At 46.8% G+C, this 102,380-nt stretch overlaps 1 protein-coding gene across 1 annotated transcript; it reads right to left on the reverse strand.

Moving 5' to 3' along the window:
- Positions 1 to 39,839: 39,839 nt before the first annotated feature.
- On the reverse strand, positions 39,840 to 88,811 carry KIF14 (kinesin family member 14). The gene is made up of 29 exons (XM_060011304.1): positions 87,730 to 88,811; positions 85,605 to 85,859; positions 84,998 to 85,085; positions 81,286 to 81,384; positions 80,239 to 80,291; positions 78,919 to 78,949; positions 78,394 to 78,501; positions 76,920 to 77,036; positions 76,112 to 76,227; positions 74,718 to 74,890; positions 73,603 to 73,750; positions 73,254 to 73,317; positions 72,474 to 72,658; positions 69,352 to 69,454; positions 68,369 to 68,529; positions 65,546 to 65,693; positions 65,025 to 65,177; positions 63,408 to 63,534; positions 60,900 to 60,993; positions 60,246 to 60,375; positions 57,269 to 57,369; positions 53,418 to 53,512; positions 50,292 to 50,516; positions 49,943 to 50,124; positions 47,239 to 47,397; positions 46,524 to 46,646; positions 42,848 to 42,922; positions 42,125 to 42,263; positions 39,840 to 41,762 (listed from the first exon to the last, which is right to left on the reverse strand). Exons 1-29 carry the CDS (start codon positions 88,809 to 88,811, stop codon positions 41,380 to 41,382), a joined length of 4,917 nt encoding a protein of 1,638 aa, XP_059867287.1. The 3' UTR covers positions 39,840 to 41,379.
- Between the last annotated feature and the right edge of the window lie 13,569 nt (positions 88,812 to 102,380).

Consider the following 102,380-nt stretch of genomic DNA (forward strand, 5'->3'; position numbering starts at 1 on the left):
TCCAAAGATCACCACCGTGGTTCGTCTTGAGAATGTAGGTTGAAATATAAAAACTGTGGCTCTGCATTGGCGGTTCCCAAGCCTGGCTGCATAACGTCCCTGTAGAACCTTTAAAATACACCTGTACCCAGGCCTCAGCCCAGACCGGGTCCATCAGAGTCCTGGCATGAGGCCCTGGCATCGGTGGTGTTTAAAAGCTTCCCGGTGATTCTCGCATGTGGCCGGGAGGAGGAGCTCAGCCAGAGGTGAGGTGAGTCACTTTGCTACATGTCCCTCCCCCCAGGATGTGAGTCATCCCACGGGCAGGCTGCGGCTGGCTCACGACACGATTGATGTTCAGCCTTCCATGGGGAGCCCAGACACACACGCCCCTCTTAACTAAGCACTTGTGAGAATTACTCAGAAAACTTAAAATACAAATATAGTCATCAATTTTAGGCTTAGGAGTGGGCAGCCTCCAAAAGGCAGGTCAACCCTCTCTTCCCCCTGCCTTAGCGCCCTGTCTTCTTTCTTCCTTCCTCTTCCTGTACTTTTCTCCTTGCCCTGGTCACCCACTCCACTCTCTTCCACGGGCCTCCTGGACACTCGCCCCATGCGGCTGGGTGGCCAGCCACCCTGGAGCCTTCAGGCTGCGGAGCTGAGCTCCGAGGAGAAGGTCCGGATGAAACGTAGAACTTGCCGGAAGGCCGTAGCATTGGTACCACGTCTTGCTTTGCTACAGACGTGTGTGCTTCACTACAATGAAAAACAGTCTGGCAATTCTGTAAAGGTTTAACGTGGTACCACCATAGGGTCCACTGATTCCACTTCTAAATATATACGTAAGAGAAAGAAAAACATATATTTGCACAGAAACTTGGACACCAATGTGCACAGCAGCAATATTCGTAACCCAAATGTCCATCAACCGATGAATGGATAAACAAAATGTGGTCTAACCGTATGGTAGGATAGGATTCATCCCTATGAAGGAGGGAAGTACTGATGCATGCTGCAACTCGGATGAGCCTTGAAGACATCTGCAAAGCGAAAGAACTCAGTCACGAAAGCCCACGTGTTGTAGAATCCCATTTACATGACATGTCCAGAATAGGGAAATCTGGAGACAGAAAGGAGATTAGAGATTGCCAGAGGCAGGGAGGAGTGGAAAGTGACTACCTGCGGGAACAGTGCTTCCGGGGTGAAAAGTATGCTCTGAATCTGACCGCGGTAATGGTTGCACAACTCTGCAAATACACTAAAAACCATTGAATCGTACAGTTTAAATCGGTGAATTATGTGTATGTGAATTATATCTAAATAAAGCTATTAAAAATAAAACGGGGCTTCCCTGGTGGCGCAGTGGTTGAGAGTCCGCCTGCCGATGCAGGGGACACGGGTTTGAGCCCCGGTCCGGGAGGATCCCACATGCCGCGGAGTGGCTGGGCCCGTGAGCCATGGCCGCTGAGCCTGCGTGTCAGGAACCTGTGCTCCGCAACGGGAGAGGCCACAACAGTGAGAGGCTCGCGTACCACAAAAAAAAAGAAAAAAAAGAAAAAAAAGAAAAAAGATGGGTTTAAAGAGGAAGCCCCACAGCTTTGTAAGCTCTCTCCCACTAAATGTCCCCACTCTCACCCCCCCAGCCCCCAAGATGCTTTTCAAGTTCGCTCCCCAGTGTCAAGTTTCCTCAAATTTCTCCAGAAGCTTCTGATCTCCTTCAGTTCACCCGCCTACAGGTCCTCCTAGAACTGAGGGTCCACCCCCACCAGCAGCGTCGAAAAGGATTCTTTTTGGCCAGGCCCCCTCCCAGAGCCCTTCTGAGAGATTTGAGGAACAAGCGCCTCCTCTGAGCACCTCGCAAGGTCGTGTCGTGAAGAGTCAAGTCAGATGGTCACCACCTCCGGGGCGCCCACCAGGAGGTCACAGCCGGGTCTCCTTGCAGAGATGGTGGGTGAGGCCTTCCCCCCCGGGGGCCCATCACCACAAGCCTCAATGAAGGCCGGTCTGACAAAGCTGACCCCCTCGTGCTCAGTCTGGGGATCTGGAAATGCTCCTTTATTCAAAAAGTGTTTACTAGACAGTGTTCCCGGCGTTGCTCCAGGAACTGGGACCACGTACGATGTGAGTGGCAGGACGAGCAGAGCCTACCTGCTCAGGTGAGCCAGACCCCAGACGCAGCATCCGCGATGCCCGGGCTACAGGGGCCCCCAGGCTGCCGTGAAGGGAGGGGTCCCGCCGGGTGCACGCTGGGTCTGCGGCTTCTGGAAGCACAAAGCGGGTCCGAGGAGGTGCTTTGCCCAAGACTGGAGCGGGGAACCGCAGGGCAAAGGTCGGGCGGGTGGAGGGGCCCGGCCCAGAGGTGGGGGAGGGGCAGGAGGGACGGCGAGGGCGGGCGGGCGCAGGTGGCGCTAGCACCCGGGGAACAGGAGGGCTGTGGGGTGAGGGCTGAGGGTTCGGGGGCGCCGCCACGCGGTCCCTCCGTCTCCTATAGGGACGGAGGGTCCCCGAAGCCCCCGCACCGGCTGAGGACCTGGATCGGGGCTCCTAGCCTCTGGGGGAAGGTTGCTGTGGAGGGCTCGCTTGGCCCCCCTACACACACTTCCCACCCAGCCCCCACCCCCACCCCGCACCTCCATCCTATCTCTCTATCCCTGACCACCCCCTGCTGGAGGTAACTGGCTACTCACCAAGCGGACAAGGAACCTGCCCGCTGCAGGCTGGACGCTGGCGTCGGACCAGTTCTGCCGCTTTTCCCCTCTTTGCTTCCTGGACCATCTTTGGGGCACCTCATGGATCCCGTTATCCCCGGGGGCTGAGCACGCGGCAGTGCGGGTGGGCGGTAAGTGCAGGGCTGTCGGGGGGCGCCTGTCACAGGTGAGGAATCCATCAACCTGCTAAAGTTGAGGACACTTTCGTGGCACGTTCCCTACTTTGGCCACAGAGTCCTGGCCCGAGGGAGGTCCGATCAAACCCAGAAAGTTATAGCACAGGGTCCCCTTCCAATATGACAGCAGCAGAGTGAGTGTGTTTCCAAATTTACATCCCTAGGGATCAGTGGTTGTTAAAATTAATGTGAATGTGTTCTTTCATTGCAGAAATTCAGTGTTCTTTATTTTAAAACGATTCGTTCACACTAGTGCATGAATTAGTGATCTATTAAACCTACTCGAGTTGTCATGCACTTTCTTTATAAAGTTATCAAGTGCAAACCAGGGTGAAATGATATATTCAGAAAAGGACAGGAACATGTTTCTAATACAGCGTCTCTGTGCCTATTACATACGTGCTCATCTTTAAGCACACATGTGCCTCTAGGAAATAGAAATGCATTTTTCTTGCAAATTCCTGGTATGTTTAAAGTTCAAAGTTGATTGACACATGCTTTCACTTAATGAAGGTAATTACAAAGAATAACAACTCCAAACAGATCTGTTCAGTGTAACAATCTCGTCCTGCCATGTAGATTACATTGAGACCCGTCAGATAGGCGGTTTTGCCACCAATCACGCCGACGCACGTTTGTAAGACGAGAAACAGATTAATAAGCATCAACGCTTTCCTCTAAACACTTGCCGAAAAGAATCAAAGCTGCTGGCTCTGAAGGAAATGATACAGCGGTAGGCGTTTCTCTATCTAGCCTCCAAAAAATAACCCTGCAGGCCTCTCAGGAAGGACAGAAGGGCACATAGACCTCTTGTGATGGTTGCTGTCTGCCGGACACGCAAGCCACACAGACCCACTTTTACTAGTGCCGTTTTGCCTAATATAGCGGGCATGTTCCACTGCTTTCACTAAAAATCTCTACTGGACCGTTTGGATAAGTAACAGCCCAAACAGAAGGTTTATTTCTGCTCCAAATGGTTGGTACTTGTTGAGTATCTAATATCTGGTAAAGGCCCATCTAGCTAAAAATCAGGGGGTATCGGGGATGATTGATCAGATATACAGAGGTAGATCATTACCCAAGCCTTTGGGAAACACAAATACATATGGAAAAGGTCTGTGATTACAATTACACCGCCAGGCGAGCGTAGTTCTAACTTCAAACACCAGGATTATAAAAGAGGGTTCCACTGCATTTAGTTTTATCCCGCAAACATGCCAGGTAAATGAATATTGCGCCTAACATAGCAAAGAGTGGATTTTCCACTTGACTTTTCACTGCCACGTATAAATAGCATGTAAAATGAAAATGGATGGACAGAGTATTGAAACAATCACATTGTATACAACATGAACTTTGTTACTATATCATAATTGTGGGGCCTTTTATTCCAAACTGGTTAAGATTTAGGGTCATGTTTTGTATAGCAAAGGGGGCATAGAATTGTAGCCAGTCAGCTGTCTGGTCTCAGCCTGGTCGTGAGCGTACCGTGACTGTGTTTGCTTTTCTGTGACACGGGGCATTACGGGGGTCCCGCTGACGTGCCAGATGATGGCAAAATAAATAAATAGCACACGTTGAAGACCGAAGCGCCTCAGTCATGTTGCTTTCAGGAATCTGCATTTTACATTTAAAAATAAAGGGAAGCTTCTTAGTCTGTATTTAGAAGTCAAAAAAGATCTATTTAAAAATTAACTTTCTCCCATAGGAAATACATTTCTGTGATCCCATATTAATGGGAGTGGGTTTGTGGGTCTTGCAACGTCTCTCAGAAAAAGACACCCGCTGGTTCTGTGTGGAGGAGCCTCAGGGCTGCACGGAGGTTGGATGTGTCTTCAGGAATGTCCTGTTTCAGCAGCATGAAACTCAACTGGCAAGACTTTCTTCCAAAAAAAAATTTTTTTTTTTGGTCCACGTGACATGTGGGATCTTAGTTCCCTTGTCAGGGATCGAACCCGTGCCCCTTGCAGTCGAAGCCCGGAGCCCTAACCATCGGACCTCCAGGGAATTCCCTCTTCCAAAATGCTTTGCCCATATCCTGAAACTGCTCTAAGAAGCGTCAGGAGCTCTAACCGTCTCTAAATGCTCCATGTACTGTTCCCTCTGTTTACTTGGAGACGCCTTATTAAGACATATTTAGATGCGATCGTAACAAACAATGTGAAATCATCTCGTTCTGCTTCTGACTTCAGAGGTACAACTCACTGTCTCTGAATGAACCCATCTGCATGGCTGGCTGCAGCCCTGAAACCGCCCTGACTAGACAGTCGTCTGGGTGCAAAAAACCCGCTTTCATATTTCGGAATCATAACGACCTAGTTACATTTGGTATATAACGTCATTTCTGCTGCCTAGCAAGTGAAAAGGTAAGTGATCACACTAACCTGTATTGTATGGATCAGTTAGTTACAGGAAGAAAGAAAAATCCTGGGAAAGGTCTTGGTCTGTCTCCTCCTTATATTAACAGGACAGTGGGAACTGACCTTTTTTGAGAAAAGGACCAAAAAATAACCCGACGATGCCTGAAAAACCCTTCTGATCTCACCTTTCGCCTTCCGGCAGCTTTTAGTGTCTTACTGATGGCCCTGAACAGAGAGATGATTAGCTAGTAATTTGTCATTAAAACCTTACAAATACTGTATTTCAACAAATCCAAGACGCCATGGTAAGACACCTCGCCATTCTGTGCACCACTGAGAAAGAACAAAATCTGACAGTTAACTTCGGTTGTGCCCCAACTGTCTGAAGCATCCTGAATCCACAGATGTGAAAATGTTAAGACACATGCGTCTTAGAACCAATAAAATACGATATCTCTGAACTTACCATGCAAAAACTAGTCTTCTGGGCTTCCCTGGTGGCGCAGTGGTTGAGTGTCCGCCTGCCGATGCAGGGGACGCGGGTTCGTGCCCCGGTCTGGGAAGATCCCACATGCCGCGGAGCGGCTGGGCCCGTGAGCCATGGCCGCTGAGCCTGCGCGTCCGGAGCCTGTGCTCCGCAACGGGGGAGGCCACAACAGTGAGAGGCCCGCGTACCGCAAAGAAAAAAAAAAAAACTCGTCTTCTGTCTTAATCGGAAGTGGCGTTATCGCACGTGTGCACACCTCACTCGCCCACTGTTTTTTATCAAGCCCTGGCATCCTTGCCTCGTGAACATGTTTGTCTTCTGCCTTTCCCATCCTTCAGGAAGACCCTCGGGACTTCTCACCCATCAGTGTCACAGCTGTGTCACAGCTGTCCATGGAAACCGCCTTCTAATAGGTCCCCAGGCCTCCACACCCTGACCCCTCTGTGTGTAACCCAGCCATGGGGGTACATCACACTGACCTTTACCCAGGCCACCCCCTCCAGGGTCAGCCCTTCGGGAGTCACTCCTTCTCCTTGGCCACCCCCATCCTTTTCAGACTACGGTGAGAGGACCGCCATGGTGTGTGGCAAGCTCCTCAAAACAGTTGGATGTACAACGGGCTATTATTCAGCCTTAAAAGAGAGTGAAATCATGCCATCTATAGCAACGTGGATGGACCTAGAGATTGACATACTAAGTGAAGTAAGTCAGACAAGGATAAACGTCATATGATGTTACTCATATGTGGAATCTTAAAAAAAGATACAAATGAACTTATTCCCAAAACAGAAAGAGACTCACAGACATAGAACGCAAATTTATGGTTACCAAAGAGGCAGGGGGTGGGAGGGGGGATAAATTAGGAGATTGGGATTGTCATGTATATACTACTGCATATAAAATAGATAAACAACAAGGATCTACTGTAGAGCACAGGGAACTCTACTCAATATTTTGTAATAGAGACTTCCCCGGTGGTGCAGTGGTTAAGAATCCGCCTGCCAATGCAGGGGACACGGGTTCAATCCCTGGTCCGGGAAGATCCCACATGCCACGGAGCAACTAAGCCCGTGCTCCATAACTATTGAGCCTGGACTCTAGAGCCCAGGAGCTACAACTACTGAAGCCCACGTGCCACAACTACTGAACCCGCACACCTAGACCCCATGCTCCGCAACAAGAGAAGCCACCGCAATGAGAAGCCCACGCACCGCAACGAAGAGTAGCCCCCGCTCGCCACCACTAGAGAAAGCCTGCGTGCAGCAACGAAGACCCAACACAGCCAAAAATAAATAAATAAATGTATACATAAGCATGGCATAAAAAAATATATTTTGTAATAACCAAATGGGAAAAGAATCTGAAAAAGAATGGATATATGTATGACAATCACTTTGCTGTACACCCAAAACTAACACAATATTATAAATCAACTACACTTCAATTAAAAAAATTGAAAAACATAAATAAAAATAAAATATCATTTTAAACTAACAAAAACAACTGATGGATGAGTAGAGCACATTTCCCTACGGCATTAATTCCGCGCAATAGTAGGCAATTCATGACATCTGTTGTTTTCACTAAAATAAACCTTATAGAGAAGAATGATAAATTGCCTTAATTTTTACAATAAAACTGTTCCTAGAAACAGCCTCATTTCAGGTGATCAGGTGACCATCCCTCTCTGCTGTGTAAGTGGAACATTCCGGAAGCTCTTGGCCACAGGGTTAGCTCAAAGTTCCCACCGCCTTTCAGTCTTCATCTCCCTCCCTCTCATCCTGAATGCAAATTCTTCTCCTGCTGAGATACCTTCTCAACATTTCCCCCGAATATCCGGCACAGATTGTTGCTTATAACAGTCATCGGACGTCAGCGATCCCTTTTCCTGCCATGCGCTATCCAGATCTGACCATGCCTTCGAGACCAGGTCAGCCCCACCTCCCCACTCAGAGCTGTCCTCCTGCCCTCCTGTCCTGGCTGCCTTCCCCTCATCCAAAGACATTTACTGAAGTCCTCTATCAGGGGTTGACAACTACCTCCTGGGGGCCCAAGTACCGCCTGCCGCCTGCTGGCCGCCCCAGCCTTGAGCGGTTGCAGCAGAGACCACGTGGCTGGCAAAACCTCATGCATTTACTGTCTGGCCTTTTATAGACAAAGTTTGCCAACACCTAGTCTAGCTCCTTATTATACTTTCTGACACAAAGTCCCATTATCTTATTATATGCTATCTTAATATATGTATTACTATATATATGCTTGTATAAATACATATATATAAAGTTAGTTCGCGTTTCCTTTTTCTCGTCTCCCACACCTCCTTGCGGTCAGGGACCATCTTACTCACCCAGCCTCCTCTGGAATGCCGAGGACTGTTCTACCTTTGAGGAATGTGCCCCCTGGCTTCGTCTGACACATTAACAAATGACACATTGTCAAAGCACGACTTCAGTGAAAGTTGAAACAAACATGCTCTCCTGCTGACGGTGTGACCGGCTGGTACACGAGATGTCCGTCCATCCAGAGCTCGATCATCAGTTGCTTATTTGGCAACGTCACTGTACTGGGTCCCGGGCGGCGAGAGGAGAGTCACAGAAGAAAAACATAAGCCCTCCCCACGCCTGAATTCGACCGTCTCCTTGAGACAAGATGGACACGTGTGTAAGAGGGGTCAGTAGGAAACACACTCGGGTGAACCCGTTGTGTGATGCCCAGCGTTACAGGGAAAGGAGAAATTGTCGCAGTCTGAGGGAAAGGATGACAGCTGCTCAATAAACGTAGTGTGTGGCTCCATGAAAGGGAACGAGGAGTACGGTTTGGAGGCTGGTGTGTAAGGACTGTGTAAAGAGACCTGCCCACAGGAACTGCAGTCAGTGTGCTGCTTGGCACGGTGAGCTAACACCTCGAGGCGGGGGAGGGCTGTGCAGGGTGCGTACAGGAGGGAAAAGTCCCCTCGTTCTCAATTACGTTTGATGTCTGTGTTGATTTGAGTATCTTTGACTCCCCTTTCTTGTGGAACCAGATGGAATTTGCAGTAGCCTGAAACAAGTGTATTCATTAAAGATGCAATGAATGTTCATCGGGTGCCTCTAGGCACTCAGTCTCTAGGGAGACAGAGGTGACTGAGACCGGGCCCTGAAGCCTCATTCTTTCAAGATCAGTACTGACCACGGGACGGCTCGGAAGGAAATGAACTGGGGACCTGGGGCAGGGTGAGCAGCGCCGGGCGCTGGGCAGGGCAAGGTCAAGGAGAGCCCCTGCCGGCCTGGGCTGGACCGAGGGTGGGAGGGAGCGGAGAGCGGGGCAGAGCCTGCAGCGCGTTTGCAGAAAGCAGGTGGCGGTCAGAGTGAGTGACGGATGGCTCAAGAGGCTGGGAGGCTGGTCTGCAGCCCGGCCACGGAGAGGCCCGACATCTTTAGAGCTTCGGCCTGGATTCCATGGGTAAGAGACACGGCGGCGTAATAGAAGCAGAACTGGAAAATCTGGAAAGAGAACACCCAGAGGCAACAGACCTGCTCCCTCTGAGGGCTGGTACGTGTCATCTGTGCCCCCGGCTTTGCTTTCTGACCCGAGCTGGAACCACAAAGGGGCCCCTAGGTTGCGAGGTGCCAGTCATCTGAAAGGAGGGACTGTGGGTTTCTTGGAGTGACCGACCAAGCCCTTCCACTCGATTCTACAGATATTTCCCCGGAATCTTATACGCAGGACCTTGAGGAAGATAAAGGTCGATTTTCTAGAAAACAGTGTTACAGCAAATGAGTACTGGCCTTCACGGGCCTGTCTGGTCACTGTGGCTCAGGGGCTGAACTTTGGCCCGGTAGGGATTCAAATCGATTCCAAAGTTTCTAGAGCAGTATCTTAATTTTTAACTGCACTTAGATTGACCCCAGGCAAAATGTGAGAAAGGAGAAGTTTGTCGCTATGTCCTTGTCTCCAGTATTGTTCTTGGGTGACTGAGGGTCCCCTGGTGTGGCCTCAGAGTCCCCATTTCTGGGCTGTGTCCGCAGGGCTCTGACCTCCTCTGCCCCGAAACAACAGGGCTCATGGTCTTTGAAACCAGACAAGTCTTTCGACATGCAGCAAAGTTACTCAGCTTCTAGAAGCTTCCACTGCCCCACCTGGCAAGCTTGAATGACGTAACCAACGCAGCTGTCTCCCACGTCCCATTAGTTACAATAGTTAGGAAATGGGAGCTGCTTAGCTAACGAGGAATGCGACACTTTTGTCCGGTTAAAAGATGCTTGTATTTCTAAAAGGCTTTTACCAATATTGAATTAGTTTAATTGTAAAGACTTCCCTAAGTAGCCTGTGAAAATTGGAAGCATTTCTACGCATACTGAAAAGTATAAGAGGAAAAGGGAAAATCTCCCCTCCCCGCCCCCTTGAACCCCGCTCTGCAGCGTATGAAGAAAATCTATTACTATTTATTTGTTATGTATTATTAAGTGCTCTGTGTTGTAGTTGACCCAATAGATTTGTGCAGGCCTGTTAGCAGCTTTCCAGACCTTTCCATGACAGAGCAGCTGTGTATTTCTCTATTAATGTGGTTCCCAGGGCACTTTTCACGCACCACGGATTCCTCCTCTCCTGCTTGTGTCTCATCATATCCCGCTTATACACACACTCATTTGCTCATTTAACACACGTGTACCAAGTGCCTGTGATGTATATGTATCGGTTGTCTATAGAAATATAATTTTTTACTCTTATGATAAATCCATACCTTTATACATGTATTCTTGTACACTTGTGCGTGATTATCTCTGGAGAATAGATTCCCCAAAGTGGAATTTCTGGGTTTAAATGTCCATGCCTACTAAAGTTTGAGAGATACTGACAAATTGCCCCCCAAAAAGGAGGCATCAGGTCATACTCCCATCAGCCAGTTTCCTGATCTGATAGGTAAAAAATATTTTCTTAGTCTAATCTGTCTTCCCCGGGTCACTAGTGGAGATGAGATTTTTTCCTGCACGTTTATGAGTCAATCCAATGAATTTTCATGTCCTTGACCCATCTTCTAGAAGTTTTAAGAGACCTCGAATCTTATCGACTGCAAGTTGGTTCAGAGGCAATTAGCCTTTCGGCGTCACCCACGAAGGCTGCTGTCTGTGTCTAAGGCTGACCCAGGCATCATGCAGCTTCGGAGAAGTGGGGAGTTATTTTACCCACGCCAGGGTCTCTTATTAGGACACGAGTCATCTGCAGATATCCCAGAGTTCCTCCCTGTCCGTGTTAGTGGCTCAACAGTCTTGGAGTCGAGGAAGGAAATAGACAAAAGGTCTGGGTGCATTTTTTTCTTCTCCCAGACCTTCCCCGTGGTCATAGCAGGGGGCTCATCACTCCCTCTCAATACCGTAATGATAGCGAATAGTTACCCGGTCTCCTGGTGAGTCTTTTCTGAACATCCCATCTGAAACATCTTCACCCCCCGCAAGCACTCCTCCCCATCCTGCCTAGTTTTTCTCTGCAGCACTTCCCACCCTGGGCCTCCGTTTGTATTTCCTTGTTTACTTCTGTCTGTCTCATGGCAGCATGAGCCCCCGTGAAGAGGCTTGAACCAGAACAGACCTCCACAGTCATAAGAGAGCGTCTATGTACGTTATCTCATCTAATCCCTCCGACAACCCTGTGGCAGGGGTATTACTATTACCTCCATTTCACAGAAGAGGAAAACGAATCCAAGATAAATGAAGGGACGTGGTCAAGGTTGTGTAGCTTGTATGTGGGAGGGCCTGTGAGCTCTACCTTGTGATGCTGCTGCTTCTCAAGAGAAACCAAATTGATGCCCCTCCCCCTCCCCCCCAACGGCCCAAATGTTAGTAGAAATGTCGCCATTTCCAGCATGGTCGTGGGATGGCTCTAAAGCTAGGACTCTATTTGTTAATCGTTTTTGATTTCCATATATCTACATGCTCCATCCTGCATATTTAACTGGTTCCCAGAAATGACGATTTTGATGCTAGTCTGTTTGGGAAAAGGGGGGCCCCGCAGTCCCGTGTTGACGATGCTTCTGGCTAAATCGTACAAAGCAGAGAGCTGTTTCGTTCTTTTTTGACATACAAATTCCAGAGCAATTAGCATTTTGTGGGCATTCAACAAATACGTGTCCAAAGGAATAACGCTCCCAGTGGAAGCGGCTATGGCAACTAAAACCTTAATTTCAAAATAGCAGAGGGAGGTTCTCCCTTCGTAAACTGAACTTTCACAATGGAATCACCTGGGTCCCACAGTCACAGCTTCTATTCAATGGGCCTGGGGTGAGACCCGGCCATTGGGATTTATAGAAACTCCCGGTGATTCAAAGGACAGCCGGGAAGGAGAAGCGGTGACTGACAGCTTCCTCCAGTGAAGAGTGTGCGCCCATCAAAAGGTAACATTTAGGCAAAAATATTCACTGAGCAGAATTCTTCAAGAATCACCCAATTTGAAAGCCCCTTGGAGGAAAATTAGACCAGACCAGCTCAGAAGGGACCATGGAAGCAGCTCTCCTGAACACGAAGGAACCCTCAAGCCTTGGGGACTTGCAGAAATTACTTGTGAACAGAGAGGCATCCTTTTGTTTTTCTAGAGCAGGGATCTGCAAACGTTTTCTGCCAAGAGCCAGTGAGTGACTATTTTAGGTTTCACAGGCAATGACCCCGCTCCCCAGGGCAGCCCCAGTGGAGCCTGGACCCACGTGGATGGGGAAGTGTGACCTGTTCCAATAAAACTCTATCTGCGGACATGAAAATGTGAATTTCACACAATTTTCACGTCACAAAATATTATCCTCTTGATCCTTTTCAACCATTTAAACACGTAAATCCACCCTCAGTGTGAGGGCCAGACAGAAACGAGCAGTGGGGCCAAATCTGGCCCATGGGCCGTGGTTTGGTAACCTCGCTCTAGAAGAACGTAGTAAGAAACAAATACAGGAACACATCAGAGCTGTTAATAAACGGATTATACAGCAAAAGACACATTTGGGTAGAACTGATTACATCCATCCCATCCTTCATTCCTGCCCCGCCCAGGATGCCCAAACTAGGATTCTTTCTCAAACTGCAGGTGAACTTGAGATGCTAAGGTTATCTCGGGTGGAGCCCGCTTGTTTTTTAGTCCCATTCTTACTAGCGAAATTATAGGCTGCAGGAGGCGTGCAGAACCTCAGGACAGGGATGGCTCTAACAAGAGCTTTCACAACTCAGTCCCAGAACCTGCGGCTGCCCTACGTGGAGGCGGCTTTTACTGCCCTTTGGGTCATAAAAACGTCAGCTTCAGGTCCCCAAGTGAACGGTTTATAGGCGTGGACTTATGCAAACACAGGCCTATTAAACACGAGCCCCAAAGATTTGGTGAAATCAGAGACGTGAGAACTGGAGGGTGATAAAGTGAGTCCCACACCCAGTGGCAGGAGGGCAGTTTCCCTAAGGGGACGCTGGGGTTGGGGGGGGGCCTCTGGCGACAGAGAGTCACTTTACCATGAAGTAGGGATGTGCAGGAGGGGAAGCTGCTGGCAGAAACTGAAGCGCTTGCCTTGCTTCATAAGGGAATCTCTCTCACGTATTTATCAGTGCACGGGGCTTCTGCACATCCCACACGGCCCTCGGTAACAGAAACACTAAAATGTGAAATGAGTTTCCTTTGGAGAATTTTCCAAAATAAATAGTGAGGATCGTGGAGAAGAGAGATGTGTTTATGGTGGACAAAAAGAGAGACTCACAGCAACATGGATGGACCTAGAGATTATCCTACTAAGTGCAGTAAACCAGCCAGAGAAAGACACATATCATGTGATATCACGGACATGTGGAATCTAAAAGAAAAATGATACAAATGACCTTATTTACAAAACAGAAACAGACTCACAGACATAGAAAACAAACCTATGGTTACCAAAGGGGAAAGATGGGGGGAGGGATAAATTGAGAGCTTGGGATTGACATATACACACCACTACATGTAAAATAGATAACCAACAAGGACCTACTGTATAGCACAGGGGGCTCTACTCAATATTCTGTAATAACCTAAATGAGAGAAGAATTTGAAAAAGAATAGATATATGTATAACTGAATCACCTTGCTATACGCCTGAAACTAGCATAACATTGTAAATCAACTGTATTGCCGTATAAAATTTAAAATTTAAAAATAATTAGTAAAAGAATTTTGTCTTGGACTTCCCTGGTGGCGCAATGGTTAAGAATCCACCTGCAGTGGTTGAGAGTCTGCCTGCCAACGCAGGGGACACGGGTTCGAGCCCTAGTCTGGGAAGGTCCCACATGCCCTGGAGCAACTAGGCCCATGAGCCACAACTACTGAGCCTGCGCGTCTGGAGCCTGTGCTCCGGAACAAGAGAGGCTGCAACAGTGAGAGGACCACGCACCGCGATGAAGAGTGGCCCCCGCTTGTTGCAACTAGAGAAAGCCCTCACACAGAAACGAAGACCCAACACAACCAAAAATAAATAAATGAATTTATTAAAAAAAAAAAAAAAAGAATCCACCTGCCAATGCAGGGGACATGGGTTCGAGCCCTGCTCCAGGAAGATCCCACATGCTGCGGAGCAACTAAGCCTGTGCGCCACAACTACTGAGCCTGTGCTCTAGAGCCTGTGAGCCACAGCTACTGAGGCCGCGCACCACAACTACTGAAGCCGCACTCCTAGAGCCCGTGCTCCGCAACAAGAGAAGCCACTGCAATGAGAAGCCCGCGCACCGCAACTAGAGAAAGCCTGAGCACAGCAACGAAGACCCAACGCAGCCAAAAATAAAATAATTCATTCATTCATTAAAAAAAAAAGAATTTTGTCTTCATCCATGTTAAAAAAAAGAGCAAGAACCCACTTAGAGTTGGTTTCTTCTTTTCTTTGGAGAAGAAAGGAAGATAAAGGAGACAGAGGGGGTAGGGGTAAGGAGATGTGGAAGAAGAAAAATCCAAGAGGTGGCATTTGCATGGAGGGGCCCCATGGGGACTTGCAGGGGTGGCCCTCGGGCACGGCCCAGAGCCGCTTCTGTTCCCCCAACAGAAGCCGCCAACAGGCCCTGCCACCGCGGGCGCCGTCAATGTGTTTTACGAGCCACGATGCTCGCTGCGTCCTCATCTTCCCCAGAACAAAGACCAATGTCCAACCAGAGCAACAGCAAAATTACCAGCCTGACCCTCACCTCCCCGATGGGCTTCGCACGCAAAAGCTCCCCCGATCCGATCGGTGGGACCCGGAGCCCATTTTTGTAGCCACACTGATGCTTTTCCCCAGGCTCACGGGGGAATTTTCCAATTACACACACAAAAATAAAACCCGCAAACCTGACAGCAGTGAGAGAGGCCCCAGAACTATTGCTGAAACACCAAAAGCTGCTTCTCATTAAAGCAGAGATTTAGTGGAAAAGTTTAGACTGAGAACTTAGGGGAGAAGGTAGATGCTGAAAGCTCTGTGGAAATCATTCTACCTGAGGAAAAGCAGAGCGGTCGGCCAAACCCCTCTTTGCTGACCTGGTCAAAGGCCCGACTTCCCAGCTGGGCGGCCGCCCTTCGGACAGCAGCCCTGGCTTGCCCACAGTCCTGATTTCAGTGATTCAAACATCCTTGATTATGCTGATTTCCTATGAGTAATAAAAAAATGTGATGGAATATTTTTAGCATTACATGACTTCATATAAAAAAATGCACAAGTCAGGGGAGAAATCTTTTCCTCAATCATGTCACTTTATTTTTATTCAGAAAATATGCTTCCATGGGGCTTCCCTGGTGGTGCAGTGGTTGAGAGTCCGCCTGCCGATGCAGGGGACGCGGGTTCGTGCCCCGGTCCGGGAGGATCCCACGTGCCGCAGAGCGGCTGGGCCCGTGAGCCATGGCCGCTGAGCCTGCGCGTCCGGAGCCTGTGCTCCGCTATGGGAGAGGCCACAACGGTGAGGGGCCCGCGTACCGCAAAAAAAAAGGAAATACGCTTCCTGTCAGTTTACCCAGTCCCGCTGGACCACCTGCTGTGGACTCGGGCCCTCTGGGTGTGACGGACCAAACAGCCTCCTCAGGGAGACAACCAAACACCAGTGCAGATGGGTCATTACAAACTCAGAGACTTTCCATGAAGGTCAGAGGGGACACAGCAAACTCAGTGTCATCGCAGCAGGGGAAACGTCAGGAGGCTGGCAGAGACGAGGTTGGGGTGAGAGGTGCCCTGATCACCCGGCAACCTGTTCACTGTCCCGCTGGGTCTTGGCCGCCTGGAGACCAGGAGGTCCTGGAAGGGTTAAGCGGTTGGGCCTGAGAACTGTGATGTGGAGTCTAATCCCAGGCCAGGGTCTCCACCGCATGTGGGGAAGACGCCCCCAATTTCATTGTTTCTCTTCCTTCAGGCTGTGGATGAAGATTTTTTAAAACATTAGCCGGATTCTTGGGTGAATACAGAAATTCAGTTCTATGGGGGGGTGGAGGGCGGTAGGCAGTTCATAGGGATGCGGACGTCCAGACAAAGCCTAGTGTTTAACAGGGGAATCGGGTGTGACATAGAAGGCAAACAAGGGTTTGTTTGTTGTTAACCGGCTTTGGAGTCAGATAAACCCATATTCAAGGCCTGCATCTACACTAGCTGTGCGGCCTGGAACACGTTACCTTTCTTTGCCTGTTTCCTCACCTGTAAATTTACAATAAGAGTACCTTTCTTCCGTAGGTGGCTCACATGAGGAGTAAATGAAACCATAGACGCGAAGCCCTGAGGACAGCGCCTGACTACCGTATAGTGATGTCTCGATAAATGACAGCTTCTGTGATTGCGTCATCGTCAGGGACGTTTTCGTCTCAGGCATCATCACCTTCCCAGTCTCCTGGATTCCCACTCAATACTCAGTTCTCTGGAAAACCCACGCAGACACTAAACAGCAAGAAAACATTCCCTGGCTTCCGTTCCAGGCTAAACAGTCTTACAATCACCACAAGGATAAAAACTGCCAGACATTCCCCAGTGGCTTCCAGAGTCTCCGGATGTCTCTTCATGACTGTCTCATTCTGTTCTGTGTCTCTAGGAAAAAATGAGGCTTCCTATCAGCAGCCCTGGAGGAGACCAGCTCCCACGTGTGCATGGAAGTCAAGAACAGAGGTCAGACTCAGAGGGCCCTTGGAAAGTGGCTCAGAGTCCTCCACGAGGTGCATGTATACACACACAGCATTTGTAAAATAACAGCAGCTGCGTTATTCCTGTTGGCCTCCAGGTATAAAGCATGGATATAAAATGTCACGGGAGAACTCTTTGAGAGCGTTTGGAGACTATTTCTTTTCACAATATTAAGAACAAAAAGATGTTGACATTTTTTACTGCTCCTTTCAGCTTTCCTTATTTTGAAGTCAGGGCTTCAAGTCCAAGACCAAGGAGCCAGTCGGGGCGGGGGGTGGGGTGGGGGCGAGTTCACATAGTCCTGTGAGATGCTGCCATCTAGTGGCCAATGTGAGCACTACAGTAGGAGGCTGACTGCCCTTTGTCCCTCAAGTTCTAGGTTATTTGGCAAACCTGTGACCTGTCCTTCACCAACACTCCCACTAATTATACTGACTCCTCGGGGCTTAAATGAATCTTTTCTTTCCTCCACAGGAATAGTACAAATGAGCCATAATAAAACCCGTAAACGCCTTTGGTTGAAGGATTAAGGAGTTTTGTTTGTTTGTCTGTTTTGGACAAATGTTTGGGTGGAAAGTAAAGCCAGGCTTTTAATCTGTAAACGTTGAAAGTATTGCTAGAAGTACAAATCCACTCTTTTAAGATATGAGAGGAAAGTGTATATTGTATGAATTCTGTGACCTCACAGGAAGAGAAACACAAATCTTTCTTTCACGACAAATCTTGAAGACACATTACGTGATCAACACATTGCAGGTCATTTCCTCCATGTATGGAAAGCGTGATGGGGGCTTTGCACGTGGCATCCCGCAGTCCTCACAACAGCACTGCAAGCTCTGTTCACGCCCACGCAGCAGCTCAAACGGCTCCAGTCACAAGGCTACTAGGTGAGAACTCAGAACCGAGGGTACAGTCCCCCTAAGGCCGACTCCCCTGCAGTCCCGTGGGCTGCGTCCTCTCAGCTGCAGACACCATCTGGCACGTCACAGCTATTCAACACGTGTCCGTGCATGAATGAACGAATGAATGAATGAATGCGTCCTGCAGCGAAGCTCTTCCTCCTGGGGCACACAACCAGACCGCATTTTTTATCTCCTTTGCGGTTAACGTGATCCGGCAACCAAATTCTGGCCCTTGGGAGCATTACCTCCAGGCCTGGCTGATGAAAACCTCCCCTGTGGGACCCTCCTTTCCTTTCCCCCTCTGCCGGCTGAAAGGAGGGGAGTCCCAGAACCTAAAGGAGCGTGGGGCGCCTACAAGGGCTGGGATCCCTGAGTGGCTTCATGGAGCAGAGTCCCCGCCCCCGCCCACCCGCTGGATTGTGACCCAGTGAGAAATCAAGGGCTCTGTGGAAGCCACAGAATCTGAGTCCTCCCAGACCAGTAAGACTCCAAGGCAGTGCTTTTGAAGTTATAAACACTGCTTTTTTTTGTACAAGAAAGACATCCTACATTGCAGTCATTTTAACTTAAAGCTCTCACGCCTGAATAAAGCACTCTAGCTCTACGTTTATAATTAATTCACACTCTCACGGGAGAGTTAAGATAGCATGTTTCATGAACTCGAGCACCATCCGTTATTTTTAAGATCTGGGCTCTGACCATGACTCAGCAGAGGAAATCACTCCTTTGATGACACATCAACCCACAGGATGGGGGAGGAGACAAAGCACAAGGGGGGGGTGGCTGTGTTCACACCGACAGAGCCCCCCAACCCTGAGGTGGGGAGCCCCGCTGGTTACCTTGGAAACGCAGGCACACACGGGGTGTGGCATTGTATTTACATCAAAGCCACTTCCACTCTGTAACATACATGTACGATATGTTTTTCCCTTTCTAATGGTTCTGACAAGGAAATAGGTTCTGTTCGATATGAGTCACCGAGAGAGCTGTCATTTGCCGCTAATGTTCCCGTGTCATCCGCCAGCGACTTTCGGGGGCATCCTTGTGTTGGATTCGAATTAGAAATGCACCCGAACCAAGTGGAGAAAGCGGCTTGGTTTGGTGGTGGTGGGATGAACTGGGAGATTGGGATTGGCATGGATACGCTGATGTGTATAAAATGGATGACTAATAAGGAAAAATATATTTAAAAAAAAGAAAAGTATACCGCTGGAATTTCTCTGTTTTCAAAATCATATACCTGGGGATCATTCTTAAATAAGGAATCGGACCAAAACAAGAAAAACAACAGGAATTCGTCAGTGAGCGGAGAGTGTTAGGGATCTCGTCCCCCACACTCACCAGCTGACCACACCGTGGCATCCCAAAACATGTGGCCTCTCTCTGACCTCAGAAACCTTCTGGGGCTTCCCCATTAAACTCTGTTTAGTGTCCTCACCATTCAGCCATCCACCTGTCACATGTGGACAGAACCTGTTGGCCGCTCTTAGATTCACTGCAGGCTTGTTTTCTGTCTCCCACGCCAGCCATGGAGCTGGCCAAATTGGTCCCTTCTGCGTGTGCTTTTGAGGGAAATTTTCACAAGCGATTGATTCACACCACCGTGAACAGACCTCCAAACCTCAGCACTGTAATCAGTTACCCAACAGCCCTTGGAAACTTTGTTTTGGAAGTCGGAAATTTTCAACTATTCATTATCAGTAGAAATGAAAGACGAGAAATGACATTACTGCTGAGAGAGGACATTATCTGTGAATGGATGAGGACTGAAAACTTCAGGAGAGTCCACATGGAATCAGTGTTGTCAGGGTTCAAAAATAAGTCCCGAAAGGCTTTCACCAGGCCCTTAAGAATAAAATTACAAAAAGTGAAAAAAAAAAAAGAAATGCACCCGAGAAGAGAAATTTCATAGAGAAAGACTGTATTTCCATTAAGGCATAGGAGTATGAAATTCAAATACAATACCATTCTTTAACACTTGACAAAATTATTTTAACATTTACCTGAGAAAATAGACAGTTGAGAATAGGTAGGAAATTTTGGCAGAGAAGAAAAGTGAAGGAGGAGTTGCCTAATTAAAATCAATTTAAAGACAAATTAATTAAAACACTGTGGTGATGACATGAGAATAAATACATAGATCACTGGAACAGGAAAAAATGGTTGTAAAATGGGCCCTCAAATATTTAAGACATTAGTGTATTATATTTATTTTTTTTAATTTATTTTAGTTTTGGCTGCGTTGGGTCTTTGTTGCGGTGCGCGGGCTTCTCATCGCGGTGGCTTCTCTTGTTGCAGAGCACGGGCTCTAGGCGCGTGGGCTTCAGTAGCTGTGGCACGTGGGCTCAGTAGTTGTGGCTCACGGGCTCTAGAGCACAGACTCAGTAGTTGTGGCTCACGGGCTTAGTTGCTCCGCGGCATGTGGGATCTTCCCGGACCAGGGCTCAAACCCGTGTCCCTGCATTGGCAGGCGGATTCTTAACCACTGTGCCACCAGGGAAGCCCCTATTATATTTATTTTTTAAATCACAGATCAATGAGGAGGAGATGGAGTGTGTGACAAATAATAATTTTTTAAATGGTCAATTATTTGGGGAAAATTTTTTCTTACCTCTTCTCATACAGCAAAATAAACCCCAAATTCATTGAAGAATTTAAAGTGAAAACATTAACAAGAGCTAGAAAAATATATGATTATTTATACACTCTGAGGATAGGATAAGATTTTCTAGACATAAAATTTATGGAAAGGGAAAAATGGAATAAAATACTGATCAATTTTGACCTCATAAAATTTTAAGTGACTGTATTTCAAAGATATAATAAGCAAAATTAAAAGGCAAACCAGAAATTGAAAACTATTTGCAATACATATGACAGAAGTTTAATATACTCATAAATCTACTACACAAACTGAAATAAAAACAAACCAAAATGAAACAAATAAAAACCCACTAATGCCTTCACAGAAAAATGAGCAAAACAATTTCTTCACAAAAGAAACAATATAGGGCTTCCCTGGTGGCGCAGTGGTTTAGAGTCCGTCTGTCGATGCAGGGGACGCGGGTTCGTGCCCCGGTCCGGGAGGATCCCACATGCCGCGGAGCGGCTGGGCCCGTGAGCCATGGCCGCTGAGCCTGCGCGTCCGGAGCCTGTGCTCCGCAACGGGAGAGGCCACAACAGTGAGAGGCCCGCGTACCGAAAAAAAAAAATTTTTTTTACTCCTAAAAAATGCTAACCATCATCTGAGCCTTCAGCGAGTCCTAATACTTTTGCTGATGGAGGGTCTCGCCTTGACGTTGACGGACGCTGACGAATCAGGGTGCTGGTTGCTGAAGGCTGCTCACACATCTTCTGACCCCTCACACCCTCAAGACCTACAGTCTTGTCCCCACTCACCTTCCCCTCGTCCGCTCTGTCCCTGCACCGCCTCTGTGCTCCTTGTGGCTGGGGGCAGCCCCTGGCCCCCCCTCCTCCTGGAGGGAACGGTGCCTGCTTTCCCGACCTCCATGCTGCCCTGATCTCCTCTTCACTCTCTCGCCCGCCTCCCTGGGGGCCTCCACTCCCCACCCCCATCCACAGCCATGTCCACCCCTATAGGTGGGAGGAGCCCCGAGGGCAGGGATGCTGGGCCTGACACCGCAGGCACGTGGTTCAGGCTGGCTACTGGGTGCTGACGGGAGAAAAGGAAGAGCGGTCAGGAGGCGGGTGGGGAGAGAGGGAGGAGGGCAAAGAAGGAGCTGGAACCAAAAGGCAGCAGGACGCTCCAGGTTTTTTGTTTGTTTCAGGTTGTTTTTGGCTTTTAGGTTTTGGGGTGTTTTGTTGGTTTGTTTGTTTTTGCAGCTAAAGACAGAGGACTGATAGACTCTGACCTCCATGTTTGGATTGTTTGATGCCTAGTCTTGGTTCTTTAAAAATACAAGATGGGGCTTCCCTGGTGGCGCAGTGGTTGAGAGGCCGCCTGCCGATGCAGGGGACACGGGTTCGTGCCCCGGTCTGGGAAGATCCCACATGCCACGGAGCGGCTGGGCCCATGAGCCATGGCTGCTGGGCCTGTGCATCCGGAGCCTGTGCTCCACAACGGGAGAGGCCACAACAGCGAGAGGCTCGTGTACTGCAAAAAAAATAAATAAATAAATAAAATAAAATAAAAATACAAGATGGACTTCCCTGGCAGTCCAGTGGTTAGGACTCAGTGCTTTCAGTGCGGTGGCCTGGGTTCAGTCCCTGGCCGGGGAACTAAGATGCCGCAAGCCACGGGGCACAGCGCCCCCCAATAAATAAATAAATAATAAATAAATAAAGTAAAAATACAAGAAAATGGGACTGGGTGAGGGGAAGCATGGAAGAGGAAGTCTTGGAGATGCAGGTACTTACAGCCAGCCGCTCTCGACCTGCTGAAGGTGCTCAGCGAGAGAGCAGACAGCACTTAGGTCAGCCTCCCTCCCAGGCAGCAGCTACCTGCCAGACACTCAGCTGGACAGGCCCCTTGTGTTTGCGGTAGCAGGAGGTCTAACCCGCTGGCTTCCTGCTCCCGTCGTCACGAAACTACGTTTGCCTCCAACCAGCTCATTCCTTTCAAGTTTTCTAATCAATTTAGTGAGATTCAAAAGCACGTATGATTCCTTCAGATGTACAAAGTGACATATTCCACCATTATTCATTGACGATTCGTTTGTGGTAGCAAAACAACCCAAATGTCAATTAATGAGGGATTTGTTAACTAAGTTATGGCTCTAACAAGGGGATGCCGTGCAGCCGTAAAATGGAACCAGGAAGCTCTTTGTGAACTGACTTGAAGATGATTTCGAGATGATGTTCCATGAACAAAGTAGAGTGTCTCTAGAATGCGCTATTCGATTAAAAAAGAGAAAAATTTAAAAATATATGCATATGCTTATAAATGCATAAAATATCTACTGAAGGACCCATAAGAAACTGCGAATCTGGGTGGCTGGGGTACAGGATGGGAAGAAGGCTTTTTAATCAGAGGTTATTGGGCACCTTTTGGATTTCAAACCGGGTGAACGCGTTGCCTCGTCAGGAAATAAATTAGATTAAAACCTTCATTAGTGACAGTGTAAGTGGTTGTGTCCAGGGACTGTGCACAGTGATCACACAGACACAGCCCCCGCCCGCTAGGAGCCTGGGACAGAATCAACTCAGTGCCAGGAGAGGACCCCACAAAAGCCACCGCCCCCAAAAGGAGCCTCCCAGCAGGTCAGGGTGGCGTCCCCAGAGCATGTAGCCTCCGCGACCCAGAATGCTGACCTCTGCCTGCCTTGTGGTCCCTCCGGACTTCTGGGTGTTCACGTGTCGCGAATTATTGCAGGTTTATTTTCTTTCAATTACGACCTGCCCCGTTCTGATTCGTACTTGTAAAAGGAATGCGTGTAGCACGCGGTCTTCAAGCAGGAACTGGATTCGTCTCAGCAGCAGCGGTGAAGGCGGCACCTCGGGGCCGGCTCCCCGTCTGAGTTTTCCCATCTGCTGTCACCAGGCTACAAGGCGCTGAAGCTGGGAGGGTCTGCGGATTTACAGCGGCAGTTAAAGCAACATTGTTGGGGTCTTGCTTCCTTCCCACCCAGGTGCTCTCAAACGACCCTACCATCCTCAAACCTCAGGAAAAATCTAAATTAACTAGGATTTTTATTCTACTCCTGCATCAGGGGGAAAGAAGCTCGTTAGTGTGAGAAATGGTTTATTAAATGATGCATTAAAACACACTCAGCTTTTTGTTTGGGTTCTGCTGACACTTCATCCTCCGCCAACTCACCTGCTCCTGTTACATCACCAGTGAAAATTAATATTCCGGGTGATGCTGAGCCTGCGAGGCCTAAGCGGCCGAAGAAAGACCTGCTTGTGTACCTCGTATGAAGACACTGAAGTCGTAGTTTAAAAAATGCTTTAATGCCAGACACAGAAGGACAAATATCACGTGACATCGCTTACATCGCTTATATCTAAAAAAAGGGCGCAAATGAACTCATTCACAAAACAGAAGTAGAGTCATCGATGCAGAAAACAACCTTATGGTTACCAGGGGAGGGATAAATTGGGAGATTGGGACTGACATATACACAGGACTATACATGAAATAGATAACTAATAAGGACCTGCTGTACTGCCCAGGGAACTCTACTCAGTACTCTGTAGTGGCCCACATGGGAAAGGAATCTAAAAAAGAGTAGATATGTATATATATAACAATCACTTTGCTGTACACCTGAAACTAACACAACATTGTAAGTCAACTATATTCCAATAACATTTTTTTAAGTAATAAAATTTAGGTGTGTTTATTACATTAAAAACTTAATAAACAGGAAAGAATTCATGAAATATAAAATATTAAATGAGAAAAGCAAGATGCAGCATGCTAAAACCTTGTGTGTGTGTGTCTGTGTGCGTGTACCAAAAAAATTAAAATTACTGGTGGCATAGTGGTTGAGAATCCGCCTGCCAATGCAGGGGACACAGGTTCGAGCCCTGGTCCGGGAAGATCCCACATGCCGTGGAGCAAATAAGCCCCTGCGCCACTACTGAGCCTGTGCTCGAGAGCCTGCGAACCACAACTACTGAAGCCCACACTCCTAGAGCCCGTGCTCTGCAACAAGAGAAGCCACCGCAATGAGAAGCTCACGCTCGGCAACAACGAAGAGTAGCCCTCGCTCACCCCCAACTAGAGAAGAAGCCCGCGCGCAGCAACGAAGACCCAACGCAGCCATTAAAAAAAAAAAAATTAAAACTTTAGAGCAGTTATTATTTCTGTGCAGTAAGGACTATAGATGATATTTATTTTCTTTACTTTCTCAATTTTTCTTCCATTTTTACAAATGAGCTTTATAATATTTTCATAAGCAGATCCAAAAAATCTGAGCTTTAGAGAAATGTACTTCATTCAGCATACTCTACGAAGGCACGACATGGGGGCCATACGTTTAGCAAGACTTCCAGCAGCTCCAGAAGGGTGACTCCGAAATATTCAATTTGCTAGACCCCTGTGTCCCCTGCATCGGCAGGCAGACTCTCAACCACTGCGCCACCAGGGAAGCCCGACCTGATAATTCTTAAGTCGAATAAACTCACTGGCCCAAGATTGCTGTTGGTAGATAAGCTGATCTACCATTTGAACCTCAGCCTCATGTATTTTCAGATTGACTAGAGTTGCACCGAACCCTTTGTATCTCCACCTGAGCCCAATTTGCACTGCAGCTATGACCAGATCTTAGCTAATCAACCTAGACACCCCTACACATTACAAGTCAAAGCAAAGGAGAGATGTTTGCCCTAAACTCTCTCACTTATAGAATTTGGCTAACATTTACGGAATCCAAACATGATATAATTTTGTGCCTGGGGAATTTTGGATAGTATTGTCTCAGAAAATAAAGATGGTGGAAGTCCTTGACTGAAAAAAAAAAAAAAAAAGCAGACACAGGCCACGTGGGCTCTGCCCCCTGCAAATTCTCACGTGCCTCCGAAGCTCAGTGTAAATACGCAGGGAACTTTGTTTTTAAAACATTCAGTAAAGGTCAGAGAGGAAGACACCTGGAGATTCTCTGACTGCCTGGGGTTACCAGCACTGCACGTGTTTCTTGCTCTGAGTCAGAGCGGGTGGAACCCACACTTTCCAGAGCAATGTGGCACGGACTATGGAAATCCAGGGAGGATCTTAAAGAAAATTCACATCTCCTCCTGTTTCAACAGGTCTCCGTTAACTAACGAGTAGAAATGGTGAATTCGTGCCTCCTTGGGACAAGAAGAGGATGACCCTAAGCTCTCAGGTCGGGCAGGAAGTCAGATTATTTTCCTATTTATTTTATTTAAGTATAGTTGATTTACAATATCGTGGTAGTTTCAGGTGTACAGCTTCAGACTCTTTTCCATCATAGGTTATTACAAGATATTGAGTACAGTTCCCTGTGCTGTACAGTAGGTATTTGTTGGTTATCTATTTAATATAGAGTGGTGTGTATCTGCTAATCCCAAACTCCTAATTGATCCCTCCCCTTCCCCCTTCGCCTTTGGGAACCATAAGTTTTTTTTCTATGTCTGTGAGTCTGTTTCTGTTTTGTTAATAAGTTCATTTGTATTATTTTTTAATTTTTATTTATTTTTTTAATTTTATTTTTTTGTTGAAATATAGTTGATTTACAGTGTTGTGTTAATTTCTGCTGCACAGAAAAGTGATTTGGTTATACATATATATGCATTCTTTTTTTTTTTTCTTTTTTTTTTGCGGTACATGGGCCTGTCACCGCTGTGGCCTCTCCCGTTGCGGAGCACAGGCTCCGGACGCGCAGGCTCAGCGGCCATGGCTCACGGGCCCAGCCGCTCCGCGGCATGTGGGATCTTCCCGGACCAGGGCACGAACCCGTGTCCCCTGCATCGGCAGGCGGACTCTCAACCACTGCGCCACCAGGGAAGCCCTGTATTCTTTTTTTTGAATTCTTTATCACAAGATACTGAATATAGTTCCCTGTGCTATGCAGTAGGACCTTGTTGTTTATCCATTCTCTATATACTAGTTTGCATCTGCTAACGCCAAACTCTCAGTTCTTCCCTCCCCCTCCCTCCCTCCCCCTTGTCAATCATAAGTCTGTTCTCTATGTCCGTGAGTCTGTTTCTGTTTTGTAGATGAGTTCATTTGTGTCATATTTTAGATTCCACAAATAAGTGATGTCATACGGTATTTGCCTTTGTCTGACTCGCTTCCCTTAGTACGATCATCTCTAGGTTCATTCATGTTGCTGCAAATGGCGTCATTTCATTCCTTTTTACACGCACCCCAGTGTTCATAGCAGCACTCTTCACAATAGCGAAGACACGGAAGCAACCTAAGCGCCCATCGACAGAGGAATGGATAGAGAAGATGCGGCACATACACAATGGAACATCACTCAGAAACTCTGGCTTTAGCAAGACCCCTGGCGATTCGTGCGGCCCTGCAGCTCACTAGCGCTGGTCTCCGCAAGCGGCCTCCACAGCCCCATCTCAGAGGTCCTTGCAATGAGGGTGGAGTTTGCAGAGCCAAGAGGACCACTGATTTGCCCGGGATCACACGGAAAGACGCAGAGCTGGAAGCAAAACTCAGGTTACCGACACCTTCCTTCTCTTACACCGTCTTCGATGACTGATGACCCAACCTGCTTTTTCCCTTTGCCCCTGAGGGAGCCTCTGCTGGTTCACAGCCAGGTTCCGGGTCCCTGGAGCAAGCACAACAGACACTAGCGCTCAGAGAAACTTGAAAGCTTGCGGCTCTGGGAGGGGGGGGGGGAGCGGGGGGGGCCGAGGGGGAGGGGGTCGCCATTAAGAAGCAAAAGGTTTGGGGAGGATAGAGACGGAATAGGACAAAAGTGAAGAAAAGCTTAGACCTTGGATTTTGGTATCTGCTTATTTACCCTTCTCTTCTGTGCAAAACTTGACAACTTAGAAAGCTCTCGGATTCTATCAAATAAGATAAAACAAGATTAAATCCCATCCTGGATGCCTGAGTCTTTTCACTTTAGGGCTTCCCCTAAGTTCTGACCCAAAGGCGGTCACTGATGGTGGAAATGCCAGCACTAGGTGAGGCCACTTAGAGAGAGATTTGCGGAGCCGCCCGCCTCCCGCCACCGTGACCACAGCTCCTGGGGGCACGGTCTCTCTTCAGAAGCCAGCACCAGCCCAGGAGCTGCCGTTTTTGAACTTGGGAAGCTGGAGGGGGCATTTCTTGAAGAACCACTTGAGGAGCCGTGAAGTGTCAGGGAAGAGACGGCCGGGCACTCCAGGCCTCCACCGGAAACAGCACTGGTTACCCTAAAGCTGCCTCATTAACTGGGGCCCTGCCTTTCCTCTACACAAATCTATTCTGAAGTTAGCTTTATAGACCGAAAAGCAAAGGCAAACCTCCGGAGTTCTCCGGTTCCCATTTTGCGCGCTTTCGTGTAAAGGGCTTCTTTTGTGCCAAAAATCCCTGCAAAGATCTCTTCCCCAGACCTCTTCCCCAAATGCTTCCATAAGACCGCGTGCTTACGGCTCAAGGAACATCCAGGAGCCAAGGCTCTTTGCATAAATCACTAGGAACTTTAAAGGAGACCATTCCTGCTGTGAGGATTTAGAAAATACCTAGTGAGTAAAAAACTCTATTACGTCACAGTGTGTGCATTTTCCAACAATTACTACCAGGATTATGTTTGGGGGCTGGCAGATTAAAAAGTGTCAGCCCCAATACTTCAAGTTCTTCTAAAGAGAAAGACAAGAAAACCAGTCACTGAGACGTCAGCCTCCTATCTGTCAAGTCAACTGCATAAGCGCCATTGCGCTTATTCTAAATCCTTCCGTGATGAGATGCAAAGCAAAACCAAAACAAAACAAGAAAGGCAGAAACATGAACCGTTACTGTTACAGAAACCAGTGAACTTTCTGATAATTGCATGTATACTTTGGAGGCAAAGAGGCTAAACTAGAAAATTCTAAGCATATGTAAAATAGGGCATGAACCTTTCGGAAGGGCTCGTGTGTTTCTGGACCAAGGTCCAAATGTATCCAGGTGTCACCAGACACATAGTAGCTTCGCTCACTGACAGCGTTTCTTGGAAATGTCACATGAACTTTAATTAGACTTGACATTTTGTATGTATTTCCCAGCAGCGTTTGCTGAGCATCAGGCCATGGGCATAAAACATATGAAAGTTCAACAACTCTTCAATGCCAAAGTAGCAATGCATTTGCAAGAGGCGTGTGGTCAAGGTTTTAGACCCGGATGGGAGTAATTCCTATAAACCTGAAAACGTCCTTATGATGATCTAAAGCAAGTGAGTGGAAAAGCATTCCTCCTAATGATGGGCTGCAGGAGGCCCAGCCCTGTTGTAGGAAAAAGATCAAGGGCCAAGGAGCACATTTGCATCTCAGCAGACGTCAAGGGGAGGAGTTTAAGGTGTATCTTGCAACAGACAGGGTAATGGAAACTTTCCTCTGTCCTCCCAGAGCCCGGGAGGTCGTCTCGTCCCCACCAGCCGAGTGCCGGTCAGCTGGTCACCTGCCGGAGCTGGTGGAAGCCATACTCGTGCCAATCAGCTTGGGGGGCTCTGGACGCCCTGCACCCCCACGGCTCTGACCAACGGCACCTCCGGGCTGACCTGGACATAGGGAAGCCAGGCCTGGAGAGGTCAAGGCCTGCGTGTGGCCCTGGGTTCCACAGTGGCTGAGGGGGGCGCTAGAGGTCAGAAGGGACCCCCCGGCCCCCCGCAGAGCACTCCCCAACCTAAACCCTTTCCGGAGACGAGATGCGGTCCCCTTCCTGTCCCACGCTGCCCTGGCCGCCGTGCTGACTGTCTCGGACCCGAGGAAGACACTGCTCTGCCCGCAGCCCTCTCCTTCCTGGGATGATGGCTCAGGCATCAGGGGACGGTTCAGAGAGGAGACCCCCAAACTTCCAGAGCCCCACGCCGGAGGCTGACGGAGCCCAGCTGCGGTGCCGTGCGCGGGGGCGGGGCTGGGGGCCGCTCCATTCCGGAGCTGCACGCCTCTCTGCCCGGCCTGATGGCCACGCACGTCCGTCAGGTTGAGCCTCCTCGGCTGCCCACCTGCCCCCCAGAGGTTCGTTAGGGCCCTTTGGGTTATGAGTGACGGAAGCACAATTGCCTCGTGGAACTGAGAAGTCCAGAGGAGCAAACCCTGTTCAGACACAGCTGGATCTGATATCATCAGGCCTCCGCCCTTTCCTTCTCTCTCCAGCCACCCCGGACCCCTTGGGCAGGCACAGGTCACGTGACCACCCCTGTGGTCACTACAACGGGCCACCCATCCGAACCACACGGTCTAGAGCCGGGAGGAAGCAGTTCACCACACGCACCATGGATGCTGGACAGACAGGAAAACAACTAACAAGCTGTTCACTACACGACGGGGGAGGCTGAGACCGACGGCTCCCCTCCCTCGGCCACCTGACCGACCCCCATCAGACTCCGAGGGGAGAAGTCCCCCATGGATGCCAGGTCGTCAACAGATTTGCTGGGAAGGAGCTTGACGGCTATGAAACTCGTTCAGAGGTGCCGTGCGGTTTTAGATTTTTAAAACTTGAAGGGTGACAATCGTTCTTTGTTATTCTGTCCACGTTGGTTCACATCTGACGTTCCAAAGGCTCCTGACGGGTGGACGGGACCCATCGTGCCTAGAAAGCGGTCACCGTTTCAACCGCAGCAAAAACAGGCAACAAGCGAGTAGTGACTCCCGGGGGTGGAAGTAGCCGGGCGGCGGCTGTGTGTCACTTCCATGCAGTATTTCTTCCGAGTCCTTCTACGTGGCATCTCCACCCCCGAGGCAGGGTTGCACGGGGGCTTCCCACCAGAGCACGGGGTTCAAATCCCGGCCCTGCCCGGTGGCAGCCACGGCGCCTGTCCGCCTTCTCGTGTAGGCGGAGGTGAGGTCGATGGGATCCTCATGAGGAGGAACGGCCGGGGTCTGCCTGGTTTAAGGGCTGTGGGCCCTCTGTGAGCAGGGCTGTCAGAGGCGGTGAGAGGCTAAGAAGAGGCCCCGTCATTTCCGTGGGCAGCCTCGCCAGGCTCTCAGGCCCCGGGTCCCCCTTCTGTCTCTCCTGGACCCGGTAGAGCGCTGCCCTCTGGGGTTTGCGACAGGAAATTCAGGCTTCTTGACATGATGGGGAAAAGAGCAGGGGCCGAAGGTCACCTGGGTACCCAGCCCCGACAGGTGATTGGTTTAGTGTGAAGGGAGCTGTGCTCTCCAGCCTGTCAGCAAGCCTGTGAATCGAGATGAAGACCCCGCCGTAGCCGAGGGCTCTGCTCTGCCCGGGGTGGTGACCCTGCGGTCTCACCGCCCTGAGCCGGGGGACCAGACGCCTCCGAGTCCACGCCCGGCCTCGGTCACGTCCCCGAGGATGGAGGCCCCGCACATGCCAAGGAGCGGCCCCGCGCTCGGGGGATGGGGGCAGAAAGAGCACAGGAGAAGGACGACTCTGCTCGCCTCCGCCGCCCCGCCCCGCAAGCGCCGGCCACCTCTGCCATGGCCACTCCCGGAGGGAACCGGAGGCTCTGCTCAGCCGAGGGGCCAGGACCCCCTCCACGCGCCCCCTCCCCCCCACTCGGTCTGCTCTGGAACGGGATTCGGAAGCATCCGAGGCTCCACGGGCTGAGGGAGTCCAGAAACTCACAGATGAGACCCTCCCCCGCCCGTGTGCCCGGTCTGCAGATCTAGCTCCTCCGCGAGCCGCAGGGCAGAGGGCTGCTCCGGGAGCTCCCCAGGGGGTGGGCCGGGCAGCCCTGGGCCCCCGCTGCCCCACGGCTCTTGGCGGGGACCCTCCCGGGAGGCAGCCACGTGGTGGAGTACCCGCAGCGGAAGCTGCCCGTGTGTGCACGTGCGCACGCGCGTGTGTGTCTGTGTGCGCATGTCCGTGTGTCTGTGTGTGTCTGTGTGTGTCTGCGTGTGCAGGGCAGTGGAAAGCAAGCGCTGGTGGCCGAAGCACACGTCTCCTGGTGCTGACAGCGCCCCGGCGCTGGGCACCGTGACTTTCCCACGGCCTCTCTCCGTCCTGCAAGCAGACCAAAGGGCCTCTCTCCACCCCTCGGGGCTGCGCGGGGACAGGGGGTTCTCTCCCCACGTCCCGTCTCCTTCCTTCCTTCCTTCCGTCCTTCCTTCCTTCCTTCCTTCCTTCCTTCCTTCCTCCCTCCCTCCGCAGACCCTGCCCTTCCCCTAACGGACCACACTCTTCTCTCCCGCCCCGCCTGGGCTCACCCAACGTCGAGTCCCCAGGGCCCCTCACTGCCCCAGGACTTGCTTGGCTTCGGCATGTCCTGGGGTCTCTGCTCACACATCTCCACCCCAGTGAGGCCTTCCTTAACCACCTGGCAGAGAGCACAACCCCTCTCCCACCAGGCCAGCACTTTCCAGCCCCTTTAATCGATTTGATTTTCTCCACTGCCCCGTCATTATCCGATACAATATACACAGATCTGTGATATAAAATGTATAACAAACAGCTCGCTGTTATGAAATTAGGATTCATTTTAGATTTATTCAATCACATTTTTAAAAGCTTATTGCTTTCAGTTTCTAAAATTATACATATAAATTTTATAGTCCCATTCAGCATTTAAATGTTATTAGGGTCAAAAGCTTTGGGCTAAAATCAAGTGTTATTCAGAACCATCTACAACTGTACTAGCACTGAACAGTTTCATGGTCAGTTTCAGACGATTTCACGTGCTTGAACTACATTAGAAACATTAATAGACTCCGAAGGATGTGCAATATTGGGATGTCCATTCGTATTCTCGTTCTGCGCTAAATAGAAAACCCTCAGAGGAATGGATGTTTCCTGATTTTCTTTGCATGAGCTAGCCGTATGCCATCTTGCATTTGGCCCGAGGTGCAGATTTGAGGCCTCAACCAGCAAGAGCCAGGCCCACAGCAGCATCGAGATTCCCCGCATCGGGGCCGAGGGGCGGGGCCCCAGAGGGGAGGGAGCCTCACAGGGGCGGCCCAGCCCGAGAGCCTGTCCCAGCTGCCTGAGATGACAGAGCACAGGATCCCGCCATCAGGACTGGAAGGAATGTGGATGTCATCTCAGTTGCAACAAGATACCCACTGCCTTCGAGATAAGGAGTGATTTTTAAAATCTTTCTGAAAAGATTGGCGTGAGGTTTGTTATTTCTTTTCCAGCGGGCTGTGCACGTGTGGGATCTTAGTTCCCCGACTAGGGATCAAACCTGTGCCCCCAGCCGTGGAAGCCGCGAGTCCTAACCACTGGACCGCCAGGGAGTGCCGGTGTGAGGTTCCAAAGTAAGCCCTTTCTACTTGAGAAGGGGCCGTGAGTTTCAGGGCCTGTTTGGCCACAGGCCTGACGTATCCATGGCGACGGTGGTGCCGAGGCTCCTACAGGAAAACTTCACCCGGGGTGTCATCGGGCCAATGAGGGTCCCGCGGCCCAGGTGGTACCTCCTTAGCCCAGGGCCCTCTAACTGCTTTGCTTCCCTAGAGCTCATTGAAAAGTGAGCTCTGCCCTTTTTTGGTGCAGTTGCATTAAAATATCGTGATGAAAATAAGGACCATTTATTGAAAGAACCACTGAATTAGTGGGTCTTATCTTTACCTGCACAGTAGAAAATATCTACGAAGCTTTAAAAATGTATTCTTGGATGGACTTGGAGGGCATTATGCTAAGGGAAATCAATCAGAGAAGGACAAATACTGTACGATACCACTTACATGTGGAATCTAAAAAACGCAACAAACCAGTGACTATAACAAAAAAGCAGTAGAGTCACAGATACGAGAACAAACTAGTGGTTACTAGTGGGGAGAGGGAAGGTGGGGACAATATAGGGGCAGGGGAGTAAGAGGTACAAACTACTGTGTATAAAATAAGTAAGCTACAAGGATACAGTGTACAACACGGGGAATACAGCTGAAGTTTTAGAATAACTGTAAATAGAGTATAACCTTTACAACTGTGAATCACTATACTGTACACCTATAACATATAATATTGTACATCAACTATACCTCAATAAAAATTTTTTTTAAAAAACATTTATAGGGACTTCCCTGGTGGTGCAGTGGTTAAGAATTCGCCTGCCAATGCAGGGAACACGGGTTCGAGCCCTGGTCTGGGAAGATTCCCACATGCCGCAGAGCAACTAAGCCCATACGCCACAACTACTGAGCCCGTGAGCCACAACTACTGAGCCTGCGCTCTAGAGCCCGCGAGCCACAACTACTGAAGCCCGTGCGCCTGGAGTCCATGCTCCGCCACAAGAGAAGCCACTGCAATGAGAAGCCCATGCACCGCAACGAAGACCCAACGCAGACAAAAAAAAAAAAAAAACATTTATAGACGTTCCCACTCCATGCCAATTAAATCAAAATCTCTGGTCTGGGAGTCAGGGCTCAGGGGTTAATATTTTTTAAAAGGTCCCCAGGTGATGCTGACGTACAACCACAGCTGAGCCTCTCTCAGTGGTGAAGAGCAGAATGGCTGCATCCAGATCACTTGTGTTCATCACTTACCAGCTGTGTGACCTTGGGCAAGTCACTCAACCTTTCTGTGCTTTCCTTTTCTCAACTTTAAGATGGATATAATAATAATAGTCTAACTCATAAGGCTGTTGTAAGAACTATATGTGTGATAATGGATGAGTATATACTAAGTACTGATCATTGTGGACGACTCTTTTTGAGAGCCACCAGAAAATTCTTTCCGTGTCTAGTCAGAAGCAGTTCGGGGACGTCCATGGGACAGAACAGAGCCTCTTCTCTCCTGAGCAACAAAGGTAGCTACACATCCCCTGATTTGGGTTCCTGATTTATTTGAACCACTTATTGGTTCCTGTCGTTGGACTTCCTGTACCCTATTCCTCTGCCTAAACACGACAGTTCTCCTGAAGTCCAAAGTCTTATAGAAACTGTTAACAATTTATGCATTGCAACTGCTGCTTTGTTATCTAAACATGAGATCAAGAGCAAGGCCCTCTGAGGATGCAGCTCCAGCCACCCAAAACAGATGGTGACGGACGGAGCCTTCCAGAGGCCACGCTTGCCCCACATATATTTACGTGGCGAGCAGCGGAATGAGCCCGTTTTGCTTTATGTGCAAAACTTTCCTCGCAGGCCAATCTTCTGGTGCCCCTGATGACATATTGCAAAATGAAATAAAAGTATCAAGAACAGTAATTTATTCCTGAAATACATCTTCCAAGAGGTATGGATATCTACTGCAGCCATCTCTCAGCCTGAACCTGAGCTGTCAGCCACATTAAATTACTTTCTAAATCAGAGGTAAACTTTGTATCATAAAATACCACTCACAGCCACATCAATCCAGCCTGAAATCTGCGTTACACTCTGAACTCCTGGATCCCACAGTTCACAGAGGGACCAGCTGGGCCCTCTGTGCGCCTCGCCCTGATGGTGTATTACACTAATAGACGACGGGGCCGCAGCTCGCCCTGCCGATCTGTAAGAGCGATGCTTCAGGGAGGCCCCCGCTCCCAGGAGGAGGGAGAGTTGGAGGCTCGTCAGGGGACCGCGCTGGTGCTGGACGGCTCCAACAAGGGCACCCCCCGGAGAGCACAAGTCCAGGTGAGCTTGGTGGAGCCTGTAGGGGGCTAAGAGAAGCCCCACTTGGACTCCAGGGGACCCTGTTCCCACCAGCCTCACCAGGCCTCCCGTCTGCAGCAGAGCGGGCAGCCGCACACACAGGTAAGGAGCCCATGCTTAACCACCTCTGTTGGGATTGTCTGTGTGTCTGCAGTTAACATTCATCTTTCTAGAGGCTTGAATGAAACCAAAGGCATACAGATGCTACTTTTACTTGGGGGAATATAGTATATTTTCATAACAAAATTGTTCAAGGCAATTGCATGAGGACCTTCCTTCTTTTCAATTTTTATTTATATTTATTTATTTTATTTATTTATTTTTAGCTGCCTTGGGTCTTCGCTGCTGCACACGGGCTTTCTCTAGTTGTGGCGAGCGGGGGCTACTCTTTGTGGGAGTGCGCGGGCTTCTCATTGCGATGGCTTCTCTTGTTGCGGAGCACGGGCTCTAGGTGTACGGGCTCAGTAGTTGTGGCTCGCAGGCTCTAGAGCACAGGCCCAGTAGTTGTAGCTCACGGGCTCAGTTGCTCCGCGGCATGTGGGATCTTCCCGGACCAGGATTCAGACCCGTGTCCCCTGCATTGGCAGGTGGATTCTTAACCACTGCGCCACCAGGAAAGTCCTCAATTTTAAAATATTGAGCCATTCAGGAAACTGTAGATGTGTGCACCAAAAGACAGTTCAAGAATGTTCATGTCTGGGACTTCCCTGGTGGCGCAGTGGTTGAGACTCCGTGCTCCCAATGCAGTGGGCCCGGGTTCGATCCCTGGTTAGGAAACTAGATCCCACATGCATGCCACAACTAAGAGTGCACATGCCACAACTAAGAAGCCCTCAAGCCACAACTAAGAACCCAGAGCAACCAAATAAATGAATAAAACAAATTTTTTTTAAAAAATGTCCATGTCACCACTATTGTAATAACCAAAGCCAGGGGATAAGATGTCTATCAACGAGACACAGCATGGGGCACAGAGGAAGTCAATGTCAGCTGAGCACGGCGCCCACACAGGCTCTAAGGCATCAGCACCAGCGCTTGCTTTTAGCTTACGAATCTATGAGCTGGTCTAGGCTGGATTCTGGGGGTCGGAGCCTCGGCACCACGTGCCTCTCATCCTTCTCCTAGGACCAGGCTGCATGTACCTGTCTCGTGGTGACAGCGGCAGTACAAGAGCTACTAAGCCCCAACTTCAAAGCACTTTTCCAAGACTGTGTATCATTCCTGCTGATGTCCTCTTAGCCAAAGCCAGTCAGACGGCCAAAGCCATGGCAGGGGGAAGGCACTGAAAGGTTACAGGCCCAAGGGTATGGCAGACGGGTGGGAGGGGGTGGGTGGGCAGCTTGCAACTTACCCACACATATGTTAAGTTGTGATATGGTCACACAGGGGAATACTATACAGCAGTGAAAATGGATGACCGGCTGCTAGTCACAAACATGACACCGAGCAGAAGTCAGACACTAAGGAACTCACAGGTGTAACGCCACCTGTATGAGGCTCAAACAGGCACAACTAACGATGGTGTTACAAGTAGGGCAGGGGGTCACCTTTCGGGCAATGACAGGAGCGGGCATGAGGAGGGCCACTGGGTGTCTGTAATATTCTGCTCCTTTGCCTAGGTCGTGGCTACACTGATGTCTTCACATAGTGAAAATTCTTGTAGGACATGTGATTTGTGCATTTTATGTATCTGTCATGCTTCACTTAAAAAGTTGATCTGAAAAAAACTGAGCTTGCCAGGGAGGATGTCACGGCTAGGGCGGATAAAAAATGAGAAGACATTTAAAACGTGAATGCCTTAAAGTTTATGGTCCTCATCATGGTACCCAGAATGGCAGCAAGACAGCTCTCAGAGGGGCAAAGAAAGGAAAGGGCTTCCCACAGTGAGTAGGTGTCATCCTGCCCACCTACAGTCTTAAAAAAAATGCTTACTAATTATAGACTCAAATGAAACCAGGGAGGATCTGAATGTTGCAGTGGCATCTACACTCTCAGAGAACTGCATTAATTAGCAGAGAGACTAAAAATTCTGAAACAGGCTTGGGTTCTAACCTAGGCTCCACCCACTTCCTAGCCCTATAACCCCAGGAGAATCACCCCCCACCCCAAGCCTCACTTCCTTCATCTTGGCTTGTAAGGATAACAACAGCATCTCCCTCGTAGAGTTGTCTGATGATTACATGAGCAGCTGCATGTACACTGCTTTAGTTTAGTAACTGCCCACAGTAAATTCTCAACAAATGTGAGCTCTTGTCATCACCCACCCATCCACGCATCCACCCACCCACCCACCCACCCATCCACCCATCCATCCATCCATCCACTTGTCCATCCATCCACCCGTCCATCCATCCATCCACCCACCCACTCACCCACCCATCCACCCATCCATCCACCGACCCACCCACCCATCCATCCACCCATCCATCCACCCACCCACCCACCCACTCACCCACCCATCCACCCATCCATCCATCCATCCACTTGTCCATCCGTCCGTCCATCCACGCATCCATCCACCCATCCATCCATCCATCCACCCACCCATCCATCCACCCACCCACCCACCCACTCACCCATCCATCCACCCGTCCATCCATCCATCCACTTGTCCATCCATCCATCCACCCATCCATCCACCCATCCATCCATCCATCCATCCATCCATCCACCCATCCATCCACCCACCCATCCACTTGTCCATCCATCCGTCCATCCATCCACCCATCCATCCATCCATCCACCCACCCATCCATCCACCCACCCACCCACTCACCCATCCATCCACCCGTCCATCCATCCATCCACTTGTCCATCCATCCATCCACCCATCCATCCACCCATCCATCCATCCATCCATCCATCCATCCATCCATCCATCCACCCACCCATCCACTTGTCCATCCATCCGTCCATCCATCCATCCATCCATCCACTCGTCCTTCTATTCATCATCCAACCCTCTCTTCCTCCCTCTACCCCTCCATCTACTGAGATTTACAAAGAAGTGTGATATTTGGAGTTTATAAACTTGTATCTGAGGCCTAATTCTAATTATTTCTCACTGTGTGATTTTGGACAAATAGTTCAACTTCTCAAAATTTTTTGTTCATTCTTCTGTAAAATGGAGCTGAGTGCTTATGTTTACATGATAGCCACTGTAAGAATTAAATGATTCACTAAACTCCCATCAGGCAACATACCTACTGATTGGAACGATGAGGTTTATATGAAAAAGGGAAAGACACACCACAGTATGAAAATATAAAAGATCCATAAACCTTCTCACGCTTCAGACTCATACTTCCAACTTCCTTTTGGACACCACGCCTTGGATGTGCCCAGAGAACTCAGATCAACAGATCTAAAACTAAGTTCATTACAGCTTCTCTTATGGGTTGAGCTGTGTCCCCCACCCCCGCAAATTTATATGTTGAAATCCTAACCTCCAGCACCTGAGAATGTGACCCTATTTGGAGAGAGGGTCCCTACAGAGATAATCAAGTTAAAATGAGAGGATTAAGGGAGGCCCCAATCCAATATGACTTGTCCTGATAAAAGGGAGAAATTTGGAGACAGACATGCACAAGCCTGCGGAGGGGAGGGGGGCGCAGGGGGCCTGGACCAGATCCTCCCTTTCAGCCTCAGGAGGAAGCAACCCGCTGACACCTGAACTTGGACTCTGGCCGCCAGACTGGGAGACACTCAGTTCCCGCTGTTTCAGCTGCCGGCTGTGGTACCTGTCACAGCAGCTGTGGTGAACGAGCCCACCTCCCCACGCCCCCTCCTCTGGAGTTTCCTACCCCGGTCAGTGGTACCCACCCCACCTGGCTGCTCAGGCCGAATGTCTGGACAGCAGGCTTTTCCCTCCGTTCCCTGCTCCTCCCTTTGCCAGGTCACCAAGTCTGGTCCGTTCCCCCCCCCCACCGTGAACGTTTCTAGGACCCTCTCACTGTCTCCAGCTGTATCCGTGACCCTGGTCCAGGCATCCTGGAGATCAACTCTCAGCCGTTCCAACCCACGCTCTATCCCCCACACAGAGGGATGCTCCACGAATCCAAATTTGAGATCACTTCCCAGCTTACAACGATTCAAGGGCCTTGCTATGGGGCCAGGCCTCTCCTGATGTCCTTGTGAGGACGCTCCCGGCCTAGCCACCCCCCACTCCGCTCAGCCCCCCGCAGCAGCCCAGCCCCACTGGTCACGCCCCAACCCCGCCGTCCTGCAGGCTTGCACATGCAGTTCCCTCTGCTGCCGCCCTGTCCCAGGTCCGACCTTGCTCGTCTCGGCCTTCGGGTGGGGAGCCTCCCGCCCGTCACGTTGGGGCACCGGCCACACCGTGTCACCGCTGCAGTGACCTGTCGTCCCCCTTCTGAAGGTCCTCTGCCGCTGTCTCCTCAGCATCTCAGGGCCCCAGCGTCACGTCCCCAGCGTTACAGTTAATATGACTGAGACACTTCCAGAATCTGAGAGACGGGCAGGACTAGACAAGGTGGAGAGGAGGAGGGATGCTTTCCGAGTCAGCCAAAGCCCGGAGGCGGGACGCACGGGCCCCCTGGGCGGCCCAGAGCGGGTGGCGCATTGGGAGATGTTTATAGGACTGAACGCCACGCGCTGTATCTGGGCATCGCTTGTTCTTGGGGAGAAGGACTCGAGGAGATAAGCTCAGAGGCTGAAGAGTCTCCTGGACGTGGGCGCTGGGCACAACGGAGCAGGGGGTCCGGGGAGTGACGTGGGCCACGAGCGGCCTCCCAGCCGAGCTTCGCCCTTGGGGATGGAGAGGAAGGTGCCGACGGGGGACTGCACGGAGGAAGGGCAGTGGAGCCGGCGTCCGGCCGGGTGACGGAGGCGTGGGGAAGGCAGGCGAGGAGTGAGACTGTCTCTGAAACAGTGACCGTCCACACATGGCAAGTGCCCCCCGAGGGCGGCCTTGTGGGCACAATGACAATGGTCTTGTGACTGGTGGTGGGAAAGGACGACAGACACTAACTTTACAAACAGGAGTGAGAACTGAGACCACGAGGCGAGACCTGTTGAAGGCATTTCCTTTATTATAACATGTCTTATTAGCACACATGATTCTAATAGCAAATATGTTCTCCACCCTTGGTTCAAACATCATGTAACGGTCCAGAGTATAAATATATGTATATACAAAATTTTACAAAGACAATAAAAAAAAAGGTTTCTGACCAATGAAGTCATGAGTTTAGAAAGCAAAAGTAAAGATTAAATACTGAAAATTAAGATAAAACCCACCAAACTAATACTCTAAGATCTTCAGAGAGGATCCTTGTCTGCACACCTACTCTTCGTAAAACTTCAGATCAAAGTGCCACTCGGTAGAGCATCAGCTACGACAAATACACACGGAACCTCAGAAGGAATACAAGCTCAAATGCCAAAAGTAAAAGAAAAAGATAACAAAAGCACGTTTGTTACACTGCACCATTTCAAAGCACCTGAAGACACATGGTTCATTAACACCGTAAATAAATACTGGTCACTGTGTCAGAACAAGCTCTGCCCAATGAGAAAATCATCACACTCAGCCCGGGCACCAACAGCTGGCTCCCAGCAGCCGCGCCGAGCACGCAGTGTGTCTGCGAGGGAAAAGGGCAGAGGGAAAGACCTGGTCAGTTAAAATAATGCTTCTCCAGGAAATGCCTGACATCACCCAAGCAAGGTCACTGTGTATCTCTTCAATTTACATACATTTCTGCCGTCAGAAATGTCAAACTATTTCCTCAGTGGAAGACGCCTGAAGTACAATGTCATCTTTATTACCTGACTGTAGATAAAGCTGTGAGACATAGTGAGGCCCTTTAATCGTCATCAAATCACATACAAGCTCTCATTGCTCGCTTATCAAACAAGGATTATCAAGAAACGACCCAGCCTCTGGCCTCCCAACCTCATCTAACCGTCAAGTGGCTTCTGGCAGTATTTAATTGGTTGTAAATGATACTCGCACAGCCCCTAATATGACCCCCAACGGATAACGAAGTAAACTAGTACGCCAGCAAGCCGCACTGTTAATGTAAACTATACCATACTTAGGAAGCGCCTTATAATTTGGAAAGAAACAGGAAACTGTGTCCTGAACACACTACTCAGAACAGCAGCCAGTTAACCCTTCAAGAAAAGAGCTTTAGATTTACCGGGGCAAGCTAAGCTGCTCTGGTTAGACCTGTTTTAGCAGTTTCACCATAAAACTCATCGTTGCTATTTGAGGGGAGCGCAGATACAGGCACAAAAGTTTCCACTCACGGGAAAATAACTCACAATCACCACAATCGCCACAAAAACCCCTTACCGACAGGCTAGTGAGCCAACCAGAGACTGCACGTCAGCGTCAAAGATGAACACTTACAATTCAAGGCGACGGAAAACCAGAGGAAGGGCTGCTCACTTGGCTTTGAACTCCTGATTCCACCCTATTGCCACAAAGTTCCAACATAGTAAATACCTGTTTTAAACCGTCTGCTGGGAAAGCTCTGGGTGCACACACAGGCATCTGAAGTCAGGATCCACTGCGTTTATATGTCCACACCCAACAGGAGGCCACCCACAGACTAGATGTCTGTGAAGTGGTCACTCTGCTCTCCGGCGGTGGGAGACCCCCAACCAGCGCCCTCCTGGGTGGGCAGCGCGCCCTGCTCTGAGCCCCCCGGGGCCGGGCCCAGGAGCTCATACACCCGCTTGGGTACACCTCGGGTCCTCCGGGGGCCAGGCCTGTCTGGCTCAGGCTGCTCTCGTCCTGCTGCTGCGGGATCCCCATCACAAGCTTCCCAGGGTCCCAACAAACCAGGTCTTTCTTCAAATTCAAAACCCAAGAGGAGTGAGGTAGCTCGAGATTCCAGCTCCCTGTGGCGGGCTCGGTCGCCGTGGAGACCCCTGGCCGAGCTGCAGAGACTCTGGACACAGTCCTGGAGGAGTGCTACGTGGCCGCGGTGCCCTGTGCAAGGAGAAGGGAAAGGCCGTCACCCTTGGCGTTCCTCACCAGGTAGTGAGCGCTGTGATGGACTCGAGATGCCCTTTAAGCCAAAGTGACCCCTCAAGGCAATTTGAAACCACTTAAGATTATTCAGTTTATCTGCTAAATAAGCAACCTGCCTCTTAGGATCTAGTCATTGAGGCAGAGGAACTTACAGATGCTAAGTGGGAACTCAATCCCACAAGTTCCTACAGGTAATTAATGTCAGTGAAGGAGCGTTGAGCAGGCCCCAGTGAATGAACCAGACTAGAAACGAGAAGATGTCTGAGATTCCTCAAACTGTCAAATTCTGATTAACCATAAATTCCATTTGCAGTATATACCTCTCAGCGCAGAAATAATAATTTGAATAGTTTGCTCTAAGCAATGTTTTAACTTCAAGAATTCTGGGGCAAAATTAAGCATCTTCTTCAAATCTTGGTATCCAGAATTTTCTTCTTGTACTTGAGTTCTGAAGCTTTTCTGTGTAAATAAAGTTCATAGTTTAAAAGAGCAGTACCTACCATTTATTATCCAGCATCATAAAAGATAAACTTATTTAATTTTTAAGGGTTCAACTTTATATCTCCCGTTTATTTTATTTAAACAAACACTTTCAAGCCACAGAAATTTCTCTCCTTTGTAACACATTGATTATATACTTAGCTTATAATATTTTCCTATTTACCTGTGACATGAGAAGAAAATAATTTATCTAATTTGCCTGTATTTTAAAATCTTTGAGCATACTGATTATTAAACACAATTTTTTAGCCTATGCTGACTATTCAAGCAGAAGCTGACAGTTACTAAACCAGTAGCAGGAAGAAGCAGATAAAATACACGACTACCGCTCAATTTCTGCACACTGTTTTATCCATCGCTAAACCTAGTAAGCTAGGAAGCCAAGAGGAAGAAGCTTGAGAGCTACTGTACCTGCTTCCACTAAACGTGCACAGAGGAGTCACTGGCTAAAGACAGAAACTGAGATAAACACATCCACGCTGGAGCCAAATGAAGTACACTAAACAAAATTAACCCTAAAAACAATTTAATGCTTTTCTTACTGTTTTCCACTCAGCAAAGAGGCTTTCAAGGGATTCAATCAATCCTACGGCATTAGCTTTCATCTGCTTGGTAACCTATAGAGAAAGTTAAAATATTTTGTTATACAAATAACTATTTAGAAGTATAAAAACCCTGGAACTCCACGGGATCTGCCAGGGAAAAGAGTTCTCGTCTAGTAGTCACGAGACTGGAGTGTCTAAATCACACAAGTGGAATTCCTTTCTAAAGAAATCACACACAGATTCTACATTAAATGTGGATACCCTCTGATGTTTGCTGTAGTAACAGCATTTGCCTACTTAAATATTTATAGAAAAGAAATTTCCAAAACCTCCTTTGGAAGGGGGTGAGATAACTAACGTGTCCAGAAAAAGATCACACCCTCAGAACTTTACATGCATTCACCAGTCTCCCTGAGATAAACCGACAGAGACACTGTATTGGTTCCAGGTGTACAGCATGATTCAATACCTGTATGTACTGTAAAATGATCACCGCAAGTCTAGTTAATATCTGTCGCCTCACAGTTACACGATTTTGTTTCTTGAGAACTTTCAGGATCTGTTCTCTCAGCAGCGTTCAAACATAAACCACAGTACTGTCAACCACCACCGTGCACGTCACACCCCCGGGACTCGTTCATCTTACAGCTGCAAGTCTGCACCCCCTGCCCGCCGGCCCACTCTCCCCCCGCTCCACCCACCTGTTTCAGTGAGCTTGGGTTTTCTAGATTCTACACACACACGAGCTCACACAGCACGTATCTTTGTCTGAGCCAGTTCACTTTCACGTGCTTTACCACTTGATGCTCAGTTGATTCTCCACCACGGCCCCATGCTGCAGACGCGCCTGTCCTCACTTTACAACATGGAACCAGACCCCGACGCCTAGGTCAGAACCCGGGTGGGACCCCTCCCCTCCCCTCCCCCCCCATTCTAAGCTGTTGCTTGTGCTGCTTGGTTGTGTCCCGCAGCACTTCTGCCACGCGAGCTGCTGAAGCATGTAACTGGCTTTTCCCACAGAGCCCTTCCCGGGGTCTAACTCAAATTTCCTCTCTGTGGTAAAAAAAAAAAAAAAAAAGAGCACCCAAATTCTGTTTTTTCCCTCTTGACTCCAGCTTGAAAATACAACTCCAATGTCTTATGTCTGAGCCGATTTTGTATTTCTTCAGATATTTGTTCTCCTTCTGTGGGTTCTTATGAGTTTAACTTTTAAGAATACGATAAACTAAACCCCTGCCGTGAGCACACTGCTGTGGCCTTCTGCAGAGAGGAAAGGAGAGGATGGGGTGGGAGCAGAGGTCCACATGGAAATGCAGATCCCATCAATTCTGTGACGAGGGGCCTGACCCTTTAGCCGTTTACTTCCTCAAAACAAGACCAGCGTCCCCATCAACAGACGAATGGATACAGAAGATGTGGTACATATATACAATGGAATATTACTCAGCCATAAAAAGGAACGAATTTGGGTCATTTGTTGAGACGTGGACGGACCTAAAGACTGTCATACAGAGTGAAGTCAGTCAGAAATAGAAAAACAAATATCGTATATTAACGCATATATGTGGAGCTTAGAAGAATGGTACAGATGAACCAGTTTGCAGGGCAGAAATAGAGACACAGATGTAGAGAGCAAACGTATGGACACCAAGGGGGGAAAGCCGCAGTGGGGGCGGGGGTGGTGGTGGTGGGATGAACTGGGCGATTGGGATTGACATGTAGACACTGATGTGTATAAAACCGATGACTAATAAGAACCTGCTGTATACAAAAATAAATAAAATACAATTCAATAAAAAGACCAGCGCCAACACCTGCACCTGCTTCAGCACCCGCTAAACGCACCCACACGCACTATTCCACCTGCACTGTTCATTAACTTACCCTGCACCCTTCTGCACTCCTTGCCAGTGGAAATGCTACTTTGCAAACAGCGATAAGTAAAGTGTTAGTGATGAATGTCACCGCCACTGCTGCAGGGCACAGCCAGGCTCCGGCGTCAGCTGCGCTGGCGGAGTGCCCTGCCTGCAGAGCCGCATCAAGGAACCCAAATCAGCCTCGTGTCCCCTGGACACAATTAGACCCACAGACCTTGAGGCAGTGACAATGTGAGCTCCTTTGGAATGTGTTTATTTTAAAAACAAAACAAGACACAAAGTGAGATAGGAAAGTGCAAGCAGAGTGTCTACGGTTAGGATTTCCTGCACGCTGTTCTTAATCTCGTAGGATGCTCAGAGCAGCTTAGGAAGTGAGCATGGTCCGTCCTCACCTTGTAAATGGTACAGCCGAGGCTCAGGCGGCTGCTCAAGGCTACCCGGGACCTGGGGAAGCAACTCAGCGTCTCCCAGCTCTGAGCTGCCCTGGGCAGAGATAAAGCCCCATCATCTGACGGAAGGACGGGGAGCCCCTCTGGCTCACATGAGAAGCTTCCCCTCAGCTAAGGGAGCTAGAAATACACCAACGCAAAGGCTTCCCTAAGAGGAAGAAAGAACTCTCACTTTCCCCGCCTTCCTGTAAACAACGCCCCAGAGGGGTGGGAACCGACAGCCCTCCACGCACCTGCCTTCCCCAGATCACCACCACGTACGTAACTCTTCACCCACGCGGGTGACCTCAGGAACCCGAGTGTCCCCGGGGAGCTCCTTCAGATGTGGTTCTAACAACAGGTGTTACAACAAGACTCTAGAACAGACCAACCTGAAATCCACCGTCACAAGGTTTGAACTTCTACCTTCCGAATCCCCGACTCACTAATACAAACTCTCAACAGAGAAGACTGGTGCGTGGTCAGTGACTTCCACGTGGCAGGCTGACTTTGGGAGTCAAGCAGGTAGAACGTAAGACCCCGACTCAGGGAGACTAGGTGCCCCGGCTCAGTGAAGCCACGGGACCGGCAGTAACCACCGCCCCCCACAAGGTGGTGAGTGAGGGTCACCTCTACTCCGTGTAAACACCTGGTCCAGTACCTGCTACCAGGAGTCACTTAATAAGTGAACGGCTCACAACCTGTGCCACGGGTGTTATCACACATGACAGGTGAAGAAACAGGCTCAGAACACTGAGCGACTCGGTAAACAACTGCTGGAAGGTGACGGAGCCGGGTCACACACACAGGTCCTCCAATGGCAAGATCCAGCCGGTCCCCACAGCCCCCCTGTAAGCCAGCACTGGCTTTGTACTGAGACATGAATTAGCTGGAGGAGGTGGGGACAGGTCTGTCCCAGGAGGCCACCCACATCTCCTTTGGTCCTATATCTTGATACGAGACAACTGATGTGAACTCCCCTTGTTCAAGACAGTGGATCGATAAATGGTAGTTTCCATTCTCAAGTGGAAGAGCAGAGTCCTGAACAAAGACGAGGAAGAAAAAGAGAAGTGGAAAGTGGCCACTAGGGGTCGCTGACACACTCTGTCCGCTCAGTTTATCCCCAGGCAGCCCTGGCAGGACCAGCAAAGCACGAACCACAAAAGGGGCTGCAGTGACTCAGGTGTAACCTGGGAAATGTCACTATGAGTGATGACGTCAACAGCCTTTTCAGTAAAAAACAATCCAACACAAGCTAAAATACATAGATTTATGAAAACCTCAGTCACTGGCTGAGTTAAACTATGTTTAAAAACCAGCTTTACATACCGGCTGGTACTATACAGGACATCCCCTTGTTCGTCTTACCTCATCTTGGGGACTCTGCCTTCGGAGTGCACGCTCAAGCTCTTTTGCTTTTTCTAGTCCAGAATCTAGGAGACTCTCCATTCCCAAGCCTACACCATCACAAATAGCACCCATGAAATCATCCTAGGAAAAGTTTTTAAGCGTTAACTGGCAAATTCAAGTTCTATATTCTTTTTAAATTACCAAATAATTAAGTTATATTTTCTGCTTATTTTAGGACTGTAATACATTCCAAGTTGATTAATTCAACAAAAGCTAGAATAAGAACTAACGGTGCATAAGGAAAAAAAATTAGCCAGTCTGTAATTTTGTATCCCGCATATTATATGTTAAAGAATGTTCATCCTCTTAGACAGGACACCGCGTCGCTAGAACGTTTTAATACAATATTATGTTTTCAGTAGCATGAATAATTAAAGCAAGCAAATACACATCTTCTAGAATGACATGCAAACGTAATTACATTCTTCACATGTTGGCCGGCTGAGCACCCACCCTCCAGGGCACATGGCAGACCTTCAAGCCAAAGATCTGGAAGGCACGGCGAGGATCCCAGATCATCAGGTACATTTAACCACTTAGACTGGGACAGCTTTCAATCTCCTGCTAAGCTAGTAAAGGATGTGCTGCTACTCATCCTGCTTAGCGACACCACTATCAGAACCCCTACTGTTCCCTGAGATGAAGGCTTCCACCACGAACGCTGCCGAGTTACCTGGAGGCTGGCAGCCCCGCAGTCGCTGTTCTCCAGGGAGCGCAGCTGGTCCCCGCTGAGAGCTGCTAACTGCCCCGCGTACTTGATGGCTTGGTGTACAATCTGGATCACTTGCTTCTGAGCCTCTTTCACCATTGATGAAATATCTGAAGAGCAGCCCTGTGAGATAAAAATGGACCAGGGTATTGGATACGTGAGATTACCAGGGGAGGTAAGAACAAGACCGGTGTGAAGAAAATGGATTCTGCATTCATCGATACGGTGACCGTGCTTCATCAAAGTCCGATCGGGACCAGACAACGTGCGATCCCAGAGCTTCTGACGGTGATGACACGACTAGGACACAGGCTGCCCTCAGAGAGCCTCTGCACTAACAGGAGACGGAAGGGGAGCAGGCAGCAGCCAGACGTGAGACGGCGGCCGAGCGCTCCCTGTGCCGGGGCCGTCTGACGGATGGGTAACCAGGACGCTTCCTACTATGGGGGGTGGGGAGGGGCAGGGAAAAGGGAGGGAAGACCTGAAACCCTGCAGATGAAAGGCTCCCCCACGTCTCCCAGAGGAGCGGGGAGGGCGGCTCAGGCACCCCTCCGGGTCTGCCTCCTGGAAAATGCTGCCTGTATCACTGCAAGGTAAGGATGCTCAGGCTACACTTAAGCAGAGCCTAGTTCCTAAATCCAGGTTTGCCGGCTGAACTTCAGCGTCTCCTGAGCTCAGCTGACCTCCCCCTCCAGGTCACCCGTCCTCTCCGCCCTGATTCCTTATGGAAAGCATTTCTCACAGGGCAACAGGCCACAGCCCTAAGTTATGGTCAAAGTGCTTTTCCTCGAGACGGAAGAGACGGGAGAACGCTCCACCCCAGGTCCCCTGCAGTCCTTTCTTGTAACACCAGCCAACTAACTGGCCGTCACAGCAGCCTCGCCAGGTTGGCACTGCCGCTTCACTTTCTAGGTGGGCAACAGGAGACTCACAAAGTCTGTGCAAGGACACACGCACACCTAACCCAGCCCCGGTTCCCACACTGGACTTCCAAGCGCCCGCGGCGGGTTGGGCTGGGTTTTCCCTATCCTGCACCGCCTCCAGGATCTGAGGCTGACCGAGTCACCCAGCCCTCCCGTGACCACGCGGCTGGAGCCCAGGCGGCTGGGGGTGACCCTGCGGCCCGCGCTCTCAGGGCCTGCGCTGTCCGAGCCCTCCTGCCTCTGTCCCCCGTCCTCACCGGTCTGCGGCCCACCCTCCTTGTGACGGTCACTCTGTTTCCTCGTGACCTATATCCAAAGTGACCCTTCGTCCAATGTCAGTTTATAATTAATTCAATTACAAGGACCCAACCGAGCATCGATCACAAAACGAGCCCTCGTGAGAAAGGACACCACATTCCATCCACCTGCCGGGAGCTCACTGCCCGCACCGACACAGTGCATTAAACGGCACAACGGGTAACGTACAGGGTTATTATCAGAGGAGCTAATAGGAGGGATGTGTGGCCAGGTCTCGGGGAGCCCCACAAAGACCTCCTAGGGGAGAATAATGGACAATGGAAACCACACGTCTAGCTTCAACACTGGACCCGTAAGTTCAGTCAGAAAGAGAGCCTCCCAGGAGGCATCTGACGCCAACTGAGCATCCACTAGAGCGGAAGGACCGGGAAGCCTTGGGAGGCTCTACAGGGTCTGTCCAAGCATCTAGAACATTCGCTACACAGCCTGTCCCTCTGGGTTTCTGCCTTGGCCCCTCGTACGTGCAGAGCCTCTCAGAGGAGGTGCGGGCATCCGCAGATGCGGGGTCTCTCCAGCACCAGCCCCCATGGCCCTCTCCTCCAGTCCACCCTGGTCACACGGCTGCCAGAGTAAAAATGCACTTCCCAGGGACACCTGCAGCTACGTGTGGTCACGTGAGGAGGTTCTGGCCAAAGATACGTAAATAGGAATGTCACGTGGCGATTTCCAGAAACCTCCTTAGAAGAAGGCCCCTTCTTCCATCCCGTGCACTGACCTTCCCTGGAGCCCTGGACGCGGTAGACACAGAGCCCGGGGCCACGCTCGGGGCCCAGCCGAGAGCTGCACGGAAGGAACCGGGGTCCCGAGGCAGCCGCCAAGCCTGCCTCCAGATTTTATGAGAGGAAGGAAGCTTCCACCTTACCTCTTCCTACAGCCAAGCCTCATCTTATCTGACTTAAGGTAAACAGGGAAACAAGATTACTTTCCTTGCCCCTGTGCCAGCAGGCTTGTGACTAACTCACCCCGCACTGAAGCCCCACCCGTAACCAGAGCGAGACCCCAAACCCCTTCCCAGCAGCCCCTGCGGAAGGCAGTACGGCCCAGGGTGGGGGGGGCGGAGGTAGGAGCACACGCTGGGTCCACGGCGACCTGGGCCCAAGTCTACGACCTACTAGTTGTGAACAGTCGACACACCCTCCTGGCCTCCACTTCCTCACTGATAAAGGGTGACAACACCAGTGCCCACGTCCGGGGCTGCGGTGAGGACTGAAGGAGTTAACATTTGTAGTGCCCGGGGCGCAGAAAGCCCTGGGAAGTCTCGCTGCCATCAATCAATCATCCAACATCCACAGTCTTGGGATTTCAACACAGAAAGCGCTTCTGAAAATCCTAAGGGTCGCGTTTTGGGCAAGATGCGAACAGGAGAGCGTCTATAAACACTTGCTGAACAGATGAGTTCTCCTGGCGATAAGCCGAGATCACTTTACCTGCAGAAACAACTGTAAGCAGCCTCCCAGCTTCCTCACTTCCCGTCTCAGCTCGGCCGGCAAAGCCCCCGTGCCGGGCCTGGGGGGGACGCCGCTCAGCCAGTGTCTCGTCAGCACCACGAGCCGCTCGAAGGCGCTCGCCACCTGCACAGCGAGCGACTGGTTTGCTCGATCGGAGAACACTTCGGAAGAAGAAGAAAACTGATAAGTGACCCCTGAGTACGAGAGCTCACGTCTGATCTGCATGAAGACACTGTAACGCCGGGCACCGCATGACAGAGGTGACAGAGCCACGCACAACGGAGCAGGGAACCGCGGTGCTCGTGAGCGGGTGGCAGGGGCTGCTCACCGTTACTCTGACTGTCTTCGTCCTGTTCTTCATGAGCTCTGGACACGGCGAGTATCCCGTCGTGGATTTTAAGGAAATTACTAATCAAGTTGTCCGCGACAGTGTTTTCTTCATCATCACTCTGTCCAAGAAGCTCTAACGACGAGCCAATCAATTCCTTGCAAACTCCGGGAAGAAAGGATTCTGCTGAATCTGGATACACGGGGCTTGATTTCCCCGCTAAGCCTGTGTTGACAGAAAACAGCCACCTCAAGCCTCGTTTCCAGGGACGATACTTGCAAACAAACCCATCAGTGCAAGCGGCCACAGAACACTGGCCACACATTCTAAGTAGGCTACTCCTACTCCAGGACACCTTACTTCCATACACCAAGCGGAAAACACAATTCCACAGAAGAATCAATCAACCTCTCAACAGCAACCATCCATAGCTTAGCAGCTACAGACACAGATGACAGGGAATCCAAACATCCCACGTCACCACTGGCTTAACCTCCTTCTTTATTTACTTTTTGGTAACACCTAAGGAACTGTGAGTTGGTGAGAACAATGGCAGTTGCATAAAATAATATAAACACATCAAATATAAGTAAAACAAGCTGGAAAAGCAGGCAGTAATAGAGCAAACGACGTTAGAAGGGAGACCTCTCGGCACTCTTCCTGTAACAGCCCCTGCTCTAGGCACCCTACAACCAACAGAGGTGAAAGCCAAACAGCTGTCTACAGTTAATCTATCACATCTTGGGGAGACAGACTCTCAGCATAATTTTCGAAGCACCGTCCAAACCAGAGGTAAACGGAAAAACTTTAAGAGCTCATGTGGCGCCTCTGGAAATAACTTTATCCCGGAATGCTAACACGTGAGTAGGGTTCTCATTTAATATGTACGATTAGTTTTCTGCTCTACTCCATAAGCCATTAGAAACAGCAAGCTAAAAGGCAGAGTGAAATAAAGGCACCAGGTGGGGACTATTAAGAGTCGAGAGCCGAGACAGGAGCTGGATCTGGGAAGAGAAAACAGCTGCCAGCCCAAAGCTCTGTCACTGCAGGGTGACGACGACAGCGACGCTCCTCCCGTCACCACGGACAGTTAACCACGTAACGCCTGCTTAGTGAGATACCGGTGTGAATGCATCCCCAAATCCAGCATCAGCGTGTCAGAAAGACTTGTAAAAATCTAGTTTCGAAATACGGCCCCTAAGGTGAGAGGTTCAGACGCTGGCTCGACTTTCCGAAGCTGGCAGGCCTGTCCTCCCACACCTCGCAGCCCCCCGGGCAGGTTCACACTAAATGCACACGTGGGTTTCCAGCTCCCTCTCTGAAAACTGCAAACAAGCAAAGACCTCTTATATGTCTGACTTCCCCTTGTATCTTAACCTTTAAAAAGGGCCCTTAAAAAATGACCCTTGAACACCTGAAACTAACACAATGATGTAAATCAACTATACTTCAATTAAAAAAAACAAAAACGACCCTCAAAACAGGTTTAGTTATCTGGAAAAGGTACCTTTGTAAAACATCTTACTCTCAAATAATACTGAATAAATAAGTTGCTACCACAGATATAGAAACTTTTATTTTGCTGGTAAACATAAAGTCTATATTAAACAAGTAGTAGGATAATAATTATCTTTCTAAAAGATAATTTTATGATTTAAAAAAAAAGAAACCCCAGTGTCTTTATTTTATTTATTTATTTATTTTTTTGCGGTACGCGGGCCTCTCACTGTCGTGGCCTCTCCCGTTGCCGAGCACAGGGTCCAGACGCGCAGGCTCAGCGGCCATGGCTCACGGGCCCAGCCGCTCCGCGGCACGTGGGATCTTCCCCGACCGGGGCACGAACTCGTGTCCCCTGCATCTGCAGGCGGACTCTCAACCACTGCGCCACCATGGAAGCCCCCCAGTGTCTTTATTTTAAAGGCAAAGACGAGACACAGTTGCCTTCATGGCTACTCATATTCCACTGACACCTTTATCGAAATAGACTACTACATTACGGAGTAATTTTAAAACTCCATTTACTCAGGCACAAGTGACATTCTGTAAAGTGTAAGCTGTGCACATCTTAAGTGTGCAGCTTGTCTTTACACACGTGTACCCCGTGCAACCCCCGCTCAGATCGGCACGTGCAACACGCCCATCGCCGCTTTCCAGCAGGCTCCCTCGTGACCCACCATTCTACCTGAAGTACTCGGACACACGTGTACCCCGCGCAACCCCCGCTCAGATCGGCACGTGCAACACGCCCATCGCCGCTTTCCAGCAGGCTCCCTCGTGACCCACCATTCTACCTGAAGTACTGGGCTTCTGTCACGATAGATTAGTTTTGCCTATTTTTGAACTTCCTATAAATAGAATCATATGGAATGTACTCGTTATCATCTAGTTTCTTTCACTCAACCTCATGTTTTGGGGTTCATCTGGGTTGTTGTACGAATCAGTGGTTCTTTTCTATTGCTGTGCAGTAGTCTGCTGTTACCAGGCAGTAATTTTAATTATTACAGGTACTTACACATATAAATTACAGTGTATCCCCTCTTCTTATGAAAATTGACATAGTCAATATTGGCATGACATAATTATTCAGTGGAATAATTCCTATAACTTTTTCTTTTAAACTTTTAAAAATTAAAGCAGCTTTAGACAAATCATGCATATTATATAAACTTCAGAAGAAAACGAAGGATATGCTGTGAAAGGACGTCTTCCTTCCTGCCCCGTCCCCTCCCCCAAGTGCCTGGACAAACCAGCGCTTCCAGGGAGAGCATATTCATTCATAAGCATGTTTGTACACATCTTTCTTCTCCTCCTCACACATGCGATATCCTGTCATACGTAATCTGCTACACCTTGCCTTTTTTTCACTTAGAAGAAAACAACATCCTCATACGTTTTTGAACAAACACACGTCTTCCACATTTGAACTAGTCACTCAACTAAAGGCTTGGAATACATCACAGAGCACAGTTTCAGAAGTGGGAGGGGTCTCCGGTCCACCCTGTTTACAGAGGAGATGGAAGCTTCCGGGAGATGAAATGATTTGCACAAGAACCGGAAACAGGACAGTGGCAGAGACAAGACTTGGAGCTATTCCCAGTAAACGACAAAGTCTGAAGAGAAAAGTACCTGATGAGTGTGAAGAGTGCAAATCCTGGGCCGCGGGGACCGCTATGCCATGCAGGCAGCTGGAAATCCTCCTGTTCTTCATCAGAGTCCTGCTCCTGGAAAAACAGAAACCGTAAGGCTGGCAGCGACACTCCACGTGGGAAAATGCGAAGGACACAGTTTTAAATTCTCCAAAGAGAATGGACATCCACGAGAATGTTTTCCATGGAAATATTTTCATCAAGGGTTAAATTAATTTGGTTTATCAAACAGGAATTTACTCTTTTCAGGTACCAGTCTAACCCTCTAGTTAATGAACTGAATAGAACAAATGCACAGCTGACCCGTGAACGAGGCGGGGGTTAGGGGCGCACAGTCAGCCCTCGGCACACGGGGTTCCTCCACACCCGCGGGCTCAGCCAACCCCAATCCGGTCGTGTTTACTACTGAAAACTGTGCTGTTCGAGGGTCAGCTGTCCTACTATTCACAGGCTCCGGATACTGTGGTTGAGACACAGCAAACAGGGCTTCTGGGCTCACGGAGCTTACGGTCCACAGGAAGTCAGGAGGGCACGGAGGGCTGCGGAGGCGCTCAGATGGAAGGACTCGGCCCCAGAGCCGGGAGGGCCCCCGGAGCGAGCCTGGGGCCGACCTCGGATGCCAGCTAAGGGAGCGTGGATTGATCCCGAGCAAGTTATCCTGGGAAGGGTTTTAAGCAGGGAAATGATCCAGGTCAATAAATTCAAGTAAATATTTGCTGCACAGGGCGAAGAGCACAGCACCGGGAAGCATAGCAGCGGCACAAGGCAGGAGGCGACCCCAAGATTCGACCTTCAGGGCTCTTCCTGCTGCCTCTCCCCTCAGCCGAGGGTAAAAACACTCACGTCTCCCCCTGGGTGTGACGGAAGGAGCGCCTGCTTCCGTATCACCACCCATGGACCAACTTTCCAAAGCCCAGCTCCAGCCCCTAGACATCAGGCTGTGGCCCCAGACCTCAGTCCAGCGGGACCTTTGAAGTCTTCTCCTTAACAGGACCCTCTCTACTAGTGGCCACTCACAGAAAAACGCTACTTGTTGAAAAGATGGTTAAACAAAAGCATTCTATCTGTAGTCGCCTAAATGTTTCAAATATAAAATCTCCCCATGAATTCCTACGAGAGAAACACAGAATTATGACTGACAACAGGGAGAGAAAATATCAATTCTCACAGGTTACAGTTTTTTTACTTAGTAGCGAAAGAAAAGCGTACATTATCCCATTAAGTCTGAACTAGGAAAACTTATTCTTTCAACACGACTGTAGTTAAACAATGTTTAAACTCAAATTAAAAAATGCTTGTCACATTCCTTTCAAAGAATTTTTACTTAACATCGGGGGAAATTTTACTTTTAACTGTCAACAGCACATATCAAAATTTATATGCCACCAAACCGGTCTATTTCACCGCAGAACAAGCACATCATTGCCTAGAAGCTCCATAATTAAGAGTCCATTACCTTCAGGCATTCTCAGAATCTGCAATTCTGTCATGAACATTCTTACAAGGCTGAAACTTCATACACAAGGCTCCTGACCAAGAGCAATCCATGTTTTTAAAAAAATGATACTTTTAAATTATAGAAGTTTTCAAAAACATCTCTGCCAAGTGAAAACACCTGATTTCGAAATCTTAGAAAATGTTGCTTTGATTTTTCAGTGACAATTTAAGTTTCTGTTGATTCCCTAATTATTCCCTTATTATTAAGTCAGCGGGACTTAAGATGTAAATTACTAACCTTCAATAGGATAAAACTTTAATGTTAATTCTTAATGCTTGTATTTGATCCACACGTCTAAGTACACAAAACTTATACCTGTTTATAATAAAACAATAAGAAATCAGTAATTTTTAAATCTAAAGGAATTTATAAACCACACTCTCAAGAATCTGTAGGTCTGGGTTGAATTCTGGGAGGCTTATGCCACCCACTCTCGGCTGGTGTAAGTGTCCCAGGCCCCATCGGCCCAATTCCACTCCAGGACGAGTTAGCTCATTTCAGTGCCAGAGCCCACCTCGGTTTTGAAGTCCTCGGGACAAATCACCTGAAGACATCACTTGTCTTTTCACTGGAATTGGATCAGAAATCATATCCTCTCTGTATCCCAAGGTTATTCAATACATATTAGGTGCCTGAGAGCAAGAACTGCCATTTACAGAACAGCCACGGACAAGGTTGGATCTAAACCCTCCCAGCAACACCGCATCATCCGCGTCATCGGTCCCGTGTCAGAGACCACGGTGGTCACCGGAGAAGCAGCTGCTCCTCACGGATGACCCTGGCCTGTCTCCAGCTCACAGATGAGAAAACTGAAGCCTCGAGACGTCCTGCCCTGGGCCCCCGGCCACATGCGGCCAGGACGAGGACTCAGGTCTCGGTGGGACCTGTGACTCTGCACAGCATGGGCCTGCAGCGGATGCACTCAAGGAGCCCAGAGTCTGTTTAAAGCACACGCTCTGTGTTTCCTTCAGCCTGAGATTCGAGCTGCCACGTACCTAACATATAACATGAACGTGACGTCCTGGCTATTTCTTACTCTAGCTTAGCAGCTAGAATGCAGGATATAAAGCAAAAGTCACAGGTAATTAAGCAGTTCCACCTCTTTGAGGAGAGTTTATGCAAAGGAGTTTAAAATAAGCATGGTCAAAACCAAGAGAGGCCTAAAAAGGTTTAGAAACCCAAACGGACTCTGAGCTGCGCTGAAGGCGATGAAGTTGAAACTACATTTAACCCGAAACTCGCTGTTCTTCCCTCTGCAACAGAGAGGCTGGTGACTCTGGACAAGATCCTTGTCTCTTTAAATCCTTGGTTACTCCGCCTGTAAAATGGGGGTAAGGACAGCAGCAGTTCTGAGGTGAATGAGACTCTGCTCCGCATGCATTCAGTACATGTTCTATCTATGGCGATGCTTCTGCTGGATGAAACGCCACTGACCTTTACACCCTGAAAATGCCCGAATCCCTTCTACAAAGTCTTAGACCTCTGTGTACACCTGGATGACCCCCAGGAACCTCAAACTCACCGCGTCCAAAAGAGCCTCCCTACCGTCCACCTCAGGGAACCCCACCCTCCCCTAGTCGCTCGGCCAGGACCCGCCTGCAGCCCCGCATCACTGTCACCCCACACCAGCCCCCGAGGCCTGTGATCCTGCCTCACGGATGCCCGTAGACCTACCCTCCTCTGCAGCCCCTGCCCAGCCTCGGGTCAGGTCTTCATCAACCCGCCCCGCCCCAACTTTCCTCCACGCCAGGTCTTGGAGGGCAGGGAATATTCTGTACTTATCCCCGTATCCTCAGGACATGGCAGCCAGCAGTCCTGTTCAAAGATCAAACCAAGGGGCTAACCGAGTCCCAGGACGAAGGTTCCTACTACAGCGTTCGCCTCTCTGTAACCCAAGCACGGGGGCGTGTGCAGGGGCAGCGTCCTCTGGCGCTGAGTCTTGTACATTGTAGTTAATAAGCAACATTTGTCACGTACAGAAGTCCTCGTCACCGCGATTTAGCGTTCTGAGGTGCTCATACTAACTTAATGGCATTTCAAACTCGGTAACTTACAATAAAATATCATAGAATATGCCAGGTTTTTGAGAAAGGGTAAAGTAATAAACACTGTTCATCTTTATAGGAAATTAGGTTTATGCCAGTCTAAGTTGCTCTTAAAACTTATATGGTAAAATACTGAGGCTGTTTCTTCATATTCTAACTGAATATAAACGATCTAATGCCCTAAGTGTAATTTGATCAGTGACCTACTGGGTTCCTTCCCAGATATCCACCATGACAACAGATAGTTCTTTTGAGAAGGAGGAAAGCCAGTAACACAAATGTCCTCACCTCCTTCTGGAAAATGAAGACACTGGAACATCTGTAATGTCGGGTTCCCATTCATCTTCAGGGTCGCAAAACACATCTTCACACTTGTTACTACAATGGCTCTAAGAAAATTAAATAGATAGTTTCTAGTAATTATGGGTTAAAAATGTTTAGCAACTAAGGAAAAATGTTTACTTTGTCGCATTTATAAAATTCGCAAAATTATAGATTATCTAGATAATGTTAAAAAAAAATCGCATTCCTGATAAAATTTTTTAAAATCACATGACACTAGGAATTATATTAAAAGAAATCTACTAATAAAAGCAACAGAAATCATTAAATAATTTAGAAAAAATAAACATGATTTAGAAAACATAGAGAAAACAAAAACGATAGCGTCCTCAGGAGAAAAATAGAATAATCTGACAACATCAAGGGGACCTGAACAGACACTCCTCCACAGACGACACACAGACGGCCAGCAAACACAGGAAGGACGCTCCACATCGCCGATAATCAGAGAGATGCAAATCAAAGCTACAGTGAGCTGTCACCTCACAGCGCTCAGAATGGCCATCATCAAAAAGTCTACAAACAATAAATGCTGGAGAGGGTGTGGAGAGAAGGGAACACTCTTGCACTGCTGCTGGGAATGTAAATTGATACAGCCACTGTGGAGAACAGTATGGAGGCTCCTTAAAAAACTAAAAATAGAACTACCATACGACCCAGCAATCCCACTACTGGGCATATACCCTGAGAAAACCATAATTCAAAAAGCGTCATGTACCACAATGTTCACTGCAGCTCTATTTACAATAGCCAGGACATGGAAGCAACCTAAGTGTCCATCAACAGGTGAATGGATAAAGAAGATGTGGCACATGTATACAATGGAATATTACTCACCCAGAAAAAGAAACGAAATTGAGTTATTTGTCGTGAGGTGGATGGACCTAGAGTCTGTCATACAGAGTGAAGTAAGTCAGAAAGAGAAAATACCGTATGCTAACACATATATATGGAATCTTAAAAAAAAAAATGGTCATGAAGAACCGAGGGGCAGGACGGGAATAAAGATGCAGACCTACTAGGGAATGGACTTGAGGACACGGGGAGGGAGAAGGGTAAACTGGGACAAAGTGAGAAAGTGGCATGGACATATATACACTACCAAATGTAAAATCGATAGCTAGTGGGAAGCAGCCACATAGCACAAGGAGATCAGCTTGGTGCTTTGTGACCACCTAGAGGGGTGGGATAGGGAGGGTGGGAGGGAGGGAGACACAAGAGGGAAGAGATACGGGGATATATGTATATGTATAGCTGATTCACTTTGTTATAAAGCAGAAACTAACACACCATTGTAAAGCAATTATACTCCAGTAAAGATGGTAAAAACAAAAACAAAGACAAATTTGAATTAGCTTTGACACAAAATATTAATTTAATGAATCAGCATTTTTGGAAATGAATACATTAACGAATAACTATAAAATGCTTAAAGCAATATCTGGTCAATATTAACTGTGGAATAAATTATTATGAATTATTTCTAATAAAAAAGGTTCAATCACTTCCTGGTTGAATATATTGATCATGATAATAATCTATATTTTAAGTTAAATATTTAAAGCAATACCAATTGAAGTGCTAGCAAAATAAATATAGAGATTGATTCAAGAATAGTATAACTAAATGGAAAAATAAGTAAAGAATATTGCAACAAACGGTTGAAAGTAGGAATGTAAGGTAACTCACCCACCCATCAGATTTTAATGTATATGTCAAGGCAAGAATTATCAAATGACCTCAATACAGTTGTTTTTTTAATTATACAAGCAATTCACATTCATTGTAGAAAATCTGGAAATTATTAATACATATAAACACAAAGAAAAAAATTTTAACCACCTGCACACCCATCATTTAGAGGTAAACTGTCAGTGCTTTTGTATGATTCCCTTCAGCCTTTCTGTATTTTCTATTGTGAATATACCTTGCATTCCATTCCTGGAATTAACCCTACTTAATCATGGTATAAGTATTCTCTAAATACAACCTTGGGTTTGACTTACTAACATTTCTTTCAGGATTTTTATAGCTGTGTTCATATTAAGATTGGTTTGTAATTCTCTTTTGAATCATCTTTTCAGTTTTTGTGGGGTTTGTTTGTTTTGATTGTAATCAGTTATTCTAGCATCGTAACTGTGACACTTTCTAGAATAGTTTAAATGTTAACAGGATTTGTCTGTTTTTTGGAGGTTCAAAAGTGCTTACCCATGAAATTGACTGGGATCAGCATCTTTTTTTTTTTTTTTTTTGCAGTACGCGGGCCTCTCACTGCTGTGGCCTCTCCCACTGTGGAGCACAGGCTCAACGGCCATGGCTCACGGGCCCAGCCGCTCCGCGGCACGTGGGATCCTCCCGGACCGGGGCACGAACCCGTGTCCCCTGCATCGGGAGACGGACCCTCAACCACTGCGCCACCAGGGAAGCCCAGCATCTTTTTTTTTTTTTTTTCAGGCTAGTTCATTGACAAACTTTTCAATTTATTGCTTGGTTAGTCACCTATTAAATCAACTTTCATAATTTCTCTTTTTCTAGAAAAATCTTAACTTTCTAGAAAATTATTAAACTTATTAGCTTACTTATTAAACTTATTTACATAAAAATGTAATAATCTTAAAATGCTTGAGATCTTTATTTAAATGCTATGTCCATTCCTAAAATCACATGTTCACCTTTTCAAAGAGCTGAAGCCTGAGTTTATTAATTCTAATTTGTCAATTATTCCTCTTATTTTTAATGATTCCTTCATCTATTCTCCTTTGGTTTAGGTTTATCCTTTTCTAGATTGAGTTAACTAGTTTATTTTCATTTTTCCATTACACAATTCAAGCATTAAGGCTATAATCTGGCAGAATCCTGTAAGTTTTTACATATAATATTTTGATTTCAAAAAGGTTATAGAGATTTTAATAATATTCCAAACCTCGTAAAGTTCTTTCATTGCCGCAAGCTTAGACTCAAACTTTTCCAGACTCCAGAGAGTTGAGACCCCTAGTTGCAGGTTACGAACCTGAATACAAGTGTCAGAACTACTTCCTTTATCTGATACATGTCTGAAAGAAAAACCAAAGAAAAAAAATGCTTCTCCTAAAACATACATAACCTAGAGTTTTCCGAATTAGAATGACTCCCATAAAAATTCAGACCACTGATTAAATCTCTCCATAGTTAAGTATTTTTGTTATACTAATAATCATGTCTAGTATATACTATATTAAAATAACTTCTTATATAATAATTTCTTAAAAGTTCTAATATTGTATATTCCTTTTAAAATGTGGAATACTTATAAATTCTCAACTCAAAAGAAAATTAGTGAATTCCTAAAACATCTAAAATTATTCTGTTTATAAAATATACAAGTATGTTCATTGCTGAAAGCCTTTTTCACTCCAGAGTGAGCTCTGAGAGGGGAATCTGGAAGTGCCCCTGGGGATTATGACACCCACTTGCTCCTGGACAGGCATGTAGGATACCATGTCCTTAGAGAAACTAAAACAGAAAAAAAATCACATGAAGCATGAAGCGTGACTAGTTTAAAACAACAAATTACTTTACAAATAAGATAATCACTCACCTGCCAAAAACATAATTCTTTTTTAACTTGTTGCTGATGGTATTGGCTTCCTGAATCATCACGGAGAGTTTCATGGAGCTCCAACTGGGCTGAACTAGCAGAGAGCACACGGAGAAGATTCAGAACACGTATGTGAGCACTAACACGCCACCAGGCACAACACGTCCTGAAAAACAACTGACTTCAAACGAATGGTTTTAACGATACATCACAGAAGGTGAAGGTGACAACTCAGTAACTTTTCTTCAAGCCTCACTGGTGAAATAAAATATTCTTCATACAAAATGAGGTCTTTCACCCGTGGAGGCGTGGAAGAAAACTGAAGTTCACAGAGAGAGGATACGGGTTTTGTAAACAAGGAAATGCCAAAGATGCTGCTTTTCCTTCTAATATTTTTAAAGATTTTTTTTCTAATTTCTTTTTTCCTAACTCCTAACTTATGTAAAGTATTAGGTAAAGTATACTACAGCCTTAACTTAAATAGAACCACAGTCCTTTTTTAATTTTGCCTGAAATTTTAAAAATAGATAGATAAAGACAGAAACAGAGATATATTAGGACATAAAAACACTTTCAGTACATAATTCCACGTTCCTAATTCAAATTTAAGATTTTGGCATAAACATTTTCTATATTGTTCAAACTTATAACCAGCATTCCATTAAAAACATTTTTTTGGAAGAGTGAAATTCATTGTTCATGTGGATAAAAAAAATCAAGTATTCATTGCATGGTACTGTTTTAGGACCTAAGAGGAATAAAAACATGTATTAATACAATGTTCTTATCTCTCACAACAGATTTAACAGTTTCAAGGTAATTTAAAAACAGAAGTTATGGAAAGTATACGGCACAACTACTAAGTATTCTTGCTAAAACACTGAACCCGGACGACGGGTTCTTTGCAGGGTATGTAGAGGCATAAGCAACAGCCTGGACATACAGTCAGCAAACCCAGAATCTGCGAAACTCTACAGGTAGAGAACCTGGTTTCTTCAATACATGAATTATAAGGGGACAGAGAGAAAGGAAGGAAGAGCCAGCTGACAGATTAAAAGAGACTTAAAAGGCGCATCTAGGGCTTCCCTGGTGGCGCAGTGGTTGAGAGGCCGCCTGCCGATGCAGGGGACGCGGGTTCGTGCCCCGGTCCGGGAGGATCCCACATGCCGCGGAGCGGCTGGGCCCGTGAGCCATGGCCGCTGAGCCTGCGCGTCCGGAGCCCGTGCTCCGCGATGGGAGAGGCCGCAGCAGTGAGAGGCCCGCGTACCACAAAAAAAAAAAAAAAAAAAAGGTACATCTAGCAAACACAGGGTGTGGACGACCACATTTGTATCCTGATTCAAACAAACCGAATGGATTTTATTTTTTATTTTATTTTATTTTTTTTTTTGCGGTACGCGGGCCTCTCACTGCTGTGGCCTCTCCCATCGCGGAGCACGGGCTCCGGACGCGCAGGCTCAGCGGCCACGGCTCACGGGCCCAGCCGCTCCGCGGCATGTGGGATCCTCCCGGACCGGGGCACGAACCCGCGTCCCCTGCATCGGCAGGCGGCCTCTCAACCACTGCGCCACCAGGGAAGCTCCTGGATTTTAAAAATTATGACATAGTCCACAAAATTTGAATAGGGACTAGATATTTGATGTGTAAGAAATTATTATTAATATTTTTAGGTGTAATAATAATATCAGAGTTATGCTTCAAAGAGTGACAGGGAAAGAGAGAAAAGAGAGTTCTTATCTAACTTGGAGATACACAGTGAAGTATTTACAGATCAGGTGACAGGATGTCTGGGATTTGCTTCAGAATAGTCCAGGAGGGCAGGGGGATTGAGCACGGCTGGAACAAAACTGAACATGTGTGGGTAACTGTTGAAGATGGATGATAAGTATGGAAGAGTTTACTGTAGTAATCTCTCTGCTTTCATAGTTTATTTGAAACTTTCTATAATTAAAAAAAGAAAGCTTACATTAAACAGCCTGTGTTTGGGGAATTCCCTGGCGGTCCAGTGGTTAGGACACTGCGCTCTCACTGCAGGCCCTGGGTTTGATCCCTGGTCAGGAACTAAGGTGGCACAAGCCACCCGGCACAGCCAAATAAATACATAAATATTTGAAAAAAATGCTGTGCTCTACACAGGAATGTAGAAACGTACAAAAAAATAACAACTTTCAAGTGAGAAAGAAAACGAAGTATGCAATGATTAAGCACAACTCAGATTAATAATTCTTATAAAATAAGAATTAAGGATTAGAGTAAGACATTTTAAGAAGCATACTACACATTAAAATAATACTTGGAATTCTGTTTACTATTTGCTTATATAACTAAATATTCTAAAAAGTGAATATCCTAAAAATAATCATTCATACAAATTTATCTAGATCCAGAGAAGTCAGCAACATCTAGAAAAAAAATTTTAAATACACAAAGTTAATTAACATTTTACTAACTGTATGAAATAACATACATAACTTTAGAAAATACCTGCTAAAATCGTCCTATACTCACTTGTGAAAGTTTTATCCCTATTACTCTGATTTTGCTGTAGAATTTGTACTTCCTTAGCAATTCTTTGTTTCTCGGTTTCTAAAGCTTCCAGAATTCTTGCATGGCGGATCCTGTGGTCTTCTAAAGCCTAATTGATATTCATTCATGTGGAGCCGTACACGAGACCGTGCAAAGAGAGAAATTAGAAAACCAGACTGACAATGGTAATGCACTACATAATTCTCATTTCACAGTGCGTGTTTTATTAAGCATAAAGGCTTTTAAAAAATGATTTATAAAGTATCCTCATAAAATGATTTTTTCCCCCACAACAAAATCATTAGGAATTTTTGATAACATAGATTAATCTTTTTCTCCCCATTGATAGGAGCATAAAAACCTTCAGAAAAAAAACAAAAAAAGGAAAAAATTACTCAAGAATTTGTTGACTAAATTAAAAAGTTAAATTAAAAATACACCTAAAAACCTCACTTGAGGGCTTCCCTGGTGGCGCAGTGGTTGAGAGTCCGCCTGACGATGCAGGGGACACGGGTTCGTGCCCTGGTCCGGGAAGATCCCACATGCCGCGGAGCGGCTGGGCCCGTGAGCCATGGCCGCTGAGCCTGCGCGTCCGGAGCCTGTGCTCCGCAACGGGAGAGGCCACAACAGTGAGAGGCCCGCGTACCACAAAAAAAAAAAAAAACCAAAACACCTCACTTGATACAAATAAGCCTTATAACAGCCCACTAATGATAATTGTTTTCAAGATTTAAACACATCTGTTTTTCTCTTAAAACTTTCCAAGGTGGTTCACTAGCCCCTCCGTGCTCTAGAATCGGCTAATATATGTATTCTCACCATTTTATAGTACCGGTACTCTGGGGTTACTGCGAGTATCTTCCTCTACCCCCAACCCCACCATAAACTTAGGAAGGAAAGAAGGAAAACTGCCATTTGAGAGTAAAACTTGAAGATGTAAGAAGTCGCAGCAGAGACGAAAGCAGGGGCTCTCCCTTCCGGATTCAGGGCCCCCCTCCAGGGCTGGTTAGAAGGGATTCCGGCCCCACCCCAGAGGATGTGATTCGGCAGTTCTGGTCGGACTGAGATCTGCACGTCTACCAGGCGATGCTGAGGCTGCTGGTCCAGCACCTGGAGAGCCACCGTGAGCTGCCCTTGAAAGATGCCTCTGTGCTCAGAGAGATGAGGGAAGTCAGCGCCTGAGCTCCCAAGGCTGAGGTAGTTCCCTGAGGACTCACGCGGGCACACGGCCTGCTCGCTGCTCTTTCCACCCTGGCACTGGGATGTAACCGGTCCAGGAGCTGAGCCGTCCCCCCTTCTGTGTACCACGCCCTAGTATCACCTCACTCCTTACATCGTTCGGCATGACTGACCACAGGGTCGCTGTGCACGCAGGGAAAGAGAACACTCGACTGAAACTCGCTGGAAACAACAGCTCTGTCCCTTTGAAAAGATCTGTGTGAGCACATCGTGAGGACAGAGGCTTTCAGGCAGGAAGCCCCTTCTCACCTGCAGACCTGGATTTGGCCATCGCCCATCAAGAGACCATAAGCTCTTTAAAAAAAAGAAAAATCCAGCCTCTCCTCAAGATAGCTCAGACTAGCTATAAAATGAAATTACCTGTTTCGTAGCCAAAGTCTCCATTTCTAACCGCTTTTTGTTGACATATATTTCCTGTTCAAAACGCTGCTTTGCCTTTTCTAGTTCCTCAATTTTGTAATTAGCCTTTTGGTTATTTATTTCCTGTATCTTCTTCCTTTGACATTCTTCTTTCTTTGACATACAATAATAAAAAATAAATAGGGCAAAGATACAGAGCAATTCTTCAAAAATGATACCAAATAGGTACAAAAGTCCCTTTGTAAAAATCAGTGCACAGGAAATTGACTCACAGATAGAAAAGGTGCCCCAATGCTTCTCCACCCCATCCAGGTTGACTAACCCAACCGAAAATAACCATCACTAGTCAAACCTTTCAGAGCGCTGCCCTCCAGATGGGCTTCTGGGAGGCAGGGCTGCCCAAGGGCTGGGGGACAGAGCCTGTCTGCTTCTCCTCCCCCAGCCCAGCAGCCGTGATCTCCCCTCTGACGCTCCCCTGGGGCCCTGCACCGGCAGAGAAAGGAAACAGTTCTGCCTCTTACCAGTTCTGCTTCCAGGACTTTTATTTTGCTTTCGTACACAGCTTTTTGAGAGGAAAGCTCTTGCTGAGCCATTTCTTTCACGATCTGGATCCCCTGCATCATTTCTTCCTTTGCTTTCAACTGCGCCTCCTTTATTTCTGCTTCAAGTCTACAAGTAGCAAAATATTCAATAGTGACAGGGTACTCTGTCAAGAATTCTTCATATGCTATAATAGTTCTTAATCATATTAAGATGTTAAATTAAACAAAAGTTCAAATCTCAAAACTTCATTTCTGACATTCTGTCAGCAGCATTCTGAAATGTTTATTAGCTCTAGAACTCTTTATACAAACAAAACATAAAAGGTTGAAAATGTGCTCATTTCTAACTTAATTACCATTGCAGATGCTCGATATTTAAGCAAATGTTTTTCTAATGCTTCAGCTATATAAAAATGTTTTAACTTACATAAAAATATAAAATATATATTTATAACATAATTATGTTACAGTGAAAACTGCAGTAAATATTACAGTTAACATTGTAGTAAACACAAAATATGGGCATTTTATGTTAAACTAACAATGGTTAGGGCAAAAATTATTTCATATCATTATCTTTCAATTCATGTTTAGGTCACAGATTAGGAATATATTGAAATGCCTCTAAAAGCATGATACATGAGCTGATAAAGCAGAGATTGTACCATATTTTTCCAATCATCTATAATAACTTTGTAAGCAGACAGGGTGGGGGGTCCCCCAGAGAGAGAACCAGGCAGGGCTTTCTTGACAGAAGAGAAGCCATGTTTGGCCTGAGCCGTTTTGCGATCTGAGCCTGGACACAGCGCTTGCCCTTGAACAAGCCTCAGAAACCAATGATCTCGAGGGAAAAAAAGAACAACTGTTATCAGGCAAGAGAAACAACAGCAAAGATAAGACACCCGTTGTGAAGACTCGCAGCTCTGAGTCAATGGTGAAGGTTAGCCTGAAGCTCAGCCACCAGGTCAACGGGAACCTCAGGGATGGAGATGCTGACCATCTGTGATCCCCGTGACTTCAGTCAACTGAAGCCTGGACTCTGTCGATCCCTGCCCTGATTCTATGCTGACTTCTCCCCTGCTCGGGCCCCTTCACGAACACGCATGTACCCTTAGCTTAAAACCTCCCCAGTCTTACTGTTGGGGAAGCACGGCTTTGGGAAAGTTCCCACGTTCTCCTTACTTGATGCAAGTAATGCATCCTTCCTTCTCCTGATCTTTGGCCTGGCTGTGTCTTTTGGCTCGACGCCCACCAAGAGGTGAACCCAGTTTTCAGGTAACACTTAGACATTTTGAGAAGTCAAAATATTAAATTACCTTTCACTGTATGGGGGGAAAAGGATTGGTGATTACAGAAAACTAAAAGCTTTTTTCTTCTCAACAAAACCCGACGCTTTAACAACTGTACTGCGTAAAATTTCCGTACCCAATTTTACTGAATTAGAATAAGAATGTCAGGGCTTCCCTGGTGGTGCAATGGTTGAGAATCTGCCTGCCAGTGCAGGGGACACGGGTTCGAGCCCTGGTCCGGGAGGATCCCACATGCCGCGGAGCCACTAAGTCCGTGCGCCACAACTGCTGAGCCTGCACTCTGGAGACCACAAGCCACAACGACTGAGCCCGCGAGCCACAACTACTGAAGACCATGCGCCTAGAGCCCATGCTCCACAACAGGAGAGGCCACCGCAGTGAGAAGCCCGCACACCGCAGCGAAGAGTGGCCCCTGCTCCCCGCTCACCGCGGCTAGAGAAAGCCTGCGCACAGCAATGAAGACCCAAGGCAGCCAAAAAAAAAAAAAGAATAAGAATGTCAAAAGAAAGAGGACCTAATGGCTACCGGGGCCTGGGGGGAGGGGGCAGCCGTTGCTTAGTAGGTACAGAGGCCCAGCTGGGTGATGAGAAAGTTCTGGAGACAGAATATGGTTGAGGCTGCACAACACTGTGAATGTGCGTAACACCACTGAACTGCACACTCAAAAACGGCTAAAAAGGTGAATTTTACGCTATGTATGTTGTACCACAACTTTAAAAAAAAAAAGAGGGCAAAGCAAGCTCAGACTTTTGACAAGGTGACAAAGCAGGGTTCGTGTGGCCCACCCCGGTCAACCTTCCCAGCCCCCGCCTCCATCCTCTGTGCGGATACTTCTCTCCCCGTGACCCCGCGATGCCCGTCTCACCCCCCAGCCCCCACTGCACTGCAGCCCGGGACCCGGCTCCACCGCCCTCCACCCTCCAGACCTGGGCCACAGCCACCCTTCTGCAATGTGATCCCCATCATGTCTGTCTCGTGTCTCCTTAAAATTCTCTCATGACCCTATAACCTTTAAGATAAAGTCCAAATGCTTTAGCATTTTATTTCTGTGTTACTTGCCATTTATTTTACAGGGATCCTGCTGAAATCAGAACTCCTACAATATTGCCTCAGCTAAAACTGGGGCAAAAGAAGAAAAGTAAATAAGGGTCCACTCCCCAGGCTTCCCCTGGCCGACTCCCTCCCAGGGGACATCTTCTCACGAGACCTTCGCTGACCCCTGGTCGGGGCAGGAGTCACCCCAGGAGCTCCACACGGTGCAGGGCTCTGTCAGGGCACTCTGTCTGTCTGTCCGTCAGCCCCATAAGAAGACAAATTCCTCCAGCGTAGGAGCTAAGTTTGTTTGTTGAGTGAGTGCACACAGAAGAGGAAAGATCACGTCGCTAGAAATCGGCACCCCAAGAGTTAACGAGTGCAGTCAGGACAACCTGATTAAGGCTCTCCATAGCCCTCTCCCGTATACTTACGGTTTCATACCAACAAAAATACTTACTGTAATCTCTGTGCCAAGAGCAAGTCATTTTTTGCAGATTCAAAGTCTCTTGGACCCTCACTCACAAGAGCATCTCCACTGGGCGGTCTTTCCCCTTTCTGGACTTCTACTGGATGATTAAATCTAAAATAATGATCGCCACCAAGAATCACCCGGTCACCCTAAAGCACACAAGAAATTTACTCCTTGAGGTGAGTCTGAACCAAAAAATTCCGTGGGACAAACCTTATGTTCAACAATTCAATAGTCTAGTATCACTAATGATAAACATAAAAATCACGGCAGCTAACATTTATGAAATGCTTCCTACAGGCCAAGAACTGCATCTGACACTCTACACATACATCGTCTCACTGATGTCTCACAACTATGCATGTTCTTATCCCGATTTTAGGAATGAGGAAACTAACAGAGCACAGAGCTTGACAGTAACAGTGGTAAGCGCACACTGAGCTCACTGTCTGCAGACACTGTATTAAGAACTATGCGTGAATTCTTTCACCTACTCCTCCCTTATCCCTCCTGAAAGACAGGATATATACCAAGTGGCCATACGTCTTGCTTTGCCTTCAACAGAATAGTTCATGCCTGTTCTCCTAATATGATTATTGAAATGCTCTCAAAAGTGTCCTGACATGGGTGACATGCAATCACCCCGAGCTTAATAACTTTTCAAAGGTCATATGGCAAGTGGCAGGGCCAGGGCTTCGACCCTGTCTGGCCTGATTCCAAAGCCCAGCTCTTCCCGGAACACATAATGCTGCTGCTGGTGGACAGCTCCTTGGGGGCTGGTTCACCCACCATAACAGAACTGCGGTCTCTGCGCAAAGGCAGGCAATGCGTGAAATAAGAGAACGTTAGAACCAGAAAGTCCTTCATCCCGTTCACTACTGATCTTACAGAGGACAGAACCGGGCTCAGAAAAACTAGATCACTTGCCCGAAGTCAAACAACTTCTCACATCTTAGCAGCAGCCAACTTACATGATGTAATACCGTGGGTTCCAAAATAAGTCTTCCATTTACATATGTCTTTGCTTCCCCAGCTGGGATGATACTCACGGTCCCATCGAAATTGTTGATGGTGCTGTGAAGACAGGATGCACATTGTTACAACTACAGGACAGACTAACAAGTAAGAAAAGGGCAATACAGATAATCCTCCTTGAGTTATTCCCTTAGTGTCAAGGTTCATATCAATTTGTGACCATAATGACTTAGAACTCTCTTATTTTCCTTCAATTAGATTTTGAAGGTTTGGTGAAAAAGCCTGGCTTCTCTAGCAATTCTATCCACCAGTGGTGGGAAAAATTTTCATCGTATGTATTTTGATTAAAACTACTTAAAAAAAATACCAACCCCTCTTCCCCAGAAATGGAAAAAAAAAAAATACACAAACATTAAAGGAAAATACACTAAAATACTGACAGTGGTTTCTTTATGAATGGAAGAGTTTTAAGTATTTTTATGTTTTACTTTTCTAACTTTCTGGTTTCATTTATGAGTTTTAATAATGGAACAAACAACATTTTCCTCCCATGAAAAGAGAGGTAATACAGAGGAAGGAGAAGCATGGAGATAACAGCACACTCCTTGGACGTCTAATTAACTGAACTCTGACGATAACATGATACTGTTGAAAATCAACTATAAATGCTACATATCCTTTTGAGTCTTTTTATACAGAAAATAGGAAAGAAACTCCAAAATCCAATTATCTTTGGATTAACTGGACAGAAAGAAAGAGAAAACTGTAGCAAAAGCTGAGCCCCAAACAAACCCTCCAGCTCCAGACAAGGCTCCGAGATCTCCAGTTAAACTTGAACTTGAGCACCTAGAGGAGAGGACTTGGGAAGAACAGCCCACCCTCCCGCCAGCCTAGTGTCCTAACCCCATAAAGGTTTAAACAAGGTCTGCTTGTTCTGACGCCTCCTCTCTCCCAGCTCTATCTGCTCTGCCATCAAAAGCCCTTGGCCTTAGCATTCTGCCCCCTCCCACCCCCATCCAGCTTCAACCACCAACCCCCTGATCCACCACTCTTTTCCATAAGAACCCCACCTGGATTTGCCTTAACATCAGCTTCTCTCCTTTACCTGAATCGCTCCGTCGACATAAGACATCCTCTCCCTTATCTCCATCACTCGTCAAGGCCAGAGCCCTCTCAGCAGCTTCTCTTTAGGGCTCAAAGCTAGAGGTGAACTTTCCTTCTCTTTCTTTACTTTTAAGCACTAAGTAGCTAAGACCCACCTAATGTTAATATAAACTGATGGGTACTGGCGCTCCTTTGTCCACTGAGCCCCACGTGCCAGGTATGTCATCAGTGAAGACAGACACGAAACCTGCTCTCGTGAAGTTCACGGTCCAGAGAGTGAGACAAACACCTATCCGTGTACTAAAAGGGGAAACACCAAGTGCCAGGCGAGTGGGGGACTTCCTGGTCCCCCTGGACTCTCAACTCTTCGGGGGCATGTTCTGTATCTTTGCTACAAGCATAAATAATTCTGGGTTTATTTGTTATAGAAAACGGTTAATTAACGGAAGAGAAAGAGGATCTGAGGATCAAGAAGCCGTGCCACGCCGGGTACAAAGACAACGCGGGCTCGAGGACCTAAGGCCGTGCAATATTGGTGAGAAAATACACTCTGTATTTTTGGAAATTTTTTGTACTGCAGATCACAAAAAAAGTCATATGTTATTTAATATATGGTACTGATAGAGTTGGTTATTCACGTGGAAAATAAATGAATTTAGATCCCTACTTCACACCAAACAAAAAATTCCATACGACTTAAGGACTTAAATGTGAAGGCAAAACTTCAAAACATTTAGAAGATAATTTAGGTGACTGTCTCTATGACCTCAGTGGAGAAATGATTTCTTAAACAAGACGCAAACACTGACAACCGTAAAGGAAAAGACTGACTTATGTACTACACGAACTAAGACTCTGATCCATCCGAAGGCACCATGAGAGAGTGAAACGATGAGCCACACGCTGGAGAAAACACATTTACAACACGCGAAACTCACAAAAGCTGGGCCACCAAAATACATTAAAAAACTCCTAAAAATTATGGAAAAAACCCAACACAATCGAAAAATGGACAAAAGCCATGAACAGGCAGGTTACAGAAGAGCAAACAAAAATGGCCCAAGAACAGGTGAACAGGATTAGTCAAGGGAATGCAACACGCATCCCCCACGAGACGTCATCTCACATCCACCTGACAGCTAAGGGTCGGCAAGGATGCGGGGCCACAGGGACCTCAGCGCCAAGGGCGGCAGGAGTGCCGGCCATTCTGGAAAACAATCCGAAATTACCTCATAAAGGTGGCTACGCACATATGCTGCAGCCTGGCATCTCTGCTGCTAGACACACCACTTAGGAGCAATTTTCCCAAACTTCACAATGATCACCATACAGGGAGGGTAACAGGAAGATCATCAGAGACGCAGCGCAGCGGGGCGGACAGGAGGGCCTGGCCGCCCGGGTTCCCAGCGGCTGCCCCGAGGGCCCTAACTCAGGGTATGAAACTCGCCCCACAGAAGCTCTGCCCGTCTGTACCAGGAGACGCATCCAAGAGCGCCCACAGCAGTACTGGGGGAGCAAAACATGAGACACCACCCAAGCGCCCACCAACCAAGTAGACAGGTAGACTCATACAACAGGGTACTTCACAGCGGAAAAATGAGAGAGCATCAACATGGACAAATCATGAAAACACACTGCGGAGCTACAACAGTTTACACGTACTATCACCCTAACGACACAGTATCATTCAATTCATATGAATGAATTTTAAAATGTGTTCAATTCATGTGAACAAATTTTAAAATTTGTCAACCCGATCAAAAATCCTGCCATAGATGATGGATAGAAGTTTAGATCTATTGGCTGAGGGATAACTCCTGATAGAGCGATACTACCTCGTATCTCATATTGAGAGTAACTGACCTGCCATCCTCACAAAACACTCAGACTGCCTGTTTTTCCTGGCTAAGAGATGCATTCGAAGACTTATACCAAAGAATCAGTGTGAGTGAATGCCTCATGTGAAGGAAGCCACAGTCATCAAGATCTGGAAAAGTACTTGGCGGGAACGCACCAGTGCTCGTCGGCGATCAGCACCCCCGACAACTGGATGTCACGGCTCGAGTTTGGTTTATACTTTCCGACTGTAGTTGTTCCCTCTTTTATCATATATAACAGTATCTCCGACAGCTGAGGGTCTTCATTGAGATTGACCAGGTTTGGCAAATGGTTGTCCATTTGAAATGTAATTCCTGCTTTCTAGTAGAAGTCAGAAAAAAAATTAACTTTAATCACAAGCATGAAACTGTTAGATCCACCTAAAACATTAAACATTTAAGTCGCGGTATGTGGGACTCAGTTAATTAACGGTCTCTTAGACCCTCTCCTCACGACTTCCCCGTAAGCGTGACCACCATACTTCTTAGACTCCCAGGAAGACGCTGACCCTCTGTCCTGGCACCATCCTCAGCCCACTCACAGCTCAACCCAGCATCACCAGATGTGCCTGATCTCACCCACCGACGTCTACAGCAGGTCAGGTCCTGCCGCCGCGTCTCCACTGCCATCACCTTGGTTCAGACCCGTAGCACCTCCTGCCTGAACCACTGAGGCAGCCTTCTGCCTGCCCTGCCAACAGTCCCTCTTGGCTTCAGTCCTGCTTACACCCTACACCAAAGTAATTCTGAACTAATTCTCAAAATGTCGATTCCCTGGTCAAACACTTTCAATGATTTCCCACTTCCCACAGGATAAAACAAATTCCTTGGCCTGGAATTTGAGAAAGTACATCTGTATATTTACTGTCATATTTCTTTGCAAATTTTCAAATCAGTTTAGAGAGTTGAAATGATACCTGTAACTCCTTTGTTACTTGAAGCTTCCTGTTTTCAGCTTGTTCAAGTTTTTCTTTCCACATTCTTACCAAAGACAAACGAGAGTTTAAAAGAGTTAAAAATATCCAGGTTTATAAGACTGATCAAGAGATTCTGAGATGAGGAAGCCACTTGGGAATACTTAAAACGTAATGGTCTGGGGATAAGCTGCTCTGTTCACAGGGAAGGCAGGGATAAAGGCAGACTCTGGTACCTCCTCAGCCTCCCATCCCCACCTCCACCCCCGCCCCCTCTCCCGACCCTTGCCCCAAGCCAGTCCAGCGATTCCAGGCAACACCCACAGCATCGAAGGCAGTGACCAGAGCCCACCTTTGCATTTCTGCCATGTCTCTCTCCTGCTGATACAGCTTCATTCTCAAGGATGTTATTTCTTGCCGACAGAGCCTATATCGCTCAGGGTCAATGTTCTGACTGTTTCTTTGAGCAGCTTTTAACTTTTCAATTTCTGCTTTCAAGTCTAAATATTTGTAGAAAGATGCATGATCAATAACATTTGATATATAGTAATTCCCACACTAGACATAACCCTCCAATCTTCTATTTTATTTGACGTTTTAAATACTAAGTAAAACAGAATACTTGCAGAAATTTTACTTTACCTACAAATCTCTACCTAACCTTTACCTGAAAAACTGCTCCCCTCTTAATGAATTTCCCTCCCTCATAAGCAGTATGGCCACGTAATGTATCGTCCAAAGAGGGACACGCCTGGGAAGGACCGGGGGCACCATTCATCACACTGGGATGACAGCCATGAACCAGGACTGCCCCAGGCAAACCATACTCCTAAAGACATGTTAGATAAAGATGACAGATTTGCCAAGCTGGAATTCAGAATACTTATTTTTAATGAAAATGGTCCCATTTGTAAACGCGAGGGGATCCAAACAGGAAAAGATGGAGCACGAGACGGCAAATCCATCCTCCTCTGGCCCACACCTCTGAGGGACCTATTCGCCTTCTGCAAGATCCCCGAGCAGGTGAGCAAGAGAAGGACACTCGGCGCTGGCGAAGGGAGGCCCGTGCTGGAAACCCAGGACCAAGCAGCCTTTGGGTCAATGAACCAAGAGGAAGCAGAGGTGAGAGACAGACAACGGCGGAAAGGCTACAGGAGGAAAAGTAAAGGACATTTTCGTCCCTGTGCTGCACAGGCGCACGACTCAGTCCATAGAGGGTTTCCTACGCTGGCTCCTTCCCCTTCACCCACCCCATTTCCCAGCTTTTTCTGACTTTCCCCGTCACTCTCCTTCCCGCCGTCCTTCCATCCGCCCTCCTCATCAGTGTGGAACAATGGCTAGCAGCTATTACACAGATACGAGAGAAAAATCTTTAACTTCCTTAAACTGCATATTTTCATCACTGAAATGAATATTTGAGACTAAACTCTTGCAAGATAATCTTTAAGTCTGTAGGGAACTGCTGACCTCTGATCAACTTGGCGCTCACGTCCTCGTTGACCCTGGCGGCGTTGACTATCATCCGGGCCTGGGTGGCGTATCTCAGCGTGCTCAGGGTCTCCTCCACGCTGCTGGCCGCCGGGCTGACCGTGGCGATCATCGACGTTTTGGAATTTCCGCTCAGACTTTCCTTCAGCAGCCTTCAAGGAAAACAGTCACGATTAGACTTTGCTTCTGCAACGACCTCGTGACAACTACCTAGAGAGCACAAGGCAGACCACCGGGACACGTGACGCAGTGCTACGCTCCTCACTCAGACACCGGTTAGAATCGTTTGATATCTGTAGCTATTTTTAGATCTCTGCGCACTTTATTTCACCTCACACTTCTCATTTATTTATTTTGGCCGCGCAGCTTGTGGAATTCTAGTTCTCCGACCAGGGATTGAACCCAGGCCCTCGGCAGTGAGAGCGCAGAGTCCTAACCACTGGATTGCCAGGGAAAGTCCCTCGTCTCACACTTTTATGTTGTTCTGTGAAGCGATAGTCTGTGCAAAGATTTTAAAATACGGTTAACTCTCTAATATTTAGTAAAATCCCTCTCCCCACACTAGACCGCGAGCTACTTTAGGGGCGGGACTGTGTGTCTGGTCACCCTTGCATTTCCAGGGTCACCAGAGCCCTTCAAAGCAGCTGCTCGAAAGTGCAGAAAATGACGGATGAACATATAAACACAAATTTTGTTTTCTATTATATGCAAAAGCCTTATTTTAGAAGGAAAAAGATCATGAGACTAAAAGCTCTGTATTTATGAATGCAGAGTGAATTATTCCTAACTTTCAAAAGTTATTCTTAATTTTCAAAAGGCATTAAAAAAATCACACTGTTCCCTTACAGGTTTTGAGGTGGCAATTATAATATAATAAGTCAAATGTAACGATACACTGCTGTCAACAGTGATGCAGTCCATATCAGAATTGGATATTAAATCAATACAGATGTACTCTGAATGTAATATATCTGAAGTTACATACATGTTCATTAATGAAAATACTTTTTGAACACTTACATACCAGCCAGCGTGTGCTAAACTTCACCTCACACACATAGCAATGCTCAAACATCAGGCACTAATAATAGTTCATTCATCATTTAACCCTCATTACAACCCTAAAAGACAGATATTGATATTATCCCCATTTTACAGATGAGGACACAGGCTGGAGGACTATTAACTGATTTGCCCAAAGTCACACAGTTTGTAGGAAGCACAGCTGAGATCAAGTCCAGGTAGCCTGGCTCTGGAATCCGTACCGCTCACCACTGCTCTGTCCCAGAGTCACATGAAGTCAGTCTATGCCCTTTTCCCCCGCAGTACTCACTCTATTTTGTACAATTCCTTATACTCCAAAAGCTACTTGCCATGTGAGGACAGACTCGCGGTAAGGAATGAATGTTCTCTTCCCGCTGGCCTGCTCGGAGAGCGCGGATATGACCTTTCCCAGGGTCAGCAGGGACTTGTTAATACTCACGCCTTCCTGGGGACAAGATCAAACATTTTAATTGAAAGGAACTGCCCAGCAATCAATGTATTTCACAAAATATATTTCTTCCTTCATATAATTACTGAGGAAATACTTTCTTCCATAAACTACCAACTTTCTTCAAACTCAAAATTTACTAATTGACTCTGAGAAGCAATCATAACCAGGAACTACGGGTTCCTCTTTAAGTCTCAGCAACACAGTCTATAAAGTGCAGGGACAGAGAGGCTATTCTTGGTTAAGATAACATACTTAGGGACATCCCTGGTGGCGCAGTGGTTAGGAATACCGCCTGCCAGTGCAGGGAACATGGGTCCAAGCCCTGGCCCGGGAAGATCCCACATGCTGCAGAACAACTGAGTCCGTGTGCCACAACTACTGAGCCTGCACTCTAGAGCCCACGAGCCACAACTACTGAGGCTGTGTGCCCCAACTACTGAGCCTGTGCTCTAGAGCCTGTGCTCCGCAACAAGAGAAGCCACCGCAATGAGAAGCCCGCGCACCGCAACGAAGAGTGGCCCCCACTCGCCACAACTAGAGAAAGCCCACGCGCAGCAACAAAGACCCAACGCAGCCATAAATAAATAAATAAATTTATAAAAAAAAGAAAGATTATGTGCTTAGCCAGTAATCTCCTAAAAAAAGTGGCCAGGACTGAGCTCCCCAGCGTGAGGGCTCACCCTTACCTTCAGCCGCTCCCCGCTTGTCTGGGTCTCGGAACAGCGCTCACTGCCCGCCAGGTCCACCAGGTTTATGCGGCTCCGAATTCTGTGATCCAGCTCTTCCCCTTCCACAAATTCTGTCTGGGACAAAAGGACATTAAAATAACACATCATGGGCTTCCCTGGTGGCGCAGTGGTTAAGAGTCCGCCTGCCGATGCAGGGGACACGGGTTCGTGCCCCAGTCCGGGAAGATCCCACATGCTGTGGAGCGGCTGCACCTGTGAGCCATAGCTGCTGAGCCTGCGCGTCCGGAGCCTGTTGCTCCGCAACGGGAGAGGCCACCACAGTGAGAGGCCCGCGTACAGCAAAAAAACCCAAAAATGGTAAAATAACAAATCATAAGTTCTTTTACGATTTGCCATCAATATAAGTCTGCAAAACGGAAAGTTTGACAAGATTACAAACCACTCACTTATTTTTGAAGCTATCCCTTCTTGAATCTGTGACGATTTATAAGAACATATTGAGCAGTGCTCAGACTATGCAAAATAAAAGGAATGACTTTAAAGGGCTAAACCCATAACTACGCAATTATATTAAGGAAACGGCCACAGATAGAAAAAAGGCTTAATGTACAAAGGTGCTGTTCATCCCAGCCCTGAAGTAGCAAAGCATTTAAAAGCAACATAAATGTCCAACAGCAGAGAAAAGTTTGAGGAATTTTAACAGTCAAAGGAAAATTATGTAGCTGTGAATAATAATGTTTTGCAAGTAATTTTAATAGTATAAAATTGTTGCAGATTTTGTAAATTTGTTTACATGTGATTGTAAAACAACTGAAAGATTATATACCAAACTCTTTAGAGGGGTTTCATTTGAGCAGTGGAACCCTACGGCTGAATTATTTAAAAATCTTTTACTTTCTGATATGTTTTTTCAAATACTGTACAATTATCATGTATTGTTGATAATATATTATCACGTATTGATATGACAATATCAATATCATGATAAGTTAATAATCACGTTACTGATTTTTAAAACAGTGAGAAAAACATACTCCTGTATATGCCACTCAGCGTTACTGTGCATATGTCCTAAAATCCAATTATGTTATATATTTATATGATTGGACTTTTACCTTTGATTTAAAGAAGTAAGAGAGAGGCATGGACATATATACACTACCAAACGTAAAATAGATAGCTAATGGGAGGCAGCCGCATAGCACAGGGAGATCAGCTCAGTGCTTTGTGACCACCTAGAGGGGTGGGATAGGGAGGGTGGGAGGGAGATGCAAGAGGGAGGGGATATAGGGATATATGTATGCATATGGTTGATTCACTTTGTTATAAAGCAGAAACTAACACACCACTGTAAAGCAATTATACTCCAATAAAGATGATAAAAATAAAAAAATAAAGGAGAAAATAAGGAAAACATGAAACTTGAATATAGTGACTATCTTACCTAAGAAATGAATCAACAACACAGTACCTTGGTCTGGGTCATCACCAGGGTGAACACTGAGTGCGAGCGGGAGCTTTTGTCATTCATGCCAGTGGCCGCAGTTGCCTTCCTCTTATTTCCCAGTTCCAGCCAAATCTAGTGAGAAAGGAGAGAAGGAGGTCAGGCCTGCAGACAGGGGCTCACCGGAGCAAAGTAACGAACAGCAAAGTAGAGTGAGCACGTATATACACACATTTATGATCAGCTTATAAAATAAAAATATTAATACATGCTTATTTAAGAATTTGCATTCCCATTGTCTATTTTTTTTCTGTCATAGAAATTTGAATGAGGAAATAATACCTTTAACAGGCTATTTCTATAACTCTAAACTGACATGATGATCGATTTAAATTTTTCGTTTATAAGAGTAATTCTTTTGCTTAAAGTTTACACAAACAAAATCAGTTCCTTATAAATTAACCTTTTATTTATGCAAACAGCAATATTTATGAATATTTATGACTGATCTTTCTATCTAGTGGAGAGAAGATCAATTACAATGGACCTTACCTGGATATCAGAGTAAGAGCTGACAACATTCCTATGTCACAAAAGCAAAGGACAAAGTCAGTTTTACTCATGATCACACTCCTGTCCTTATAAAACATCAGCCACCTTTCAACCACATAATTACTCCACGAATACCACGGTGGAATAATCCATAGGTATTACTATACTGATTCTTACAGAATCTTTCATTTTCTCCATTGTAAAAGGGAGGTAATAAAATAATGTTTTCATTTTAACAAATTTTAAGAAGTATGATTTTTCTTAATATAATGAAGCACCTTATAGCATCTTAACATTGTACTATCCAAGTCTAAATCATGAGACCAAAAGATAAACTTTAACCCATATGTATAGGGAAAGGCATAGGTATAGGTACCTGTATATGTGGGTGTGGTTAGGCATAGGTAGAGGTACAGGTATATGTATAGGTACACATATATATGGGTGTGGTAGTGCGGGTGTGTATGGGTCTCAGCACTGTCCCAGATTTACTAAATGGAGCTGAATTTTTTCTAGCCACTTTTCCTTTCCTTTAAGAAAGCATTTGGGACTTCCCTGGTGGCGCAATGGTTAAGAATCCACCTGCCAATGCAGGGGACACGGGTTCGAGCCCTGGTCCGGGAAGATCCCACATGCCGCGGAGCAACTAGGCCCATGCGCCGCAACTATTGCGCCCACATGCCGCAACTTCTGAAGCCCACGTGCCGCAACTACTGAAGCCTGCTGCTCCTAGGGCCCGTGCTCCGCAACAAGAGAGGCCACCGCAATGAGAAGCCCGCGCACCGCAACGAAGAGTAGCCCCCGCTTGCCGCAACTAGAGAAAGCCCGCGCTCAGCAACGAAGACCCAACGCAGCCAAAAACAAGTAAAATAAACAAATTTATAAAAATATATATATATATATATATATATATATACACACATATAAAAAGAGAGCATTTGGAGTTGAAAACCAAATAAATGACTCTCAGCATATTTCTAACTCTAAACATTGAGCTCAGCACCTTCTCGCCTCCACAGCTTAAAGTAACATAAAAAAAGTGGCTCGAGAGGGAAGGCTTAACTTAATGGGTTAGCAGGGGAAAGGGAGGAAAGACAAATATTTCCTACACAGTATAATTAATGCTCTACGCAAGGCACTTCACAGGTGCCGTGAGAGATATAAACAAATATAACAACAAGCAGCTAACACTCTATTTGGAAAGACGAACATTTAACTGGATAATATTAAGGGGAGAAGACTAAGCAGTGACGCAGCGTTTCACGGCTGGGGAGGCCGCCAGGAGCACAGCGGTCACGGGCCCTGGCTGCACACACTCACGTGGACAGGCCCTCGACGTAGGGGCCGGAGGCCGGGTGCTCCCGCACTCTCAGCTGTGGGCAAACATGAGGCACGTTAACAGCAAGGCAAATACTTCATATAAAAGAGAATTTCAAATGACCTTCTTTTTCTATATTTCGAGTCTACGGTAAAGAGATTTGTCTCTACCCGGAAATAAATATAAAGGTCCTCACAGAAACACATCTGTAATGCACTAGGAAACTGCCTCAAGACCACAAACTGTTCACATCTGCACAGTATCTGACAACATACCATAACATCAAATATCTTACTAGTTTTTTATTCCTAAGTCCTGCCGTAGCTATTGTTTATATGCTTTTAAATAGCTTTCTAAAATACGTGCAATAAATTTCAGACAGTTAACATTTTTTTCCGTTTTACATTATACATTTTAAACTTTGTGAGCAGAAATTTAAGAACACGTAGAAGTCAGAGAAGGAAACGCCAAGTTTTGTGTGAGTCTCTTGATGCTGCCAAAAGCAGACTGCACGACCTTGAGCGAGTCAAGTGACCTCTTCAGATGTTAGCTTCTCGCTCTCCACAGCCCTTTCCAAAGTCAGAAGTTTTTAATTCTAATAGCGGTTGTTTAAAAAGTTTACGCCTTTGTGAAACTTTCTACTTCACAGAAAATATGAGCTATAAGATATCAATTTGCTAAATAATCGAGTGAAATACATACTCTACAATAACAATACGGTTTTTTAGACTTTTATTCTTTTTTGGCTTTGCAGACTTTTAGGAATTTGGTATTTGACATAAGTGGTCCAACTAAATCTTAGAATGTTTTATCTTTAACTTCTACACAATACTTGCTTAAGTAAAATGAGGTTACAGTTCATAACTAGTTTAATGTCCACTAACAATAATGTTCAGCTTATTTAGTAAATAGCAACATAGTTAGACTAGATCTCAAGCATTTGCTATCATATGCATTTTAGTAATTAAGCTATATATCATCTTGAGAACCAATATAATTATATGCATCAATAAAAACAAATTAAAAACAAGTAAGTTTTTAAATCTTACTGTTTGCTTTCTCTGCCCATTTTCACCTTTACAAACCAGAAGGTCGTGAATTTTTTCATTATATACTTCAAAGAAGCTCATTTCAAGGTGATAGCTGACCTAGCAGGAACAGAAACACAGCATACAATTTATTTGAAAAGTTCTTGCACTTTTTACAAATCATATCTGATAACAGTCTAGTAACCAGAATATATAAAGAACTCTTACAATTCAACAACAGAAAGACAAACAACCAATTAAAAAATAGGCAAAGGACTGAACAGACATTTCTGCAAAAAAGATACACAAATAGTCAACAAGCACATGGAAAGGTGTCCAACATCACAAGTCAGTAGGGAAATGCAAATCAAAGCCATGGTAAGAAACCACTTCACACCCACTAGGATGGCTGTAATGACGGAAACGGAAAACAACGAATGCTGATGAGCATGTGGAGAAATCAGAACCCTCCAGTGTTGCTGGTGGGAGTGTTAAATGGTGCAAATGTCGTGGAAAACAGTGGGCAGTTCCTCAAAAGGTTAAGCACAGAATTACTGTATAACCCAGCAATTTCACTCCTATCTACCCAAAAGAATTACAAATAAATTCAAATTAAAAATTACTCAAATAGGGACTTCCCTGGTGGTCCAGTGGTTAAAAATCCGCCTTCCAATGCAGGGGACATGGGTTCGATCCCTGATCGGGGAACTAAGATCCCACTTAGTTGCCACGGGGCAACTAAGCAAACGCCGCAACTACTGAGCCTGCGCGCTCTGCAGCCCACACGCCACACCGAGAGAGAAGCCCGTGCGCACAACAGAGAGTCCACGCACCGCAAGGAAAGATCCTGCGTTCCGCAACTAAGACCCGACATAGCCAAATAAATCAATATTTTTTAAAATTACTCAAATAAAAATTGTACACAACTGTACAACTGTGTATTGTAATAGCAACAGTATTACAAAAGCCAAAAGATGGAAACAGCCTAAATGCCCATCAACTGATAAGGAAGACGTGGCGCATATATGCAACGGCATATTACTCAGCCATAAAAAGGAATGAAGTGTCAATACATGCTGTAACACTGATGAACCTCATGCTGCATGATATTCCACTTACAGGAAACGTCCAGAATAGGTAAAGCCACAGAGACAGAAAGTAGGGGCTGAGGGGAGGGAAACGGGTTATAACTACTTAATGGTACATGGATGGTCTCTGAGGGTGATGAAAATTTTTTTAGACCCAGATAGAGGTGGTGGTTGCACGACATTATAAATGTACTAAATGCCACTGAGTTTTATATTTTAAGATGGTCAATTTTATGTTATGTGAATTTTATCTTAATATAGGAAAATTTCAACAACAAAAGTCCTTGCATTTCTTACTAACTTCTAGGAAATTCACCTAATTCAATTCACCTTAGTATGTGCATGGCTTTGGACTATATGAGAAGGATATACAGAAGTATATGGCAAGGTTCTCGCCCAAGAGTTTCCATCTCAGAGAAACATAACATACCCTCCAACAGATAAGACAGAGCAATAGAAAATTAAGAACCAAAATGAGAAATCATGACCATAGATAAAACGGCCAATCAGAAAGGGGAGATGCCGGTGCCAGAGAGGCTGGGGAAGGAGGAGAAAAGGATGTGAGGCATGAGAAACGCAGCGAGCTGGACCCTGTGGGCGAACACTTGATCTGCTAAGTGCGGATCTTAAATCAGATTGTGATTCCAGATTGCGGCAAAAAACAATCACCAGACTCAGTAGAGCTGAGCTTCTCCTCCTTTTGACTCTGAAAGACAAGGTATAAAAGCCAAAAAGGGAAAATTTGCTTCCATGTAGCTTTTCTGAGTTAGGGCATGTTTCCTTGTTAGCGAAATAAATTTCATCTACAGGCCCAAAGTGAGTCAGCAAACACCCAGCGCTAACGAAACTAGAAGCTTCAAGGGAGATCAAAGAGATGTAGGTTCAATTCGCCAAATATTTATTAGGCCTATCAGGCACACAGCACTCTTCTAGGTGCCGTGGGAGAACCTGAGGCGAACTGGACAGGCTTCATCCTCAGAGAACTCACAGTCTAATTGGAGATGCAACACAGCACTTGAGTAACACAGACAGAAGGATACAGTTAGCGTCCCGGGAGAGGAACAAAGCACTTCCGGGTAGAGATCAGGTACAGGTGAACCCATGCAATTACAGGTTATTTACAAGGGCTGTGGATACAGGTATTGGGGCTCAGAATTCAACAAACATGCATTAATGTCTATTATATATAAAACAGTGTACTGTGTTATGGGGCTTCCAGGGGGCCTTGGAGAGGAACATGCTGTGGGAGGGGAGCTGCGAAAGGTGCAGAGGTCACGTCGCAGAGGATCGTGCTTTGTCTGCTCCTTCGAGGCGCCTGGCATCTGTGGCTATACCCACCGCCGAGACCCCCACCCGCGTGCTGTTATCTTCTACCATCCTGAATAATCCCAAATTGAGAAAACCACAGTCACTTCGCTGGGCTCTCTATGTGGCGGGCACTGTCCAAAACCTTTCACACAGAGCACATTTCACACAGCAAACCTAGGGGAACGTCCTCCTCGTCCCCAGGCTCTGTGCTGAGGCACTCAGAGAAGTTAAGCACATTGCTCGAGGTCACACTTCCAGCATGGAAGTGTGGAACCTGGATTCCAGCTCAAGCCATCTCCAAAGTCCACGCTCTGAACCGTTTCATGTGTTCCGCTCACTGACAAAGTCGCTCCCCACAACTGGAGGCCCCCAGACCCGTGATCACTCCAGAGACCCCTCGCCTTCGCCTGCTCTCCCTCCCTGGCTTCCACCACCTCTAAACAAAACAGATGCTAAACAGAGGGGCCTAACCCACGGGCCACGCCTCCTCTAAGGACCCCGTGCCCCCAGCTTACCTGTTCCCATAGCCGCCGCCCTCATCCTAACCTAGTATTTACTTCACTTTATTTAGCATCTCAGTGACCGTACCCGACTGTGTACTGGCCCGTTTCTCCATCACACTCTCTTCACTACGGGCACCGGGTCTTTCCACTCCGTGCTCCCAAGTACAGCACAACATTTTCCCAAGTCCCCTTATCATAAGAACCACTAGAGGAAAAGTATGAAAATTAGAAATTCCCAGGCTGCCCTCTACACCAGCTGAGCCAGAATCTCCAGAAGCTCTTCAGCAAGTACACCCACACACACTCCTAGGCGCTCTTACCCTCAAGCGAGTTTCGGAAAAACTGGTCTAACGGGCTGCCCGGCAAACAGCTGGCCGCACTAGGACCAGGTGAGGGGGCGTGGGCACCCGGCACGGGGGCAGTGCGGGGCACGAGCGAGGCTGTGACCTCCACTCCGGGCTGAATCTGCACGTCACTCCCCTCTCGCCTACTGTCGCCGTCCTAATGCTGATGCCTGCCGTCCTTAGGGAAGGCCGGGCTGCCGCCCCACTGCAGACACGCACGACGGGGCGTAACTACCGCCACGTGCACCCCACACCCATGGAGGTGATTGGGTAGAGAAGGCGGAAGAGAGGACCCTGCATCCCTGTCCAGCAGGAGGAACTGCCTCTGAGTCTGGAGCCCCCATCCCCCAAACCACTGTCCGAAAGGAGAGCGACCAGAAGTTACAACATCTTCTGCTGAGCAGTTCCTCAGTGGCCACGATTCCGACTTTAACTGGTTTGACCGTTTTCTAGTCTAATAAGAAGGCTTACGGATAGTATGAGAACATACCTCCTGGGTTTGTTTTTTGGCTATTTCGGCAAAAAGACCTTCACAGAATCTTGGAATTATTCCTGGTTCTTCACTAAATCCCATCATCCTGGAAAATACATTATGAATAGGGAGGAAGTAAAACTAATTAGGTTTTTAAGTTCTTTGGGGAGAAATTAAACCTCAATTTCCTCTTCTGTAAAATGGGAATAAATAAGAACTATCTAATTCAGAGCCTTTAGCACAGGGCCTGGAACACAGTAAAAACTTAATAAGTGCTAGCTACTATTAAAATTTGAGTATTTCCTTCTAGGACAGGTATTATTACCATACCGTTGATCAGATGACTTGCTTGTAATTCTCACAACAATACTTCCAATTAACCTCTCTGGGCTTCAGTTTACACAAGAAAGAGTTTATAGTAAAATGGGGCCAACGAAACAATATCTCACACATAAACAGAAACCCAGAGACAAAGTAACTTGCCCAGGTTTGCAGAACTAGTATGTAAAACAGTGAGATTTGCACCCAGGCCTGGGTGCAAAACTATATTCTTTCTATTAAACTATGCTGCTTCGCACAAAAAATGTAAACATTTCTGGATAATCGGACTTATGATACAACTTACGTATAGGACTTTCCAGAGCCAGTCTGACCATAAGCAAAGAGACAGGTGTTGAAGCCTTCGAAGGCCTGTTCCAGGAGCGGGGCTGCCAGTGCCTCGTACACGGCCGTCTGGCTCGCGAAGCGGGGATGACACTCATCAACGGACCAGAAGGAAAGGTCGTAAACAAAACTGTACACCTGTCTCATGCTGGGATGTTCCACAGCTATTTCTTCCCCGTTCAGGAAGACCACCTGGGATGTTTCTTCACTCTTCTCTCTTTAAAAAGAAGCACAGAGAAAAATATCGTTACTATAATTATTCTGAGTATTATTCCCACAGAATGTAATAAGGACCTCAAACTAGTTAAATAACAACATTACTCCAGACCAGCACACGTAATGATAGTGAGTTTCCAAAATCTATTTCCTGCAGCTCCAGTGCCACTGCTCAAAGGGAAAACGGAGTTCCAGATTGCTTGTCTGGAAAAATGCCCCCTACTTTTACAGGATTTTCCATCTTTTTCCTTTTTCTCTTAAGCTCTCCCTTTTCTCATCCTGCCTACTATAATCTACCTGTCTCAGCAGTTCAAACCTGGAAACTTGTTTGAATATATTATAAAGAAATTTTGGAGGTACAAATCTATATAAAGCTGGTAAGAAACACAATTTCAACAAACTCAGTTAGATACAAGTCTGAACCATAAGCGTCTTTGGGCTACCAGTTACGTTTCTATGAATCCAAAGGTCCCTCATCCTTTAAATTATCTCTTTGGGTCCATCCTTCTTCCATCTAAGACTTAGTAGGAAATCTTTCACTAGCTCCAGAGCTGCAGAAAAACAATATCAGTCCTTGTCTGGCCCCAGGTCTCTCCTTCTGCCCCCAACTCTGCTTTCGATCAGAAACTACTGCGGAAACCACCTCCCTCATCCTCCCCCGCGGGCCTGCTACAGGTGCGCCTGCTGGGTCTGGAATCAGCACGTGGTCCCTCGCTCCATCCTCTCCAGGGCAGCCACCCATCCCGGGCTTGTCCCTTCTGCCCCTCTTCCCCGCACAGTCTTGAGGCTCTTTGGTACTGAGTTCTCTCCCCTTATCACTGACCCCACATTTTCAGCTAAAAGGCCCACAGTCCTCTGAAACTTGCCTTAACTGCTGGCCATTTAGGTTCAAACCAGAGGTCCGTCTGCACTGCCGGGTCACCATACCCTCCTCTAGCTCACTTAGGTCCACAACAGAGTTAAAAACTACTGACTCTGTGAAGTCTTCACAGTCATCTCTCCAAGAATGTAAAGATAACCAGATGCCACATTCACACTGGGCGGGTCGTCTTTTTCAGCACAACCCGCAATCTTTGAGTGTCTCACCCACAAGCACTTTTGGGGAGAGATTTTTTTTTGCCATCAAAATCAAATCTAGGGCTTCCCTGGTGGCGCAGTGGTTGAGAATCTGCCTGCCAATGTAGGGGACACGGCTTCGAGTCCTGGTCTGGGAAGATCCCACATGCCGCGGAGCAACTAAGCCCGTGAGGCACAACTACTGAGCCTGCATGTCTAGAGCCTGTGCTCCACAACAAGAGAAGCCACTACAATGAGAAGCCCGCACACCGCGATGAAGAGTAGCCCCCGCTCGCCACAACTAGAGAAAGCCCGCGCACAGAAACGAAAACCCAACACAGCCAAAAATAAATAAATAAATTTATTTTTTTAAAAAATCTAATCTAATAAATGAGCGTATAACCACCACATAGCAGAGATGATGAGGGGGTGACCACCACTCTGGAAAGGGTTTTGGAAGGACCTCTTTGGGGAACGAGTACCTGCTGTGGCTCTTTTCAAGGGAAAGGTAGAGATCCCACCGTACATTACAGATCTGAAAGCAGACTGCGTTAGACTGAAGTCATTCAGACTTTTAAAAAGCAGCATAGCCAGAGAAACTTACGTCTGCAAAATACGGTGATTTCGATTCTTTAATTTCACAGCCAATCATCAAAAATAATCCACATACTACAACTGAACCGAGAAGTTCTATCTATATAAAAGAATCACCAGCCAGTTTGAAAATGCACGAACACACTGACTTCCCAAAGGCAGAGAGGAACTGGACACGCCCCACGCCACCAGCCTGGCCTTAGACAGAAAGGGGAACGTACCGCGTGCTGAAAGGCCTGACTCTGACTGCCACCGTCACTTGACTGTTTTCCACTTTTAGGGGGTCTGTTTCTGTAGAGGTTCTCCGAAGTGCAGTTTCTTCTTCAAGAAGGAATATATTTTCTCGTGACCGTTCCCTTTTATTTGCGAGAAGAGAACTTTTCGGCCTTTGTTTAACTTGAAGGGTAGGCATCCTGTTTTTCAGAACTGACGCAGCTGGGCTCTTAAACTGAGGAATGCCACGCTTTGGTGTCGATCTGTGCTCTGTAACACACTTCGAAGGTGTTCTTTTCTCTAAGCTTTCAGATTTAGGTGCAAGTTTCGCACCATCCTTCCCAGCACTTCTGTGATGTAAGCTTCCTGTTCCTGACACTCTGATGTCCAACTTGCTCTGAATAGGTTTTGTTGCCAAGCGTCCTGATCTAACAGCTTCAGTCTGACTCTGGGAACCAGCGGGTGGTCTATCACTTAGGGACTTAAGGGCAACATTTTCGTCTGCCCCACCAACAGTGGAAAGCGTTTCTTTGTATTTCCCACCAGCCTTCACTTCAGGGTCTTTTGGGTCTGCAGCTAAAGGTACAGAAGGTGTGGCAAGAAAGTTTCTATCATTATTTACAGCCTTTGCATTTATACTAGTTTCTGGTGAAGCACAATCGTTCTCTCCTTTACCTCCCACATTCTGCGCTGCTTTCCACTTTTCCACAGCATCTGGCTTAGCCCGACGTTGTAACGCAAGACATGTGTCTGCTGTTTTCACAGTTGTGTCTCCCAACTCACCAAGCAGAGAGGGTTCTTTGCTCCTTGCCACTCTCCTCTGAAGTGTTAACCTACCCACAGGGTTAGGGGGAAGGGGTGTATCTTCCGTTTTTTTACAGGCAGAGATAACATAAGTGCTATTTATGTCTCTGGTTTTACTTGCGGATATCAATAACGGATCATCATTTTCACGTTCCGACATATCCGACTTTGAATGCTGCTTCAGCCTGCTACCGTGGGGGAGAACAGGCAGCGATGAACTCTTTGGGGCAGAAGGGATACCAAGGATATTGCTGTCATTTCTACTCTGTGCAGTGTAAACTGACATTGTGGCAACAAGTTATTTTTAGAAAGGATGTTGCTGAAGAAACTTTAAGCTCTTCTTCGGACGTTCATTTAACTTCCGGCCATTCCTTCTGCATCAGTTTCCAAAACTATCTGCTAAAATTAAATAAATAAAATTTAGATGGCACAGACTACGAATAGGCCGTAAAAACATGAGAACCTTCCATGGTGAAAGTAACTGCTCAGAGCAATACATCAGAGTGGGTCATGATCTCCAGCTCAGATATTGTTCCCATGCAGCTTCAGACAAACCTCCGACCTCAAAGAGCTTACAGTCATTACTTACAATCATTACTCAGCTGAGCTCCCATGAGGTGCCAGGCCCTCTGATGGATACTATGGATTTTCAAAGGCAAGACCCCTGCTTTCATTTCCTTAGTCTAGAAGTAATGCACAGATAACACTGCTATCAGGTCAAATGTACCAGGTGACTTTAAAGATGTAAAAAGCACATGTCGGGGGCTTCCCTGGTGGTCCAGTGGTTAAGACTTCGCACTTCCACTGCAGGGGGCACAGGTTCGATCCCTGGTCAGGGAACGAAGATCCCGCATGCTGTGTGGCACAGCCAAAAAAAGAAAAAAAAAGCACATGTCAAAGACATAAGAATGGCCAACAAGCACATAAAAAGATGCTCAACATCACTAATCACTAGGGAAAAGCAAATCAAAACTATAATGAGATGCCACATCACTAGCTCATTAGAATGGCTACTATCAAAAAAAACAAGTGTTGACAAGGATGTGAAGAAACTGGTACCCTTGTGTACTGCTGATGCAAAATGGTACAGCCACTATGGAAAACAGTATGGACAGTCCTCAAAAAATTGAAATTACCACATGACCTAGCAATTCCACTTCTGGGTATAGACCCAAAAGAAATGAAAGCAGGGTCTCGAAGAGATATCCTTATGCTCATGTTCATAGCAGCATTATCCACAATAGCTAAAATGGGGAAGCAACCCAAGTGTCCACTGACCAATGAACGGCTTACCAAAATGTGGTATATTCATACGATGAAATATTATTCATCTTTTAAAAGTAAGGACATTCTGCAATATGCTACAATATGGATGAACCTCGAGGATGTTATGCTAAGTGAAATAAGCCAGTCACAAAAAGACAAAGAACACATGACATCACTCATATCAAGTACATACAGTAGTTAAAACCATAGACAGAAAGCTGCCTGGGGGATCTGTGGGAGGGGAGAACAGAGAGTTAGTGTTTAACAGGTATAGAGCTTCAGATTTACGAGATGACCAGAGTTACGGGTATGGATGGTAGTGACGACCACACAACAATATGAATATATCTAAGGATGTACACTTAAAAACGGTTAAGATGGTAAATGTTAGAAAAGAGAACATGTCAGCAAAGGTTTTTTTTTTAAGTACCCCGAGCTTGGGGAGCAGAGAGGGGGACTAACGGGGACACTCCAGCACCAAAGTTAAAGACTGGAGTGAAGCACTTCTACATCAGCTGAATGCACGTTACATGCAAGAATGCCTCAGAGAGATGAGTTTGAGAGGTGTCACAGACAGATTATTCCCAAATAAGTAGCAGAGACAATAAAAATAAGTGCTGTAAATTAATTGCTTGTGCTGAGAAAAATTATGCAAGATTAGTTAAGTAGACAGCCTGCCCTCTAGCAGTTAGACAACAAAGTAGACAGGAATGTATTTAACTATGTGTCAACAGTAGCGATCCAGCATTCATGTTTAAGAGAAAAGAGAACTGCAGTAACAGCTAAGAGGTCTGGGTTCTGGTCAACGCTGAATCAAACTGGTTATATTGATGTAAACAAGTCTTTACATTTGCATGCCTGATTCGAACTTGTAAAATGACACCTGATCATTGACACATATTTCATTGTGAAAGTAAATAAAGGAAACCTCATTTAAAATAGAACTGGGGGATCTAAAGAGCAGCTCGCACGCTTTATCCCTTGCCATGTTTTACAGACTCTACAGGAAGAAGCTACTTCACATCCCAGAGCAAAGAGGAAGAAAGGTTTCCTCGTCGCCTATAGCAACCGCCCAGCCAATGAGAAGATGCGCAGCTCAGCCACTAGGAGGTGACCACCACCCCGACTGTCGTTCAATTCCCTCCTTTTCTTCACACAGGCAGACCTGTCTTAGGCGCTTTGCTGCCCCATACAGATACTGAGCTTTTTACAAACTAAAGGTTTGTGGCAACCCTGCATCAGCAAGTCAGAGCCATTTTCCCAGCTGCATCGGCTCACCTCATGTCTGCGTCACGTTTTGGTAATTCTCACAATATCTCAAACTTTTTCATTAGCCCCCTACTTGTTATGGTGATGTGTGATCAGCGGTCTTTGATGTTACTACTAGGACGCACTGAAGGCTCTGATGATGGTTAGCATTTTTACCATTAAAGTGTTTTAAATGAAGGTATATACATTGTTTTTTTAGACACAATACTATTGCACACTTCATAGGCTACAGTATAGCACAAACATAACTTTTATATGAAACAAGACATCCCTGTGACTCCATGGGTGGTCTCACGGAGCCCACACTACCTGGGAGGTGCCGGGACAGACAAGCCCCTCTCCTCTGCTCTGGACTGGTCCACCCTTTCTGCTCCAGCGAGCTCGCCCTGAGCTGCAGTTCTCTGCTGCTCCCACACGGACTCTTCCTGCTAATCCAGCAACTGGCTGCTGTATTTTTAAAGTCGACCCCAGAGATTACGGCTCTGAAGGAACAAAATAACAGAGGTTCACGTTCAAGTAAGTCTTTGAAAGTTCTAAATCACTAACAATCATTACCGGAAACTTCACCAGGACCTAAGCATCTCCCATCACCTTTTAACTAAAAGCAGGGAATCTTCCTGTTACGGAAGCAAATACAAAGGCAAGAAGAGATTGCGGACCTTCAACCGCAGCTGAAAACCCGCTGCTACTTACACGGAACGAGATGGCTCTTTGTTTTTTTTTTGGGGGGGGGGGTGGTCGCTGTGAGACCGGAGGGAAGAGGGGCCCAGACCCCGGGACCGGTTCTCAGCGGTCACGCCGGGACCGAGACAGCGACGCGCCCCGAAGGCGGCCCCGGCGGGGGCAGCGGCGCGAAGGACGAGGCCCGGTCCCGCCCCTGTCCCTCCTGGGGACCCCCCGCCCCGTACCCCTGGAGGACCCCTGCCCCGCCCCGCCCGGACTCCCGAGCCGCTCGGCCGCCCCCCGCCGCCGCCCGCACCGACGCGCCGCCCCCAGGCCGCAACACCTACCTCGCGTACCCCACCTAGCAGGCCCCAGGCCTTCCCGCGCCGCTCACGCCTCCGCCGCCGGCCAGCGGTTTGAACGCGCGCCCCGCCCTCTGATTGGCTGCCGGGCGCCGCGCAAGCACGTCCTCCCGGAAGCGCGCGCCCGTAGCGCGGATCCGAGCTCGCATCTCCTAGGCAACGGGCCCGCCCTCCGGGCTGCGCGCACTGAGCTGGGCGCGGCCATAGCAGCGCAGGGGGCGCGGAATCTGGGCGGCCGGGGCGCCCGCCCTCGGGTGGGCTAGGACTAGGAAGCGGGCGGCAGCGCGCTTGTCCAACCTCGGTGCACAGTGAGTACGGTCCGTCCGCCTCACAGCAGGACTTCTCGGTGCAGAAATGGCTGTTTGCCCCCAAGTGAACCAGAATCATTCACACTTTTCTAGGATTGCCTGTGCAAAGACTGGTGATGGGAAGTGCGCTAAATGTCTTACATGGAATTTTTTCAGTTAATCCTGTATATCTTACGAGGTAAATATTAATATGATTCCTCAGTTTACAGATGAGGGACTGAGGTTTAGAGTTAAACTTGTGAAAAATCAGACAAGTAGCAGGCGGTGTAACTAGAATTCCAAAGCCCACGTCGTGAGATATAACTTACTTTCTATAAATATTACAATAAGATTTTTTTTTTTTTTTTTTGCGGTACGTGGGCCTCTCACTGTTGTGGCCTCTCCCGTTGCGGAGCACAGGCTCCGGACGCGCAGGCTCAGCGGCCATGGCTCACGGGCCCAGCTGCTCCGCGGCATGTGGAATCCTCCCGGACCGGAGCACGAACCCGCGTCCCCTGCATCGGCAGGCGGACTCTCAACCACTGCGCCACCAGGGAAGCCCTACAATAAGATTTTGAAGCATGAAAAAACAATAAAAATACATGCTGAAAAGTAACCAGATCTGTGAGAGGGACTCTAGTCCAGCAAATATTATAAAGCAACTATATTTTTTAAACAGCAAAAAGTGCAGATAATGGAAATGTATTCAGTAGGCTAGAGAAACAGAAATGGACTCCAACTATAAAGAAAAATTGAGTGGATGATAAAGTACTCATTCTAAAGCTCACTTTAAAAATCATGCTAAAAAAATGCTAAAATTTATTAAAATTAAGTTATAGAGCAGCTATCAAAAAAAGAATATTGTATTTATCAGATATATGGGAAATGATCAAGTCTAGAAGCAAAAGAAGATATGGCAAAGGAAGACTGACAAATACATTAAAACTTTAAACTTAAGTATCGTTCAAAATAACAAAAATAAAATGTAGTAAACTAGAAAAATACATTAAGTGTGACAAGATGTAAAGATCTCTTTCAATGTTATAAGGCAAATAAGTTTATAAATAGAATAAGAAAATAAATAAAATGTAAAAATTGGCAAAGGGACTTCATGCAATAAAGAATTCATATACACACAAAAATCATTCAGATAAAAATAGAATGTAAAACCCAGCCATTAAATGCAAGTGTGAAAAAAAAAAGAGGTACAAGTAAAAAAAATGTTTTTTAATTTTGGTGCTAGTGATTTTGCATCAGAATTAAAAGTACACATTTCTAGTGACAGCAACTGGTAAGCTTCCTGAGGGCAAGGACCACACCCATTCACAGTGTATCCCTACTGCTCAGTGTAAGGCCTAATATATAAAAGACGCTTAATAAATATTTGTTGAGTAAATATCAAAGAAAGTGATATGATAATGTATTGAAAGAACCGTAAAGAGATTCATACTCTTTGACCTAGTTACTGCACTACAAAACTTTATTCTTAGAAAATATCTCAGTGGCATCCTAAAAGTTTGTAGGCCCCAAACTGGAAAAGCTCTCAATGGCCAACCATGAGAGAATGCTTTAAATGGTTAAAAATGAAGAAAAAAATAATAAATTCTATTACAACAATTAAGTGTCATTAAAGTTACAATTACGAATTAACTAGAAGCAGACAGTGTGTGGCCTAAAGACCAGACACCGCCCCAGACTGTGAGCCCAAGATGGAGAGGGGCCTCGTCTATGTCACCCTGTCTCCCCAGCGCCTGGCACAGAGAACATTCACAGGTCGCTAGCCACACTTCCCTTTTCTTCTTGCTCTGTACGAAGCTCCCGATTCAATTCCAGCCACAGGGATAATACTCCACAGAATCAAGGGCCACCTGTGAGCCACCTCCGGGTTACACAAGAGGGATTTGGGGTCTTTTATATATTACACTGACACGGCGCTTCTCTCTTCAGATCCTGCCCACAGCTGACCAGCAGGCAAAGTCACTTCTGGGGGCCTCAGCTTCCTCATCTGGGAATTGCAGATGTTAATGCCACCTACCCTAAAGAGTTGTCATGAGGATTAAATTAGATAGTGCATGCAAAGTGCTTAGCATCGAGCTGGGCACAGGATTACGTTCCATAAATGTAAGCTACTAAATTGAATCGCCTAAAACCACTCTCCAAAACGCCGCAGGGCCCTGGCCAGTGTTGACAAACTGCGATCGTACATTTACAGGCTCTCTGTAATGACACATCTTACTTTATGAAGGCTGAGGATTATGATTTAATCCCTAGAAATAACCACAAGATGAAACAGCGAGTCCTTTTGTACTGGACTCACTGGAGGCTATTAAAAATCAGGAGAAAGCAGTGACAAATGGTCTCCAAGGGGAAGCAGAACTAATCTCCATTCTGCTTTAATACGATGAAAATTTTTTAGAACTTCAGATCATCTATGCTTTTTGATGGAAGACAAGAAAAAGGAATCTATACACCTGAAACTAACATGATATTGCAAATCCACTAAACTTCAACTTAAAAAAATAAAAATAAAATACTATTGAACTAAAAAAAAAAGAAAAAGGAATGTAGAAAGTTCAGATTCAGTCACACAAGATTCCAGGGCGAGCATCCTGAAGGAATCTCATTTCTCCGCAAATGCAATGAAGTGAAATGAAATCTCGGGGCCTCTAGTCCTGGCCTGCTGCCTGACTTTGAGGACGTGCAGCCCTTCCAACAGCCACACTGACACTGGTGGTGTCAGAGCTCTGCCCTCCAGTTCAGGCAGAGGGAATGCTTCCTTACTGGTGACACAGCAGCTGTTTAAAATGCCCTATAGTTCAAACCTGTTTTCAGATTTGACTCATTAAAATAACGCCTACTTTGGGAATCTAAAGTTATACAATCTGCTTGCCACTCAGATTACTTTACCTCTCTGACCCTTGGCTTCTTGACCTGTAAAATGGGGGGATATTGTCAACAATAGCTAGAAAAATCAAACTAGATAATGCACGCGAAACCATCTGAAACATGCGACACATTACTGCATGTAAATTTTAATTGATATATGTTTTTTGTTTTTGTTTTTGCGGTACACGGGCCTCTCACTGTTGTGGCCTCTCCCGTTGCGGAGCACAGGCTTCGGACGCGCAGGCTCAGCGGCCATGGCTCACGGGCCCAGCCGCTCCGCGACATGTGGGATCTTCCCGGACCGGGGCACGAACCCGCGTCCCCTGCATCGGCAGGCGGACTCTCAACCACTGCACCACTAGGGAAGCCCCCTGATATATGTTTTGACTGTATATAGTTAACTTAGATATTTGTGAGAATTAAAATAGATAATGTGGGGAATTCCCTGGCGGTCCAGTGGTTAGGACCCGGCGCTTTCACTGCCGTGGGCCCAGGTTCGATCCCTGGTCAGAGAACTAAGATCCCACAAGCCACGAGGCCAAAAAGAAAAAAAAGATAATGTGTATGAAAATTGCACACACATTGCATGGAACAAAAGGCCTCCATAAACGGGAACTAAGAAGCAGCTGTGGCTTTCGTCATCTAAGGTAGCTCTACTGGTAATATTTTTGTCTTAGTTTGTGACCTCATATGCCACCAGCTGCAAACGTTTCTTCATTTCAGCCCTTGTGTAGGTCTTGGCCTCAGAGAAACAGGTGTCCTTCCTGCTGCTTAGGGCCAGTGCCACACCTGTATCTTGGACGCAGCTTCCACATCTCCCCAGGGACCTCCCTGCAGCACATCCCCAACTTCCCTCTACCTTCAGCATCTCTCTCATAAGAAAAAGAAAATTTTTGAAGATACCCCCAGCCCTCCTCTTGGAGGCCTCTGGCTGCTGTTCTATCTCTTCACGTCTAGGTTACCTTACGGGGGGGGTGAGTAGGTGTTGGGCAGGGGGGATCCGCACATTGGGTTCATGTGATGGAGGCCGCATTGGTCAGGGCTGCCACGAGCTTCAACACTGAACAGGGCTCTGCTCTGCAAAACAAGTGCAGACACATCATCACCAAGGTCACCAGCCTCACTGGCACCTCTAATAAAAGTCAACCTGCAGAGCACGTGCAACTTGAGCTCTGTGCAGCATTTAGATGACTGGTCACTGCTCCCCTTTAAATCACTCTTCTGCTGTTTTCTGAACTCTCTCTCCTTAGCTTCAGAGTCTCCTGCACCTCCCTCTCAGCCTCATTTCACTGCTCTTTCCTCTAGTGAAATGGGAAGCTAAAGAACAAAAGAGAAGAACTGGTTTGAGGGTAGGAATCGGTGTATTTTCTGGGAAAGTTGAGATTGAAGTGCCAATGTAGATGTCCAGTTGGATAAATGCAAGTGACGGCTGGAGCTCCGGCAGCTGTTTTGGGCCATGAGGACAAAGACCACACCCTAGGGATGGAGTAGGACTTTTTGGAAGGAGCCTGGATCCCTGATGACAGGGAGCTCTATGTCAAACCCTGGACTGCCTACTTCCTGACTTCTTTTACGCAGACAGAAATATCCCTTTTGTTTTAAAAGCTACTTATTTGGGCTTCCTGTTTTTGCAGCCTCATCCTAACTAATGCAACTCCCATTACCTACAAAATAAAATTCAAACATAACTTTAAAAGCCCAATGATTTGGTCCCTGCTCAACCTTCTACTTCATCTCTTACCATCGCCCTTCACCCCTAATCTCTGGTACTTTATTCTCAGCCATTCAAACCACACGTCATTCTCTGACTACTCCTCTGTGTCTTTGCATGAGCTTCTTAGTGTCAGGGAGCAGGTGCCCTCCCTGAATCTGAGCCTCTGCAGAGATTCCCATCCAGGAAAGATAGTTTTCTAGAAGTTCCACAACGTGAACCAGGCTGACAACAGACAAACTCTTTTTTTTTTTTTTTTTCAGACAAACTCTTAACTTGAGCAAAACCTGTTCCAAAAAATCCGTGGTTATTCTGAAAATGAAAGGAAGTATTTTTTTAATCCACCAGAGGGAGACAAACCAAAAGAAAACATGTAGAAAGTGTTCAGAAGTAAAGCAAGCACATCTGAAGCCTTCTATTATGTTAAGATTTAAAGAAAAATGATTAACTCATGCTAATTAATGGTCTCTTAGGATACAGATCTATTACAATTTACCCAATTTCATAATTTTTAAATTATTAAAATGAGGATTATTTTCTGGGTGTGTAGGTGTTTGTAACTGGCTGCATTTTGGGGTCCATAACCAAACAGGACTATGGGGATTAATTTTAAAGCCCAGATGGGAAGTGGAGGAGAAGTGATCAGAGCTGAGCTCCGTCGAGGCTCAGTGGAGGGAACTGAGGCGGGGTCTCCGTGTGTAGTTTCCTCACCTGTGAAACTCAATGACTGGATTAAATTATCCAGTAAACCAGCAACTCCTGAGTCTCTTCTTTATGTAAGATGCGTACATTATCTCATTTAATTTCCATAACCCTGTAAGGCAGGTACTGTTATTGTGATTATTGCTGTTTTACAGATGAGGTAAACTGAGTTTCCAAGTTGTTAAATAACTTGCCTGATCTTATTAGCCTATTAAGTCACAGAGCCAAGTTCAGAACTCAGGAAATGGGGCGCCATTGCTGGTGTCCCGCATCACTACCCTGACCTGTTGTTTTTACTAAGATTGTTCCCAATTCTCACATTTCTGTGGCACTGTGATAAGCACAAGAGTTAAACAAACGTAAGGGTAGTTTTAAATCTGTCATATTTTCTATTTTCTTTCTAAATTCTAGTGCATGTTAGAGCAACGGTCTTGGAAGCAGGCATATAGCAGGCTTGTATGTTTTGATGAAGCTGATGAAAACCTTTATGATCAGTTTCATAAGCTAAATACATTTAGCAACACTGCCAGGAATTTTAAAAGAAACAATGACATTAAGTGAGTAATCCTTTTTTTTTTTAATACGAAAAGAACTCAGGGATTAGTCCAACCGCTCTTTTCTCTTTGAATCCTGCTGGTTTCATTCCAGAGAAGATTAGGAAAATTTAGAACCGTTGTCAACCCCAAAGTCTACCGGGTAACCTATTTCTACATAAAGGGAGCTCTGGGGCTCACTTAGGAAGAACATTTTTTTTTTTAAAACAGGCCAAGTTTGACCTTCGATCAGGTGTCTTCTCCCCTCTGTGCTTTGCCAACATGGCCCAAAGTCATTTCTGACATCCTGTTAAAAATGATGCTGACTCTTCTAAGTAGAATTGGAGCTATTTATCCAAAGTGGAGAATGAAAGATTTTGTGCCACTTAACTTTCAACAAGTTTAAAAAGATGACCTCAGGAAGAATGTTGAATGTGTATAAATCACTCTGTGGTCCATCTTAAGCCCAAAATAGTTTAGAATCACATAGCTTTTATTGTTAAATTGTAATACTAGGAGTATCTCGAATTATCTAAATTGATACAAATTTAGCTGTTTTTATAACCCCTTTTCAGTGTGTGTTCATATAAATGAGTTTTCTCATTTAAAAAACAGCATAAAAAAGGTTGTGTTGAGTGACTGCTTCTCTTATCTGTGGTTTTCAAAGGGCAGCTGTCAAATAAGAGGCCACCTGGATGGCAAGAATTATACATCATGCCAGGCTTTTCAGTGGGAGAAAAGGCGGGCTTGTCAGTCTCACGGCTTCATGAATCATTCCATACCCGTCCACATGCCTTTACCCGTTTACAGAAGGCTTCATTTTTTTTTCTTTGGTTTAAACCACAGTCTGTTCTCTGACTCACTCAGGAAAAAAAGAAATCCGCCATCAGAAAGAGTTCTGCATTTTTTTTTTTTTTCCGGATCTAATGGTCTGGGGCTCAACAGAGAGTGTAGTGTTCTGTTTGGATTAATGTTTCTCAGTTTCCTGCAGCACAGAGATGAATAATGATGGTATTTTCTGTCCTCTGTGATAACAGTGTTTCCCCCAAGCCATGGTGAAGATTTGTGTGCACTTTATGGGTTTAATTCATATGAAATGATATGAAATAATGCTCACAGAATTAGTCTTCTCCACTGTGTCCTTTATTTCTCCCAGCTGCATGTCTTCAATATTATTCATTAAATTTCTGTACCGCAACTGTTCATTGGCCCCAAACGTCCACTCCAGTTGACAACAATCAGGTCTGAGCAGTTTGAGATCATTTTCCTGAAAAAAGAAAGTGAAAACAAACTTCTGGCTGATCAGTTTGCGCCCAGTCTCCTGAATTTAACAAGGGGGAGTGCAAACTACAGCCCTAGGGATCTGTTCCACTATTTGAAAGTCTAAAGGAGGGCTGTCCAATATGTCAGCCACGTGAGAACTTTAAATCCTGTAGTAGCCATATTAAGAAAAGGAAAGGAAAAGGTTAGTTCATTTTAATAATATATTTTATGTAACCCAACATATCAGAAATATCATTTCAATACATAATCAACATAAATTTATTAAACTGAGGTATAGTTGGTTTACAATATTATATACATTTCAGGTGTACAACATAGTGATTCAGTTTTTAACGATCACTCTCCATTTATTGCTGCTGTAAAATATTGGCTACACCCCCTGTGCTGTCCAATACATCCTTGTAGCTTATTTATTTTATACATAGTAGTTTGACCTCTTAATCCCCTACCTCCATCTTGCCCCTGCCCCTTCCCTCTCTCCACTGGTAATCACTCGTTTGTTCTCTATATCTGTGGGGTCTGTTTCTTTTTTGTTATATTCACTAGTTCGTTGTATTTTTTAGATTCCACATATAAGTGATATCCTACACTATTTGTCTTTCTCTGTCTGACTTAGTATAATGCCCTCCAAGTCCATTCATGCTGCTGCAAATGGCAAAATTTCATTCTTTTTCATGGTTGAGTAATATTCCATTGTGTGTATATATGTATATGTACCACATCTTCCTTATCCATTCATCTGTCGCTGGATAACATAAAAATGATTAATAAGAGATTTTATGTTTTTTATTCAGAACCCAAGTGTGTACCTTACACTTCCAGGACCAACCGCATTTTAAGTGCCTAAGAGCCATAATATTGGACAGTGCAGGTGTAGAGGCTCTCCCTCCCTCCCTCCCTCTCTCTCTCTCTCTCTCTCTCTCTCTCTCTCTCTTTCTCATTGCATATAGGAATAACAGAGCAGGGTCTTAGGATGTGGGTTCAAAATGTATTTCGTCAATCACAGGGTAATGGCATTCTAGCTGGGCAAAGGGAACAGAGTTCTACAGCTCCGATCTCGGGCTGCACACTCCGTGGTCTCTCACCTCATCTGTCTGGGCTTTTGTTGGTCCTGCTGCCAGCAGGTCTGTAGTCTGAGGCTGTTTCAGATTTCATGAATTTGTATCCATAGCTTGTTCACAGCTATTAGGTACCTGACTCTGTTCAATTAATGCTAATTTCAAAATCATTCCATTTCCTTTTTCTTGGTTCAAATCCCCAGCTCTCTCCCTGCAATTGATTTAGAGGCTCTGCTGCAAAAACACACAACAGAGAGAAGAACCAAGTCAGCAAAAGAGTCAGGACAAAATCATGAAAAGAATTGGGGGAACCCCTCTCAGAAACTCGCGACACCTGAGTGTAAAGGTTCTGTGCTCAGCTCAGGAAGAGGGTGAAAATGCAGGTTCCTGAGCTGCAGGCCAGCCTTCCCTCTCGTTTCTCCTGTTCCCCCTTTAACACAAGACTCTGCCTTGTGTTAAGCCCTTTTCTGAGTAGCTGCAAGCCCAGGGTTGCCCCCCAGATTCTAAATGAGGCGTGAGAGGTGCCTTTATGGAGAGCCCCCAGTGCCTCGACTGCTCTGGAAGGAAATCCCATGGGCACCTAGACCGTGGATGATATATTTTGCCCTCGGGCTCTTCCCTCATTATTTTCAGCAGTTCTCCCCGTTAAGGCTCCATTTAAATGTATTATGGATTCTGCTTGAATGGCTGACCTTCCAGCTTTGTGAGACTGAATTTCATTAGCCTCGTTTCTGCCCGTTTCCCTAAACTGTTTGAATCTTTAGTAATCTGGCCCATTCCTGGAATGTGGCAACTGATACTCCTTCCTCGCTGGCTCAGCTGTAAACTCACCTTCTTACCTGAGGACACCATGAACTCAATTCTCCCTTTGTGGGACAGGTACCCAGCACGGGGTCATCAGGATGGCACAGGGCCCTGCCTTGCCAGGGTGGTGGGCGCCAGTCTGTGTGGGCGCCTGGTCTGGACCCTCCGGGCTGTGCTTCTCTCTCTCCCCGCCCTGCACCTTGGAGGTGGAAGGAGGGGCGATGGATTCCACATTCATAGACGGAGTTTTCTCTCAATGCCAGGCTCCCTGCCCTGCTGCCACCCTCGACTCCAGCTAAAGTTTCATTTCTGCTTCCATTTCTAGGAGGGGAGAGGTTTTTCCTTGAGAAATAAACTAGGCGGTGGAGGGGGGTTCCCTTTCTCTGCACTGTCCCCCCCAACTCCCTGCAGGTGCCCCCTCTACCCCACCCTGGCTTTATTGATCCGTTAGCACAGATTTTGACCCACTGGGGCTGCCTGCCAGTCTGGGGGCCCTGGGCTGACTCTCTGTTCCACTCAGTGTCCTGCACTCAGCTTTAACTGCCTCCCGTCCCACCCAGACCTGTTCCGTGTTTAACCACAGCAGCCAGGTCTGCTACTTACAAACACACAAACTCCACACTCTCCCTCCACCTCCAAATCTGAAAGAATTAAAAGGAAATTTAGTAACCATTTACCCATAAATAAATATGAAATCTGTGCATGATTTTATTTATTTTTTTGAACACTATGTTTTTTTAATTCAAGTATAGTTAACTTACAACGCCATATTATCAATAGTTTCAGGGGTACAACATAGTGATTCGATATTTTATAGATTATACTCCATATAAAGTTACTATAGGGCTTCCCTGGTGGCGCAGTGGTTGAGAATCTGCCTGCCAATGCGGGGGACATGGGTTCGAGCCCTGGTCTGGGAAGACCCCACATGCCGCGGAGCAACTAGGCCCGTGAGCCACAACTACTGAGCCTGCGCGTCTGGAGCCTGTGCTCCGCAACAAGAGAGGCCGCGACAGTGAGAGGCCCGCGC

Source organism: Delphinus delphis, chromosome 1 (genome assembly GCF_949987515.2).
Source record: "Delphinus delphis chromosome 1, mDelDel1.2, whole genome shotgun sequence".
In the NCBI taxonomy this organism is placed as follows: Eukaryota; Metazoa; Chordata; class Mammalia; order Artiodactyla; family Delphinidae; genus Delphinus; species Delphinus delphis.

What these genes read in the sequence shown, in the direction of transcription:
- KIF14 (XM_060011304.1), bottom strand. Translation starts at nt 88,811, where the DNA reads ATGTCAGTTTACACTGCACAGAGTAGAAATGACAGCAATATCCTTGGT. An exon ending in CAATGAAAGAACTTTACGAG is followed by an intron (nt 57,370 to 60,245) that starts GTTTGGAATATT and finishes TAATTTTCTTAG; the next exon opens with AGCCATTGTAGTAACAAGTG. An exon ending in GCGGGGCTGCCAGCCTCCAG is followed by an intron (nt 46,647 to 47,238) that starts GTAACTCGGCAG and finishes AACTTTTCCTAG; the next exon opens with GATGATTTCATGGGTGCTAT.